Genomic DNA, 144,179 nt, shown 5'->3' on the forward strand with positions numbered 1-144,179 from the left:
GACACACCTGGTGTGTATGGTATGTGTGTGGAGTGTAAGTATTTGTGATGTGATGTGATGTGATGTGATGTGTGTGTGTGTGTGTGTGTGGTATGTATGTGTGGGGTGTGTGTGTGTGTGTGTGTGTGTGTGTGTATAGTATATGTCTGTGTGTATGGTCTGTGTGTGTGTGTGGTGTGTGTGTGTGTGTGTGTGTGGTGTGTGTACGTGGCTATGTGCATAGTGTGTGTATGCGTGTCTATATGTGGCATGTGTCTGTAGTGTGTCTATGTATATAGTATATGTGTCTCTGTGGTGTGTGTGTGTCTGTGTGTGTGTGGTGTGTATGTGTGGTGTGTGTGAGTGGTGTGTGTATACGTGGCTATGTGCATAGTGTGTGTATGTGTATGTGTGTCTATGTGTGGCATATGTGTGTAGTATGTCTATGTATATAGTATACATGGCTATGTGCATAGTGTGTGAATGTGTATGTGTGTCTATGTGTGGCATATGTGTGTAGTATGCCTATGTATATAGTATATGTGTCTCTGTGGTGTGTGTGTGTGTGTGTGTCTGTGTGAAGTGTATGTCTGTGTGTATGGTCTGTGTGGGTGTGTGTGTGTGTGTGTGTGTGTGTGTGTGTGTGTGTGAATGTGTCCTACGCACTCTTTTCTATCTTTTAAATTTTGTATTGTTTTATTATAAGACAGAGCTGGGTTTCCTTGGAACTTGCTCTGTAGACCAGGCTAGACTCAAGCCCATGATCCTTTTGCTTAGCCTCTTAAGTACTGGGATTCTAAGCATTTGTCAACAGACCTCCAAAGCATACATTTTTCAAAGAGTAAATGCATGCTATTGGGTGGACTCATAGAACAACAGTTTTATAATAGTCACTGACCAATCTCCAAACACCAAAAGCCAGGTCCAGCATGGGTGATGCACTGGCTGGTTTGTGTGTCAACTTGACAGAAGTTGGAGTTATCACAGAGGAAGGAGCCTCCCTTGAGGAAATGCCTCCGTAAGATACAGCTGTAAGGTATTTTCTCAACTAGCGATCAATGGGGAAGGGTGCCATCCCTGGGCTGGTGGTCCTGGGTTCTATAAGAGAGCGAGCTGAGCAAGCCAGGGGAAGCAAGCCAGTAAGCAGCACCCTCTATGGCCTCTGCATCAGCTCCTGCCTCCTGCTTCCTGATCTGTGTGAGTTCCAGTCCTGACTTCCTTTGGTGATGAACAGCAATGTGGAAGTGTAAGCTGAATAAACCCTTTCCTCCCCAACATGCTTCTTGGTCATGATGTTTGTGCAGGAATAGAAACCCTGACTAATGCTTCTTAGCAGTTCTGTAAGGCCAATTGGTTGGCACTTGGAATCCATTTTGTTTTCTTTCTTGTTTAAGATTTTTTATTAATATTAATTTGTCTATTTTATGTTTCATGTTTTGCCTGAATATATACATTGTGAATAAGTACATTGTGTGTGTGTGTGAGTGTGTGTGTGTGTGTTTGTGTGTGAGTGCAGATGCTTGTGAAGACCATACACGTAAGATTACCCTGTAGTTACAGGTCGTTGGACACACACATCAAGCGTCTCTCACACTTTTGCATTTCTCTAAGAACTTACAATTCAGTGGCTTTGCCAAATGACCTTAATCTGTTGTTCTCTTTTTTTTTTTTTTTTTTTCGGAGCTGGGGATCGAACCCAGGGCCTTGCGCTTCCTAGGCAAGCGCTCTACCACTGAGCTAAATCCCCAACCCCTAAATGACCTTAATCTGACTGAGTTTACCTCTCCAGGTTAATGCTCATAGACAACAAAATCCTCCCCCGCCCCTTTCTGTATTACTGCTTCAATAACAACGCACTATTTGTTGACAGTGAATCTCGACACAAACTTGAAAAGAATTGACACATTTATAATCCTGTAATTTCTGGTTCACAGAAGTAGACTTTCAGTTTGTTTATTGAAATGTTCTATAATTTCCTCCCACAGCTCACAGCCCTTTAGTTTCCTGTCTAGAGGTCTCATACATTTTCTTTAGATTGTTAGATCTTTGTTATTTCTTTTTTAAAAAATATGATTTATTTAATGTGTATTAGTACACTGTAGCTGTCTTCAGACACACCAGAATAAGGAATCAGATCCCATTACAGATGGTTGTGAGCCACCATGTGGTTGCTGGGATTTGAACTCAGGACCTCTGGAAGAGCAGTCAGTGCTCTTAACCACTGAGCCATCCCTCCAGCCCCTTTGTTATTTCTTAATATCACTATAAATGTGTGTATTTATTTTCTTAATATTGCTATAAATGTGTAAATATTTATTTTTTCCAGCTGGGCATGGTAGAGGCTGGAAAATCAAAACTTTGAGATTATCCTTGGGCCCACACAGTGAGTTGTAAGCCAGTCTGAACAACTTTGGGCCTCAACACACACATACACACACACACACACACACACACACACACACACACACACACTTAAAGCCAACAACCAAAAGATTTTCTTTTCTACTGGGGAGGATGACACAGGTCTGTAATCTAGCATTTGGGAGGTTGGGACAGGAGGATCTAGAGTTTGAGTCCGTTCTGGGCTGCATAGTAAGAACTTATCTCAAAACAAGTAAAAAAACAACACCAAAGAGAACACCTATGCTGTACACTACAATAATTAGTTTCTGGTAAGTGGAAATGCTTCTCTTCTTTTCTTGTAATTTATCTTATATGAAAAACCTTGTTAAACAGCAGAATTTAAGGGAGCAGAATGGGACTCTAGGTAGTTAACTGCTATTCTTAAAAAATGAGATAAGAAAGAATGTAGCACGTTAGCTACCAGATATAATATTTTAACATGATAAATGTTATTGCTTCTGTCAATATTAATTGCCAATTATGAGAATGGCAATAGGATTTATTAAAAAAAAAAAAAAATCAAACAGCATGGCTATGTGCCTACATCACCAGTAGGTGGTGGCAGTGAGTCACTAGGAAGATGGTTTAGTCAATTTTCAGTTGCAGTCTGGTCCTTTTATCCTCATTCCCAGAATCAGCTTGCAACCCTTTCCAGTAGATACAATCCTCACTGACACTGCCCAGTGTAAGGGCTTCTGCTCCCCTAATTTTGATCTAACTGGGCCACAATGCTCAGAGAGGGTCCACTCAATTTACCCAAGAGTGCCAATGGGATTCATTTCAAACAACTAAACTCACAACCTGTAATGTATGAGCAGACAGATGCAGGTCAAACTGTCCAATTATCTTTGCCTCTTTGGCTGCTGTGGCTTAAACGACAGCAGTTTCTGGGACAGAGGAAGGCAGGGTTAAGGTTAGGACTCCCTTCCTGTATTATGGGCTGTTGTTCGTCTTATACACAAAGCCCTCGGTTCTGGCCCACTTGAGAAGGAAGGCAAGTTTCCTCACATGCCCTGGGCCTTGTCTCAGGGTTTCCTCACAGGCCTCTCCCCTCTGTGAATGGTCAGTAGAATTGCAGTAAATGTTAAAACCAACAAACAAAAATCCCCTGTAAATGCTGGGAAGACCTGAGCCGCCTATGGGCACTGACATTATATAGCTCTGACATGTCAACTGCTTTAATACCTCTTTTGTTCGTTAGTATTTGTTCGTTAGTGTCTGCATATGTATCCCTACATGGTCTAGAACTGTGTGGCCTAGGCTAGCCTCAACCTCCCAAGTTCTGAAGTTATATGCATGAACCACCACACCAAGCTGATTAATTCCTTTTAAGTGTCCATAATAAGAGGATATGTGTAGTTTAAAATATAAACCACGTGCTCGATTCGGCAGCACATATACTAAAGTTGGAACGATACAGAGAAGATTAGCTCGGCCCCTGAGCAAGGATGACAGGCAAATTCGTGAAGATTCCATATTTTTTTAGTCATAAGGGAAATGCAAATCAAAACAACCTTGAGATTCCACCTCACACCAGTGAGAATGGCTAAGATCAAAAACTCAGGTTACAGCAAATGCTGGTGAGGATGTGGAGAAAGAGGAACACTCCTCCGTTGTTGGTGGGATTGCAGACTGGTACAACCATTCTGGAAATCAGTCTGGAGGTTCCTCAGAAAATTGGACATTGAACTGCCTGAGGATCCAGCTATACCTCTCTTGGGCATATACCCAAAAGATGCCCCAACATATAACAAAGACACATGCTCCACTATGTTCATCGCAGCCTTATTTATAATAGCCAGAAGCTGGAAAGAACCCAGATGCCCTTCAACAGAGAAATACATACAGAAAATGTGTTACATCTACACAACGGAATATTACTCAGCTATCAAAAACAATGACTTTATGAAATTCATAGGCAAATGGTTGGAACTGGAAAATATCATTCTGAGTGAGGTAACCCAATTACAGAAAAACACACGTGGTATGCACTCATTGATAAGTGGCTATTAGCCCAAATGCTCGAAGTACCCTAGATGCACAGAACACATGAAACTCAAGAAGGATGACCAAAATGCGAATGCTTCACTCCTTCTTTAAAAGGGGAACAAGAATACCCTCGGGAGGGAATAGGGAGCAAAGTTTAGAACAGAGGCAGAAGGAACGCCCATTCAGAGCCTGCCCCACATGTGGCCCATACATATACAGCCGCCAAACTAGATAAGATGGATGAAGCAAAGAAGTGCAGGCTGACAGGAACTGGATGTAGATCTCTCCTGAGAGACACAGAAAGAATACAGCAAATACATAGGTGAATGACAGCAGCAAACCACTGAACTGAGAATGGGACCCCCGTTGAAGGAATCAGAGAAAGGACTGAAAGAGCTTGAAGGGGCTCGAGACCCCATATGAACAACAATGCCAAGCAACCAGAGCTTCCAGGGACTAAGCCACTACCCAAAGACTACATGGACTGACCCTGGACTCTGACCTCATAGGTAGCAATGAATAGCCTAGTAAGGGCACCAGTGGAAGGGGAAACCCTTGGTCCTGCCAAGACTGAACCCCCAGTGAACATGATTGTTGGGGGGAGGGCGGCAATGGGGGGAGGGAGGGGAGGGGAACACCCATAAAGAAGGGGAGTGGGAGGAGTTAGGGGGATGTTTGCCCGGAAACTGGGAAGGGGAATAACACTCTAAATGTAAATAAGAAATACTCAAGTTAATAAAGATAAAATACACACACACACACACACACACACACACACACACACACACACACATATATATCACACCAGGAAGATCTAAACAACAACCTATGAAAAGTTGACACATTTACAATGAAATACATAACTGCAGGTAATCACATAGGTTACTGTCCTAAATGATCTCAGATGAAGTTTAAGACAGACAAAATGCTCTGCGGCTTTGCCTGCACTCTGACCTTATAAAGGCATATCTCAGTTGAGGTTCCCTTCTCTCGGATGACACTAGCTGGTGTCAAGGTGACATACAAACTAACCAGGACACAGCAGTCCCAGTAGACAGCATTATGTGCTCAGAGCATTTTCATTTAATTTCCCCCATTTAATTGTCTGCCAACTTAGTCAGAAGTCTCTTAATCCTGCATGCATGGGACAATCTCTGAGCTATCTATTCTGGTTGGGGAACTACTTGTCCGTACTTAAATGATTAACACGCTTAAACATGACTTTAGTTCATAGCAAGACTGAATGCTGACTGCAGGTGGATCTCTGTGAGTTGGAGACCAGCCTGGTCTACAGAGTGAGTTTCAGGGCAGCTAGGACTGTGAAACAGAGAAGCCCTGTCTCAGAGGAGAAAGAAAGGAAGGAAGGAAGAGGGGCTGGAGAGATGGCTCAGTGGTTAAGAGCACTGACTGCTCTTCCAGAGGACCTGAGTTCAAATCCCAGTAACCACATGGTGGCTCACAACCATCTGTGATGGGATCTGATGCCCTCTTCTGGTGTGTCTGAAGACAGCGACAGTGCACTCATACTCATAAAACCAATAAATAATTTTTAAAAAAAGGAAGGGAAGAGAGAGAGAGAGAGAGAGAGAGAGAGAGAGAGAGAGAGAGAGAGAGAGAGGAGAGAGAGAGAGCGCCAGCCTTAGTGGAATGAGTGCCACCACATTCATTGTTCAGGCTCTCCTACCTTTTCAAACAAAAGTTAAATCAACTTGAGAATTTACACAGACACATACAGACACCCCCCCCCCCACACACACAGAGACAGACAGACAGACAGACAGACAGACAGACAGACACACACACACACACACACACACACACACACACACACACACACACCTAGACAGCTTCGATACAGAGGTATACAAGTAAACCCTAGAGAACAATGCCAGGTTCAGTGGCTGTGCCCAGAATCTTAGCCCTGGAGAGGCTGGGGCAGGAGAACTGAGAACCTGGGCTTCACACCTATTCAAACCACCTCTGTATCAAAAGGGGAGGGGAAGGTAAGTTGGCTGCATGGGTAAAGACGCTCACTGAGGAGCCTGACATCTGAATATGAGCCCCAGGACTCATGTAGTTGAGGAGAAATCAATTTCCATTGGTTGTCTCGACCTCTGCAAAAAGAGAGAGACCTTACAAAGTCTGCAAAAAGAGACAATGAGGTTTGGGGATTTAGCTCAGTGGTAGAGCACTTGCCTGGCAAGTGCAAGGCCCTGGGTTCGGTCCCCAGCTCCGAAAAAAAGAAAAAAGAAAAAAAAAAAAAGAAAAAGAGACAATGAAAGAAAAAGATATCTTTCATACTTGAATGACTTGCTGTCAAAGACACACCAGCTCTCTCTAATTTGTAAATTTATTTTCTCGTATACCAAATCCTAGCTTTTATATGAAGCTAGACAGACAATTTCATATGGAAAATAAACATTCAAGGAGAAATCATAGAAACACACACATATATGGAGAGGAGAGAGAGAGAGAGAGAGAGAGAGAGAGAGAGAGAGAGAGAGATGGAGAGGGAGAGAGAGAGATGGAGAGAGAGAGAGAGAGAGAGAGATGGAGAGGGAGAGAGAGAGATGGAGAGAGAGAGAGAGAGAGAGAGAGAGAGCGCTTGCCTACTCAGATAAAAAATGTACTGTAGAGTCTTTTTAATTAAAGCAATACGGTATTAACATATGAATATACAGGTACATCAGTCAAGCAAAATAGAAAACTTAAAGGAAAACTCCAAGCACCATTAGACCTTCCTGCTTGTGGTGGTTGGAAGGATTTGGCTCCCATAGACTGGTATGTGAATGCTTGACCCAGAGAGCAACACTAATAGGAGGTGTGGTCTTGTTGAAGTAGGTGTGGCCTGAGGTGGAAGTGGACTTTGAGGTCCTAAAAGCTCAAGCCTGGCCAGTATGTCACAGTCTCCCATGCTGCCTTCAATCAAGATGTAGAACTCACAGCTCCTTCTCCAGCACCACGTCTGCCTGGATGCTGCCATGCTTCCTGCTATGATGATAATGGACCGAGCCCCTGAACCTGTAAGCCAGCCCCCAATTACCTGTTGTCCTTTATGAGAGTTGCCACGGTCACGGTATCTGTTCACAACAACAAAACCCTAGCTATGATAAAGGTGATGTTTAAAACACGGGGACCAAGAGTGGATTTTAATAAACAAGAGTGAGACAACTGCTTAGTCATCTAAAAAAAAGGATTAAATTTTGATTTATGTTTCACGTCATCTAGAAAGATAAACTCCCCATGGCTCGATAATCTAAATGTCAAAAGCAAAACGACGTGAGCACAGAAAGGAAACTTAAGTGGTTCTATTGTTACCTCGGTGCAGTGGTCGGGTTCCGGACACTGATTGGAAGTCCAGGTCAGGAAAAGAACAGAAATGTTATGAGTGGAAAAAACCATTTGCACAGCACGAATTCCTTACAGAGTCAAAAGTCTCTGATCTACCAAATCACCATTTATGATACAGATCAGAAGGTTCAGTATGCCTAATATTAAAAAAAAAAATTAACAGGAAAAGAGACGGACATAAGCAGAGCGTGTGCAGAGACGCAGACACACAGAGCCACTGATCTGTAACGGCCCTCAGGTGGGACACACAGAGCCACCAGGCCAGGTTGAAACTCCCAGTCTTCCTGCCTCCCAGGTACATGTGTCTGATACAAGAAAGGAAGTTTAGCAAAGAAGAATTACTCCCACATATTTGGCGACCAGCTGCGGGTTTATCACAGGGCAGAGGAGGAAGACGAGGAAAGTCGGAAGGAAATGATGAGAAGGGGAGAGAAACCTCACGTGAGCCCATGAGTCCAAACCTTAGCACCTCACTAAACAAAACAAAATCTGACATCATTCGTTATAGAAATGTTTAATCCCAACCCGGGGGTTTCTACCCTGCCTTATTCCATTTAGTTCCCAGATAAAAGACACGCACCACCTTTATGTTTATAATAAGCCTTAATCGCACAAGAGCTGGGCAGGTGCCTCCCTCTATGTCATTAGAATCTACTTTCCTATCGATAACCCTGAGTTATTACTTACCGTGTTTCATCTAAGCCACTCTTAACTCCAGTTGGCCAGTCCTCAAGGCCACGTTCTCATGACTCACCTAACCCATGGCGTCTCCTTCCTCCTTCACCTTCTTCCCTCCCTTGTGGTTCTCTCATGATACCTCTCTCTCTCTCTCTCTCTCTCTCTCTCTCTCCCTCCCTCCCTCTCTCTCTCCCTTCCTCCCTCTCTCTCTGTCTCTGTCTCTGTCTCTCTCTCTCCCTCCCTCTCTCTCCCTCCCTCCCTCTCTCTCTGCCTCTCCCCCCCCCTCTCTCTCTCACACACACACACACACACACACACACCAGGAGGCCTGGGAACCTTAAAACCTGCCTATGTCTCTTCTGCCCAGCTATTGGCTGATGGCGTCTCTATTTAACAATCAGAAGTAACTTGGGGACACGGTCACACAGCGTCACTTACATACCATCACTTGTGTCTAAGTGCAGACTCTCCCTGGGACAACCAGGTCTTGGGCCAACATTATCATTAGAATCCAAGCAGCATCAGGCCAGCCCGCTACAATCATTCCTAAAAACTGCGTAACACTTCGAATACCTAATACATAATTTGGGATACAAAAGTTAAGGAAAACCCAGTCTACTTCCGTGGCTGTCTTACGTGTTTAAACCGGAAAGCAAATGCCTCTCTGAAGGATTTTCAGAACAGGACGAGGATTTGGGACTTTCGGTGTGGTCCACCCAAAAAGAATTTGGGTTTCTACCAACCGTGGAGAGAGAAAACAGATTTCACGCCTACCTCACAGAAGTTTATAGGATTGTATAAGTGTGTTTATAAGATTCACTTATTCTTCTTCATGACCACAACAGATATACCGGAGGAATGTTACTCGTGAGGAGAAAACGAAACAAAACAAAACAGGTCTACATAGCTAGGCTCACCGTTTTGGAGGTCCAGGGCCGTGTTGCTCTCACTGGCCTAGGTCTTGCAATGCTCTTCTTGCTGGCGAGTCCTAAACCAGCATATAGTGTTACATGACCACGGGATGGGGAGCCTGCCTGTCGAATTTGAGTGCCTGGTTTCTGTCAATTCATATAAAGTCACCCAGATTTAATCAAGGAGGGCTATCCCTATGAACTTACCTAACTCTAACACTTCCCATAGGTCTGATTACTTAGCACCACTGCTGGATTAAGTTTCTACCCTTCTAACCATTAATGTGTGACTTTGGGAATTAAGTTCCTATGTGCATTTGGTGGGAAATACAAACCACATTCAAACCATAGCATAGAGCAAAAGGTATACAGAATCAGGCTCATGTGTCTGCAAAGTGGGGTCTATTTGAAAGGCTTTTTATTATGGTTAGGGTGTGGTTGTTGCCTTTAGGAAAACCAAAACAAAAAACTTCAAGGGGCTGGAGAGATGGCTCAGTGGGTAAGAACACTTGTTGTTCTTCTAGAGGACCCAGGTTCGATTCCGAGCACCCACGTGGCAGCTCACAACTGATTCTAACTCCAGTTCCTTTTCTGACCTCAGTGGGCTTTGCATGTGCGTGGTAAACAGCCAAATATGCAAGCAAAAATAACCACCCTTACACATAATAAAATAAAAATAATCTTTAAAATGCCGTGAAGCTGGATGTGCTATGATCCTAGCACCTGGGAGGCAGAAGCTAAATGATGACTACAAGTTCAAGGCCAAGTTAGGCAGATACCATAGCAAGTGTGCGCAGAGCAAAGAGCTTTCAGGAGTTGACTCTCTTTCTACTAGGAGGGTCCCGACCAAACTCAGGTCATGATTCATCTGGTGCCAGGTAATCTTTCCCGCCAAATGATATTGCCAGCCCAAAAGTCTTAAAAAGAAATAATAATAATAATACAAATGCTCCTTGAATACCCATTGCGTGCTGAAAATGCATTTAATTTGTATAACTTACCAAACATCATATAGTTAGCTTACCTGTGTACTTTAAACAGGCACAGAATATACATAGTATCTTTGCCCCTGATGCAAAGCCCATTTTTAAATACGGTATTTATTATCTCATTGTTGTTGGGGGCCATCTGTTGTTGTAAAAATATAAAAAATTAAATGCTGTCTTTTTACCCCACTAGGTCCAGCATCACAGTGCCCCAAGATGTCTGATAGATATCTTAAATCTCAGTCAGCAAAGCGTCTCACCAGCTCTGCTCTATCCCAAAGCACATTCCCGAAGGCCTCTCTCTGAGCCTGGCAGCAATCTCTCTACCTACCTAGTTCCCAAGGCAGGTTTCCATGCCAGAAACACGCATCCCAGTTCTGCGGCAGCTCAGACCAGCCGCTGCACACTCTCTTACACTTAAATCACTACATAAAAGAACACACAACACAATAACCTCTGGTCCAATTGGTAAGATATAGTTGCCCACCTAAACATACAAAACCCTGTACACATCCATCCCTTAAGAACATTCGTAACAACCTGTAAATACACATCGTGGAATCTTTTTTTTTTATTTAAAAGATTTATTCATTTCATGTATGTGGGCACACTCTCACTGTCTTCAGACACACCAGAAGAGGGCATCGGATCCCATCACAGATGGTTGTGAGCCACCATGTGGTTGCTGGGATTTGAACTCAGGACCTCAGGAAGAGCAGTCAGTGCTCTTAACCGCTGAGCCATCTCTCCAGCCCCACAATGTGGAATCTTATCGTCAGCTGCCATATTGTCCCACCACGGCTTCTCTCCCTCCCCCTCCTATCTCTTCCCCTTTTCCGTTCCAGCCTCCTCCTCTTCCTTCACACTTCTCTCCCGTCTATCCTTCCTTCTCATCCAGTGACAGGCCTCCTTCTGTCCTGTACCTGCCCCTCACCTGTATTTTACAAATTCAATGGGGAGAAGGTTCTGGAGAAGTCACCTGAGTCTGAGGACTCAGTACCAGACTAAACGGCTGTCCTAGAGGCAGTGGAATTAACTTCAGGGCAAACCACAATATCTCATGCAGTTTATTGGGTATCTGCATCCAAAAGAAGACTGGCCACGTTATACGTTGTAGAGCATCAAACTCTCTCTGCGACCACGAGTCAGAACGGGGCTGTGGCTAACTGCTGTTAACCGGCATTGAAAGAAAGGGTGAGACTGTGTATCACTCACGGAGTTCGCTCAAGATCGAAGCACCATTTCTACTAAATGCTATTGCTCTTATGACATCGTTTTTTGTGTGCCTTTTGTTTGTTTGTTTGTTGTTTGTTTGTTTTGTTTTTAAGAGTAGGTTGAACTATCATGCTGTGCAACTTTTGCCTTGCTGGGCTCAGTTCTTAGCTGCCAAGCTCCACATGCAGGGTCATGTGCCGGGGAGGAACACCTCACACCTCATTCTGGACACGAGGAAGTGAGAAAGAGGAGGTTTAGGCACACCCCCATGTGACCCTTACTTCCTCCAGGTAGGGTCAGCTTCCCCCAAAATGCTACCAGCTACAAAGCAAGCATTCAAAACAGGAGCCTCTGAGAGATATTTCATATTCGCATCGTAGCAGGGCCATCTGTATTTTTATTGCCAGTGGCTAGGGATGCGGAACATGGGTTAGCCGCTCGGAGCTTCTCTTTTAGTCGAAGTGAACGTCAAGTGGAATTTAAATCAGTTTTTAAGATGTGTTTGTTTTACGAGTGCTTTGCTTGAATGTATGTATGTGAACCAGGTGCATCCCTGGTGCCTCTGGAGGTCTGAGAAGGGCATCATTAGATGCCCTGGAATTGGAGTTAAAGACGGCTGTAAGCCGCCCTAGCGTGTCCAGGAACAGAGCCCAGGTCTTCAAGAGCAAGTACTCGTAACTTCTGAACCATCTCTCCAGCATTTCAAGAGGAGTTTTAATGTAATGAAAGCAACTTAGGCAAGGGGAGGCAGACGCTTCACTTGGTGAAAACTGAGGGACTAACGGTAGGTAGTAGCAGCCCGTGTTAGCCTTCTGCTGTGTGGGTAAAACAAGAAATGCAGCTGAGATAATCAGCTTAGGAGGAGGAAAGATTTACTTGGGTTTACGGTTTCATAGGTTTTAATCCATGTGATAAGTCATTTCTCCGCCGGTGAAATGAGCCAATTTAAGCCATATTTAACACACACACACACACACCACACATACATCACACACACACATACCACACATACACCACACACACACACCAGACACACACACCACACACACACTACACACACACACACCAGACACACACACACACACCAGACACATACACCACACATACACACACACACCACACACACACTACACACACACACCATACACACACCACACACACCAGACACATACACCACACATACACACACACACACACCACACACACACCACACACATACACACACACACACCACACACACACCAGACACATACACCACACATACACACACACACCACACACACACCACACACCACACACACAACACACACATACACACACCACACACACACACCAGACACACACACACCACACACACACCAGACACACACACACCACACACACACCACACACCACACACACACCACACACACACACACACACTCCCACACACACACACCACACACAGACACATACACCACACATACACACACACACACCACACACACACTACACACACACACCATACACACACCACACACACACCACTCACACACACACACACACCACACACACACACACACACCACACACACACACACACACCACACACACACATACCATACACACACCACACATACACACCACACACACACCACACACACCACACACACACACACACACCACACATACACATACCATACACACACCACACATACACACCACACACACACACCACTCACTCACACACACACACCACACACACACACACCACACACACACACCACACACCACACACACACCACACACACACACACACACTCCCACACACACACACCACACACCAGACACATACACCACACATACACACACACACACACCACACACACACTACACACACACACCATACACACACCACACACACACCACTCACACACACACACACCACACACACACACACACCACACACACACACACACACCACACACACACATACCATACACACACCACACATACACACCACACACACACCACACACACCACACACACACACACACCACACATACACATACCATACACACACCACACATACACACCACACACACACCACACACACACACCACTCACACACACACACACACCACACACACACACACCACACACACACACACCACACACACACATACCATACACACACCACACATACACACCACACACACACCACACACACCACACACACACACACCACACACACACATACCATACACACACCACACATACACACCACACACACACCACACACACACACACACACACACACACACACACACACACACACACACCACACACACACAGGTTTATTGGGAAACTGCACTCAGGCCAGGCAAGTTCACTGGCCCCAAGGAAGGAGGCCAAAGAGGTCACCAGGGAAGGAAGAGTTAGGAGAAGAAGAGAGAGAGAAAATGAGCCTGTGGCCAGAGAGGAGAGAGGGGAATGGGGGGAGCAGAGCAGCTAAAATGTCTGGTTTATATATGGCAGAGTCTCTGGGGTACGGGTAGCCCAGCCCCTGGGCTAGAAAGTTCAGGGTTGGGGGCACAGCATGCCAGGTAGGGACTGAAGGATGTTGGGAGAACCTGGAGGCCAGGTCTGCTTCGGTGTGTAAATTATGCACCTCAGCCCCTTGTCCTGGGTTCTGAAACCAAATCTGAGGCCTGAGGTTAGACAGAGAAAATACAGTGGAAATTCAGGGTGGCCAGGAAGCAAAGAATGGGCAGGAAGGGGTGGGGGCACTAGAGCCTCCTCCCACAGAATCCACCTTTTAGTCAAAGTTCTGTTTTCTAGGAAGTTCCTGGGGCACCCCAGAAGCTAACCGTAGTGTAACCTGCATCCTCGTGCAGAGAGAACAGCTCTGAGAATGGTGGAACTATGGGGACTTCCAAAGCAAGGAGTTAAGAGAGGACTGTATGTCCAGGGCCAACAAATTGTTCCTGTAAAGGCCAGTGTTCCTAGTCAGTGCTCTTTTGCTGTGAAGAGACACCATGACCTTGGTTACTCTTATCAAAAGAAAGCACCTAAACGAGGCTTGTTTACAGTTTCAGAGGTTTAGTCCATTATCCTCCTGGAGCGAAGCATGGTGGCATGCAGGCAGATGCGGTGCCAGGGGTGGGTGGAGGAGGTGGGGGTGGGGTGGTGGGGGTGAGAGGGTGGTGGGGGTGGGGGGCGGGGAGGGTTCTACATCTGGATCCACAGCAGCAGGAGGGGAGAGACACTGGGCCTGGCTTGGGCTTTTGAAACCCTGAAGCCTCCCCGCAAGTAACACACTTTCCTCCAACAAGGCCACAGTTTCTAATCCCTCTAAAGTAAGGTCACTCCCGGATGTCTAAGCATTCAAATGCAGGAAGCTGTGGGGGCTGTTCTTATTCAAACTGCCACAGCCAGACAGTGTTACAATAAAACTTTATTTGTAAAAGCAGGCTACAGTCTGGGATAGCCAATAAGGTATGATTTGTCCACTCCTTAAAGGCAGCATCCAGCCTGGAATTAACTCGTATATGAGTTATTCTCTTGGATTTCCAAATGCCCTTTATTTTAGCCCTAAGAAAGTCTACGACGCCCAGTGACCAGCAAGAACTGGATCCATTCAGAGTTCCTCAAACTTGAGGACACTTTACAACCACTTATGTGATTTGTTAAATCAAGCACGCCAAGGCTTCTTCCCACAGTTTCTTGTTTTCTTGCTGCAGTGGGAATTTGTGGGGTTTATGGGTAGGCAGAACACCCCTGAGCGTCTGAAGTTTCTAATTTTTTGGGGTCTTTTGTGGACTAGGCAAGCACTCTGTGGCCTTTCAGGGTTTCTGCTTCAACAATTCAATGATGGACGTGGGAACCTAGGTTTCTTGGTTCCCAGATGAGGCTGCTGCTGGTGGCCCCAGGACCAAGGAAGAGAGTTTATCCTCTTTCTCCTGTGGGATAAAGAGGAGGGAAGCAGCTTGGTACAGCACCCTACAGCAGGAGCACATTGCACTCAGAATACTGCACGGCTGAAGAGAACTCATCAGTCTCTCTGTCTTAAAATGACAGGCTCGAGGACTGCTGTTTCTAATAACGTTGGCGGGGAGAGGGGAAGGTGGTCACCTGTCACCTGTCACAGGACAAAATACTGTAGTTAGAAGCAGCAGCAGCTGCTTCTCCCGAATTCAACCATGTTCTTTTGAAGACCAAGTCCAAAATAAATCAAATTCCTTTAAATAGGACCAAGGAAACTGTTTACCTTTTCTGAGACAAGCAATGTAAATGAGTGGTATTTCAAGGGAAGCACGGAGTACAAAAGTCACTTGAGATGACCTGGGGTTACCCAGTGAGACCCTGTCCAAAAAAAATTTGTGAAATAACGAATAATCATTGCTCTCAAATCCACAGTTTCTCGGTATAGTCTTGTCAGCTAAAACTGTTTCCAGTTATAGGGAAGGGTGGCAGGCGGCCAGTGTTCAGGATGCAGTCAGTGTGGAGATGCCCTACTTCACCAGGATCTACAGCCTGGGACTCAGATGGGGCCATGGTCAGGTTTGGACTCTGGCTACCTGCCCATGGACCACATCCCTGACCATGGAACTGCCAAAGACCAAAGAGGGGACATATTTTCCTACTTCCCAGAGACCTCCGAGCCACGGACAGCCTAAATGGCCTCCGTCTTGACAGCTGGAGGACTTCCTGGTGTGGATTTTTTTCTGCTACCCTTGCTTGAAAGCTTAATGGGTGGACGTTTGCCCGTGTAAACCAGGGAGGGGAACAAAGGATACTTAAGTGCTTCATGTGGTGCTGTGTGTAGGGGACCTTATGACATAGCTGCTGTCACTCCTCCTCCTTCCTCCCTTCCCCCACTCCGTCTTCTTCACGGAAGACTTCCTGTGGACCTTAAGGGACATCTTTACCTTGTGGATGCAAGGATGCTGGGAAGGTTTAATAAGCGAGCCCTGCAGGACTATCAGCCTATTTACCAACTAGTGCCTGACATTCCAGTTTAAACCATGTTTTTAGCCCAAGCCATGTTGACATAAAAAAAAAAAAGTAATTGTGAATTGTAGGATGATGTCATTATGCAGCAAGGGAAAAGTCTAGGAAGGGGAGGAATCAAGATGAGATGATGGAGGAAGATGATTCCGAGCCAGGTGGTCTAGGTCAATTTTATCTTGTCTAGGTGGGCGGTTCCTATCTTTATTAATTGGCAGTGAATTCATTCTGTATTGTGGATTGAGAATTTAACATGTAAGTCTAATTGCTAAAGTACAAGTTTCTGGAACTTTGATTTACCGGGCTAAAGAGGACAGTGTGTGAAAGAAATGGCTGAGAGAGAGGCAGTTGGAGCGTGAGGTGCGGATCTGGTTCTGTTGCCCATGCGGAGAGCAGGGCCTGCAGAACAGGGGTGTGTGTGTGTGTGTGTGTGTGAGGAGTGGTAACTACCACCCAGGGGACAGTGCAGAGAGGGCGGCTAAAAGGGAAAGAGCCTGGAGAGGGTGGTTTGTGGACCGCTTGGTAAAGTAGCAGCCGGAGTGAGTGGATCTGGCTTGTCGGAACTGATAGAAAATGCTCCTTTTTAATTTTTACCACAACAGTGGATTATTTTGCTGTTAGCATATTATTTTTTAATAACACCCTGTAATTACGTATGTCATGATATTCTATGGGGGTGAAGGACACTATGGATTTAATTAACTAATCCATTTCTCTCATCTTGAATCTCTGGGAACATAAGTTGACTTTGTCAGTTTGGGCTGCTAGAAAAACTTCTATATGGGGGTTGGGGATTTAGCTCAGTGGTAGAGCCCTGGGTTCGGTCCCCAGCTCCGAAAAAAAGAAAAGAAAAAAAAAACCTTCTATATGCTGCATTCCTTTCAAACAGAAGGCCCTCATTGCTCAGTTCTGGAGCCCGGACGCCTGAGAATGGGGTTCCAATGTGGTTCCCTTCTGATTTGTTTTTTTGTTTTTGTTTTTTTTTTAAAGATTAATTTATTTTATATATGTGAGTACTCTGTAGCTGTCCTCAGACACACCAGAAGAGGACGCCAAGATCCCATTACAGATGGTTGTGAGCCACCGTGTGGTTGCTGGGATTTGAACTCGGGACCTCCGGAAGAGCAGCCAGTGCTCTTAACCACCGAGCCATCTCTCCAGCCCTCCCTTCTGATTTGTAAACTGCTACTTTCTCGTGCCCCACATACGAAAAGAAGTCACTAGCTCTCTGGACCATCCTGCTAAAGACATGAGTTCTGCTCACGAGGGTGCCTCTCTCAAGATCAAATCGCTACCCTGAAGTAGCAACTGGGAATATTACATTACAAGGGAAATTCCACAGACCTTTGTGGGAGACGCAAGTCTTTAGTCTTGCAGTAATCTTGTCTTGTTTTTCTGCTATCTTGTGTTCTTTAGTACCTGCAGCATGACGCCTGTTACACAGCAAACATCGTAGGACCCAGAAGTCCCGCCTATATACTCTCTGCCCAGCAATTGGTCCCTGGCCTTCTTTATTGACAAATCAAGGACCAATTGGGGAACAGCGCCTCTCCTTTCAAACCCCCAACAACACCACCTCTCAGGGGCCTAGCATTTATATGTCCCCTCAAAAGTCCTTTGAATTCCGGATGTCGCACAATCACAGAAACTATCTGCAGCTGACAAAATCATGCCTCTGCTAGAGCTCAAGGCAATTCAGCGTTAGGTGCTGTGGACGATCTGAGGCAGCCCCATATTCCACACCTGGGATTAATATGAGAACGGACTCCCACAATCTTTCTGTGTGTGTGTGTGTGTGTGTGTGTGTGTGTGTGTGTGTGTGTGTGTGTGTGTGGTGTGTGTGTGTGTGTGTGTGTTTTTGTTGTTCTTTTTTTCGGAGCTGGGGACTGAACCCAGGACCTTGCTCTTCCTAGGTAAGCACTCTACCACTGAGCTAAATCCCCAGCCCCCTGTGTGTTTTTTTAAAAATAAATTCTTACTGCAGGATATTTTGCAGAGACTTTTTAACTCTGTCCCTGGACTCCATGAGATGAAGGATTGAAAAGAAAATTATACAAATTCTAGGTTTAGAAATATAAAATTAAAAGAGTTAGCCCCAAAAGCCACAAACTCAGGGCTAAGCCCTGCCGCCAGGAATAGCAGGCCATAAAGATAAAGAAAAGGAATGCAGGATCCAGCTCAGGCTATCGAGGACTGACCCATAAACCATCCAAAGACGTCCCCCCAGCTTACTCAGAGTCATACTTTAACCAGATGTCCTCCAGACCCTGATAAGCCCCTACTTGTGCTTTTCAGCCATTGTGTCCTACAGAGAGCACTCCAAGAAACCGGACAGCCCAAGCCTAACCAGAGGTGTTTCAAATACAAATGCTCCATCAGTTTTGACAAACGTTTAAAAATAATGAGGACCTGAAGACCCTACCCTTCTCCTGATTTAGTAGCTCTGTTCCAGGAACCAGGGGGCCATAAAACCTTCTGGCGTCCCCTTATCTCCTGGAGCCATAAAACAATCTTGTAACTTGTGGTACATTCCCCTTTGACATCCCCCATCCCCTGGTGCTCACAGCCTCTGCCTTTAAATACTCTTTTTCCCAGCCTCTCGGGGCCGACACCTCTGTCTCCTGCGCGGGATATGTGTCGGCCCGGAGATCTCTGTAATAGGTCTCCGTAATAAACCTCGCCTTTGCTTATTACATCCAAAATGGTCTCTCTGTGTCTGGGGTCCGCAATTTCCCAAGACTTGAGTAAGGGTCTCTCTGCGTGGGATCTTTCAGGATCACAAGATGGCTTAGGGGACAACTCACTATGTGAAGAAAATGTTTACCAAACTAAGACAAGCACCTTGGAATGACTGAGAGAGGAAAGGGTTTTATTCCCCATGGATAATATATATGTTTGTCTATTCGTTTCAGCAGACTTCCCCAATATTGTGTATATTTACCAACTGATTCGTGTCTTATTCCTATTGTCTTATCTTTGTGAGTCGTCTCCTCCCCTCGTGTCTGTGTGTACATGTATGTTGGTACAGGGTCTTGCTATGGAACTCAAGTCGGCCTTTTACCTATCCTCCTGCCTCAGCTTTCTTAGTGCTGGAATCACAGACATGAATCACCAAACTTGGCTTTAACATATACTTTAAAGTAAAATTCCAACTTAAATGTTTTGTTAAGATCCAGTGGTTGTGTAGCTGGCATTAAGAAACATGTTATGCCACCAGTGGGTAATGAGCTGGTCTTAATTTATACCAAAGACAATGGGAACTAAATTATGTTTCTCCCAGTGACTTTTACTTTTTGCTTCCAATTTTTCAGAGTATGTTGCCAACTGGTTCCCTGTAAGTAAATCATAAATGACCAAAATTAATTATTTGTGTGGTTCCCGTTTCAGGACAAATTTTAGGCACGTAAATGGACGTTTCCAGAAACGAGCATCCCGTCTTGTGCGCAACACAGCGATGCATGTGCCACTGCCAGGATCTCTTCTTGAATGACTCAGAATGTGGCACGCCGAGGGAGCTGTCAAAATGGGGGCACTTGTCAGAACAGCCACGACTCCTTCTCAGTCTTGAGGTACGGTCATGGGAGCCATCCACAGTGGCAGCCGCTCCTCTCCAGCTTCCCCAAGCAGCTTAGAGACCGAGCCTCAGCAAAGCTGCCTGCAGCCAGGAAGGTCTTTCCATTCTTACCCATAGACCCAATGCAAAGAAGAGGGGCTGGAAAACCCCCCCACCAATCACTGAACAGGAAAACCCACCAATCCCTGAGGTCTCCAAGCTCAGACGTGAAATGCTACCAATCCTCACTCTGAAAAGTTCAGCCTCCTAAGAAATCCTACTTAAGTCCCGCCCTTTGTCTGGTTCGCTGTTGTCCACTCAGAGAAGCAGGAGCAGTCACCCCGGTTCATCTCTCTCCCTCCTGGATCTGTCTCTCCAATAAATCTCTTTTATGAGCCTTGCTGCCTGGCGTGACTTTCTCATTGGAAGAAGCCAAGAAGCAAAGAAGGGGCAGGACTGAGGCTCCTGAGCTCCTGGGCTCAGCTGGGGATTCCCTCCCTGGGAGCTGCACCGCCTCTGCTGAGGAGGCTTCTTAGAGCTGTGTGGTTCCAGAGTCCACAGGATTCTTTTCCATCGGAGCAAAGTTACACATTCTTTCGTGTATTAAGAGAACAGTGGCCCAAGGCTGGTGGAAGAATTCAGTTGTCTGGGTGTGCGCCTAACACATACAAAACCCTGGGATCAATCCCTAACACTAAAGGTTTGTTTTTTTGTTTTTTGTTTTAAACAAAAAAAGTTTGAAAAATTAAAAAAATTTCTATAATAGAATTAAAATATTGATTAGCCAGATACCAATACAACAAGTTTTATTATTGAGTTTTTGTTTTGTTTTGTTTTTTTTTTTTTTAAAAACAGTCTCACTGTGTAGCTCTGACTGTCCTGGAGCTCACTAGGCAGACCAGGCTGGCTTCAAATTCAGAGATCACTCTGCCTCTGTCTCCTGAGTGCTGGGATTGTGGATTTACAATTAGCTGTTTAATCCCACTTTTAGTCCTGAAAATGTTTTCTCATCAACAGAACACCTAAGCATTACATTTCCCTGGTGGTCATATATGTAACAAAACGATGTTGAGAAATGGCTTGCACATTATTACGGTTTTTGGTTTGTTTGTTTGGTGTTTTGAGGTAGGATTTCTCTGGTTATCCCTGGCTGGCCTTGAACTCACAGAGCTCTGCCTGCCTCTGCCTCTTGAATACTGGGACTAAAGGCATGTGATACCACTACCCAGCTATGTTTGCCTTTTATGTTCAGTAGTTTCCACTTTTAACTGTTTCCAAGGTAGAGAATGAGTTCATAATTTTCTGATCATTCTATGTTAAGATAATTTTCTACCTTTTATATTTATTCCCATGGTTCGTGGAATTTTTCTTTGCTTGTTTTTAGTCTTTTATTTCTTCTTTAAGTAATACTTACCAAAGGGCTAGGAATTAATTGGGAAGGTCTCTACATTTTAGCTTACATTGAAAGTTTGTCTTAAATCAAGAAAAACAGAAATTGAAGCAAACTCACGATTTGTTTGTATCTCTGGCTAACCTGCTATTTGTTCTTTAGGCCAGGCTGGCCTTGAGTTCACAGGAATGCCCCTGCCTCATCCTCCTGAGAGCTGAGATTATTGGAATGTACCTCTATGCTCAGAGATGTTTGTTACATGTTTGAGACCTTACCATGCACCTTTCGCGTATACCCTTCTGCAAACGTGTGTTTCCCACCACTGAGACCTAGATCTGGGAGCTGGTTCTCTCTTCTCAGCATAAGATGCTGTAATGAGCGGTTTGTGTAAACTTTATACTTCCTTCTACTTGCCTCCTTACCCAGTGCTGCTTGCTCAGGCATTGCTGCCTTTCTCCTGCCCTTGGTTCTGGGACTTAACTCACCCTTGCAAGCTACATTTTAAGTTTCAAAAGCAGAAGTGCTTTGCTCTGTTTCTAACCCTCTTGTGGTCGCTATTCTTGGTTGTCAACTTGATTACATCTGGACTCTAATTAAAAAATGGAGGGCACACCACTGAGGGACTTTTGCTTAGTTTGAAGTAGGAAGGTCCACCTCTAACCCAAACCTTGAGGTGGGACTACACATGCCTTTAAACTGGGCCAGACCTTCTGTAGGAAGCCTTGATAAGGACTTGAAGAGGGAAGCTTTTGCTCTGTGCCTGCTTTCTTTTGCCTTGCTGGCAAGCCCACTCCTTTCCTGACATTAGAGCCTACTTCTTCTGGATTCTAGCATCTGCCAAAGACCAGCTGGGACATCAAGCCTCGTGGACTGGATTCTGGATTTTGGGACTTTCTGTTCATAGCCAGCCATTGCTGAACTAGGTAGACCACAGCCTGTAAGCCATTCTAATAAATCCCCTTAATATATAATTTATATATTAATAAAGTAATATATAAGTAGTTACTCTAGAGAACCCTAATACACTTCTAACACCCAGATTACAGGTTTCAGTAAATCACTGGTTCTTATTTATGCTAACCCCTACAGATTTTGTCTCTAAGTGTGTAGAGACTGACACATGTCCATCTCTGTGCTGGAGAATGAATCAAGGGCCTTGAACATGTTAGGCATGTGCTCTACCACTGAGTCCTATTCATAACCTGGTGACCTTCTAAAATAATAGGGTTATTCTTATAAGGTCAATCTTGAGGTGTATCATATTCTAAGAAAAATCATTAGGGCTTGTTAACATCCATGGTCTCTTCGTGGACTAGGTTGAAATTTTTTTCTGAGACAGGGTCTCATGAACTCTGGTTATTTACAAACTTGTGTAGCTGATGAGCAGACACTATAAACAGTAATTCACTAACTTATTAGTCATAAAACATTACTGCAGCATTCTTTTGTAATTAGTAAGGTTGGCAACTTTATAATCAATATATTTTTCAAGAAATCTAGTTCTTCTTGAAAAATTTTCTATTTTTAGGAAATGCCCAAATTTCTATTTGGACCTTTCTACCTATGATGGCTTTTCAAGTTTTGAAAAATCAACCAACAAAATGAATGTCTGTTAAACAAGAACCTTAAAGCTTGGTTTAAAAAAATGTTTATCAAACAAATCTAGTTCGATTTTTATTTCTTTAAGAAGTTATTCACTTATTGTTTACATAAGTGTTATGAAGTGGTTCAATGCTCCAACTCCCTGTTGAGTTCAGAGGACATCCTTTCAGAATCTGTTCTTTCTGCTGTGGAGTTTTTGCCAGAGAAGACTGCTTGGACCCCAGTTCAGGATAATGGAAATCTTTACAAGCTGGTTGGGAGTTTCAGATCCCAGTATGTAGTCCTCGGCCTTTCCCAGCTTAGCTAGCACACATACACTTTCCCAGAGCTGTAGGGCTTGATGAATTAGTTCTTGGTCTCATTTGGCAGACAGTACTGCCTATGTGCTGAGTTCCACATCCTGAATGGTACTTCTATCATGACGTCAGCAGTCTTGGGCCCTGTTACACTTCCGTAACATAATGAACTTCTCTTCATATAGGGACTGAACTCAGGTCGCATCAGGCTTAGCACCAAGTTCCTTTACCGAATGAGTTCCTTCGGAGCCCCAACTTGTCTGTTAGACATCCATTTACTTAGTTGCTTGTTCCAATGTCTTCCTTCTTTGGTAGCCCATTGATTTATTTGAGGTCATAGTTGGGATTGGAAGGCGTACTTCTGTGGTTGAGCAATTATGTAGCATATACCAGGCAGGTCTGGGGTTCAATCCCCAGCCCAGGGGATTCATGCCTTAGGTGAAAAGGTCACTTTTCAACACTTACTAAAATTGCACATGACTTAGTAGCTGCAAAATGATTAATTTTGGTGTCTTGAATAGATTAAGAGGTATTGGCACCTGCTGTCTCATTAATGTAGAGTTGCGATGCCTTTTTGTTTCATTTAAATACAGTTCACCTACTTGACAAATATTTTCTGAGCTCCCACCTAATGCTTTGGACCTACCAGGGTCCAGTGTACTCCACAGATCGTAGCTTTTACCTTTAGAGTGGGGCTGGGTGCAGAGCAGATAGCCCAATTAAAATACAATAAAAAACTACAATTCATTGGAAAGTCAGATACTTCCGCTGTGTGCTGATCTGGATTGTGAGGGCAGACCGCCCTGAACAGGGTTAAAGATCAGAATCAAACTCTAATGCTGAACTTAACTGACAGGCTGCAAATGGCAACTCTGAAGCCCCTCAAGGAATTTAACGTTGTCCCATAACATCAAACCGTAATAACGGTTTTACTAAGTAGTCCCGCTTTGATAAAAACAGCTTGAAGGTCTGCAATTTGCTTCAAATCAATCCTGGCTTGCTTATTTATGATTCTGGTAGGTCCAGTTAGGGTGTGAGGTTTCCGGATAGGTGCCAACCTTGAGAAAGCCTCAGGGGCCAGGCTTCAGCGTCCGGGAAGCTAGGAGCTACCCCATGACGCAATCGCCCAGACGACAAGTCTCAGGACCGGCCAGGAGGCCGAGTTAACAGGAAGCGACTCGGGACTCGGCCGAATCGGTACAGGGCGTTTAGCCCTTTAACAGTCGGGCAAGGCGTCGGAGGAACGCGGCGCTTCCGGGCGGACGCAGTTGCGTCGTTGGTTTTCCGGCCGGTTTCCTCAGTGAGTGCTCCTGACGTGCTCTGGGCCGCCGTCTCTGAATGACCCCGGCTCGTTAAGTGCAGTTCACAAGAAGGGCGACACTTTAAATTCCTTGGGACAAGAAGTCTCTTTAGGACAAGGCCGAGAAGTCAGCACCTAAGAGCGGCCCTTCGAGGCCCTTCGGCTCCCGGCCGGGCCCTGGCCCCTACCCCTGCCGGCTACATCTTCTCGCGAGACCAGCCACGCGACTTCCCAGAAAGCCTTGGGCTACAGCTCAACAGCGGTTCTAGAGCCGCGCCTGGGCGGGAGGGTGGGAGGGGCCTGCCTAGATATTTAGCGGCACTGAAGGCCACGCCCCAAGTCGGAAGTGACGGAGCCGAGCTAGCGCGACGAGGCCACCTCTATGGTCTTCCTCTCCTTCTGGAGTCGGGAAATGGCCGCTGTGTAGTTACAGCGGAGGTAAATCCTGAGAATCGTGCTTCGGCGTGTCAGGTAGGCCTTGCGCTGCATTCCAGTCACTCAAAAGAAAAAAGTCGAGGAGACAGGACCGTTGGGTGTTGAGAACTCTCGTGCGTGGTGACGGGTCGGCGGCGAGAAAGGAGACTCCCCCCCCACCCCCCCACCTCGGAGCCGTTACTTGTGCGTTTTCATCGTCACCTCCTCGGGTTTGGAAGGCGCCGCGGGCCGCAGGGGTGGGGGATGGGGAGCTGGCGCGAAGAGCGGGCCTGGCTGCGAATCTGGCTCGGGTTCCGGAGACCGTGAGGCCTTCGCGTGCGCTTGTGCATGCGCGAACCTCTCTCCAACCCTTCCCCCCACCGCTTCAGACGGGACTCCGGCGCGCGCCCGCTGTTGGGCTCTGCGCACGCGTGCTTTTTTCCTTTCTTTCCCTGCCCATGGCAACGCCGCCGCGTGTGTTGGCTTCGGAGCCGGCTTGTCGTTGGCCTTGGGGGAGGTGTCTTCCTTCCTGGCCTAACCTTTGGGGCTTGGACCTGCGGCAGTGTTAGGCGAGAGGATCAACCACGTAGTGCGTGGGAGTTATGCTGCCTTCCTCGCCTCTGTCGGTTTAGGCCCGGTTTAATCAGATGGAGGCTTTTGATCTGTTGCTTATAGCCGACCTGCCAGCACCTGGGTGTTGGCGCCAAAGTTTTTCGTTTTGCCTCCCTATCAGCTCACTCTGTCCTAGACGATCAGTCGGTGCGTAGTTACTGTTTCTAGCGGGATTCGGGTCTTATCGGGTGCGTCTGAGAAGGGCCCTTTCTCAGTAATCCGAGCGCTGACATACCATTTTTAGTAAGAGTTGGCACTCCTTAGAAATTCAGGATATTGGCAGCGGTGACTGGTGGGGTCGGAAGAGAAGTTGAGGTTATAGTTCTGTCACCCAGCGCTGGCCTCGAGTAGTGGGATAATAGTTTTTCGTCACTACTTCGGACCCCTCTGCGTTTTAAGGATTTGTTTTCTTGGTCTGGGGAGTGACCAGAATATTGGACTTCTGTATCCCAGACGAGCTTCTTGGGACCTAGTGGCTTCGGGTTCTCCATGTAGTTACGTGTTTGGGTTATGGATGTGCAAATTCATGCCTAACAGTTTTTAGGTTTAATAGTCAAAGTCGAGGAGCAGTACTTTCTACGTTTTTTTTTTTTTTAATTTCTCAACTAGAATTGAAAAGGAAAAAAGACAGAAACTGAAAGTGAATATACCTAAAACTGATGAAAACTGTTAGTCACTTCACAGATATCCTGTTGCTACAGCACATATATATTTTTCTTATATTAAAAGGGAAACGTAGAACAAAATGTCTTGTCCTCACTGTGAGCTTGCATTCTAGATTAGCCCTAACTGGAATAGTTGGTAGTTAGGCAATAAAGGACTTTTAAAGATTTACCAGTTTATCTGCATTTTTGAGTGTGATTCTAACCAAATTCAGGGTAGTATGATGGGAAAGGCCTCTCTAAAGCAGGTCTTGGTAAAGAACAGGTTTCCAGGGTTGAAGTAACAGGCTCCAGCCACCACCCCAGTTTATGTGGTGCTGAGAATCAAACCTGGGGCTCTGTGCTTGGTGGAAAGCTGGCAGCCGAGCTCTGCTCTGGTGTAGACTTTTGTCCTAGAAGACAAGTTAGTTTTAGGACTTGAAAGCCGATCTGGAAAAAGCACTGCTCAGTGACTAGGCTAGTTAGTATCTAGTTGAATTTGTTTAAAAACTCAATGTGGGGAGCAAACTAAGCTGCATAAGATTATCTTTGATGTAAAAGAAGTGGAGAAAGCATTGTTTTCCAGTTGTTTATACATCTTTGGTAATTCTCAGGAACTGTGTTTGAAATCATTGATGGAGCACTATCCACCATCTGAAATCTGCTGTGTAGTTTTCATGATTGCTTAATGAGAAAATCTAGAAGACAGTGTATCTATCTCTGGGTAGTAATTGTAATGGTTAATAAGAGATTCTAGAAGATCAGTGTATCTCTGGGTAGTAATTTTAAGTGATTGTGGTTGAAGCATTATTGGTATCTAGCGTCTTAATATTAAAAGTAACTGAGTATTTCGGTTATAGGGATTTAATATTTTTGACTTAAGATTGAAATTCAGTCAGACCATGAACTTCATAAGTAATAGTACTAACCTGAACTTGTTTAATGTTTTAGGGATTTTTTTTTTAAAAGATTTATTTTATTTATGTGAGTACACCAGTGCTGTCTTCAGACACACCAAAAGAGGGCATGGGATCCCATAACAGATGGTTGTGAGCCACCCTGTGGTTGCTGGGAGTTGAGTTCAGGTTCTCTGGAAGAGCAGCTAGTGTCCTTAACTGCAGAGCCATCTCTCCAGCTCATTTTAGGGCTTTCTAACACCAATTTTGCTTAATTTATCATTTCTCTATTTTTGTAGGGGGAGCCCTAAAAGGTGAAAAACTTAAGGCTGCGTAAGCCAGAGAGTGGCACAGCTTGGTTTAGAATGTGCTGTGGTTCTTAGTTCAGTTTTAAAAAGAAGAAAGAAAGAAGAGAAAAGCAGGGTGATAAGTAGATGGAGCAAACTAAATGTGTCACTAATCTATTTTGCTTTTAACTAAGGAAGGTTTTTGGTACAAAAGTAAAGTAGCCAGGTATATTGGCTGAACTTCTAATCCCAGCACTCAGAGGCAGCCAGGAGGGTCTCTGTGAGTTTGAAGCCAGCCTGTCTGTCCACAGAGTGAGTTCCAGGATAGCCAGGGGTACTAAATAGAGAATCCCTGTTTCAAAAAAACCAAATAAACAGGCAGCTAAGATAATTAAGTTGATTCCCATATTCTGCTCATTTATTTTCAGAATTTTGTATTTTGTTTTTTGTTCCTCCTGCAATACATTTTAAATCAAACTTGTGGAACATTTTATTCAACATTACTGGAATGATTTTTTTTTCTTTTTCTTTTGTTCGGAGCTGGGGACCGAACCCAGGGCCTTGCTTTTGCTAGGCAAGCGCTCTACCACTGAGCTAAATCCCCAATCCCTACTGGAATGATTTTTATAGAAAACTTGTTAATGTTGTAGTGAAATCGTAGGCGTAAGCTTAAATAGACAAGTTTTTGAAACAAATTTATAGATAGCCTTTAGAAAACCTGTAACAAACAAGGCTAAACAAATTATAACTAATGTCAGAGCACTTACTATGTTCCAGCTTAGCCTTTTCTATTTATTATCTACCATAAACTTGTAAATACTTATTTTAGACCTTTAGAAATTAAAGACTGAAAGAGATTAACATACCTAATGTTGAGTTGTCATTTAATGATTGAGCCTGGATTTGAACCTAATTTAATTGAGTATTAGGGCAGTCTACTTTTCTATTTTAAAAGATGTGATGGTAGTAATTTGCTTTAAATTTCGGTCCTAATATTGCTGAATAAAGACTTGGCTTAATTATGTTAGAAATCTACTTTGAACAACTTCATGTTAGAGGGGTGTTTGTTTTTAATTTTGTTGTTTTGAGACAGGTCTAATTGATTAGCCCTAACTAACTTAGAACCCACTATATATAGACTGAGGTGGCCTTGAACTTGTTGAAATGCTCTAGTTTTTGCCTTCTGAGTCCTGGGACAAGAGACTGGATTTATAGATGTGATGCAATGTCTTTAAATTTTTTTTTCTTTTTAATTTTTTGAGGTACTCCAGGCTGGTCCTTTCTCCTGCCTCCCAAATGCCTGTGTCACCAAGCTTGAAAGACATTTTCTTTAATCACTTGTTTTCTAGCTACTCTTACACATTACTCCAAAAACAAAGTTTCTAAGATGTTTCTGGATTCATTCTCGTTCATTTATTTGGCTTTTTGAGACAGGGTTTCTCTATGTAGCTCTGGTTGTCCTGGACTCACTCTGTACACCTGGCTGGCTTCCAACTCAGAGATCTGCCTGCCTCTGCCTCCCAAGTGGTGGGATTAAAAAAAAAGGCGTGCACCAACACCACCCAGCCCAGCCTGGATTTTAATTTTAAAGACAAAACATGGCTTATTTTGTTCTGAGTTCGTACTGTGATGAATCAGATAAAGATTCTCTCTTTACAGCTGGAGTCTTTTGTTTGTTTTGATTTTTCTAGACTGGGTTTCTCTGTGTACCCCTGCTGTCCTGGAACTCACTCTCTAGACCAGGCTGGCCTTTAACCCAGAGATCCTCCTGCCAATGCCTTCCATGTGCTGGGATTAAAAGTGTGAGCCACCACTGCCTGGCTTTAATTAGAGTTTTCTAGTAGGTTGAAATAAAGGGAAAGTTTGGCATTTTATACTTTAATATTTGAGTTCTAGCCATGTCAGGCACATGTGAGTGTAGTGCACAAAGCACTGACATTTGTCTGGAGAATTCAGTCAATTCTGGATCACACTTTATAGTCTGTGACTGTGTGCCCCAGAAATCACAAACATCTTTCTGTTTGCCCCCAACAAGTCCATCTCCCAGATGCTGTTAGAGTTTGGGGTTTCCACTTACTTCCATGTTCCTTATTTTTGCACCAAAGCCCACTTGAGGTTTTGGTTTCATAACTCTATAAATTCCCAGATGAAGGGCAGTAACTATTTAAGGAATATTGACATATTTAGTTTGAACTATTTCTTCTTTGTATTTCCAAAATAGCATTTTAAAATTTGATCATTACATAGATTTGGGTATTTTTAGTTTATGAATACTTTGAGTGCTAGCCTCTTAATGTCAGCTATATATTTTTAAGTCTAATTTCTGTTCTTATGGTTTTTGATCTTTGCATATAACTGATAATCTATATTATTTGCAACTTTGTAACCTTTTCAATGTTGATAGCTGCATAACATTAATTTATTTAATAGTAATGGCCAGTTAACTTAGGAGTATTAATTCCCTATAGACTTGTGTCATTGCTGCCTGTTTCTTAGATGGTTAACCAGATACCTTTGTAAGACTTTTTGTTACTGTGGTTGCAGTTGAAGGAATTCTTAAAAATTGGTTTTAGATAAAAGGACGTTGTAAAAAATGAGCAGAATATTAAGCTGTTGTAAATGTTACAAAATATAGCATTATGAATATTGACTACAGGTTAGAATGACATTTGTTCTGTAAAGGTCAGGTGACTGCAGGTATCAGTTACATGGTACTCTGCTGTGTTGGACTAGAATGTTTTTGTTTTGTTTTTTCTATGTTGACATTTGCATGGAATCTCTTGTAGCCTAGGAATTCCGAACTCACTGTATAACTGAGGATGAACTTAAAACTGATTGTCTGCTTTCTTGACCCAATTAGTGGATTATAGGTGTTATCATTGGCTTAATTATTTTATTTTATGTTTGTCTGCATGTAGGTCTGTACAGGTCCTGCTTGTTGCTTTTGGAGGTCAGAAGAGGGTGTCAGAGACCTTAGAGCTGGAGATAGAGCCAGGGGACGTGATTGACCATTGGGTTCTGGGAATTGAGCATTCCTGGGGAGAATAGACTACCCGGTGAGCCGTATTTCTGGCCTCTTTTATCACATAGGCTGCCGCTACATCATTGCTTAGGCTAAACTCAAAACCACCAACCTCCTGTTTGGCTAGGATTGTTTGCCACTGTGCTCACCTTGTTAAATTGTTAGGATCAAACGTTTATGATTTCCCAAGGCAGGCAAGGTACATGCTTATAATTTCAGTACTGGAGAGGTCAAAGTGGAAGAAGTCCGTTTGGGCCACATAATTTATTAGTACACCCAATATTTGTATTATAACCAGTGCATACTGGTTTACCATAAACTCAAAACTCTTTTTATTTAATTTTTGCTAGGAATTTGAATTTAGAGTTTAATTTCCTATAACATTCTCTACAAGAAGAATCTTGGCAGTATCTTAAAGACATCACTGACTTCTGGATCCTGTATAAAGCCCAAGGTAAAAGCCATTTATGTTCTCTAGGTTTTACTTTTGACTAAATTGAGAAGATTGACTTCAACCTAAATCAGATGAAGTAAGTAAGAGTGTTGTTGTAAACTGACCTTGAAGGTGTAGCCCAAGAAGTAGGGTGCTTGCCTAATATGCAGGAGGCCCTAGGTTTCAACCTCTAGTGCTAATAAAGTTGCCTGGAACATTTCTCCTTTTTCTTTTTCTTTTGGTGGGGAGTGTGTTAGTTATCTTCTGTAAACTCAGATTTTGAGTTTTAAGAAAAAAATTTTTTTCATTTCTCCATTGTATATTACCTTTTTTCCCACTTGTATAAATAAGATTCAGGCCATTTAGAAACAAAACAACCACAGCTGCCATCCTTTGAGACAAGGTCTTGCTGTGTAGCCCTAATGGATACCTGGTACTGGGATCACTCTCCTCTTCATTGTGCCCAGGTCAATCACTTACTTAACTTACTGTGTTCTAGAGCTTACAATGTAGACCAGGCTAGTCTTGAACTCACAGGGATCCACCTGCTTCTGTGTTCCAAGTATTGGGTTAAAGGCCCGTGCCTTCACTCTTGGCTTAACTTTTTATCTTCCTAGTACTACTTTATAATAACCTCAAACTCTAAATAAATATCTTCAAAATTATTTAATGAGATTAAAATTTAAATATGTGAGAAACACAGGCCTTTACAAAATTAATAAATTGAGCCTTAGAGACATGATTATTTATTTTAATAGGTTAGAAATTTGGAAAGTTACACAGTTGGCACTTGACTAACATCGAACTGAGGCTGGCCAAATGGTTCAGCATTAAAACACTTGCTGTGCAAGTCTTAGAACCTCATTCACTTTCCTGAGCGGGAAGAGGAGAGCCAACTGGAGAGCTTTATAAAGTCTGATTTTTTTTCTTTCACATGTAGACTGCCACTAAACACACATATAACATTAAAAAATAAATTGGGCTGGAGAAATGGCTCAGCAGTTAAAAGTAATTACTGCTCTTGCAGACAGAGGACATGGGGTGGAGTTCCAGCATCCACACCACAGCTCACAACTCCTTGTCCAGGCATGCATGGCCATATATGCAGGCAGATCATCCATTACATAAAATAAAAATTTCAATAAATGAACTGAATTTTCAGTTTTCCCTATACATGCTAAGCAATTCGGTGCTTAGTTCTTGTTTCCTGTTAGCAATGAGCCTCCGACCTAATGCTTGCTGAGCAAGTGTCCTACTGCAGAGCTGCTGTGTCACTAACCTCTGTCTCCTTCTCTCTCTTCTACATACTAGGTTTTAAGTGGCCCAGGCTGCTCTTGAGCTCATGTTAGCCTGTATAGGTTTTGAACCTGAGAAACTTCTGAGTAAGAGTGCTGGTCACCATCTGGGATAGCTATGTGGATGACTTAAAAAAATTTTAGCAGTTTGAAAAAATTTGTAGACTATAAGAAATAATAATTCTAGTTAAAATTTATGAATGTAGCACACTGGTTCATTTGCTATAGAAAAATAAAAGCATACAGAGATGATGCATTAAATAGTGGCTTCACTAACTTTGGTACATACTATAATTCACAATTACTTTCTGTTATTATAAGCGCATATGTAGTGAGTAGCCACTTAACAGTTAATGCTGAAATCTCCATGTGAGCAGTTTTCATTAATAATTTTTGTACTGTATTTTTTTTCAGCATACAACATAGCTATAATGTGCCAGTTTTGTTATCAATAAGGCTTTGGTTAGCACTAAGCTATAGTATTTAAGTTTTGGAACAATCAGAGGTTGGTTGTACATAAATTTGTACATGTGTTGGTTATTGTTCTTGCTACCTATTGTTAATGGTAACTTACATGGTGAAATAAAAGATTTTTTTATTTTGTGCCTTCCCCCTGCCCCCTATTATTTTTCTTCTGGATCTCTGAAAAATTAAAAGTGACATTTGGTATGTACATGCAGTGATTTACCATATTTAGATTTTTTTCAGGAGAAGCACATTTTATAAATCAGTACTGTTATTACTATCAGCATGTAGTGAGGTCTAATTATATCAGCATTTAGAAAAGTTAAGTTAGAATTTTCTTGTAATTCTGATATTTCTTCTGATCTCTTTAATCCCTTTATCTTTTCTTGCTCTTTTTTACCAACAAGATACAGGGTGAACTTGGCATTGCCCTGCAAGTTCCTGCTGCTAAGGGGCTTTTAGTCACTTTTATTCTATAGGAGACTATATAGTGCACATCGAGAATTTTGTACATGAGAAACAGTTTAGTGCCTTAAGTCTATAAAGCACTGTGATGACAGCTTGGTGAGGTTTCTTTTTAAATTTATTTTTAAGTATTGTGCCAGTTTTTTTTTTTTTTTTTTTTTTTTTAATGGTACGTGTGTAGGTGTTTGGTGCATGTTTGTTGGATCCTGTTACAGGACTTCTAAATTGTGGGTGTTGGAAATGAACCCCAGCCCACTAGAAGAACAACTAGTGCCTTTTGCTCTTTTTTTTAATTGAAAATTTTCTTACAGTATATTTTGTAATTTTTATACAGCATATTATGCTTTTCTTAATTTCTTTCAGTTCCTTTCCACTTTTCTAACTTACATATTTTCTTGCTTTTTAAAGCAAACAAAACCAAACAAGAAACACAAAACACGGGGCTGGGGATTTAGCTCAGTGGTAGAGCGCTTACCTAGGAAGCGCAAGGCCCTGGGTTCGGTCCCCAGCTCCGAAAAAAAAGAAAAAAAAAAAAAAAAGAAACACAAAACACTCCCACAAAAACACAAATCAAAATAAATAAGCAAAAGACTATTAAGACAAAAAAAGTAGTCAAACAATACAAAATGTGACAAAAAGTCTACACTGTATTCTACAGAAATACCACTGTGTTCATACTGTGTTGACTAAGTACTCTTGTATGGGACATGCACTGAATGGAGTGTGCCTAACACACCTATTGCGACTCCATTGGAGAAAATTGACTTTTGCTTTGCTAGGTGGTATCACTTGTAGATAGCTCCTTGGCTAAGGGTGGGACCCTGTGCACTTTCTTCTTAGTGTGGGACCCCATCTTAAACAGTACTCTTGAACCGCTAAACCATCTCTCTAGTCTGTATTGTGCCACTTTTTAGTGTTCTTTTCTTCGGGTTTCTGTAGTACTCATATAATTTTATCTTTTTACAGTTGAGGTAAGTAGGCTTTTATATTGGGCAAAGAAAGACATTTAACATAACTTGTCTATCATTGGTCTTTCTGACTTCTGTAGTTGATTGGTGCCTTTGGTGTTAACATAAGTATTAAGTCCATAGAAATGTTTTATCTTGAGTATTTAGTATCTGTAAGTGAAAGTGGTTTTTAGTGATAATAGGTCTGTTTTATAAGTAAATATTCTTTTGAAAGAAATGACTTGTAAAAATTCAGTTGTTTGTATCTGGAAATAAGTAAATATCAAAATAGCTTTTTGTATTAATTTAACCGATTTTGCTTTCATTTGATTAGGAGAAAAGAAATGGGCCGCTCCAATTCTAGATCACATTCTTCAAGATCCAAGTCTAGATCACAGTCTAGTTCTAGATCAAGATCAAGATCACATTCTAGAAAGAAGAGATACAGGTGAATTAATGTGTTTCTGGTGCTTTTAGTAGTGCCATAGTTATCATTAGTGTCTGCTGTGAACAGAGTGTATAGCGTATTGTTCTCTCCATCAGTCTACCATTCTCAGTGAAGCTCCGTGATTTGGATTTGTTGTCTTCATTTAGAATTGAAATTGAGAATTGTCTTAAGTTATCAACTGACTCACGGTCTGAGATTGACTGTACTGTGTTAAAACATGATGAATTTCTTTGTTTTCTCCATCTTCAGTGATAAACTGGATATTTTAAGAATTTTTTTGGTACCGAATCATATTGTTTTCCGGTTTTTACTGAGTCTGGTTCTTTCAAGGATAATCCCCTCCCCTTTTTGTTTAAAAAAATGATTTTTTTCCTTCAAATAATATCTATAGCACGAGGATAGGAGCCTATTAAGGATTAAAATTTGTAATTTTTCTGTATTTTATATAATCAGCCTTGCCTAATATCTGTCATTTTGCTCTGTGCAATTCCATGTAACCCCTTTACCTTATTAGCAGTACATGGTGCCATTTAAATTTCTCTTATTATGAGTTTTAGTGCCAGCCTAGATGGAATACAGTCTTGTGTTGGATATATTGATAGCCTCCCCCATTTCCTGTGCCTACTTTCCCATGGCTTCTCTTATCCATTGCTCGTCTTGGACAAAAGCTTTAAATATACCAGAAACTGTAAACTTTTTCAAACAAATGTTTTTAAGTATATATAATTTTACCCTGTATATATGTTTTATTCAGCCAGATATATCTAAAATGTTAAAATGACGTACTTCATTTTTAAAAAATTGATACTTATTTCATTTTTAGTTCTAGGTCTCGTTCCAGAACATATTCAAGGTCTCGTAGTAGAGATCGTATTTATTCTAGAGATTATCGTCGGGATTACAGGAATAATAGAGGAATGAGACGACCTTATGGGTACAGAGGAAGGGGTAGAGGGTATTATCAAGGAGGAGGAGGTAGATATCACCGAGGTGGCTATAGACCTGTTTGGAATAGAAGGCACTCTAGGAGTCCTAGGCGAGGTCGGTCACGGTCCAGGAGCCCGAAAAGAAGATCTGTGTCTTCTCAAAGATCCCGAAGCAGATCTCGCCGGTCATACAGATCCTCTAGGTCTCCAAGATCATCATCATCTCGTTCTTCATCCCCTTATAGCAAATCTCCTGTCTCTAAAAGACGAGGGTCTCAGGAAAAACAGACCAAAAAAGCTGAAGGGGAACCCCAAGAAGAGAGTCCTTTGAAAAGCAAATCACAGGAGGAACCAAAGGATACTTTTGAACATGATCCATCTGAATCTATTGATGAGTTTAATAAATCTGCTACATCTGGTGATATTTGGCCTGGCCTTTCAGCTTATGATAATAGTCCAAGGTCACCTCATAGTCCTTCACCTATTGCTACCCCACCCAGTCAGAGTTCATCATGCTCAGATGCCCCCATGCTTAGTACAGTCCACTCTGCCAAAAATACCCCCTCTCAGCACTCACATTCCATTCAGCACAGTCCTGAGAGGTCTGGATCCGGTTCTGTTGGGAATGGGTCTAGTCGATATAGTCCTTCTCAGAATAGTCCGATTCATCACATCCCATCACGAAGAAGCCCTGCAAAGACAATCACACCACAGAATGCTCCAAGAGAGGACTCTAGGGGGCGGTCCTCTTTTTATCCTGACGGAGGAGGAGATCAGGAAACAGCAAAGACAGGAAAGTTTTTGAAAAGGTAAGAATCCTAAGTAGTGCATTTATATTATAGTATTTATTTTAAAATAACATTGTGCTATGTATTTACATGTTTTTACTTGTTCCTGCTTGATAATTGTAAATTGTAAGTTGTTTTAATTATGTAAGAGTTTTGATAGTTCTGTTTTTGTTTTATTAGCCATTTCAAACAGTTCACAACTAGCAGTTACAAACAAGGAAAAACTAAAGGCCTAAGATAACCAATATTATATATTAAACACATAAACAGTTTTGTGTTACTTTTCCCTTTTTGCTTTAGAATGTGACCTTATATAAACAGTATAGTCATGTGACATATTGTGTGGTAATACAGTCCAGCTGTCAGTACTTTGTGAATTCTTCCTGACTGAGAAAAAACCCTTTATTTCTCAGTGAATCTAATGACATTCTAAATACTTGGTTTAAATTCTAGTTTCAAGCATTACAGAAAGAAATGCTAGCAAACTAATGAGAATTAGGTTGTTAGTAAGTGGGACAGGTATGCTGTTTATGATTTTTTCCCCTACTGTGAAACCTGGAATATTTTCCACTGAACTGATGATTAGTTTCTATTAGTACCAGAAGTCCTTATCTTCTAGAGCAGATTTTATATGATTTATATTTTGTGATTAAGGCAGAGTATTAAATACCTCATACTTTGTCATTAAAGTATATTTCTGTGAGGTCTTGTTTATATTGACAGAAAAGGTAAATACAGTAGCATATAGCTCTATTCCCAGTGTTAGGGAGGTGGAGGCAGAAGGCTCAAGAATGTCTACTTTAGAGAGTTTGAGGCTAGCCTGGAATACCTGAAGCTTTACTGCAAAATGAAATTGAAAATTTGAGCATAAATACAAATTGAAATTTTAGTAGGTATTTGTATTGTCTATTAGTGGTTCCTAGCCTCAAGGTTAAATTTAGGCTGTATTGTATATTAGGATCTCTTAAAATTTGCATGTGTTACTATAAAATTGTGGCAGGTAACTATATAGAGTAGGTTTTTGAGCGTGACTTACTTTAGGAAGTTTGAAAGTATAAATTCGGTGTGAGTGCTTTTAATGGTTTTAAAAGTAAGATTAGGTTTCAGTAGAGTAACTTCCTTTTGTTGGGCCATACATTGAAATGTGCAGGTTGTCTACGATGAATGCAGTCCAGAGTTACCCTCTCTTCTTTGTTATTCACAGGTTTACAGATGAAGAGTCTAGAGTATTCCTGCTTGATAGGGGTAATACCAGGGATAAAGAGGCCCCAAAGGAGAAAGGGTCCGAGAAAGGCAGGACAGACGGAGATTGGGACGATCAGGAGGTTCTAGATTACTTTAGTGATAAAGAGTCTGCAAAACAAAAGTTCCATGATTCTGAAGGGGATGACACAGAGGAGACAGAGGATTATAGACAGTTTAGGAAGTCAGTCCTGGCAGATCAGGGGAAGAGCTTTGCTACTTCATCTCACCGGAATACTGAGGAGGAAGGACCCAAGTACAAGTCCAAAGTTTCACTAAAAGGCAGTAGAGAAAGTGATGGATTTAGAGAAGAAAAAAATTATAAACTGAAAGAGACTGCATACATAGTGGAAAGGCCTAGCACTACAAAGGACAAGCACAAGGACGAAGACAAAGGCTCTGACAGAATAACAGTGAAGAAAGAAGTGCAGTCACCGGAGCAGGTAAAGTCTGAAAAGCTCAAAGAGCTCTTTGATTACAGTCCCCCTCTACACAAGAGTCTGGACGCACGAGAAAAGTCCATCTTCAGAGAGGAGAGCCCGCTGAGGATCAAAATGATAGCCAGTGATTCTCACCGTCCTGAAGTCAAACTCAAAATGGCCCCTGTTCCTCTGGATGACTCCAACAGGTAATTCCACAGTGGTGCCTAGTAAGTAAAGTAGAGGTACTTAGTGATGACATTACTCTTCTGAGCTTGGAGTTCACACATTCAAACCAATGGTGTATTCTGTTTGTGTGTGTGTGTGTTTATTTTTGATGTATTCTAGACCTGCCTCCTTGACTAAAGACAGGCTACTTGCTAGCACGCTTGTCCATTCTGTCAAGAAAGAACAAGAATTCCGATCCATCTTTGACCACATTAAGTTGCCTCAGGCCAGCAAAAGCACTTCAGAGTCATTTATACAACACATTGTATCCTTGGTTCATCACGTGAAAGGTATGCTTGGTAAATGTAGTATCATGAATTAAGCTTTTCTTGCATGCATAAAAAGTAGAGTTGAATAATAGCTGCACTAACTGAGCCAGCAGGTAGGTACATCAGTGCTGTTTAAATGTTACACATTTGGAAAACATGCTGTGGAAAAGCTACAGTTAGCATTGTGACTCACTAGTAAAAGAGGATGATCAGATGACGGGAGTTAAAATGTAAAAATGAGTGTCACAGAGAAGTACTATCCAGATTTACTTTGAAAATTTAAATATCCTATTGCATGTGAAAATTAACTGTCATTGTATGCTGATGACTTGGTGACTCATAGTGGGTAAGTTTGTAGTAACTCTAGGCAGTATAGTTGCTGCTGTTTACTGAGAGTTTATAATAATAGGTTCCAGAAATTAATGGCTTCATTTTAGCTACCAATTCATATTTTCATCAGTATATTGTTGTAGTTTAAAAGCTACTAATAATTTTCAAATACTTGGGGTATGTATGATTTGGTTTGGGGCAGGTAGGTAGGTTCTGCGTTGGTTATTTCTGTGATTAGCAGGTTCTTTCCCAGAAAACTGGATGGCTGTTGGTCTTTTTTTTTTAAAGTTAGTCCTGCAAACAACTCATAATGGCTGCAATTTGTCACAGTTCCTTATGCACTGAGTGACTTTTTTGGCTATAGTCAGCATGGTAGCAACAGCATTTTGCTGTTGGCTCTAGATAAGCTTATGAACCATATCACGACTTTCATGGCTATAGTATTGTGCACATACAATTAGGAAGCATTAACATTTTTTCTTTTTCTTTTTTTTCAAACTTTTTTTTGACCTGTCACCACACTTTACAGTTTATTGTTGAATTTTGAGATGAGATTTTGATACATTTTTTCCTTTTTCCTTTTCTTTTTTCCTTTTTTAGAGGATCTGTAGTTATGTTTCATAATTGGTGTTGTGCAACCGATCTGAACAGCTCTTACTTTATATAGAGCTGAAAATGCCCAGTGATGTTTTCTTTTTCATTGTAACTAGGTCCTGGAATATGTTTTGAAATGCCAAAATCCATGTTTCAAAGTAAAATAGCTGTTGAAAGATACAGGCAAAGTTGAATCTTCTGTCTTCCTGGCAAAAAATGGCATAAAAACTGAGTTGCTAGCTCAAATTCCTGGGTTTCATGGAATTATGATTGAGGCACTACCCTGGTAGTGGCCGTTTCAAGTTTTAATGATTGGTTATGAGACATGTGCTGGATACTGGGCGGTAAGTTGACACAGATGTATGTTGACCTGTTAAGCAGATAGCTTGCTTCATAATGTAACATTTCATAGTTGATGACTTTATACATCTATTTTACATTTACAGCATATCTTAAACTGGTTTAGACACTAATCAATATTGTTATTACTAATTTAAAAACTGCTTAAAGAAAGATACAGTATCATATGTGCTGTCAGGTTTGCCAAGATGCCAGAATTTTTGGACGAATTAGTGAATGTAAATGAATTTCAGAGTGCCCCCCTCCCTAATTAAGTGGCAGTACTCACTTTTTTTTATAAAACCGTTTCTGTTGATATGTCATCATAGTTAACATAATTTTATTACTTATTCAAACTGTCTGTAATTTTCTTTATTTTTCCTGCAATGATCAGTTGAAACTTTGTTTAGTTGGCAGGGTTTAAGGACATACCACCTATTGTTCCTTTTTGAGGAAGTTTATTAGCGTGGAGTTAGTCTTATTAATTGTGCTGGGGTTGTAGTTAGTATAGACAGGGTCCTGTGACGACCTTTGCAGTCAGTGTTGAGGTAAGAGGAAGTAATAGAGTAGGAGTTTCTATTTTAACACTTGATTCTCTTCTGCTAGGTTTCTTGAGTATTTTTATTTTCTCTCACCTGCTACATGCCCTTCTATCACAAATGAAAATCCCCTCTTAAAATTAAGATTCCTAATTCGACAGTGTTTCTCCTAAATCAACAGAGCAATACTTCAAATCACCTGCAGTGACCCTAAACGAGCGGTTCACTTCATACCAGAAAGCTACTGAAGAGCATAGTACCCGGCAAAAGAGCCCTGAGATACACAGGTATGTGAAGTACTGAATTTGCATATAAAATGTTAGGAGAAGTATGCTGTCATCATGTCATAAATAAACTTTGAACTCTTTTTCTCCTAGACTGAAGCACTGTATCTGCACGTTTAGAAAAAATTTAATTTTTCCCCCCTGGTTTTTACTTTACTTAGTTTAAAATGGTTAGAACTTTTATATACTACCTTTATTCATTGTGGAATTTAATAGCTGTAAGTTTTGGGGGCCTGGGTTGGGGAGTGACTGTCTCAAGGAACTTTGAATTCCTGAGATAAAAATGTTTGGTGTGTGGACCAGAAGAGTTATTGTGAAAGTGGGCGGATGTGAAGCCAGCAGCTGTGTAGCACGCAGTCTGTGTTCTGGCTTCCATTCCTTGGGGACCAATTATCGAATGCCTGACATTACTATTTCATCTGCCGATTGTGTCACAGTGGAAACTCAGAATCTAGCTTGGTGTATTCTGGTCGTTGATGACTGCTCAGAATGCAGTGAGAAGTTCTAACTACTCAAAGCCTGAAATGGAAAGGTGCAGAATCAAACACAGGATGAACTAAAGATGAAATGATAAGACTCTTGTAAGGCAGTAATTTGTTATTAGGTCAATACTGACATTGAATAAGTTAATTCATTTTAGTTGCATGATGATTTAATATTTAAAATAATAATGTATTATTTTTCATGGTTAAAGTTTAATGTGTAAAGGTCTGCTTTCTTTTTTTTTTTTTTTTTTTGGAGCTGGGGACCGAACCCAGGGCCTTGCACTTCCTAGGCAAGCGCTCTACCACTGAGCTAAATCCCCAACCCCAAGGTCTGCTTTCATTTATAAAGATCTACCCCAAGTATTTTAGTTGGTTTGAGGCAGGATTTTGTTATGTAATTCTGTCAAGTGTCCTACTCACTGTGTAGCCTATGTGGACATCAAACTCAAAGCAGTCCTTCCTCTTTCTTATTTGTCTCAACGTGGGGAGTACTGGGATTAGAGGCATTTGCCACCATATCCAGTTTTTCATTAGTTCGTAATGCATATAATTTTTATTTCTTAGTTTAGGAATTAAATCAGTAGACTTAACTGTGCCAGATTGGTTTCTCAGGAGAGATATAACTAATATTTCTCACCAATGGGTGGTAGTACTATTTTTCTTTTGAATCAGAAGGTAAATAATATAGCTACAAATACACTTTATTTTATATTAAGGAGGATTGACATCTCTCCAAGCGCTCTGAGGAAGCATACCCGTTTAGCAGGAGACGAGAGAGTTTTTAAAGAAGAAATTCAAAAGGTAGTTTTTATTTTATCAATGTTTTTGCTTTTTATGTGAAAATGAGCTTAATGATACTATACTAAACGTTTACTTAGGCAAAATGATTACATCTTTTTCTTTTAATTTGTAAATACATAATGTTTATAGTTGTGTATCTTAATTTAAACCAAGAAAACTTTCCTGAAAATGCTTGTCAATGAATGGTAAATGTCAGTCCTAAGGATAGGTAGACAAAAGATTAATGAGTAGGATATAAATTATACCATGATTTTTATGAGGTTTTGAGATGAGATCTATAAGTCAGAGTTTGAATGTCTTTTAAAGTTAATTGTATTTCTGCTTCTTCAAAGAAGTTACCCTAGTGCTGTCCTTTTGAGAGTAGCAAGTTTTGACAACCTAGGCTGTCTTTGAACTCATGCCAACACTCCTTCATAAGCTTCCGGAGTGCCTAGCTTAGAGATGTACACTGTCATACCTGCCCATTGCACATTTTTGTTTGGTTTACTTAAGAAATAGGCAGTTTTACTTGGGATCTTTACCTTCTGTTTGGTCCTATTCCAGTTTGTTTTATATCTTAATATTACCCTTAGATGTCTGTTTCTAACAAGAGATGTGTCCTGCTGGGAGGGGAGGTGGGGAAGAACCGGGAGTAGAGGGAGGGGAACTGTAATCAGAATATATTTAATGAAAAAAAATCTTAGGTTCAATTTAGAAGAAAAAGAAAGAAATAAGCATTTTAGGCTGGGTATAGCTTTATTCCCTGCACCCTTGAGGCAGAGGCCAGCCTGAGCTATGTATAAAAGTTCCAGGCTTGCTGTGGCTACATCACAAGAGGGAAAAGAATAGGAATTCTAAAAACTGATGAGCAAAGTCAACTTTGGAACAAAACATGTTTCATTTCTATTGGACTACCTAGGGATTTGGCTTTGCAACTTCCTGTTTAGATAATACAGGTAAGGTGAGGAAGCCAGGGGCTTGGCGAGACTGTAGTGCAGCCATAAGGTACTTAATGGTGATTCAAGCTGACATTTATTGAGTACACTAGTTCATATGACTTTATATATGCAGTTCAGGTCCAGTTTAGTAAGATAGATATGCAGTAGAGGTGGCAAGGGATCAGTTCTGTTTTGAAAATCTGGGTTCTGGAAAGTGATTAACTCTTTTTTTTTTTTTTTTTTGGTTCTTTTTTTTTCGGAGCTGGGGACCGAACCCAGGGCCTTGCGCTTCCTAGGCAAGCGCTCTACCACTGAGCTAAATCCCCAGCCCCAGTAATTAACTCTTAAACCTTGACTTTTCTAATTAAAATAATAGGGATGTATCTGTTCTGTAGAGTTGTGGAAAATTTGCGCTGTTTTGGATTTTACTTGTATTAAGAGGAGTTACTTGACAGTGCCAGTGTACAAGTTTTTCAGTAGGGTGTGCTGCTAACTGAATTGGTTTTGAAATCTAGAGCTTAGAGGTAAGGTGATGCCTCTGCGCAGGAGATAACAGGATTAGAAAAACAGACTGGGGAAGGAGCAGTTCAATACTTAAAAACAAAAAAACCAAAAGCTTTGACCTTATTAATACCTTAGGCTTATTGTGTTTCATTTCTTCAACAATTCACTTTGTCTTTTGTCTGAGAGAGAAGTAATAACTGATAGATGACCAGGAAGACTGATAGTTGGGCTTGGTTATCTTTCTGTCTTTAATGAATAATTAACGTGTTGTTGATTTGAAATTACCTGCTTAGCAAGATTTACAGAGTAGTTTCACTTACATTGTTTCTTATGGAGTCAGTAATACCTAGGTGATTAGACTCCTTACTCTAGGGACAAATTGGTGAGTCTTACTTAACATTGAAAGAGATTTCAGTTTCGTTGATGCTTATGAATATTACAGTTAGACGTCCCAGAATAAATAGTTCTCGTTGTTGAATAATATCAAGGATGGCCACATTGTATAGCATCTTACTGATGTATAATTTCTCTTCATTCCTAGATGCCTCTTTTCAACTCCTAAGTTATATAGTATTTGAAAAAAGCAATGGAACAAGGAGGAGGTGAACTGTGACCCAGTTAAACTAATGTCTGTTGCAATACCTGAATTGAGAAAGGGCAACATAGAGCCCAAATACTGAGCACAGGATTGCGAACAATATCTTTTTGACTTTGTCTGACATTTGTCCAGCCTCAGTTTTATTAATCTTACTCCACTTGCATGTCATGAAAACTGCAGACTCCCTAATTTTGAAGTATCTTCTGTCGGGTTTATCAGTTTATCTGGGAAGAGCTTGTTGTTCTGAGGCTTAGTTAATGAGACCATAACTCCAGGATCTCGATTACATGCTGAAACCACATTGCATCTACAGATGATAGCTTTAACACTGTCCAACTACTTCATAAAGGCTATTTGCAAGAATGAGGGGTAATAATGATTCACTGAGTAAAAAGATGTACCACTTTGCTGAATGAAAGTTTCTTATGGATTGCTTTGAATAATTACCATAAACCTAAAAATGCCTTGACGTTTTAGTACATCTCTGTAAATGCTCAGTAAAATGCAGTTTTAAAAGAAATTCCAAGGACGATGGCAGTACATGATGCAATAGTTTTTGATACTAAAGTACCAGTTTAGAATCTGTTGTGATACAAATGCATGTCTGTACACATTTCTGTTTCTTCCATGAAATCTGTATTTTACATGTCTTCTACAGGGAGATAAAAAATTAAGGTGTGATTCGGCTGATCTTCGGCATGACATTGACCGTCGCCGCAAAGAAAGAAGTAAAGAGCGGGGAGATTCCAAGGGTTCGAGGGAATCTAGTGGATCAAGAAAGCAAGAGAAAACACCAAAGGATTACAAGGAGTACAAACCTTACAGAGATGACAGGTGACTGTTAAAGTTGTCTTGACTTAGGCTCTAGCTTCTAATTAGCCTTTAATAATTGTCAGCTTAATTGCTTTCAATTTTGACTGTAATCAAATGTTTAAATTTAAACAATTAAAATTATTTGTTTTACAGCAAAAATGTATTTGTCTTTTACACGGCTTATGGTGGATGAGGACAAAAACTTTGGAATAGCAAGCTAACACTGAAAAAAAAAATGACAAATTAATGTGTCCTATTATCCAGGCTACATCAGGAGGTTGGACTTCAATGCAGTGCATTTCTAGAAACAGTTTGTGTAAGAACTTTGGTTCGTTATGCTTGATTCCGCACTTTTTCAACTCATAACACCCAGAGTACAAGACTGTTAAAGTGTTATCTAGTGGTTTAACATGGGAAGATGGGGGGAGGAAAGCCCAGGAAGCAGGATTTTGTGCATTAGTCTTTGAGAATTGTATCTCCCTGGATACTGTTAGCAGTGGTAAGAGCTACTGCAGGTGCGACTTTTTCGGGTGTTCGTTAGAGTCATGTAAAATTATCTTTACAGAGTCAATAAGTAGAATAAAATGTATTATAGAGAAGTTTTTTCTTGATGTTCATTAGGTAAATGGTGGATTTTTACTTGTGCTTTTAAATTTATGACTTACTTATAATTGTACATGCCTTTTATTTCTATCATAATATTGTAGCCCAAACCAAGCAGACTGTTCTCCCTTAGGGCGTATGTAATAAGCTGCAGTCTTTTTAAAACTTGGACTCGAGTTCCGACTGGGGCTGTAGCTCAGTTGTACCTGCTCACCTAGCGTGTGGCGGGCCCTGGAGTCAATCCCCAGGTACCACAACAGAACCAAACCATTCTTGCCTTTCCTGTTATTAAAATAACAAAAAGTTACAAGTTAAAATAATGGACTGAACATTATTGAAGTTTGCAAACTACCAGTTTGTAGCTGGTAGGCTGTAGTATTATGTAAAACAATCAATGAAGACAATTGGAAACAGACTGTCAGAATTTATACCTAATTTTACTTATAATAATTTTAAGCGGGTACTTTTCTTTTTTTAACTTAAAAACATTTCCTCGTAAGATTTTAAATAATTCTTTATCTTAAAAAAAATAGCACATGTCTTTTATTTTTCAGCAAACATAAAGGGAGAGAGCAAGATCATTCTCGGTCATCGTCCTCTTCAGCATCGCCTTCGTCACCCAGCTCCCGAGAAGAGAAAGAGAGTAAGAAAGAAAGAGAAGACGAGTTTAAATCTCACCATGAGATGAAAGACTACTCAGGATTTGCAGGAGTTAGCAGGCCACGAGGAACCTTTGTAAGTGACAGTTACCTTTGATCACCCCAGAGTGTTTATCTTGAAGTGTGCAGAGGGGAATCAGGTATTCCTTATAGGTTATTTGTCCTCTTTCCCAAAGTCAGAAGCAGTCTCAAGTAATAAAGCGGTATTTGAAGTGCTGTCCTGTCAGTGAAATGAAGTGCCAGTCAGTGTGAGAGTTTGAAGCATCTATATAAACTGGATACCTTTTTTTTTTTTTTTTTTTACTTTCAGATCAATGTTTCAAGAGTAAAAGTTCAATTATTAAATCACTTAATTTTGGAAAACCTGTTTTAAAAATACTAAAACCGATTTATTTCTCTGTATTATTGCTGTTTTCATTTGCCTATTTAGCTCCTTGCTTATATGTGTACCAGTCACACAACCTTCCTAGGTCTACATAGAATGTATTATTAATGCTTTTATAAAGTTCCTGAACTGTTAGAGGCTTACATGTGCAGTACATCTCTCAGGTCCATACTATAACCTTTAGCTTAGCCAGTTGGGTCTTAAACTCATTTGGGGGAAGCAGAAGGGCTTTCCTTTCAAGGTAATAGACATGGGTGGACACTTGAGACTCTGTCGGTGTAGTTCAGAGGAACTGTATAGCTTTTGTCTAGTGGAAAGGGGGACCTGCCTATGTCACTGTTTGAAATACTAGTTCCAGCTCATGGAAGCACATCTTCTACTACTTCAGAATATTTTCTTCATTTATTCAACTTTCAGTAGGCTTGTGATATAAAATGGCCACCAGTTCCATCCTGAGTGGCTGTGAAGACAGACACACATACACACACACACACACACACACACACACACACACACACACACAGAGTCTTGTTACTGCAGTAATCTAGTGTTTGCATGTAACTGAGTGCCTGTGACCGCATGACTAAACACGTGTGTTACTGTTAACCAGTTTCGGATCAGAGGCAGAGGAAGAGCCCGAGGCGTTTTTGCTGGGACAAACCCTGGTCCAAACAACTCAAACTCCACTTTCCAAAAGAGACCGAAGGAAGAGGAGTGGGATCCAGAGTATACCCCAAAGAGCAAGAAGTACTTCTTGGTGGGTGTTAGAACTCTGTTTTATTTGGTTTGTGTTGATTTTCCAAACATCCTAGGTGAATACATTTCAGTGCAGATGGTCACCATTATGAGGTTTTCATTGTAACTTGGGCGAACATTTTTTTTTTTAAATATCATTACTTAAGATGTTTGAAACTTTAAATTCATTTGGGTCCCTTTAGTTTCTATGCCTGACTTAACATCACACAGTGGGCTGCTCAAGGTAAATTAAAAATTGCCTGATTTAACTGCCACATTCAGAGTTGAGTTTAACATCTTTTGTATCTGTGTAGAAGACACGTCTAAGTATGGAAGCCTCTTAATTACCTTATACTTCATTCCCTTGCTATTTATTTAAAGACAGCATTCTTCATGGTTCTTGTAATGAAGGGTCTCCAGGTTTTCACAATTCATTGGAATATTAGGCAAACTAGGTATTGATCTGTTGCTAGCTAGATCTGTTGGTTTTCGTTCTTGGTTGTGATGGATATGCTTTTCCTGTTCAAATTGCTTTCCAAGGGTTAAAATGGGAGTTTGTGTGGGTCTGGAAGGCTTTCTGGATAGATGGTAATTTTGTTTAGTTGGACATGGGGAGGGGAACAGGTTGTATGTTTTTATTATAGGAGCAGATTATTAAGTTACCCAAATGTACCAGAATATTAGTTTTTAATCATATCTTCTCAGGGAAGTCATGTTTCTGAGGCTAGTTTTGAAAATTGTAAGCAAGGCAGTAAATAGTTAATGGTAGAGGATGATCAGATTTGAACATCTCTAGCAGGTTTGCTTAACTAAAGGATAAAGCTATATCCTGGAATGAATCTATTTGGAAAGGATCAGTAACTTATTGAAAAATGAATCTTCTCCCTATCTAGGTTGGGTCTGAAGTAATTAGGAGAGAGTAAGAGTGAATCCAGTGGATCCAGTGGATCCGAGATATAATTTAGATCAGAATTTATTAGTTGTCAGCATCTGTTTTCATGAATCTTTATTAAATTGGGACATAAACATTATACGTCTTTTATTAATGTGTTATTTTAAGAATTTAGTTATTTGCTGGGTGTTGCGGTGGACACTTTTAATACCAGCACTCTTGAGAGTCCAGTTCCAGGCCTACATAGAGAAATCCTGTCTTCTTCTTCCCCTTACCCCCCAAAAGAATTTAGATACTTAGCAAGTAATGATAATAATTTGTTGTTATTATGACATTTTCTTTTTCTTTCTCTTTTTTGGTTTGAGACAGAGTATCTGTGTTTAGTCCTAGCTGTCCTGGAATTTGCTCTGTAGACCAGGCTGGCTTCAAACTCAAGAGGTCTGCCTGCCTCTGCCTCCCAGAGTGATGGGATTAAAGCTATGCACCACTGGCTGTGGGCTGTAATTTAACATCTTTGGTCTGTGTAATATATGTTTACAGGTACTGACAGACTGATGGTTGATTTATTTCTGTACTTAAGAGCAATTGAAGTGGCTACTTGGATTCACCAGAAATAGCATTCGCTTTACATACAGACTGACTGTAGACAGCATTGAGAACAGAGATAGGAACCAAAGTATCAGTCAGAGGAAAGGAGCTCATACTCTAGTGTCAGGAATTAATGTTTAGGAACATTTAAGCTGGCATGTTAGTGAATATCTAAAATCCCAGCAGTCAGGCATAAGGATAGACCTAAGTTACACAATGACTCACATTCAGACATGAAATAAAGTTAAAAAACAAACAAACCCTTTGAGTTGAAGCTATTCTATTTTCACAGATGACCAGTGATTCAGTTACTGAGCAGTTTGACTATTGAGGTCGCAAGAATGGGATTTGTATTTAATACCATGTACCGCATTCCAAGCCAAATTTCTGATTTGTGATATTCATTCTGCCTTGGTTAAGTTGGTGTGAGTCTTGAGTTTCTCATCATAAGTCTTGGCTTTGTGGAAGGGTGTGATAATCAGTAATAAGAGTTCTGTGAAGACACCAGTGTCAGTAGATCCTGAGAGACAAACATGGGGAGTTGGAACAAGTGAGGAGTACTGAGTGGGCAAGGTCTCAGGACAGTAAAGGAGTGTAGAGTCAGAGGAACTTGACATTTCAGTTTTATAATAACACCTCAGACATTTATTAATTAACTGGAGGAGATTGGAACAGGGTCTTGTTCTATAGAGCAGGCTGACTTTGAAATGGTTGCTGAATGTTATCATTATAGCTTTGTACTCCTAGAAAACTTAATTGTGTTAAGCGGAGACATAACGGGAACTGGAGGTCTTGAGTCCATTATAAATTCCTTTTTAAAATAAAAAAAAGGCATTCTGACTGTTAGGTAAATATTTAACTGCTGTCTGTGAAAAAATTAATTCCTAAAACTAGGAGACTCAAATTTTGAATGTAAGAATTTGAAAATTAAGACTGTTTCCAGTGACTGAGGACACCTCAGTGGTTAGAACATTGGAATTCCCAAGAAACCCTATACAGATGTTGGGTTTGTGAGCTGAGGGCCTATCTGTAATTTCAGCCTCTAAAGTAGAGATAAGGGATTCCCCTAGCCACAGTTTTCATATTGAACAAGGTGGAAGAGCAGTCAAGAGTGGTCTCCTTCTTAAGTCCTGCCCTCCACTGGCATTCACATAGACCTGCACAAGCACCCATACATATGTAACACACATGAAAATGGGAAAAGACGGAAAAATACTGTTGTTGGTGTCCACCCACTGTTTCTCATAGCTGCTGTAAGAATGAATGTGCTCTGATAGAAACAGCTTAGTCTCCTGGGGTTCTAGTTTGTTTTATTTCAGATGAGTGTGTATCTAAAAATAATGACTAATCCGACTGGCTTTGCTACTGGCCTTTTCTATTTCTATTCTGAGTTGCCTGATACGGTAACTCATTTACTGCCACTGGTTTTCTTTCTTTGGTGTTTCTCCGTGTTTAAGGATAGGAACAGAGAGCCGCTGGTTCTAAAGACGGGATGAGTAATTGCATGTATTCAGAGCAATGTCTCACCGAAGCAAGCAGTATAGGCACACTGAGTCCTTGCTTGGCAGACACTGGGCCTAGGACATTTTACTGAGTCTTTACTGTTCTTTCTAGACTGCCTCCCTCTATTACAATGTGGTAGATTCAGAGAAGTTTGTTTCTGTTGAAGGTGTAATGGGAGGTCCTTTCTTCAGAACTTGTTTGCCTCTTCCTACAAATTCAAAAAATATTAAAAGCAACACCAAACAAAGCTCTAGAAGTGGGTGTTAGTGCCATAAGGGAGCATGAGACTGTAACTGAGTAGACATTTTGAGTGGCTCTCTTCGGAAGTCTGTACTTCTATGTAGTGTGGGAAGTCATTCTTTATAGAGTCACACACATCCCCACCTGCAGTCTTCATTCTTTGGTAAAAGTGTCAAAAGATAAAAGGTATTAATAGCCAAGAACTGTTCTTTCAAATAGCCTAATACCTGCCTGTATAATTCTAATTTTTAAGTTATGTAAGTTAAGCTGCACAAATGCTTATGATGAAAGGCATATTCTGTTCTGAAAACAGTCCTTGTGACACATTTTAAAACATTTTAGTAAGTTGAGTCCTTGCTCAATACAAGCACTTAAAAGGCCGTGCAGCATTCCTGAGCTCACACTTGCGTTGTGTTTGTTTCCTTGTAAAGGCCCATTTTGCCTCACTTGTTATCTCATAGTGGGCTTAATTAGTGAGTTAGTGCAAGGGAGACCTTTAGCCTTTTGTGCTGCACTTTGGAATGGGAATACTTTACAAACTTTTCAGCTTTGGAGATTGTTTTACTTAATAGAATAGTTTGTAAGTTGGGGAGTAACTGTGTTTAAGTATATTAAAAACTTAAGTTTGGAACATAATAGTTTCAGTACTTATTGAAAAACAAAGTAACTTCAGGCTGTGCTGTTACAATTTACCATTGAAACTCGTAGTCTATAGACTGATGCATATTTACATCTAGATTTAAATCTCAGTGTAGGATTTTAAAATCTCTTAGCTTGGCATAGTTTACATGATGCAATAAATATTTATAGTATTATAATGACAGTTTGTATCTTTTGCAGTATCCTTATATTTCTTGGGGAGGGGGAGGTTTTTTTGAAGTTCATTACTAGCTGTATGATTAAAGAATGACTAAAGAATTTCTTTACAAGAACACTGTTTTACTGATGTTTCTTTTTAAACCTTTCTATAGCACGATGACAGAGATGATGGTGTGGATTATTGGGCCAAAAGAGGAAGAGGTCGTGGTACTTTTCAACGCGGCAGAGGGCGCTTTAATTTCAAAAAATCAGGTAGCAGTCCAAAATGGACTCATGACAAATACCAAGGAGATGGGATTGTTGAGGATGAAGAGGAGACCATGGAAAATAATGAAGAGAAGAAGGATAGGCGCAAAGAAGAAAAGGTAGACATTTTTCTGACTTTTGACAGTTTATTTTGTATGAACTTGGCAGGCAAATGAGTTGATCAACTTAGAAATATTATTAATATTATCTACTCACAGATTTACTGACCTCTAATTTCTTTTTCCCTTTTTAGGAATAGTCTCAAGATTGCATCAGGGAGCAGAACTTGACACTTAATTTTTTTAAACCTGATTTTTGTTTTCAAATAAGAATGTAAGCATTTTACTTAAAATGTACTGTTTGCAAGTAGTCTATAGAAATTTTGTTTTAAGTCTTCAAATATCTTGAAAATAGTAGACTGTATGTTGAAAATTGTACTGAAATAAAGTAGAAGACGTTCAATATCATATTTGTAACGATCAACTTTTAAGCCCTTTGACTGTTTTTGTTACATGCCTTGTATTTCTGCTTTGTCTATAAGAAGTGGTCAAGTACAGTTCTGTGACAGCTCTTAGGAGCCTCCCTGTTAATGTTTGACCCTGAAGTGAACGTTAGCTCTACACAGATCCACACAGATCCTCAGACAGGAGTTGTTCATAGTGACCACACTAATCGTTTTAACTGTACACATCAGTTAACATCTTTGAAAATTTGAACACTACATAGTAGGGTGACTAATTTTTGAAGAATGTCACAAAGTTACTATTATGGTAAACTCGTTTCACACTTCAACAAATATATAAGGAGGACAGTAGCTTTGTTAATAGCCAAAAAGTACAAATTTAAAGTTAGATTTGAGAAAGTGGTATTTTTACTGAAAGCAAACAAAGGCCTGTAAAATAATTTGAAGAGACTTTCCAGTATGAGTTCAAAATTGAATATTCTCTTCCATTCTCATTTGATAGTTTGAGTCATGGTCTTAGATACCAGCTACCTACGAGAGAGAGAAATTGGTTTGTAATATCAGATGTAAGTAAATTCCTAATTCCATAGACCTGATTGTATTAAAAACAAAACACAGCCAAAACCCCACAAGACCACGACAGAGTTTGGGAGTCCTTCTCCCGTGGAGGAAGGTTAGCCTGCAGCGTAACGTGATGCACGTGGTCATCCAGTCCCTGACTGGAGAGCTCACTGTTAGTGGATGCTTGAACAGCTGTAGACCAGTCCGTAATTTACAAAAGACTCGAGAAATGCAACGGGTTGTTTAGTCGTGTTTAAGTAATTTGTTTTCTCTCTGTGTTGCTAATAGAAGATTTTAGCAGGAAGCTTGTATTATTGATCTAATTTCAATTTAAGTTTATAAAATGGCCTTTTTTGGGGGAGTCTATTCTTGAGGTAAATAATCTCTCCGCTATTTAACAGCTCTTGAAGGAATAAAGTAACCTTCAGGGCTAAAAACTAATTTTTAAGCAAAGGTAAGATTAGCTACATTGCAGCGATTAGTCATGTATTTTGCATTTAAAGAAGACAGTGCTTATTCTGTTACTGTAAACTTTTCATGTTTTGATGATTATACAGTGTCTTTGAACTGCTAAAACCTTTTGGCAGCAAAGTTAAACTAAAGCCAAAGTCACCTGTGAAGTGTTTACCCTGCTACGGTCCTCAGGAGTAGTCAGTTTATGGGATGCTCCCACTCGTCCTCACCATGGAATCATTCAGTAAATCAGAAAATACCTGCAAAGCAACTTTATTGCTTCAACCTGGACATAAATAGTTATTTATAATAACTATTATAATAGTTCAGATTAACTTAAATGCAAAAACAATGTGTTTAATCCCCTAATAGTTTTCCTACCATTTCTATTTTCCATGAATATACAACTTTTATTTTAGCAGTTACTTGGTTATACACTGAATTTTCACGTTGGTACCTGTTCAGGTTTACTCTTTCCACAACAGAGAAAAGTAGATTGCTGGAACTTACTTAATAGGGAGTACCAGGCTGTATTTAAGTGTACCTGAGGTTTCTTCCATTTTGTTAGTCCCACTGCATCCTAGTAAAGGGGTTGTTAGAAGAACTGCAGTAGAACACCACTGTGAATATTCTCCTTCTCACAGCCAGACACAAAGTAGCCTGTATGTATTCTTTGAGATCACCATTTAGTTACATGCTTCATGACATGTTACAAAAGCTGCACAGAGCCTCTTGGTAAAGCTGTTTGCATACAAGTGCCAGGAAAAAAACTGTTAGACAATTAATACCATATGTTACACGCTGCATACGATGTGATATACGCTGCATACATATACTTCCTTTACCCAGAGAAAAGAAATAAAAAGGAACCAAAGGATTTTTCCAGAAAAAAAAAATAAGAAAACAGTTTTAGAAGGCCATGACTCAATTCTTAGGTTTGTATGCTTCAACATCTTAGGAATTTTAATATAAAAAGCAAAGTCTTTCCCAGTTGCACTCTATTTCAAAGAATTGTTATTGTTCCCTTTCGTCACAGTTAAAATCAGTGTTGGGAATTAAATTATAATTTGAGGGGAAAATATCCAATGAGAATGAATGTAGATGGCTAAACGATTCTTCCTCAGTGTGGTGTATATTTCAACAGGGACCCTTGTAAATTGTCATATGCCAATAAAATGTCCTAAGTGGTAATAGCTGGTGTCTGTTTACCTGACTTTGAGGCTATTGCTGGTTGAACTCTACCTAGCTGATTTCTATGGCCTGTTTCTAGAATTTGGAATACCAACTTGTATAAATTTGATCTGTGGTTTGATAAATGATTTTAATTTTTTAAAACTGTCTTAGTTGCTTTCTTGTCTTCTTGGGAAGATGAGAGCTCATATGGTTTTTAGTGAGCCATTCTAAAAAGCACAGCAGCTCCAGATTGGTAGTTCTCAAAGAAGAGGGGTCCTTGAAGAGAACAGACTTGACTCGTAGCACTTGGATACCAGGTTGAGGTCGGTCAGAGCTGCATCTGTCTTCAAAAGAAGACTTTGCTGGACTCCTATTTTGTTTCGAGACAGAGTCTCAAAGGCTGGCCTTACGTATATAGCCAAGTGTGTAGCCAAAGATGACTTTTATGTCTGATCTTTCTGCTTCCTCCTGTGGTTGGGATTGAGCCTGGGGCTTTGTGCATGCTGAGCAGACATTCCACTGAGTTAATGTCCCTAGCTATCTGCTCTCCAAAAAGTTGCTCTTTGTTCTCCTTAAGATCCAGTACAATTGAAATATTTATCTTAAAGATTATTGAAAATACAAAAGAAAGTGTGTGTGTGTGTGTGTGTGTGTGTGTGTGTGTGTGTGTGTGTGTGAGGGGTGGCGACTGGGGCCTGTGCCCACGAAGGCCAGAAGAGTGCATTAGATTCCCTTTAGTTACAGACAGTTGTGCACTGCCTTATGTGGGTCCTGGGAACTGAACTTGGTCTTCTGAAAGAACTTCATATTCCTTTTAACTCATGAGCCATTTCCCTATTCTGAAAAATTGACCACTTCCCCACGTGTTTTGATTGCATGTTATTTATGTGTATAGTTACGTGTGATGTGCAAGTGTGGTGGGAGATCCAAGCACAACTTTTTGGGGTGTAGTTTTGTCCTACCCTATTTGTCTCTGGTTGTTTAAGGTTGACAGAAATCACCTTTCCCCATTTGCCCTCCTTGCTGGCCCAGGAATTGACAACTTTTAATACATTTTGTAGCCTTACATTTTGAAGCCGGTTCTGCTCTGTAGCTCAGGCTGGCTTGGAGTTTCTGGATGTATTTTGGAGCCCTGGGGTTAGAGATGTGTACCACTAGGCCTGGCTTAGTTTGGTGCATTCTGACAAATGAGAGAATTAAAAAATCTCAGAGAAACCGGTTGTATTTGTAAAGTGATGTGTAAAATTGTTAGTAGCTTAGAACTGAGTAGTTTTTATGTATATAAGTTTTCGATACAAGAGCATGCTCCATTTGTTCGGCTCTTCTTAGAGATGTTGTCACACTAGCACCTGAGGTGACCGAGGCTGCCTCTGTCACCTCTGCTGACTTAAAGCTCTAGGCGGTCTTCCCTCTCAGCTTCTGAGGTTTCTGGCCAGTTCAGACACGTTAACATCTGGCCGGTTTTCTGACTCCAAGAATTATTATACACACTTCATTGTCAGGTGTGTGTGTGTGTGTGTGTGTGTGACTAGATGTAGTTTCTTGAGTCATAGATAGGCAAGTACATACTTCATTGTCAGGTGTGTGTGTGTGTGTGTGTGTGTGTGTGTGTGTGTGTGTGTGTGTGAGACTAGATGTAGTTTCTTGAGTCATAGATAGGCAAGTACATACTTCATTGTCGGGTGTGTGTGTGTGTGTGTGTGTGTGTGTGTGTGTGAGACTAGTTCTTGAGTCATAGATAGGCAAGTACATACTTCATTGTCGGGGGTGTGTGTGTGTGTGTGTGTGTGTGTGTGTGAGACTAGATGTAGTTTCTTGAGTCATAGATAATGATACATGCTTTATAAACTTGGGAATAGTATGTTGCTACTGGATTGGCTGCTTTCCAATTGCTGTAATAAAACACCATGACCAAGGCATTATAGAACAGGAGGGCTTATTTGAGGCTTCCAATTCCAGGGAGATAGAAGTCTAACACTGTCAAGGGAGAAAGCTTGGCATGGGGGAGGCATGGAGATGCCAGAGAGCAGAGGGCTTCCAATTTGAGCTACAAACAGGAAACAGTGAACAGACATCTCAAAGCTGGCCCCTGGTGGCATGCTTTCGCCATCAAGCCACACCTCCTAAGCCTCCCCTAGCAGCCAGTTGAGAACCAAGCCCTCAGATGCCCACTTGGGGCCCACCTCTCATTTAGGCCACCGTAGAACACAAGGGTGCTTTATTTTAGTAATGTGCTGTATTCGAATGGGAATGTAATGCTGTTACTCGGCATGAGTTGAGTTGGTTTTGATACAGTTCAGTTACTACATTGGCTGGCCTGATTCATGATCTGAGTCCTTTGCGTAACTGTCTGCAGGAAGATGGTCTGTTATATTATGTGTTGCTGCTGTTCTCAGTACAGGAAGAGTATGGTTCCACTGTAGTACAGCATTCCGTATTTGTCATGTAAGTCAGATGTATGCTTCTGGTGAGCCTCGAGCATGGAGGTAACTGCATTTTTGGTGACAGGCAACATGGAATTGAAGATAGAGATGTGGCAGCTGCTAGTGCAGATTTGCTCCATGAGTCTAACAGAAATCCTGAAGAAGTGTGAGCCTTGAGTATCTATGAGGGAAAAAAAAGTCTCCGAAGAGGATGAAGTATTGAGTTTTCTGTGCCTGGGCCTTTGAAGGCACTCCTGTTCTACCCCTGTCATGTTTACTTTCACTGTGACCGGATGTTCACTTTGAAGGCTATGGTGGAACCTTGGTGTGCCCCAATGGGTTTAAAGTTACTGGAGCAGGGACTGGAGAGAAACTCATGTTAACAGCTTAATGCTCTTGCATTAGACTGGGGTTTGGTTCCTGCTGTCCTTAATGGTGGCTCACGGTTATGTACTGTAATCTTGATCATTGAAATTCTATTTCTGAAGGATGTGATCTCATCCTCTGACATGGGCTGCTGCAAGTACCTGGGACAGTACACATAAAAACAGATATTAAAAAGTATTACAGGAGCTCGGACAATTATACCAATATTCCACTGAAGAAAATCTTTTCTTTCCCCAGTAACTTTTAATTGCCTGCGTACAAATCCTCAAGGAAAGACGGCATCACGAGCTCCTTCCTCACTCAGTGACAAAATATTGTTAGGCCCAATCTTGCCCGGGTCATTAAGTGGTGTCACTGCTCCACAGGCAGTGGGACTTGGGAGAATTGGGCCTGTAAATGAGGCAGACTAAAATCTCATGTGATAGCCAACTTTATTCAGAGCCCCAGACAATTTACCATGATGGTTGAATCACACGGGTAAAGTTCTTAACAGTTATGCTGTATGCTGTATGTACAACCACAAGGATGAGCCACACATGGCAAAAACATTGTTCCATAGACGCACAAACATTTGATTGAATAAAAGCAGCGAGCAATAGTAATCTGAAGTAAACTCACTCCTATTCGCTACATCTGGGAGGAGCATGGAAATACACTGTAAAAACAAGTCTGTGCTTTGAAGAAACAGGTCACAGACTTGTTTTCTTGGAGTATTCTCAGGAGCACTCCTAATTCTCCTTGACTGTTCAGACAGGTAAGTACTCAGAGCTGGTAACTGTTGAGTAAAGTTCATGAGTTTGAGGCCAGCATGGACTGTACAGTGAGGCATTGTACACACATGCACACACACAAAGCAGATTCATGTAACCCAGGATGGCTCCCAGGTGTCCCAAAGGAGTGCCTTCATCTCCTTCCTGCTTCTGCGTCCAGATGCTAGGAATATATGCCTGTGTTAGTACCTAGGTACTAAAACAAGCGTTTCCTTGTAATTGAAAACAGCTGGTATGATTCATTGTTTTTTTAAAAAAAAAAAAGTGAGGGCTGGAGAGAGCTCAGCACTAAACTGTTGCTCTTGCAGAGGACCTTAATTCTAGTTCCCAGCACCCGCATGGTAGTTCATAACAATAAACTAAGTTCCAGGGAATCCAGTATACATGGTACATATTCATATATGCAAAACACTCGTACAGTGTCAAATCTTGAGAGATTTAAAGTAACATGGTTTATGTGCACTGTGTGTGTGTGAAGAGAGATCTCTTGGAACTGGAGCTAAGGATAGTTGCGAGCTGCCATGTGGTGCTGGCAATTAAATCCAAGTCCTCTGGAAGAGCATTTCTGAGCCATTTCTCCACCCACCAGAGATGGCTTTTATGCCCTTCATGGACATGTACACCTGTGTACCATATGTATTTTGTGTCTGCAGAGTCTAGAAGAGGGGATTAGATCCCTATGGTTGGAGATAACAGCTGTCTGTGAGCTATTATATACGAACTGGAAATTCAATCCAGGTCATCTGGAAGGACAGCCACTGTGCTTTTCTTACTGCTGAACCGTCTTTCTAACCCTGATAGCTTTTACTTTTATTGGGTTTGGCCGACCGACCTCAGAGCCCTCACTTCCAAGGACCTACTAGCTGGCCCAAATGGCTCAGACACAGCTAACCTCTATTCCCTGGTTCAGCTTTCCCCAATTATGGTTGTTCCATGGATGCTTGTTTCCTTTGGAACTTATCAGATGGCAGGCAGGATAGAGGTGATCAGAAGGGAGAAATAGAAAAAGTGGATGAAAGGTGCAGTTCAGGAAGAGATGGAGGAGGGATAAATACTAAACATTCGAAAAAGCTATAAAGAATGATTTCATATTTATGAAGTTTACATATGATACATTGAGTATATGCATACATACCTATATAGTTTAAATGAAATTATGCCACTGGGCGTGACAATGCTTCCTGTAAGAGCCATAGATTAAGAAAAACGCAGTACTGGCCGTGAGAAACTTCCCTTCAAGTTGGTCAGATCTAAGAGACTCCCTCAGTGGCCTCTTAGAAGACATCACACACTTAGGAGAGACTTAGAGGAACTGCTATCTGACCCATAGATGAGGGAGGCAAAAAAAAAAAAAAAAAAAAAAAAAAAAAAAAAAAAACCCAACCAAAAAACAACAAGCAAAAAAATCCTACATTCCTCCAGAGAGAGTATGCAATCTCAGTTGTCAGAAATACTGTATTTATGCTGAACTTTTTCTAGTTTGGGTTTCACTTACACACCAGATGCTTTATTTTAAACCAAGAAAATGTATTTAAGAGTTTTAAAACTATGCTCATGTCTTCATGGCATGCCGACTATTTAGATTTATTTAACTGAGGCTTGTAATGAAATCCATTACTACGATTAAATAACAATTTGTAAATTGGATTGGGGTGAGCCTCTGCTTTCCATAATCTTTTACTGTCAATGCAAAAACGGGTCTTCTGTTTTTGATTAATTAGAACATTTTTGCTTTTCACTAGCTTTCAAAATTAGAAAGGTAAAGGTGTAAAAAAGCCTTAAGCATCCTGCTACCAAGCCTGAGGTCTCAAGTTCTATCCCTGGAGCCTACACAAATTGTCCTTTGACTTTCATGCGGGTACTATGGCATGCGCACGTGTGGCGTGCACACTAAATACATGTAAACAACTTGACTGGATATTGTGGCTCAGCAGGAGTAAAGCCAGCACCAGCAAAGCACAAGTTCCAAAAGCAATCCTACCACAGCGATGAAAACTGGGCGCACGTTGTGCTTGCGCTTTCCTGGTGCGGCTATTGGTTCTTGGCCTTCCAATCACAGGCGGCGTCCTCTAGCCTCGTCCAATGGGGGTAGGCTCCGAGTTCCGGCCCGCCAAGCTTGAGAGTCGAGGCTGGAGGAGGAAGCGGCGAGCGGTTCCGGTACGAAGTTGCTTGGCGGCTGTCGGCGGGCCGGCCGCCCCGCTTTGCGTCTAGAGAGTTTCCCCGGCCGCCGGCGGCGTGCAATGCAGCGGGACGGTGAGTGGCACAGGCTCCGTGAGGCCTTGGCTTCCGGTCGGCGGCGGGTGAGGGGCGGGCGGCGGGTGAGGGGCGGGCGGCGGGTGAGGGGCGGGCGGCGGGTGAGGGGCGGGCGGCGGGTGAGGGGCGGGCGGCGGGTGAGGGGCGGGCGGCGGGTGAGGGGCGGGCGGCGGGTGAGGGGCGGGCGGCGGGTGAGGGGCGGGCGGCGGGTGAGGGGCGGGCGGCGGGTGAGGGGCGGGCGGCGGGTGAGGGGCGGGCGGCGGGTGAGGGGCGGGCGGCGGGTGAGGGGCGGGCGGCGGGTGAGGGGCGGGCGGCGGGTGAGGGGCGGGCGGCGGGTGAGGGGCGGGCGGCGGGTGAGGGGCGGGCGGCGGGTGAGGGGCGGGCGGCGGGTGAGGGGCGGGCGGGCGGGCGGGCGGCGCTCTTCGCGGTGTGAAGAGAGCCCCGCGGCGGTTCTCTCCAGGGGCAGCAGAGCTCCGAGGCTGGTGAGCTTGGCTGTCGCACATTTGCTCAGAATCCCTTTACATATAGAGGGGAGCAACGTAACTTAACAAAAATTTGTGGGTTTTTTTTTTTTTAACGTGCTCGCGGATACCTCCCCCCTCCGCACTCACTTCCTTTTCTCTTCATCTTCAAAATAAAAGCTCCCCAAGAGCAATCACTTGGTGTAATGTGTCATATAAGGTCTCTGTGGTTTCTTTAGTGCGGTCTACGTGGCAGTTACTTGTCAAGAGTAATAATTGATAACTTCTCTTCTAAGGTACCAACGAACAATGTTTTCTTGAACTTGCTTCACCAATGTCTTTCATTCTGAATATATTAAGAAACATGCTGGCATATTTTGGTGTTCCCGTAGATCAGGTAAATGTCTTATTAATTTTGCTAACTTTATTTTGGGGCCTAATATTATTGTCCTTGTTTTGAGACAGGATATTGTGTAGCTTAGGCTAAAAGTCTGGATCCTTGGGTCTCATTTTTGTTCTCTGAGCCAGGGTATAGTCTAGCGCAGGTTGTCCTTGAGCTCTTGATCCTCCTCTCTCCACCTGCCAAGGGCTGGGACTACAGATGTACAACAGGAGGTCGGGTTTGGTGTGTCACTTTGAACGTGTTCTCTGCCCTAATTAGTTTTTATATTGTCTATGGGAAGAGGGAACTTCAAGACATGGCTTAGAGTTGATTGGCTTTCGACCCTGTCTCTAAGAGATTGTCCTTACTGTTCCTAGGTGTGGTAGGGCCCAGCCCTTGTAGGATACCATTCTTGGGAACATGAGTCCTGAGTGGTCTAAGAAAGCCAGCTGAGCCTGAGCCAGTGGTTTCTGCTTCAGTTCCTGCCTGACTTCCCTCAGTGATGGATCGAGACTGAGAAGTTGTGCTGGCTAGTTTTATTTCAACTTGACACAAACTGTAATAATCCGATAGGAGCGAACTCTGATTGATTAGCCTCCATAAAGTCAGGCTATAGGCAGGCCTGTAGGGCGTTTTCTTAGTTAGTGATTGAGGGAGAGTCCAACCCACTGTGGGTGGTGCCACCTCTGGCCAGGCTGGCCTTTTTATAAGAAAGCAGGTGGAGCAAGCAGTAGTTATCATATTCGTCCGGCAGCTCCCGCCTCCAGCTCCCTGCCCTGTTTGAGTTTCTGCCCTAACTTTCTTCCACTATGAACCAGTGATTTTTTTTTTCCTCCTCACATTGCTTTTGGTCCTGGTGTTTATCATAGCAGCAGATTGAACACAGCAGTCACACCACACGTGGTAGCACAGGCTGTAGCCTCAGTTGTTGGAGAGACAGACAGACAGGGACTGAAAAGCCCAGGGTCACCTTAGGCTACAGAGTGAGTCGAAAACTATCCTGGGCACCTTAGTGAGACTACATGTCAGTATAAAAGGTCATGAACCAGGGCTGGGAGCACTTGCCAAGCGTGAGCAGGGCTCCTAAATCCAACCCCAAATTCTGGAAAGAAAACCTCTGTGTAAACATCGAATTCTTTCTTTTCTATTTAGGTGGGAGAAAGAGGAGTTTGCAATAGTGTAACTGTGACAGTTTCGGTTTATAGATGGTGGCAAAGTGTTTAGTGATCTGTTTTACTCTTTCAAGTCAAAGCCCAATAAGATACAAAGGGATAAAATGTGGACACGATCACCACAGAATTATAGTTAGTGTATGCAGTTTTAAAAGTTCTTTTGCATTTGGGAGCGGAGGCAGGTGAACTCTGTCTCAAAAAATTAAAAAAGTAGTTTTATTTATGATAAGTTATGACTACGTTTGTTTGGGTATAGCATGAGAACACAAGTTCAATAAACCTAGAGTAAGTCTGAGGGAGAAAAGATGAGTCTGAGTTTGACAAGTTCACGTCAGGTTTTGTGTGCCCGTTGAACAGGAGCATCCATGGGTCTTGGTTCCATGGGTGATACAGAAGAGCCATGCATGGCTCTTGTGCTTGTGATGCCAAAAACAGGAGCCAGGCGTGGCGGTCCATTAATCCCAGCACTGGTGGGGCTCTGTGAATTTGAGGCCAGACTGAAAATAAAATTATTTTGTTGCTTTTCCATAACTGTAGTTTTACTGCTGTCACAAATCTACCTGATGGGTGACCTCCAAAGGGGTTGAGACCCACTGGTTGAGAACCACTGGCATAGAGTTCCAGAATAGCTAGAGCTACTGGACTGGCTGGTTTTGTGCGTCAACTTGACATAAGCTGGAGTTAGCACAGAGGAAGGAGCCTCCCTTGAGGAAATGCCTCCATGAGACCCAGCTGTAAGGCATTTTCTCAATAAGTGATCAAGGGTGGGAGGGCCCATTGTGGGTGGTACCATCCCCGGACTGGTAATTTTGGGTTCTATAAGAAAGCAAGCTGAGCAAGCCAGGGGAAGCAAGGCAGTAAGTAACATCCCTCCATGGCCTCTGCATCAGCTCCTGCTTTCTTACCTGCTTGAGTTCCAGTCCTGACTTCCTCTGGTGATGAACAGCAATGTGGAAGTGTAAGCTGAATAAACCCTTTCCTCCCCAACTTGCTTCTTGGTCATGATGTTTGTGCAGGAATAGAAACCACGACTAAGACAGCTACATAGACCCCATCTGAAAAACACAAGCACATATGAAATGTGTGTATAATACTGGGTGGCTTACAAAATGGCAAATTATCCATAAAGTTGGTGGAACGAATTAGAAAAAGTGTCAGGGATAATGCCAAGATTTTAAACAAAAGTGAATTAAAATTTGATGTTGCCCAGATGAAAAGGCAGTAGCAGGACAGATTAGTTTGACGAGAGGAAATATGTAAGCCAGAAGTATTGTTGGGATACACAACAATGTATGCCACAGACAATTGGACATAAGGGTCTAGAGGGGCCTGGGGAAGAAAAACCACCCGGCTTAGGGAGTTTGCTGTGCTCTGTTGATGTCAGAGGCCATGGAGTTAGAGTAACAATGCAACATGTCATTTGATGGTGCTGAAACAGCTTAGATGTCAGTAATAGAGAGACACACGATGACAAGGACTAGCAGTTGGAACAATTCCTGGTGTAACTTCTGAATTCAGAAGGCCGAGGTAGGAGAGTTGCTCCTGCACAGCTTTGTGATCGACCTGACTGGGTTTGTAGTGAATGGAGAAAGGACAGACGTGTGACAGAAAAAGCTGGGGTGGGGTGGGCCATGCCCCCTGTTGGAGATGCACCTGGGAAATTCAGCACACTCATGATAAACAGCCAAATGAGGAGTCTGTGTATTGTATGACTGAACAAGGGTGTGGGTTTCTTATACATAGTTGAAAGAGAAGTAGGTTAGATGACTTTGGAGTGGAATTTCTCCAGGGGAGCTGTAGCAAGCTGTAGTTACCAGAGCGGAGGAAGTTGTGGTTGATACTTTTTGTAACTGAACTCAGCTACGGGAAAGGTCTTGCCATACTCAATTGGTCTGAGGCACTCTTGGCCTTGACCATTCTCATGTCCACAATACACATTCACTTGTGACTTCATTTGCTTGCAACAGAGTTGAGAGTTCAAGGCTAGCCTAGGATGTATGACAGAACAAGCCCAGTGTCAGATAATATGCCAAGTCAGACGGGAAGTTTCACATGGTCCCACTCCTACAGGAAGTTATAGGTGGTGAGTGTCTGCTGAGAGAGGAATAGTCAGTTGAGGAACGAACTCACGTAGCTTATGCCATCCAATGTGGTCAGTTCTGAACACATAAGGTGAATGGACTCAGTTGGTTATGTGCACGTATGTGTATACATACATAAATATATGTATGTGTATATATGTATATACATTTATTAATACCAATTAAAGGAGATGTTGAAAATATTTAAACCCAATCTGGGGTTTCTACCCTGCCTTTTACCATTTAGTTCCTATATAAAAGACACGCACCGCCTTTATGTTTACAAAAGGACTTAATCAGCACTAGAGTGGGCAGACATCTACCCTCTGCTCTATCAGAATCTATTTTCCTATTGATAACCCCGAGTTATTACTTACTGTGTTTCTTCTGGCCTGCTCTTAACTCCATTTGGTCAGCCCTCAGGGCTAACTCACGACACCTTTTCCTCTCTTTGTGCCCCCTTCTCTCTCCTGGTCTGCTGCACACTCTCTGGCAGGGAAGACCAAGCTCCTCCCATCTCTCTTCTGCCCAGCTACAGGCTTTAGACATCTTTATTCACCAATCAGAAATAACTTGGGGGCATGGTCACTTGGGTCTATGTGCTGACTTTCTAGTCTTGGGGGGGGCAGCCAGGTCTTGAGGGCCCATACTTAGCATTACAATACAGAGCCAAAGACCAAACCTCAACAGGAGGGATCGGGAATCTGGGACAGGGACAGGAGAGAGGTTGGAGCAGGGAGAAGAAAAGGCGAAAGTGAGGTAGATACAGTCAGTACTCACGCAGGGCATTCCCCTGCAAACAAACAACAAGCAAACAAGAACATCCCTCAAACTATTAAAGAACCGAAACAAGAATCAAGCCAAACATGCTCCAAGGAAAAGTTTCCTCCCTCCCTCCCTCCCTCCGTCCCCCCCCCCCCCCCCTCTCTCGGGTTGGAGTTTTTCTACGTAGCCCTGACTGCCCTGGAACTCCCTCTGTCAACCAGGCTGGCCTGGAACTCAGAGTTTCTGTCTCCCGAGTGCTGGGTTTCAAGGTGTGCTTCACCACAGCTCCTAGAAAGAATTTCCGTGGGTGGAGATAGGATTGGATTGGAAAAGTAGGAAGGATGTGTGATGAGTTAGGGAAGGTGGTATCAGTAACTTTCTTTTGAAAACTTTGGAAAAGAAATTGAGAGAGGCCATCAGTTGGAGGGAGTCCACGAATCTGTTTCCTGAGCTTTGGGATTACTGGAGTGTATCACCATGCCAGCATTTTTACGTGGGTTCTGGATATTGTATTTGGGATCTCATGTGTCCATGGTAAACTTTGACTAAACTTTTCTTCTAACCCCATACTTGAGGTATTTTTTTTCCAAGAAATGTTAATAAGGTTTAATTCTTTAATAAAGGTACGTTTAAGTATTTGCTGTTAATGTTTTCTTTGAAGAAATAAAAGTTACTACATCTATTACACCTTTATTTTCGTAGATAGATAAACATACTTAACTGGCGTGTATTTTAAACAAAGCTTTATTTATAGGATTTGCTGATTTTTCAAAATAAAGATTATGGGTCAGCTCGGAGTATTGTCCGTGTTATTGGAAGAATGCTTCCTTTAGAGCCTTGCCGAAGACCTCGTTTTGAGGTGAGTCAGTCACCGTGCATCATTTAAGCCCTGGGGATAAAGTAATAGAGGCACTCCAGGGATATAGGACAGGAGGACAGAGGAAGACTTGTGCCTGTGAGCCAAGCCTTTGGTTTGCTTCTACAGATAAATCTTCTCACACATCATTTCTTTGCTTATATTCCAAGTCAGTACAGAGAATGCCTGAGGCTTGTTCCAATCTGACTTTGTGTTCTCGATGTACGGCTGTGTGATGGATGAGATTAGCCGTGGGGAGAAGATGCGGTTATGCCCTCAGGTGGAGGAATAACATTTCTCCAGCTTTTTTTAACGTCTGTTTTTCCTGTTTGCGTTTTGGACTGTTAACTTATTTACTATGATGGAACACGAGTCGCGTGCTGTCCCTGATTGTCTGTGGGGTTCTGACTGTGTCTGTTCTTTTGTTGTAGTTGACCCCACCTGCGAACGCTAAGGAGGTGGATGACTATGAACTTGCGGTTCCGTCTTTTGCTGATGTTTTGTGTGTGGCAGATGATGGAGAAGCCGGTTGTCTCAGATTTCGGTAATTTTATGTGTTTGCCTTGGACATGGGTGTAGCCTAAAACTTGAATTCTTGCAAGTGTTGAAGTTTGTTCCTAATGAGTGGACATTTTTGTTGTGTTTTTGTGATATGCTATGTCCTGATATTTTCTTAATATAGATGAGTGATGGCATATCATTTTCTAGCCATATATATATATATATATATATATATATATATATATATATTTTAAAATTTTTTCCCAATGTGGAAAGGTTTAATGAGAGGAGAAGAGGAGAGTAGTAGAGGTGGGCCATGAGCACGTGGAGGGAAGCAGGGTGGGGAATGGGGAGAGAAGGGACAGGGGAGGAGGAGTAGAGGGAAAGAACAAGGAGCAAGAGTTTTAGTATATATTTTAAAGAGGTTTTTTTGCCTTTAAATTTTTGAAAATGATTTTCCCCCTTTTACATAAATGTATTTTAGTTTGATCAGATCTGTCGCGCGCCCAATGTCCCGCCAGCAAGAACGACGCGCGGCAACAGGATTCTTCTGCGAACAAGCCTTTACTGTGTTACAGCTCTCTTAGTGTTACAGCTCTCTTGAACAGGGACCCCGAGCAGCAAAATCGCTCGACTTATATAGACAACAGTATGCTAATTATCTCTCAGGGATTGGTGGGGCTTGGATCACCTCACTATTTGTCCTCCAGTGATTGGCGGAGAATGAATCACCTCATTAGCATATTAACGGTCAACTGACACCTGGTGCAAAAACCGCACATGTGCAGTACCATTGTTCACCACTAGAGGGAGCCCTAGCAAGGGGACAAGCCTGCACATGCGCAGTAAGTCGTTTATATCCAGACAAGGCTGGATGTCGGCGCCATCTTTGTTTCGCCGAGCCGCTCTCTACAACAGATCATCATCCCTCACCCTTCCACCCAACTCTTCCCCTGTCCTCTTTACATGCTTTCCAATTTCACATTGTCGTGTGTGTTGTGTGAGTGTATGAGTGTGTGTTGAGTTTGTGTATGTGTGAGTGTGTATATATGTGTTGCCCGCATGTACTTGGCAAAGGCTGTGGTTTAGGACTTAGTACATTGCTTCTCTCTTGGCTCTCCCAAGTTTCCATTGAGAAGTCAGCTGGTCTTCTAATGGGTTTGCTTTTGCATGAGTTGTGACTTCTTTCTTGAGGGTTTCACATCCTTTCTGCTTTCTGAATGTTTAGTGCTTGGATTATAACACCTCATGGAAAATTCCTTTTTGTCCAGTGGGGCTCTGCGTGCCTCTTGGCTCTGAGTGGGGGGTCTTCTTACTTAGTTACAGGGGAGTCTCTTCTGTTTTAGTGAATGCCTGATCTGTGCCTTTGGGCTGAAATTGTTTTTGTCTCATGATTCACAGCTTTTCTCCTTTTGGGGTGTCCCAGACTTCCTGTGTATTTTTTCTTTAATTTACCCTTTTCTTTGATCATGCGGTCCGTTCTTCTCTCTTTTCCTCGGTTCCCGATTCTCTGTTTTCTACCACATCCGTGTTGTTGGCTTTCCACCGCGTCTTTTGAGTGAGTGGTTGGGGTTTTCATTTCTGTCCTTATTTGTGTTTGTGTTCTCGTCAGTATTTCACTCCATTGAATTCTTTTTCGTGTCCTGCATTGTTCTCCTTATTCCACTTGTGTTCTCGGACTTCAGTCAGGACTCTAGTTCTCTTTAACTGCATTCAGGCCTTTGTTTCCTTTTAAAACTCTTTGAACTCTTAAACTCTTTGTCTTGAGACTCATTTGAGCTATTTGTGCTGAGGAATGTTGCTATAGGTTGGTGATATCTTTGGGGGGCCATGTTGTTTTGATTTTCCATATTGCTTATGTCTTTGCAGTGGGGTCTTGGCTTCTGGGGTAGGTTGTGAAACTGGTGGAAGTTTGTCGTCCCCCTGTGTCGAGTGGGTGTTCGGGGCTGTTTTCTCTCTTACCATTTTTGGACTGGCTTCAGACCAGGGAGGGAGTCCTGGAATTGCTCATCAAGGCTGAGTGTGAGGGATTGGGCAAGGTGTCAGCAGAGCCCTTGGCTGCTTTGTGCCTACTTAAACCTAGTACCCGGTCTAGGAGGCTGTGGGTTATCAAATGGGTATCGTGGTCATATTGATTTTGCTTTCTGTATTATAAATAAAGCATTTAAAAATAAATATTAGATATATATATATATCCAGCTCTTTATCATGGTTTCCACCTGTGCTTTGTGTCCATGTTCGAAAAATACGGGTTCTACCCTGTGAAATCAAATAGAGAGAAAATACTCAGGGAGAAAAGTCCCGAAATTACCCAGAAACAAAAGCGCGAACTTGTATTTCAGATATTATGCCAGATCTACAAAAATGAAAGTGACAAAGGTTCTGTCCTGAATGTCTTCACTACTTTAGAGATGACTCAAAGTGAGCGAAGGATGTGCATAGGTTAAAGGTTTATAAGGAACTGGAGCAGCTTTGGCTTTTGGTGTCTGCAGGGTTTCTGAAACAAATCACTTCACGAATGCTGAAGTGGACTGTGTTTCAAATTTTGGATGTATTTATACCCCTAGCAAGGTGCTGATTTATATGTTAGAATATTTAAATGGAAACTTTTAGCATCAGGAATGCCAATTAGTCAAAGATTCTAGCTAAATTTATTATGTATCAAACCGTTTTATTTTCAGACATTTAGAAGATATAAACTGATCCTAATATAGACCCAAATGCAAGGCCCTTCAGAACCTTATGTAGAATTTCTGAGTAAACTTACAGCACTAAAAGTTAGTAGGTAAACAACTAGAAGGTAGGCCTTTTTGACCTACAATTTGAGGAAAGGTTTACTTCCTCATTTCCTTGCTGCATATTGGATGTTTTCTATACATGAAGATAAAAGTAATGATACGAGGCTCTCCTTCTTGGTGAGGCTAGAGGCCATCCCAGAGGAAAGAGATACTTTTGGTTTTATTTACCTTGGTAAATCCAGAGCCTTGTACATGCTAGACACTCTATACTGGGCTACGTCCCTAGCCCGTGTTCACTGATTGGTCTGTTATATGTATACTCTCTGTATGTGTGTGTATATATATGTATATATGTATATATGTGTGTGTACATATATATATACACACACACATATATATATTCATATATATATATTCACACACACATATATATATTTATATATATATATACACACATATATATATTCATATATATACATATACACACACACATATATATTCATATATATATATACCCACTCTGTGGTAGGGAGGAGTGTGTGCCCCCAGTGCAGGTGCTAAGGATTCGGGAGCTGCCGTTTAGCCAGCTGACTTGGATTCTGGGAGCTAACCTGAGTTTATGAGAACCAGTCAGAACAAACGGAAAACTTAGCAGCTTCCTAAGAGCAGTGTGACGGCCTGCAGACAGGCTGGCCCTCTAACTCAGAGATCTGCCCGCCTCTGCCTCGAGGGCCGGCATTAAAGCCACCACAGTGCTGTGCTGGGATTTTCTTTCTCAAGTTGAAAATTTTCCTCCCTTTATATTTCTTTCCTCTTACCCACAGACACAGTCTATGGAAAAAGGCGGAAGGGAAAGCTGCTCTCTTCCATCCTTCAAAACTACCTTGGGACCTGTCGTCCCCTGCTCTAAGTCAGAACAGAACAGTGGCCGATGACCTTCCTGTAAGCGAAGCTGCCATTAAAAAGATAGCCGCCCTTGAAGATGAGCTGACTTCTCTCCGGGCTCAGATCGCGGCCATTGTGGCCATGCAGGACCTGGGAGGGGGTGGGGAGACTGGTAAGTAGTTGTGTAGTTTGTTGGGCTGGAGGGATACTGAGCCCACCCTCAGGTCAGCAGCATTGTGAGTGTAAACCAGCAGAGACTGCGTCATGACAGGCTGATGTAAACCACGCGGGTAAGAAGGGCTAGCCGCAGTACACGGTCGCTTCGTTTGTTTGTTTTGAGAAGTCATGACTTCTCAGTGAGCTTTGCTAATTCTTCAGCAAAGAATTAGAAGCCAGGCATGCGGCTCACGCCTGTAATTCCAGCTTTTAGGAGACTGGAGCAGGGAGGCTGCCTTGAGTTGTAAGCCAGTCTTGACTCTAGACTGAGACCGCATCTCGGAAACGGAAACCAAGTGCTGGTGCTGTAGTGAGCTGTGGCCTGCTCTGGGGTTAAAGCCACAGCGCCCGGAAAGGCACGGTGGGCACACCTTAATTCTAGCACTGGGAGTGGATGCAGGAGTTCAAGATAATCTGTAGCAACAGAGTTTGAGGTTAGCGTAGACTTCATCAAAACCTCTCCCAGAAACACCAAAACAGGGCAAAATAAAAACCCAATACAAAACAACTCAAGCTAATGAATACCTTTTATTAAATGTTTTCGATGATACTGTCTCACCGAGTTCAGGTGAGTAATATTTTCCCGGTGTCTTTTTTCTAAGCTTTTGGAGGTGCATCTCGTTTTAAACATAAAGTTTTGGGGTCTAGAGAGGTGGCTCGGAGGTTAAGGGGTGGCTAACATGGATTTGCTTGCTGTCTTGTAGCAGGAACACAGGGGTGTTACTGGCTTGACTCGCTGGCTTCGTGTTATGCTGAGGGTTGTGTGTGGTTTTGGGTTTCTGTTCTTCAGGCTTCATCAGCTTGAGCGATGGACCCAGCATGGAGCAGGTGCCACCATCATCAGCGACCGCTCGGCTGAGTGTGGAACCAGACCATGTTCCAAGTGTGGTGCTTTCTCCTCCTCCCCTTCCTCCTCCTCCTCCCCCACTTCCTCCTCCTCAGTTTTCTCTGCAGCCTCCCAGTTCTCTTCCCGTGCCACCCGGATCTGCGAATACACGTGGCATAGATAATCTGGCTGCTGAAATGAAAAAGCGCCCTTCTGGTGTTAAGAAGACTGACGGCAGCCATCATTCAGAAAGCCAGAGAGTAAGTGACGTTCCGAACATGTTGGATGTTCTGAAGGACATGAATAAGGTCAAACTTCGGCCAGTGGAAAGGTATGTCACTGGGATTTGGGAGAGGGAAGGAAATTTTATCAGTTTTTCAGATAAATGGTTCATGGGAGTTGTGTATCTCTTACTCTCCCTTACCCTGTGGCCTCCTTCCCAGGGCAGAACCATCCTTAGTTCTTTCTTTGAGTGTCTCTTGTCTTATCATACTTCACTGTTAATTATATGTACTCTGTGCTGTGGAGGATAAGAATACAGGACTTCCTTCTACCCAACATTTTGCTTTTCCTGAGGCTGGTTAGCATTTAATGGAAAGTTCTAGAAGCGGTGTGATTAAACATTGTAATTCAGTGACGATGGACGCAATGATCAAATTAATGAACAAAAGCCGAATGATTTTTTTTCATCATGAATCTGGTCTTTTGTACATTCTTAAAGATTTCTTTAAATCCTCCTGTTCAATGTGCTGGACGTCACGGTAGACTCCCATATTCCCTGTAGTTGGATAGCAGAAGCAGGATCAGAAGTTCAAGACCAGCCAGCTTGGTTTACCTAGAGCATGCTACAGTGGAAATTAGAAGGCTAAACATTGAAGTTTGGAGCGATGAAAATGAGGAACTCAGGCCACACAGGTGTGGGAGGCCCCAACCCGTGGCTCCTGGTTTTCTGATGTGAATTCTTAGTTTGCTCGTTCTTTCTTTCTTCCTTTATTTAAGTATTTATTTAAATGTAGGAGTGCTCTGTCTGCACATACACCTATATCCCAGGAGATCAGATTCCTTTATAGATGGTCTTGAGCCACCATGTGGTTGCTGGGAATTGAACTCAGGACCTCTGGAAGAGCAGCCAGAGTTCTTAACTGCTAAGCCATCTCACCAGCCCCTCTTTAGATTTCTTAATTCATGGCAGAAATCTCTTAAAAACTAATTAGATTATAATGTATTATGCTTACATTCCTGCTGTGTTTAGGAACTAAGAGCTAAAAAAAAATTGCATCAGAGTTTTAATGCTTTTGATTTTCTTGATTTACAAATAGGTCACCGGGTGGTAGACCCATTCAGAAGAGGAGAAGACAGAGTTCACAATGGGATCCAGTGTCTCTAATTTCTAATGCACTGAAACAGAAGTTTGCCTTTCAAGATGATTCCTTTGATAGTGAAAATAGGTCTTGGCAAGGTTCTCCATTTTCTAGTCCAGAAACTTCCAGAAATGGTTCCAGGGTGAGTTTGTGATAGTGACGCATTAGCTTTCTCAAGTGTGTTCTTCTTGACTGAGCTTTGCCTACAGATTCTCTACACATGCCCACACGCACGCAGTACATGCACACACATGCATACACTCCACACCACACACACACACACACACTCACACACTCACACACCCCCCTGGGAATCTGCTTTGGCCTCTCAAGTTCTGGGAGTAAAGCTGTCAGTTTCCATGACAGTTTGATCCATTAGTTTTGTTTTTGTTTTGTTGGTAATACTTTTTTCTTGCTAATTTTGCACTATTATTTTTGATATTAGCTTACCATGAAACAAAACACGACTTGAAAAACACAGATGCAGCCCAATGGTGGTGTCGGTGGTGCACACTTTTTATTGCAACATTTGAGTTGAGACAGAGGCCAGCCTGGGCTACAAATGGAGTTCAGGATAGCCCAGGGCTACACAGAGAAACCAAAGAAGAGGTCTTGAAAACCAAAAAAGAAAAAAGGAAAGAAAACCACGGATGTGTGATGGTTTATTGTAGGTAGGATGTTGCTACTGCTATCTGTAGTGTGAAGGAGACATTTAAAGTTTTAAGGAGTCTAGAGAAGAGCTGTGTAATAGGTCCGGCCTTCCATTATTTTTGCTGTCAAATATGAAAGGTTTGGCTTATTTAATTGAATGGAATGTTAGCCCTGTTTGTTAGGAAAGCAAAAGGATCATAGTTATGTCCCCTAAGACCAGCCCAGAGCTTCTTTTGTAGAGCAGACCTGCCTCTTGTACCCCGAGCGCTGAGGTTGAAGGCTTGTACCACCGTGCCTGGCCAGAATCAGAGTGATCCCTAAAGCGGTGTGCATGGGCGCATGAAATGGTATTACACTTAAGGGGGTGATTCTCATACTCAGATGAGGTCAGACCTAAGAATGAGCCTTGTGAGGGGGCAGCATCTAAAGTCAGCACTCAGTGCCCTGAAGCAGAGAGGCTGCGGAACTGAAATGCCTGCTGCTGCTCGGATCGCATAATACTGAGGGAGGTGCATTCCTTCAGGAAGGCCCTGGTCCAGGAGCTGTGGCCCATCGCATTGCCACTGTGTGCACATAACCAGGTGTTGACTCATAATGGCATTTTATACACATGACAGTGCCGGGCTGGGGATCTGGTTAAGTGGTAGCATACCTGGTTAGCATGCAGGAAATGTTAGGTCTGATGTCCAGTACCTAAAACAAACTGGCAAAACACTGGCCCTCCGAGCAAAACGGAGAAAGGGAACACTTCTCGTTGGGACTGCTGGTTGCCTTTTCAGTGTGCAGCTGTGCCTGAAGTAAGCGTTCACTTCTAACGTTGGTGTAGCACTTTGTACTCGCAAGATCATGATGTCTCTGTAGCTGTGTGTTCTGCCTATGTGAGTCAACCAAATGTTAGATGGGAAACAAGCAAGCGATAACTAAAATGCTTGCCGCATCTGTAGTGAGCACACAGACATCTTTTTGTTGTTGTTATTTCTGAAGCTATTTATAGAGCGCTTATGGTGTACCTAGGAAGACTGTTTCCCGGTGGTAGTGCACCAGTGAAAGCGTCCCTGGGTTGTAATGTGATGTTTGATGCTTGCTTGTTGTTTCTTGGTACGTTCTTTAAGAGCAAAATTAAAAGTGCGTGTGTCTGTGTGTGTGTGTCAGTTTGAGGAAGTTCGTTCTCTGTGGGTCCTGGTGACCCAGCTTACCCTCGTGCCTGGAGGCCGGTGTCTGTACCCACCCAGCCGCTGCCTTTCAGAGGCATTCTTAATTTACTTTAGTAGCACGCAGTTTCAGGCTGGATGTAGGGGGACAGTATGGTGCTAAAGTGGGGAGTGTTGTGGGTACTACAAAGGTTTCAAGTCATAGGGGACATGCTTGTAAAAGGAATTGTGGGAACCCGAACCCTTTTGGGGTGTCTTCTGATTGCTTGCTCAAAAGGCGAGTGGTTTGTGCCTCTTTGCAGTCCTGCTGTGGGATACATGCCCCTCAATGGCTGCCAGTCTTAGACTGCAGCGGTGAGCTAAAATGAACCTTCTGCTCACTAGGGAGTCTTCAGCTCCTGACTTTCTTGCTCTTGTACCTCTCCGGGTCATCCAGTCCTCGCCAGCCTTCCTGCTTTCTCTCTCATTCATACCATCGCTCCCTCCTTTCTCCCTCCTCCCCCTTCTTGTTTTTACATTTTAGTAATTTTTGTGTTAAACTTTTGCTTTGTTTCAGTTTTGACGTCACATTACTCCACCAGAGAGTCAGCGAGTGACCTAAGGGAAGGACCGATGATATAAAAGCCGTAATCCAGGGTATCAGAAGCAAAAGCTGGACTACACTTGGAAGGACAGATCAGGCTTGCCCTGTGGTATCCTTCACTGCCTGTCAGGGAATTACCACCTCTGTTAGGGTCATCAGGCTGTACTCTGGGACCAGTATCCGCCCAGCCCGAGGAAGACATCTGTGAACACTGTCTCTGCTTTTGGAAGATGTGGCATTTGACTGACTACTGAAAAGAGTTGGGTGTAGATTCCCCATATGAGTGCTACTGAAATACGTGGTTCCGTGATGTTCCTAAAACTATGGCTTCCTACGGAGGCTCCTTTCAGTCTTGTGAGTTGCTGTGATACAGTTTACGTGGCTTTCAGTAACTTGTAGATTTCTTAGTGAGCAGAAGATGATGATTTTCATTAAGATAGAGTTTTAGTCACATAGGGCTGAACTTCCTAGAACTTCCTGCAGTAGTAAATTATTTGATCGTAAAGTACTACACGTAGAAGTAGACCCTTGATAGATTTCCTGCACACTGGCTTTGCACACGCAGATGGCTTTGGTGTGTTCCCTTTGTTCTCTGTTATGTTTATAACCTGTATATATGTATATTCTTTTGTAAGTAGATTTTATAATAAATGGATCTTTTGAACTTGGTTGAGTTTTTAACAATCCAAATTATATTCTTGCTGTTTTGTGACGTCTGGTTTCTTTGTGAGAGATGGTTATGTGGGTAAGATTTCTCGGGGGAACAAATGAAACACCCAGTTTATTTGCAGTAACTGTCTCTCCTCATCTGTATGCTAATGTGATAAATAGATTTGCAGGCTTCCCTGCTAGGCTTGCCCCTACTGCAGCCAGGGACCGGGTGGAGTCTGTGTCAGTGGGTCAGCGCCTGCCCACTCTGCCAGGCGCTCTGCTTCAGAGGAGCCTAACTTGTCTATCACTCATTATCAAAATTGTAAAGAACTCAGAAATAAAACCCACTGTGTACCAGGGTCTCCATCTTGGATGCACTTATGGCTAACTTTAGTGTTCTCCGTGTGTCGGCTCAGCCCTCACGTCAGGAACATGGGTGTAGGCTTTTGGTAGCCTCTCAGCAGATGGGAAACTGGGCAGAGGGAGTTACTAGTCCAGCTACTCTCCCAGGACCTCGAAGCTTAAGTGGTGAGATAGGATGTGAAGCCAGGCAGGTGGATTTTCCAGCATGTTCTAACCATAGGAAACACTGTGAACACTTACAAAATTTTAAACTATTTAAACTGTGCATTATTACTGAAGGCATTTCAGACAGTTTTCAGATAAAGTGGGTAAGAAAGTAGTGTAGCAATAAGTTGAAAGTCAAAACACCTCAGGGTTGTAATTTTCTGTATTAACCACCAGAGGGAAGTCCAGTACCGGGCACGCCGAGATTCTCAGCAGCTGTTAACCGCAGCCAAATGACAACCTTTTAGATGTCATGGGTAAATCAAGGTCTTTTACCCACTGAGCCATCTCGCTGGCCCACAGTGTTCGTTAAAATAAGTAAAGTTTAATTGTTAATGCTCAGGATTGCAGTAGGATTATCTCCACTGTGAAGTTACCGAATGGCTGTTGGTTTTGCTGCTAGGGTGCAGCACAGGGACTACGGTGAGCAGCACGGGTACAGTCTTCCCAGCCTGACAGTGCACACATGTATTGCAACTTTGTGAAAGGTCACCTTCACGCTTCTCGGTGTTAGCATCTGGGTCAACCTCTAACCCTCACCACGGACGGCATCAGCCATTTTAGAACCCCCAGCAGGGCACGGAGTTGAGTGACGATGGAGTCAAGCATGCTGGAGTTATCCTCTGGGTGGGTCTCATCCCGCGGTACCTGCCTGGCTGTCCTTCCCAAGGACCCTTCAGTTTACCTCTGCTTTAAGCCTCGGGCAGCTAGGGGGCTGTGCCAAGCCTGCCGTTGCCAGCGTTCTCTGGAAGCCCGTACCTTGCTTTCTGCCTCCATAATCCTGTTTGAAGTCAGATGATGACTAATCTTAACAGCTGATTAACACTGAATTTAATTTAAACAGTGAACACTTCATCTATATTAGCCACAATTCTGTGTACTCTAACAGTCTTTCATTTGTTAAATCCTCTCTTACCTTCCTCAAAGGGACCATCGAATCCCCCCACTAGACCCAAGATTATACCATTGCAAGCAACGTATGATGTAAGTCTGTCTGCAAGCTGAGCTTCTCAGAGGCTCCCTACCCTGTGACATCTACCATTCTCTATGGCTTTCGTCCATCAGTGGTGCTCAAGAGCAGCCTGCAGCTTCTGGTCCACCCAAGGGCATACTGGTGCAACCCCATGTCTCTTTGTTTGTGAGGATCCCCACTCCCGCCTCAAGACATTTTCCTTAAAGCCCTTCGGTATGTGTGACCACTGCCGGCTCTTCTCTGGGACCATGAGCTGCTCTCTGCCACTGCATCTGATGCCATAGCAGCTTCCTGGACTGGCTCTTCCCAATCTCAACAGGTTCTTCTAAGGATAGGAACTGGGTCTTACTCATCTTACTTCCATCTACGCCCAACAGCCAGTAGGTATATAACTTCATTTAGCGCAGCTTTTCAAAAGTTATCCCCATTCTGTAGATGAAGACAGTATGGTATATACATCACTTAGGCAGCTTATCCAAGGTCAGTTTCTACCAAGTAGTACTGTGGGGATTAAACCAAGAGCGCCTGACTGATTATCAGAACATGTCACTCTTAGACTATGAGACCTCTTTTGACACATGGCGTCCCATTCGTTAAAATAGACTTGACATGAATTTAAAACTATCGGGGCCGGGGGCCTAAGACGGGTGAGGATGTGAATTTGAGAGATGGCGACAGGAGGGATCAGGCATTTAAGGTCAACTCAGCCTACAGGAGATTGTCTCAAAAACAAACCTCCAAACCAGCTTAATCTGGTGACCCAGAACTGTAGTCGTAGCTACCAGGAAGGCTGAGGCAGGAAGATCGCAGGCTCAAGGTCTGCTTGGGTCGCAGAGTGAGGCCAGGGTCGGTCTGGACACTTTGACGCTGTCTCAAGTGAAAAGAAGGCTGAGGGTATAGCTCAGTGCTTGCCCAGAATGCTCAAGACTCTATCTAGGTCCAACCCATTATTGGGAGAAAACAGCCACCACCACCGAATGCACAACCAGCCCAACCTCTGCCTGGTCCACACCATAGCTACCTTGTGCTGCTATTATTCCTGGTGGCGTGTGCTCCCTCAGTGTGGGTGTGGTACTTCTGTGAAGTAGCTGCCAAAGAGAATCCATTGCTGGCCATGGCCAACAAGGAACCCAGGGGAAGACTGGAGACTTGAGAACAGTCGGAAGCAGGGCAGATGGTTCTGTGGTATAGATTAAGAGACAGACACCACTTAGCTAACGGAAGCCTCTTGTGAACCACGGGGTCTGTCAGTGAGGCAGATCAGATTTCAGTTCGATGGCAGTCGATCACTGAAACACACCTGCACAGTCAGAAGAGGAGGACGAAGGTATGGATGTGTTCGAGCAGCAGACAGGAGCTGTTACCGAAGAGAAAGCTTCACGTGAGGATGTCGTGATAGACCCAGAACATTCTCCATTAGGAAGACACAGTTTGGTTCTGACGCGTCCTGGCAACTGTGGGAAATCTCTGTTCCTTCTGTATCCTTGTCTGCTCCCACTCTGTTGCACACAAACTTTGCATGTGTGTGCAAGCATTTGGAGGCAAGTGCTGGTTCTGTGACACAGCCCCTGTCTCTCTCAGTGGTGGTCACTCTGCTCTCACACTGTTTTAACCACAACAGACCCCAAAACAAAACAAATTCTTTGTGTACCTTGTTTAATTGGAGAATTTTAATGTTTTCATCTTTGTGAAACCAAGATTTCGATTATTATTAACATTTTTACTTATAGTTGTTACATGTAAGGAAGTGTCTTTTAAGCAGGGGTACAAAACGAATCCTAGCTTTCTCTGTCAAGTGTCTTTTTGCTTAAATAAGCTTAAAAAAAACCCCACTACACTTATGATTTCTAGCAAACTTTAAAGAAGTAAGTTAATTGCTCAAATCTGTGAGAGTTTCACAGCTAGGACTTAAACCAGGGTTACCTAAGGTCTCCTTGGCTTGGGTCTTCTTGCACAAGGAACCATTCACTTGTAGACCATGGGATGGCCCTTTGGGGTTGGCCCTAGGGGTTGGGGTCATGGTTAACACTGCTGACCACATTGTGGATCTCCTGCTGAGGGAGTCCAGGGCTTTTTCTTTCTGCTCACGTGTCATGGAGGTGTCTACCCAACAACTGCCTCTGCGAGTTCTGGAAAACAACTTCAAGAGAGTAACTCATTGTCTTCTGAGAATGGGTTTGAGTTTTGAAAGTAGCCAAGCAAGAAACAAGCCCAAGGAATGAGTGAATGGGATGGTGGATAGTGTATATGGTTGCCATGGTTACCATGGGCATGATTTTTGAGTGGTTTATTTTTAGTTAATTTTAAGCAGGTGTTATACTCAGATACTGAGGCATTTATAGCTCCCTCATTGTGCTGGGGAAGGAATCCAAGACCGTATGTTTGCTGGGTAAGTATTCTAGTACTGAGCTAACTCTCTAGTCTCCGCTCTTTGCCTCTGAAGGCATTTCTAATTCTAAAGACTAATCCCCTAAATATTTTTATCACTATGCTTTATTCTAAAAGTGCTTTAACGATATTATGCTGTTACCCAGGTACAGTGGTCATTTTAGAAGTCATTAGAGGTCAAACTCTGGGCCATGCTACCTCAGAGTAGTATATATATATATATATATATATATATATATATATATATAGAGAGAGAGAGAGAGAGAGAGAGAGAGAGAGAGAGTGTGTGTGTAGGTGTACAAACTTTTCCACAGTGTACCTGTGGAAGCCAGAGAACAAGTTGGCTGTCTGCCTCCACCATGAGGATCCCAAGAATTGAATTCAGTTCATCAGGCTTGGTGGCCAGTGCTTTTACCAACCAAGCTGTCCTTACAGGCTCTCCTACTGTTCTTTAAGATGCACATAAGACTTTTATAACTATCTCTTGTTTTCTATTCGAATTGGACATCACAGCCACATTTGGTCACTAAAGAAGCAGCTGGAACCATAGATGTTATTTCTCTGCCATTGATGGACTATGTCTGCCACCAGGAATCTCTGATCTTGTAAGTTATTTGTACTACTACCGGTTAGTGAGGAGTGAATGAAACGTTTTATGGAATTTATCAGCCTTCGAGCATTTCACCCACTAGATGCTGTGTTGTGTATTAGAACGGTTCTTGTCGTTCTTTTGCTTTCAGTGCAACCGTATTTTGACCTGACAGGTAGTACATAATCTGGATCCCAGTGCTTGAGAGACCAAGGCAGGAGAACTGAAAGTTGGAGGGTAGCCCGAAGTGTTCAGCAAGACCCTCTATAAAAAATAAAATACTAAAAAAATAAAAAATAAAATAAAATAAAAAAAGTTCACTTCTATCTCTCGGTTTGATTTCTGATCTAGACAGCAAACAGTAAGTGAGCTCAAGTGCTTTTATTATGGCTGTTTCTTTCCTTCTGTTCAAGGAGTCCCAGGGAGAGGCTAGTTGGCAGGAGTACGGATGGCCGCGAGGTCCGAGAGCCAGTCTCTACATTTAGACTCTCATGTGCTGTGCCAGATCGCCAAGGCGTTCCTTTTTCCTTGTTCCTTGTCTTCCATTTCTGTCTGTAGCAAGTGATGACTTTGTAAAAAACTGTAAGACTGAGCCACACAGGTGTATGTGTAAAACAGTACATGGACTGAGTAGGTTGGTGTGTGCGTGTGTGTGTGTGTGTGTGTGTAGGTGTGTACACCATGGTTTTCATGTGACGAGCAGAGGACAGTTTGAGGGAATTGGTTCAACTTTTCCACTGTGTGGTGCCGGAAGTCAAGCACGATCGGTCTCAGGAATTTTTCTCAGGCATGCTCTGCTCATTATATGGCCCCTATCTCCAGGAAAATTAAGCCACTTACAGCCTCCGGCTCTGGGACACCTAGCCAGTTGTCCGTTCTTATCACTTTTACAGCCTGTCTCCAGCCTGTCTATATCTGCAATGTACGGTTTAGGGCTCCAGGGAGGGTGGTGGCAGTGATGGATCGGTCCTGGGCCCTGCGTGGCCTTCCCGCCTGCCTGTCTTTTATAAGCCACTGTTTTAAAATAAATTTTGAGAGCTTGATCAGACCATAGACTTGCTCTCCTTCTTCGTGCCTCCTGTCCCCCATTCGTTCGCCCCCTCCCAGGTCTCCACTGAACCTCGGCAGGCCGGGGCAGTGTGAAGTGCCAGGGGTGCGCGAGCTGCAGCCGCATCCCTGCGGCTGAATGAGACACATGCAGGACACAACCCTCCGCTAAAACATTAGCTCCACTGGCATTTTCCATCTGGGGTCTCGCAAGGGTGAAGGGACCTGCTCAGCCCACACACTGCAAAGCTAAGTGTGGCAGGGAAGACCCCTGCAACGCGAAGAAAAGACTGCCGTGGGTGAGCACCAGGCCTCTCCCAGGATTGACCTAGCAACAGCATGAGTCGTAGGGAAGGGAAGCGAAGAGCACACAGCTCCTCTGACCCTCCCTCCATTACAGCCCAGCAGTCTCAGTGTCCAAAGAACCAGAAAGAAGCTGCTTGAACGCTTCATTTCCTGCCCCCGACACTTGCTTGTGGCACACCCCACTTTTAAAAGACTAAACATTTAGCGGATTATGTTGTTGTTTTGAGACGAAGTCTGTCTGCATAGTCCTGGCTGTCCTGGAGCTTGCTGTGTGTAGCAGGCTGGCATTGAATTTACAGAGATCTACCTGCCTCTGCCTCCTCAATGCTGGCATTAAAGGTATGCGCCACCATGCCCGGCATGTATTAAAAGGATTTAAAAGTGATTTATGTATATGAATGTTTTGCTTAGACATATGTCTGTGTACCACAGTTGTGTCTGATGCCTAAGAAGGTCAGAAGAGGGTGGCACATTCCCCAGAACTGTAGTCATGGTTGACTGTGAACTGCCATCTGGGACTTGAACCTGGTTCCCCTGCAAGAACAAGTGCTCTTAATTCTGGAGCCATCTCTCTCGCTCCTTAAATTTTCCCTTTAAATTAAAACAAATTGTTATTCCCCTTCATTCATGCAGGAAATTTCGTTAATATGTATTTTTAGGTTTGTTGTGTGTATGTCATATGCACATGTTCTCGTGTGTGCACATGTGAGTACATGTGTGTATGCATGTGTTCATGTCTGTGATGTGTTTGTATGTGTGTGCACATGTGCTCGTGTATGTGTGCATATGTACAAGCATGTGCATGTGTAGGCATGTGTGCATATCTCCACGTGTTTGCATGTGTGTATGTATGTGCACATGTTCATGTGCACGTGTATATGTATGTATACACATGTGCACCCGTGTGTATGCATGTGTACACATGTATTTGCATGTATGTGTGCACATGTACATGTGTATGTTTGTACTTGCGCATCCACATGCACATGTGTGTGTGCATGTGTGTGCATGTGTACTGTGTGTATATGTGTATGTGCATGTGTGAGTGTGTGTACACATGTGCAAGCTTAATAAATGAACAGCTTCTCTCCCCTTTTCCTTCATCTGTTTCACTGTTTCTTCATCATCTTGCATAACTTCCAACCATCCTGTAGTACTTATACTATCTTAACTATCATGGCCATTTGTGCAGTATTAGAGGGCTTCATATGATTTTAAAAAGATTTTTATTTTTAATTATATCTGTCTGTGTCTACGTGTCGGTATTTGCACATAAGTGAAGTTACTCACAGAGACCACAAAAAGGGTGTTGGATCCCCAGGAGCTAGAGTGACAGATGCCTGAAATGGAAACTTGGGACCTGTACAAGAGCAGTGTGTGCTCTTTAACTGCCAGCTCGTCTTTCTGCTCCCTTTCATGGGTTTTACGTGCATTTCTATGTGTTATGGTTCGATGATGCCGTTAGCAGTTGGTTTGTCAGTTACTGAGTGGTACTGGGGATTGAGCCGTCAAGAGTAGGCTGCCAATAAAAACATCTATTCCTCCAAACCAGAAGAGACAGCTAAAGCAGGAAGCAGCAACACAGATACGCGTGCAGCAGGGGAGATCAGGTCACGTGACTCCTCCAGAGCATCATCTCTGTACTGCTGAACTCAAAGACACCGAAGTGGGTGAGATGCCTTACAAGGGTTTCACAAGTTCTTGGGTAAAGATGATCAGTTACCTGAAAGATGATGCACTCTGTGATGTGAGTGACAAGGCAGCAACACACAAGAAACAGCAAAATAGCAGAGGAAGGTAAAGAGATGTTGGGAAGGAGAGACCACTGAAAATGAAAAAGGTTAGTGAAATAAAACGAGACCGTGGAAGCCTCACGGTAGAAGGCACAGGACATGTTGGGGTGGAGGACAAGATGGACAAACTCCATTCAAACACTAATAAGGGAAAAATGTCAATGAGAGAGAGCAAGGACTCTGCAGTGTGATAGAGGGACCTAAGAATCTATGGGGCAGAAGGAACAGAGGAAAAAGTGAAGGCACCGAGAGTGTTTTCAGTGCAATGGTAGAAGACATTTTCCAAACCAAGGGGAAGAAATGAACAGGTAAGTGCAAGGGGAATGTAGACCCCAGTAACACTGACCAGAGTCTCTACAATATAACCAAGATGTCAAAAATGCGGATCAAAGGAATGATATATCTTTACATTAATTGTGTGTGTATCTGTGTACACAAATGTCACACATGTAGAGGTCAGAGGACAATTAACAGGAGTCGGTTTTCTCTACTGTGTGGGTCCTCGTACCGGAACTCAGATCTTATGACTTCGAAGCAAATGCCTTTACCTGGTTAACTTGCCCGCCCAAGAAACACTATTTAGAATTAAGAAATTGTGGTCTCAGCCACCAACTTCTGCAGGTGCTTTCTGGTACCCTGTTGGTAGGCCTTGCTGGCCAGGGAAGTGGTGTTCAGGCCTCCACTCTCCCCTCTCTCCTCCCAATCCAATCCCCCAGTCTCATACCCAGCTCTGTACCAAACCACCTGCTACAGCCCTTCCCCTCCCCGTTCCCTGGGGCTGTGCTCTCCTCCCTCCTGTGGATCCTCCCCTCCCTCTCTCCTCCCCTGCTTTTAGTCTATCTCACCACGGAGACACTTGCCAAGCCAGGTTCACTGCTGCTCTGTTCATAACAGACAGAAACCGGAAACAACCTAGATGTCGTATCAATGGATAATTGAATAAAGAATAAAAAACATGTGGAACATTCACACAAAGTAGTATTAGCCGTTAAAAAAAAATGGATGGAACTAGAAAAAAATAACAGCGAGGTAACTCAGGCCCAGAAAGACAAATACGGAATGTATTCCTGTGAATGTGGATGCTAGGTCACTGAGACACAAGTTATAAGCCTTATGGCCGTAGTTAAATGGTTGGTTAGAGAGTAAGGGACTAGGATGATGTCTGGATCTCTCTAGGAAGGGATATAGAATAGAAGAGTGGCCTGGAATAGGAGGACCAAACGGAGAAGGAGAGGGGACAAAGGGAGGGGACATAGGGAAGGACAACTAAAATCAGGGCCATTTGGTGGGTCTTACGGAAACCTAATGCAGTAGAAGCTTCCTATGACGTACGCATACGTGAAGGAGATCTGAATGAAGTCACCAAATAATGGAGGAGACAGAGCCCCAACCTTACATCTCTCATGAGTAAATGAAGCATTCAGTACCAGGCGTGGGTGACATCTAATGACATCTAATGTGTTGTTGGCTAAAGTTGTCCATGGGAACCCACAAGTGACTCAGGCAGTCGGCTGCTTTCTACAAACTGGTAGTAAGGCCAGCCACGCCTCCACATTTCACTGAACATGGAGAGCGTGAGCAGGTGCCCGGAACCTTCACCCCTAGTACTAGTAATATTCATGTACCAGAAGGTACATGCTACCAAAGGGGAAGAGTGAACGCCACCTCAGCGACAAACCCTTCGCTCTGCAGTAGTAACCTGCCTGCGGGATGCTACTGCAACAGTGGTACAAAGCTAGTGGGAGTAACCAACCAACACCTGACTGCAGTTAAGGTCCACTCCCTGAGGTAGAACGCAGTACCCAAGGCTGCTCAGGTGGCCAAGAACCTGAGACTTAGGTAGGGCTTGGGCCTGGGGGAAAACTAAACGATATAGTTCTGCTAAAGCAGAACCTATAGGTTGTGACCCCTTCAGAGGACGATGTTGAATGCCTCCCTCTCTTTCACAGGGGTTGCCTAAAACCACCAGAAATCATATTCACATTATAATTCACAATAGCAGCAAAATGTCAGTCATGATGTATCAGTGAAGGTAAGTTTATGTCTCCACAACATGAGGAAGTGAATGGAAGGGTCCCAGCATTAGAAGGTTGAGAACCAGGATCATAGCAATGAAATGACCCGTAAGCACATCCTACTGTACTCATAGATTCACACCTTACTCAGCCACCACCAGATTCCCTCTTGCAGTAGTGAATGGGGATAAAAACAGACCCACAGTGGGACAATGCTCAAAGAGCGAGAGATCTTGGAACTCTCAATCCTAAAAGGGATGTCTTCATCAAATTCCTCCCCTCTTCATTAAATTCCTCCCCTCTCTGCAGAGGAGGAGGTGGAAAGAATATAAAGGCCAGACGAGTGGAGGAACCAAGTAATCAAGGCCTGGTACATGTATGACCTCAGAGACTGTGGCACCATGCATAGGGTGTGCACACGCCTGCACCAGATGGAGCTGAAGAAGTAGATATCAACCTCATCCCTAACGCAGAAGGTGTCTCGGATAGCTACTTGGAAATGAAATATTCATTGTCTCTGGAGGAGTCTTACTAAGGAAACGAACCACACCAAACAGCAGATATTACATTGTTATTTTTATTCTTTGTTTTATTGAAGATAGATTTTGTTCGCCAGGACGGGCTACAATTATGAACTATTATTTTTCTTAATTTTATTTTTGGATATTTTATATATTTCCATTTCAAATGTTATCCCCTTTCTCCCTGTCTCATACTCCCTCCCCCTGCTTCTAGGAGGATGCTCCCTCTCTGACCCACCCTCTCCATCTTCAATGCCCTGACATTCCCCTACAGTGGGTTTCCCTTCACAGAACCAAGGGCTTTTCCTCCTATTGATGCTGGACAATGCCATTCTCTGAGACATATGTGGCTGGAGCCGTGGGTCCCTCCCTGTGTACTCTTTGGTTGGTGGTTTAGTCCCTGGGAGCTCTGGTGGGGTCTGGTTGGTTGATATTGTTGTTCTTCCTATGGGGTTGCAAATCCTTTCAGCTCCTTCAGTCTTTTCTCTAACTCCTCCATTGGGGTCCCCTTGTTCAGACCAACAGTTAGCTGCAACCACCCTCATCTGTATCAGTAGGGCTCTGGCAGAGCCTCTCAGGAGACGCCCATATCTGGCTCCTGTCAGCAAGCACTTCTTGGCATCAGCAGTAGTCACTGGGTTTGGTGGCTGCATATGGGATGGATCCCCAAGTGGGGCAGTCTCTGGATGACCTTTTCTTCAGTCCCTGCTCCACTCTTTGTCCCTGTATTTTCTCCCGTGAGTATTTTGTTCTCCCTTCTAAGAAGGAATGAAGCATCCACATTTTGAGCTTCAAATGATCTGTGAATCTATCTTAGGTATTCCAAGCTTTTGGGCTAATATCCACTTATCTGTGAGTATATACCATGTATGTTCTTTTGTGACTGGGTTACCTTACTCAGGATGATATTTTCTAGTTACATCCATTTGCCTAAGAATTTCATAAACTCGTTGTTTTTGATAGCTGAGTAATATTCCATTGTGTAGATGTACCACATTTTCTGTATCCATTCCTCTGTTGAAGGGCATCTGGGTTCTTTCCAGCTTCTAGCTATTATAAATAAGGCTGCGATGAACATAGTGGAGCACGTGTCTTTTTTATATGTTGGGCATCTTTTGGGTATATGCCCAAGAGAGGTATAGCTGGGTCCTCAAGTAGTTCAATGTCCAATTTTTTGAGGAACCTCCAGACTGATTTCCAGAATGGTTGTACCAGTTTGCAATCCCACCAACAGTGGAGGAGTGTTTCTATTTCTCCACATCCTCGCCAGCATCTGCTGTTACCTGAGTTTTTGATCTTAGCTATTCTGGCTGGTGTGAGGTGGAATCTCAGGGTTGTTTTGATTCGAATTTCCCTGATGACTAAGGATGTTGAACATTTCTTTAGGTGCTTCTCAGCCATTCAGTATTCCTCAGCTGAGAATTCTTTGTTTAGCTCTGTACCCCATTTTGATTCTCTGGGGTCTAATTTATTAAGTTCTTTGTATATATTAGATATTAGCCCTCTGTCAGATGTAGGAGTGGTAAAGACCTTTTCCCATCTGTTGGTTGACATTTTGTCCTAATGACAGTGTCCTTTGCCTTACAGAAGCTTTGCAATTTTATGAGGTCCCATTTGTAGATTCTTGATCTTAGAGCATAAACCATTGGTGTTCTGTTCAGGAAATTTTCCCTGGTGCCTATGTGTTTGAGGCTATTCCCCATTTTCTCTTCTATTAGTTTCAGTGTATCTGGTTTTATGAGGAGGCCTTTGATCCACTTGAATTTGAGCTTTGTACAGGGCAATACAAATGGATCGATTTGCATTCTCCTACATGCTGACCTCTAGTTGAACCAGCACCATTTCTTGAAAATGCTGTCTTTTTTCCCACTGGATGGTTTTAGCTCCTTTGTCAAAGATCAAGTGACCATAGGTATGTGAGTTAATTTTTGGGTCTTCAATTCTATTCCATTGATCTCCCTGCCTGTCTCTGTAACCAATACCATGGAGTTTGTTTGTTTGTTTGTTTGTTTGTTTTGTTTTTTAAATCATGACTGCTCTGTAAAATAGCTTGAGGTCAGGAATGGTGATTCACCCAGAAGTTCTTTTATTGTTGAGAATAGTTTTCTCTATCTTGGGTTTTTTGCTTTTTCAAATGAATTTGCAAATTGCTCTTTCTAATTCTATGAAGAATTGAGTTGGAATTTTGATGGGGATTGCACTGAATCTGTAAAATTCAATGCAAAATGGCCATCTTTACTATATTAATCCTGCCAATCCATGAGCATGGGAGATCTTTCCATCTTCTGAGATCTTCTTTGATTTCTTCAGAGACTTGAAGTTTTTGTCATACATATCTTTCACTTGCCTGGTTAGAGTCACACCGAGGTAGTTATATTATTTGTGGCTATTGTGAAGAGTGTCATTTCCCTAATGTATGCTTTTTAGCTTTAGTGAGGTTTCTTTTATGAATGTGGTGCCTTTGCATTTGGAGCATAGATATTCATAACTGAGAGTTTATCTTAGGGGGCTGTAAAGATGGCCCAGGGTTAAGAGCACTGACTGCTCTTCCAGAGGTCCTGAGTTCAAATCCCATCAACCACATGGTGGCTTCACAACCATCTGTAATGAGATCTGATGCCCTCTTCTGGTGTGTCTGACAGTGTACTCACATGCATAAAACAAATAAATTAATTAAAAAAAGAGTTCATCTTGGTAGGTTTTTCCTTTAATGAGTATGAAATGTCCTTCCTTATCTTTTTTGATAACTTTTGGTTGAAAGTCGATTTTATTTGATATTAGAATGGCTACTCCAGCTTGTTTCTTGGGACCATTTGCTTAGAAATTTTTTTCTTAGCCTTTTACTCTTAGGTAGTGTCTGTCTTTGTCACTGAGGTGTGTTTCTTATATGCAGCAAAATCCTGGGTCTTGTTTATGTATCCAGCCTGTTAGTCTATGTCTTTTTATTGGGGGAATTGAGTCCATTGATGTTAAGAGAGATTAAGGAACAGTGATTGTTGTTTCCTGTTATTTTTATTGTTAGAGGTGGAATTATGTTTGTGTGGCTATTTCAGTTTGTTGCAAGAAGATTAGTTTCTTGTTTTTTCTCAGATGTAGTTTCCCTCCATTGGAGTTTTCCATCTAGTATCCTTTGTAGGGCTGGATTTTTGGAAAGATATTGTGTAAATTCGGTTTTGTCATGGAATATTTTGTATTCTTATCTATGTCAATTGAGAGTTTTTCTGGATTTAGTAGCATGTGCTGTCATTTGTGTTCTCTTAGGGTCCGTATGACACCTGTACAGGGTCTTCTGGCTTTCATAGTCTCTGGTGAGAAGTCTGGTGTGATTCTGATAGGTCTGCCTTTATATGTCACTTGACCTTTTCCCCTTACTGTTTTTAATATTCTTTCTTTGTTTTGTGTATTTGGTGTTTTGACTATTATGTGATGGGAGGAGTTTCTTTTCTGGTCCAATCTATTTGGAGTTCTGTAGGCTTCTTGTATGTCTATGGGTATCTCTTTCTTTAGGTTAGGGAAGTTTTCTTCTATGATTTTGTTGAAGATTTACTGGCCCTTTAAGTTGATAAACTTAGTTCTCTTCTATACCCATTATTCTTAGGTTTTGTCTTCTCATTGTGTCTTGGATTTCCTGGATGTTTTGGGTTAGAAGCTTTTTGCTTTTTGCATTTTCTTTGACTTTTGTGTCAATGTTTTCTATGGTATCTTCTGCCACCTGCCTCTGCCTTCTGATTGCAGGGATTAAAGGTGTGTGAAAATCTATCTTCAATAAAAGAATAGAAAGAGATTAAACAATCTCTTCAGTCTCTTGTGTTCTGTTGGTGATGCTTGTGTCTATGACTCTTTTCTAGGTTTTCTATCTCCACGGTCATTTCCCTTTGTGATTTCTTTATTGTTTCTATTTCCATTATAGATCCCGGGTGGTTTTGTTCAATTCCTTCACCTGTTTCCTGTAACTCTTTAAGGGATTTTTGTGTTTCCTCTGTAAGGGACTTGTTTACCTGTGTTCTCCTGTATTTTTTTTTTTTTTAAAGGGAGTTATATATGTCCTTTTCAAAGTCATCATGAGACATGATTTTAGATTCAAATCTTGCTTTTCTGGTGTATTAGGATATCCAGTACTTGCTTTGATGGGAGAACTAACTGTTTCTGATGATGCCAAGTAGCCTTGGTTTCTGTTGCTTATTTTCTTGCCCTTGCCTCTCACCATCTGGTTATCTCTGACGTTAGCTGGTCTTGCTCTCTTTGACTGGAGCTTGTCCCTCCTGTGAGCCTATGAGCCTGTGATCTTAGGAGGGAGAGTGCTCCTGGCAGACCAGCTCTCTGCAGGCAGGTTTTGTGTCCGAGCCAGCCACTGCTATGGATTATAATGTAAATAATCTATATTTTCCAGTAATTTTAGGCAACCCCTGTGAAAGAGGCATTTGACCTCGACCTCCAAAGGGGTCACAGCCCACAGGTTGAGAACCACTGCTTTAACAGAACAGTATTATTACAAGGCCAGCAGGCAGTACGTAGCCTACAGAAAGTAACTCGGTGCCGACTTTGGAGGGTCTCTGTCTCATAACGTTAAGTTAGGACATTTAATTTTATCTTGTTTTTACCTTATAGATTCTTCGTGTATGTATATTATGGCTTACAGTTTTGAGTTTTTATGGGATTTCTTCATATGTGAACATCTCTGTGTCTATAAGTATTTCTTGTGCTTTTCTCTCTCTTTTTTTTTTAATTTAGAGAATACTTTATTAGTTTTTGTAATCAAACCCACGTATATAAGACCTTACATATTTAATACAGTGTGTTACCCCTGTACAAATGGAAAAAACTTAAGTTCAACATTTCTAGACCAATATGGCTGTTAATTTCTGTACAGTGCCAACTCAACACAGTAAACGGGGATACTTTTTTCCAAAGTTGACAGCACAGGTAAAGTTTCAAAAAATTCAAATTATATATCTGTATATATATATTTATATTTATATAAAAAGACCAATAATAGCAGTGTTATGCATCAACAGCAGCAACAGCTTTTCCAGGTTCTGCAGTCATCTGAACAAAACTGTAGAGACATCCAGCATACTCCATTAAAAAAAAAAAGTAAAAAAACAAAACCTGAGAAAACAGCACAGTTCTGTTACTCTTGTGGTACCTGGCACCATTTTTTTTTTTAAATTAGCTTCTCAATCATCATCTGGAAAGAAAACATTCTGAGCAACATCATTAAAAACAGCTCTGATAAAGCACGGTCACTACTACGTATCATAAAGCAGGTACAAGCTATTTTACATCCACAGAGGTATGATACAGTACTGTCCTACATCTATAATACTAGAGGATACAATTTAAAAGGCATTATTTGAGACTTGATTCTACTTTTCCAGCAGAGGGCCCAAAGGATGGTGTGACACAGCTTTGTAAAGAAACATACTCTAGACAGGATTTCCTTTCACTAGTGGCACAGTTCTAAGGATTCATTCTCTCCATGAATGTCAGCTAAAACCGTTATTAAAAAAATGAAATATCCCTAGAACAAAACCGTATAACCACCGGATTCACATGAAGATGACCTAGTGGAGACAAGCTGGACCTCACCTTACCAACAAGCTATCAAATCTGTTATGTTTAAACAGTGAGACCTCCAAGGAAGGAGATGCCAAGTAGTGCTTCAAAGCTTTGGACCACAATCAAACACAGCATCCTTTTCAACAGAAGCAGAAGCTCATCTGAATATGCTCATGGATGCTGACATCAACATTTAATCATCTCCTCACTCATCCAGGAAGAGGGGGAGATCAGTTACTACTGTACTTTATTGTGTTCAACCAATCACCATGTTACAAAAATAGCAAGCTGCCATAATAAAAAATAAGGCTCCTCTATCCAGCACCAGATAGCATCATTTTACTTTCAAGCCTAGAAATTACACACTTGTATATAAACCAATCGAAGATGAGGATTGAGAGTTCATCTTGGTGGATTTTTCCTTTGATGAATATGAAGTGTCCTTCCTTATCTTTTTTGATGACTTTTAATTGAAAATTGATTTTATTTGATATTAGAATGGCTACTCCAGCTTGCTTCTTCTGACCATTTGCTCGGAAAGTTGTTTTCCAGCCTTTCACTCTGAGGTAGTGTCTGTCTTTGTCTCTGAGGTGTGTTTCCTGTAGGCAGCAGAATGCAGGGTCCTCATTGCGTATCCAGTTTGTTAATCTATGTCTTTTTATTGGGGAGTTGAGGCCATTGATGTTGAGAGATATTAAGGAATAGTGATTATTGCTTCCTGTTATATTCATATTTGGATGTGAGGTTATGTTTGTGTGCTTTCATTCTCTTTGTTTTGTTGCCAAGACGATTAGTTTCTTGCTTCTTCTAGGGTATAGCTTGCCTCCTTATGTTGGGCTTTACCATTTATTATCCTTTGTAGTGCTGGATTTGTAGAAAGATATTGTGTAAATTTGGTTTTGTCATGGAATATCTTGGTTTCTCCATCTATGTTAATTGAGAGTTTTGCAGGATACAGTAACCTGGGCTGGCATTTGTGTTCTCTTAGGGTCTGTATGACATCTGTCCAGGATCTTCTGGCCTTCATAGTTTCTGGCAAAAAGTCTGGTGTGATTCTGATAGGTCTGCCTTTATATGTTACTTGACCTTTTTCCCTTACTGCTTTTAATATTCTTTCTTTATTTTGTGCGTTTGGTGTTTTGACAATTATGTGACGGGAGGTGTTTCTTTTCTGGTCCAATCTATTTGGAGTTCTGTAGGCTTCTTGTATGCCTATGGGTATCTCTTTTTTTAGGTTAGGGAAGTTTTCTTCTATGATTTTGTTGAAGATATTTACTGGTCCTTTGAGCTGGGAGTCTTCACTCTCTTCTATACCTATTATCCTTAGGTTTGATCTTCTCATTGAGTCCTGGATTTCCTGTATGTTTTGGACCAGTAGCTTTTTCTGTTTTACATTATCTTTGACTGTTGTGTCAATGATTTCTATGGAATCTTCTGCTCCCGAGATTCTCTCTTCCATCTCTTGTATTCTGTTGGTGAAGCTTGTATCTACAGCTCCTTGTCTTTTCTTTTGATTTTCTATGTCCAGGGTTGTTTCCATGTGTTCTTTCTTGATTGCTTCTATTTCCATTTTTAATTCCTTCAACTGTTTGATTGTGTTTTCCTGGAATTCTTTCAGGGATTTTTGCGATTCCTCTCTGTAGGCTTCTACTTGTTCTCTAAGGGAGTTCTTTATGTCTTTCTTGAAGTCCTCCAGCATCATGATCAAATATGATTTTGAAACTAGATCTTGCTTTTCTGGTGTGTTTGGATATTCCGTGTTTGCTTTGGTGGGAGAATTGGGCTCCGATGATGCCACGTAGTCTTGGTTTCTGTTGCTTGGGTTCCTGCGCTTGCCTCTCGCCATCAGATTATCTCTAGTGTTACTTTGTTCTGCTATTTCTGACCGTGGCTAGACTGTCCTATAAGCCTGTGTGTCAGGAGTGCTGTAGACCTGTTTTCCTGTTTTCTTTCAGCCAGTTATGGGGACAGAGTGTTCTGCTTTCGGGCGTGTAGTTTTTCCTCTCTACAGGTCTTCAGCTGTTCTTGTGGGCCTGTGTCTTGAGTTCACCAGGCAGGTTTCTTGCAGGGGAAAAGTTGGTCCTACCTGTGGTTCCAAGGCTCAAGTTTGCTCGTGGGGTGCTGCCTAAGTCCTCTCCGCGGCGGCAGCAACCGGGAAGATCTGCGCCGCTCTTTCCGGGAGCCTCCGTGCACCAGGGTTCCAGATGGCGTTTGGTGTTTTCCTCTGGCATCTGGATGTGCCCAGAGTGCAGTCTCTTCTGGTTTCCCAGGCGTGTCCGCCTCTCTGAAGGTTTAGCTCTCTCTCCCACGGGATTTGGGTGCAGAGAACTGTTTATCCGGTCTGTTTCCTTCAGGTTCCGGCAGTGTCTCGGGCGCAGGGGTCCTGCCGCTCCTGGGCCCTCCCCTACGGGAACCCAGAGGCCTTATACAGTTGCCTCTTGGGCCAGGGATGTGGGCAGGGGTGGGCAGTGTTGGTGGTCTCCTCCGCTCTGCAGCCTCAGGAGTGCCCATCTGATCAGGCGGTGAGGTCTCTCTCCCACGGGGTTTGGGAGCAGAGAGCTGCTGCGGGCCAGGATCCTCGGGTCTTTTCATTGATTTCAACAACAAAAAAACCCTCTCTCTCTTTTTTTGTTTGGTAATTTTGTCATATACCCGATTTATTTTTTATTTATGTTTTTAATTTTATTATTATTGCTTTGATGCCTATTTGTTTTCTGATGAGAGACAGAGAAAATGAGGATCAAGATGAAGGAGAGGTGGGGAGAAACTGGGAGGACTTGGGGAGGGGAACTAATCAGAATATAGTGCATGAAAAAAATCCATTTTTTTGAGACAGAATTTCTTTGTGTAGCTCTGGCTCTTCTGGAAGTCACTCTGTAGACCAGGCTGGCCTTGAACTCACTGATCCACCTGCCTCTGCCTTCTGATTGCAGGGATAAAAGGCATGTGCTAACACTGCCTGAAAATCTATTTTCAATGCAAGAATTGAAAGATATAAAAAAATCATTGTTGTTGTTGTGTGTCTGCTCTGTGGAGGAGAAGACACTCTGGAGTATGTTCTTTTTCTCCACCTTTATTAGCTGGGATCAAACTCACGTTGCCAGCCTTTTATAGCAAATACGTTTAACTGCTGAGCCATCTCCCTGGACCTACAGGTATACAATACTAAAATCAAGAAGGGAAAACAGCGACTCACCTACAAAGGGAAACACCAGAATAGCATCTTTCGTCAGCAATTCTTGAGGTCAGGAAAGCATGCCATGATGTATTTCAATGCTAATGGTGGCAAACCAAGAGTGATACACCCCATCTTAATATTGCTGGAGAAATAAGGATAGTAAAAGACAACAAAAATAATAAAAGAAACAGAAACTAAGGGAGTTTATGATCAAGCAGTCATGCATTAAATAAGCAAACGCTATGCGGAGGAGGGAGAAAGACAAGAAAGGAATAAACATCACACGAGGAATGAACAAAGGGGAGCTGGGAGGAAGTCACTGCACTCCACACACTGAGCCAGCAGCTCTTACCGCCAATGGTGGAGAAAGAGTCCACCTGACCAGTGAGACAAGAAGTTTACAGTGATCAGCAAGTGTCTCTTAACGGTAACCTCAAATGTAAATGGCCTGGTCTTGGTTAGTTTCTATTACTATTGTTAAATACCAGGACCAAAAGCAATTTGGGAAGGACAAGGTTTGTTTTATCTTATACTTCCACATCAGAGTCTGTCATGGGAAAAAAATAGGGCAGGAACTGAAGGCAGGAACTGAAGGCAGGAACTGAAGGCAGGAACTGAAGGCAGGAGCTGATGTAGAGGCCATGGAGGGGTGCTGCTTACTGGCTATTCTCTCATGGCTTGCTAAGCCTGCTTTCTTCCACACCCCAGGACCACCCAACTAGGGCTAGCACCATCCGCAGTGTGTCGGACCCTTTCACAGCAATTGTCCATCAAGTGAACGCCACAAAGACTTGTCTACAGGCTGCTGTTGTGGAGGGATTTTTTTCAATTAAAAATTTCTCCTTTCAGATGACTCTAGCTTATGTCAAGCAGACAAACAACAAACAAACAAACGAAAAAACTAGACAACATAGGTCTCAAGACACCAATAAAGAGATGGGGGCTAGCTGAGTTAAAAAAACTAGATCCATTTATCTGTCTCCAAGAGACACAGCTTGGTAGAGACGCCCAATTCTGAGAGTCAGAGTGGAGGGCAATCTGTTAAGTGACTGCACGAAAAACCAGGCTATAAATCTGATACCTTCTACAGTAGGCTTTAAACCAAAATGAGTTAGAAGAGATAAAGATGGTCACGATTCACTGAAAAACTTCCAGAAAAAAACATTGCCAAGAAGATACGAGCATAGACGCAGCAAATGTTGAGACGCTCAATTTCATAAACCAAACATTATTAGATGCGAAAGGCCACGAAGATCATGGCATGGCACCCTATTTTCGTAAATCAAAGAAAGCTCAGGGTTAAGCCACACCCTCAAATGGATTTGACAGATACCCACAGAGCATCCCACACAACCGAAGTGGGGCGCACATTCTTCTCAACGCTGTGGAACCTTCCTTAAAACAGACTGCAGCCTAGCCCACGAGTCAAACCCTCCAGAATGCAGAAGGATCAGAAACCGTTGCTCGCACCCTATCAGATCGCAATGCAGCACGCGGGATTCCTGCACACGAACACAGCAGAGGAGCAAACGGTCTTCTCCCGTGCCGTGTCTCTCGCCGCGTGCTCTTTAAAGGTTACCGTGGTTCCCAGGGTTCCATGTTTCCCTCTAGAGCCGCTATGCTCTGTGCTATGTGGGTGTATGCCACGTTTTCGTTCTCTCCGGGATGTGGGTATTGATCGTGAGCGCGTTGGTTTGTGTGGTTTGTGCAAGAACACTTCCCGCAGCTACTTCACGCTGCGGGGTGCATCGGCAGGGTGCGGTTGGCTTGTTCACATCCCTGTAGGATTCTGTGGTTCGATGGAGAACAGAAAAGACGGCTTTATTGACTCGGTCCCTGTGTGGCCACCTGTTGTCTGTTGACGGGCAGTCGGGTCGTTCCCGTAGAAATTATCACCATGCTCCAATAATGGTTTGTGTGTCAAATCCCTGGAGATGCAGTTGTGAGTCAGGTCCTGTCACATCCACATAGACAAGTTGGTGGAAGAGCCTATGGCATCATGAAGAGTGTTGTGCTTTGGAATTACTCAGGTAGAAGGGACTGTGCAGGGAGCGTTGACATTTGACAGTCCAGCCAGTCTCTCCACGGTGGTCTCCACAAGCTGGGATCCATCGATTCGGACAATATATAACCCTTTAGTGCCCAGAGCTTTCGTTTTTAGTGTTATGCTAGAAACAATGGTAGCACTCCCTCCGTGTGATCACCTCATTCCCTCCCACCCTCCTGCAGTGCCTACTCAAGAGTAAGGTGTAGGGGAACCCACTAGATGTCTTCTTTATTTTGAGAGTCGCTGTGTTTAGTGTAGTGTTTGGGGTATGCTATTGCAGAACGAAGCAGGTCCAGAGCCGGGGTGAACCTTAGTGGTGGGGTGCTTCCCCTTCATGCCTGAGGCCCTCACTTCAGTTCCCAGCACTGAAGACCAATCCAAACCAAAGGCAGCAGCAGCTCTTGTGATGCCTTCTGACTTTTCAGATTACCAAACGCTCTTTTAAAATGCCTTGCTGGTACTTGACAGTGACTTCTTTCTCTCCCTTCTCCCTTCCTCCTTAGGTTAGCGGAGCTCTGAATAGGTAATGACAGCCTCTCCAAGAAGCCCACGAGGCCTGGGGAACTTTCCAGGAATAGGCTACTGGAGTTGGGTAGCATTAATGTTGTGTTGCTGAGTTACAGATTGGTGGACATTTGTGCCGAATTCTTACTCGGCCTCTATACACCACTCTCCACTTACTTGTTGCCGCATTCAGGGATCTCTGTGTTCTCCTTTCCCCTTTCCCTGACTGGGCGTTCCTCATTGCCTTGTATAAAGATGTCCATCATTGTGGATAGCTGCAGGTATACGCATGTGTGTGTGTGTGCATGTGTACACATGTGGTTGTCACAGGCAGAGGTAGTGCCCCACTCTCTGCAGAGCCCACAGCCAAGATCCTGTTACAGAGACCTCAGCAGTGTCCTGCCCCTGGCAAGCAAGTAGTGTGTGGGGGGGAGCAGGTGGCCAAATATCAGACCAATTGGCTGGCTCGAGGCCTTCCTCCATGTTCTGCGAGAGTTTTGGCAGCGATAGCAGCTACCGAAGTTGTGTGAATGTTGGATGTGTATAAAACTGTCAGTTTTTCGGCACTTGAGAAAAGTTTCTAAATTTCTTTTCTAGAGGCGATGACAGTTTTCAATGTTATAAAGGGAACAAGGGCATTATTTGCAAATTAGCACATCAGTAGTGAGTCTTCTAAATATAATTTAAATGTCAGAAAGCAGACCACGGCAGTCCAGCCAGTTTCCTTGTCCTTGTGGAGAAGTGGGTGTGTCAGTATGCTTTCGGAATGGTGTGGCTGGCTACATGACATGCTCAGGACCCCAGTCTCTGTGCTTTTGTAAAATGAACATAGGCATTTGAAGCAGTTGGATTTTCTAGCAGACATGCACTTGTTATAGACAGCCTGAGGACATTCTGTGAAGTCAGGGCACGTCCAATGTGCTGTCTACACTGCCATTAAAGAGCTCTAGGTGGTTAACATCTAAGATCCTGGTGCTGAAGACGGACTGCGTCTCTCTGTAAGACTTTCTCTCAGCCCTTCCTTTATCTCTTTCTCCTAAGGAATGTCGGCCTAGGAGCTGGGCCTTCTGTGCTTCTGCCTCTCCGTGAGGCAGGTGTCCGTTATGCTCCTGCCCAGCGAGTCACAGAAAGGTTTCTGGGTGATTCAATGATACACTTTATGGCAGTCAGAGATATCATTTCTTCATATCCCCTGACACCACTCCACGTCCGGTTTACTAACCTGTTGTGGTAACACTGGTTACAATCAAAATAATGATAGTTACTGTGTTTATCTGTTTCTATTGGAACAGATGTCTAAGGTTAATTTAGAAACGTGCCTCTGTGTGTGTGTGTGCGCACACTAACACGTGTGTGTATGTATTCTCAATGTGCATGGAGACCAAAGGGAGACACTGGGTGTCCCTCTCTGCCACTGTCCACATCTTCCCTTGGGACAGAATCTCACTGATCTCGAAGCTCATGGGTTCAGCTAGCCTGTCTGGTCAGTGAGTTCCAGGGACCTGACTCTCTGTACCCCCAGTGCCGAGCTACAGTCACACACAGTCTGGCTATGCTTTTTTCCCCCCACACTGGTGTCGGGATTCGGATTTGGATCATCATGCTTTTCCAGCAGGTAGCCTTACCTACTGAGCCACTCCCCATTCCAAGAAATGTGCTCAACGTTAAAGAGCAAACCTGATGTGGGAAGCTCCCGACTTGTCCACCAGCTGTCGAATTGCTTGGCAGATATCAGAATGGACATTAATCTTGGGCAGGATAAAATGATACATGGAAAGAAAGCTAAGGCATGCTGGTTTTCCTAGAGGTCTTAAAAGCTTTACAAAACAAGGATTTCTTGCCTAGTGAGGCGTCACCCAGCTCCATGACTGCACTGAGAGAACAGCGAAAGGTAATTTATAACAGTAAGAACAACAGTGATGTGCTATCTTGGAGTCATGAGCGTTGCACCATTCATACGTCCTACAGACATTTCTATTTGCTCTTTAATTGCACTGTAGGCAACACTAGTCACAATCATGATAATGGCATGTGCTATTTTGACACCTCCCTAGGTTCAACTAAATAGGAAAGTTGGCCTTAGCCTGCTCCAGTTCTGCGCTACAGTTCAGAGATCATGTGATCACAGCCGTTTGGTCAGAGACCCAAAGCCTCTTCTGGGGCCACAGCTTCTGTCCCCAAGGAAGAGGAACTACCGTCTGCCACCACAGTCTGTCTGAAACCGAGGGGTGCCAGGATACGGAAGCTCCATCTTAAACTGGGAAAGGGTCTTGGCCAACTAAAGTGAGTTGGTTGTCACTGCAAGGGACGTCTGGTGACAGAGGTTGCCTGTCCTCTTCCAGGGCCTCTGTCGCTGTGTCTCTTTCCTGTTAACATCAGTCTCCCCAGCCCTTCTGCTGCTTCTCTTTCCTGTTTTTACCGGGTTTCAACTACCTGGGATGCACACCTTTAGTCCCAGCACTTGAGACTAAAGTGAGTCTCCATGAGTTTGAGGCCAGCCTGGTGGACATAGTGAATCCCGGGGTAGCCTGGGTCTACACTGTGTGACCCGGTCTCAAACAAAAACAAAACTAAACCAAAGCAAAGGAAGAACAAGGCTTTAAAAGCCTAGATCCGAGGAGAAGGAGACCTGAACCAGGAAGCAGAACTTGGAACCCTGCTCCACGGTTTACACTGCAGGACCTGGGCTGAGTAACTTTCTAGTGTCCCAACCTCCCCTTTCCTTGCCCATCAAGTGGGTTGATGTTTCCTATCCCATCTCTTTAGTTGACAATGCACTGGTGCTTCGTTCTTTGGGCATTGCTTACCCCCCAGTGGTTCATGGGCTGGAAGTTTAGCAGTCTGGACTTTAAGTCTGGCAGTGTTGACGTATGGGGACTTCATGGTAGTGCAGCGGGTGGGTGGTGGGACTTTAAGAGTGGCCCTAATTGGGCTGGAGAGATGGCTCAGCGGTTAAGAGCACCGGTTGCTCTTCCAGAGGTCCTGAGTTCAATTCCTAGCAACCATGTGGTGACTCAAAACCATTTATTTATTTATTTATTTATTTATTTATTTATTTATTTATTTATAAATAAAATAAATCTTAGTGGGGCGCTGACCTCAGAAGGGATTAATTTAGCTCTCATGGGGAAGAGCATCTGGCCATTCTATCTTCCTGCCTCTTGGGCTGTTTTCCTTTCCACTTCCATACCATGTTGTGCTGTACCCAGAATGAGGGCCCTCATCAGAAGCCAGGCTGATGAACTGCCTGATCTTGACTTTCAGACCCACAAACTGGGAGCTAAATAAACCCTTTTCCTTCACAAAGCTCCTAACTTCAGGCATTTTATTATAGCAACAGAAGACTGATAATGCATAAAAGTATAGGGCAGAAATCCTGAAAATAATTGAACAGTCATAAATACACAGGAGCTAAGGGTTATTGGTTTGAAATGAACCCTCTATATAATTAGTTAGACAGCTTTTTAAAATTTCTTCTCAGTGGTTGGGATTGAACCCATGACCTTATGCTTGCTGGGCAAGTGTTCTACTCTTTTGCTACATCCCCAAGCCTGATGCTTTAGGTATTTTAGATTGAAGTTCCTCCACATTACTTCTCTCATAAGTAACACCTGGATTTTATTACTCTGGAAAACGTCCTCGTTTCTAAAATATTTGGAGAATGTGGCCATTTCGGCTTCGAGGAATAAAGCTTATGGGGCCAGCCAGACTGTCTGATGTGGAGAGATTAAATCGTGTGCTACTGGTCATTCATGCATTTGTTAAGCCAGCCTTTATCAGACACTGCCGTTCTGGGTATTGTTTTTATAACAGTGAGTAACCCGTGTGTGTACATTCTCACGTTGCTCAGTGTTTACTCAGAGGCAGCCTCCTGCCCACACACCGCTGGATGCTGGGTACCTAGTGCTAGGCTATGTGAGGGAGTGCCAAGGTTATCACTACTGGAATTAGACAAACCAACCATTAACTTTCTAAAAATCCCTAAACAAGGAAGTTCAACGACATCTCCTTAGTTCTTCACTTAACCTTAATATCTTCAGAGATTGCTTCTGCATTGTCTCCTCCTTCCCATGTCCACCATCCACAGGAGACAAAGACTTCAAGAATCACTGATTCAAGGCCAGTCTTTGGTGACCTCGAGTGTCCGGCATCCGGCATACTTAGGTCAAACAGAGTTGGGGGCAACAAAGATTCTATTGCACTCAAAACCTGCATCTAAGAGAACCACTGAGTAGTTATAAAAAGGTCACCCAGATTAGCATTTTAGAAGGCTTCTGGCTAGGCAGAATGGGCTGTAACTCTTCAGGGGACAAAGGTGGTGACCGAAGCAAATCTTTTTTTTTTTTTTCTTTTTTTCGGAGCTGGGGACCGAACCCAGGGCCTTGCGCTTGCTAGGCAAGCGCTCTACCACTGAGCTAAATCCCCAACCCCTAAGCAAATCTTTAGTGGTGAGTGCTGCTAAGGGAAATGATTCCCCGTGGGTGTAGAGTCAACATGGAGAACGTCATGCAAGTTTGGAGGACAGGGAGTTTTAGGGGACATTTCGTGATGGAAATAAGATTACGATGAGGTCAAGATTTCATGAGAAGGGGGGCACATAGGATTAGAAAACTATGACTTATGAAATATGACTGGGTATTTTGCAGTCCCGACGGGTCTGTGTCTCTTTATCTGCAAAAGAGGACATGGTCTCAGTTTCCTGGGCATAAGAAAGGGTCGCTGTGCTTTCTTTCCCTCCCGTTGCTGTGCTTTGTTTAGCTATTCTGAGCCCCAAATGAATGCACTTTGGCTATTTGACATGAGGCTGTAGGTTCCTTGGCCCTTTAAGGCCCTGAGCCTGGTGCAGAGGTAGCTCATGTGAAGCTGTGCTTGTTTACCATTTCTTAAGTCTTGCGACACGCTGGTGGTTTTGTTTCCTCCATGCTGTTCGGAGGATTGGGACATGGATACCCGAAATGCTGAGATCTCAGAGTTCTCGAGATTAGAGAAGGAATTTAGAGCAATTGTCTTAGGATTTCTACTGCACCATGACCAAAAAGCAAGTTGGGGAGGAAAGGGTTTATTCAGCTTACACTTCCACATCGCTGTTCATCACCAAAGGAAGTCAGGACAGGAACTCAAGCAGGTCAGGAAGCAGGAGCTGATGCAGAGGCCATGGAGGGATGCTGCTTACTGACTTGCTTACCCTGGCTTGCTCAGCTTGCTTTCTTATAGAACCCAGGACCACCAGCCCAGGGATGGAACCACTCACCATGGGCTGGGACCTCCTTTATTGATCACCAACTGAGAAAATACCTTACAGCTGAATCTCATAGAGGCATTTCCTCAACTTAGGCTCCTTCCTCTCTAGTTTGTGTCCACTTGACACACAAAACCAGCCCATTATACAAAGAACTCAAGAAGTTAGACCGCAGGGAGACAAATAACCCTATTAAAAATGGGGTTCAGAGCTAAACAAAGAATTCACAGCTGAGGAATGCCGAATGGCTGAGAAACACCTAAAGAAATGTTCAACATCTTTAGTCATAAGGGAAATGCAAATCAAAACAACCCTGAGATTTCACCTCACACCAGTGAGAATGGCTAAGATCAAAAACTCAGGTGACAGCAGATGCTGGCGAGGATGCGGAGAAAGAGGAACACTCCTCCATTGTTGGTGGGATTGCAGACTGGTACAACCATTCTGGAAATCAGTCTGGAGGTTCCTCAGAAAATTGGACATTGAACTACCTGAGGACCCAGCTATACCTCTCGGGCATATACCCACAAGATGCCCCAACATATAAAAAAGACACGTGCTCCACTATGTTCATCACAGCCTTATTTATAATAGCCAGAAGCTGGAAAGAACCCAGATACGCTTCAACAGAGGAATGGATACAGAAAATGTGGTACATCTACACAATGGAATATTACTCAGCTGTCAAAAACAATGACTTTATGAAATTCATAGGCAAATGGAGGGAACTGGAAAATATCATCCTGAGTGAAGTAACTCAATTACAGAAAAACACACATGGTATGCACTCACTGATAAGTGGCTATTAGCCCAAATGCTTGAATTTCCCTAGATGCCTAGAACAAATGAAACTCAAGACGGATGATCAAAATGTGAATGCTTCACTCCTTCTTTAAAAGGGGAACAAGAATACCCTTGGCAGGGAATAGGGAGGCAAAGATTAAAACAGAGACTGAAGGAACGCCCATTCAGAGCCTGCCCCACATGTGGCCCATACATATACAGCCACCCAATTAGACAAGATGGATGAAGCAAAGAAGTGCAGGCCGACAGGAGCCGGATGTAGATCGCTCCTGAGAGACACAGCCAGAATACAGCAAACACAGAGGCGAATGCCAGCAGCAAACCACTGAACTGAGAATAGGTCCCCTGTTGAAGGAATCAGAGAAAGAACTGGAAGAGCTTGAAGGGGCTCGACACCCCGTATGAACAACAATGCCAAGCAACCAGAGCTTCCAGGGACTAAACCACTACCTAAAGACTATACATGGACTGACCCTGGACTCTGACCTCATAGGTAGCAATGAATATCCTAGTAAGAGCACCAGTGGAAGGGGAAGCCCTGGGTCCTGCTAAGACTGAACCCCCAGTGAACTAGACTGTTGGGGGGAGGGCAACAATGGGGGGAGGGTTGGGAGGGGAACACCCATAAGGAAGGGGAGGGGGGAGGGGGATGTTTGCCCGGAAACCGGGAAAGAGAATAACATTCGAAATGTAAATAAGAAATACTCAAGTTAATAAAAAAAAATGGATCATTTACACAATGGAATACTATTCAGCTCGTAAGAACAAGGACATCATGAGTTGTGCATACAAATGGATGGAACTTGAAAAATCATCCTGCGTGAGGTAGCCCAGACCCAAATGGACATACATGGTACATACTAATAAGTGGATATTATCCCAAAAGTGCAAAATACGTAGGAAACAATCCACAAAATTTAATATCATTAACAAGCGGAAAGGCCAAGTGAGGATGTTTTCAATCCTACTTAGAAGGGGGAAGAAAATAATCACAGGAGGGAGAGGGAGGGAGGAATCTGGATGGTAGAGGGGAAAGGGAAAAAGACGAACATGATCAGGTATGAAGGGCAGACAGGAGAGAAGCCTTGGGGACCATCAGAATGAATGGAAATATGTACCCTTGGGGGATGGAGGTGCGGTACCCTCTAGAAAGTACCAGAGACCTAGGAGGTGAGAAACTCTCAGGACTCAATGGGAGTGAACTTAGATGAAATACCCAAGGGTGGACAGAGGGGCCTAGAAGAGTCCACCTCCAACAGAGAGACAGGGCCTCAAGAGGAGGAATGGGGTTGCCATAGTACAGTCAAAATTTCTGAGCCAGAAGTGTTGTCTAAAAAACTGCAGGGGGACAAATATAGAGAAGAGACTGAAGGAAATGTGGTCCAGTGATCAGCCCAACAGGAGCCTAGCATGGCTGCATCTTAGAGGCCCAATGACGGGCTGACAGGGACAGAAACACATACTTATACCCAACCATTGGACAGATTCAGGGCCCCTATGTTTGAATTAAGGGAAGGAAAGAAGATACGGAAGAAGAATATGACTTCATAGGAAGACCAGCAGACTCAATCAGTGCAGACCTCTCAGAGCACATGGACACTGAACCACCAACCAGGCAGCAGACAGGAGCTGGTCTGAGACCCTGAAACACATGCAGCACAGGACTGCCTGGTCTGGCCTCAGTGAGAGAAAATGTGCCGAATCCTGGAGATACTTGAAGCCTCGAGGAGAGCGGACGGGTAGGCTTGGAGACAGGGTGTAGGCAGAGTAGAAATAGGAACTGTTGAGGGAGGACCTAAAGGTGGTGTAACAGGGATTATAAATAAATAAAATAATAATAATAAAGAAAGATGAGTAAATATATAGATACATTGAGTTTGAAGAAAAGTTATCAAGTGTTCAATATTCAAATCTTTAGATAAGTATGATAATTAAAAGCACATAAAAAAACCCAGCCCATATACTAATGTTAACAATAAGGTAGTATATATACTTAAATTTTAAGCATATAGGTCTCATGTAAGGTGTTGTCAGCTACTCTCTTCCTCATGGCTTAAAATATCTTGAGAAATGGAGGGGGAAACAGAGATGAGCGTTAGGTGGGACTCAGAGAGAAGATGAAGGGACTGTGGTTAGATATTTTTTAAGTGCGTGAGCCACTGGAGGCTGAGGTCTTCATTATGAAGGGGAAGGCGCTGTCTTTCTTTGCATTTGTAGTCTGTCCTGACCTTTGTGGATCTGGTCTATGGCTGCTCAGTTGTTGAGATGCTATATCAGGGTGGATACATCGTGGGGACACTTGGAATGCTGGCCTACTCCGGTTTGGCATTTGTATTTTTCTACTCTTTTCACTATTTCTTTCTGAAATCTCCCTTCCTCCCTCCCCCCTCTTCCCCCTCTCTCTGTGTGTTTCTGTCTCTCTGTCTCTGTCTCTCTCTGTCTTTCTTTGTATGTTTCTGTCTCTCTGTGTCTCTGTCTCTTTCTCTCTATTTTTCTGTCTCTCTGTGTCTCTGTCTCTCTCTGTCTTTTAGACAAGGTCTCACTTATGTAGACCAAATTGGCTAAGAACTCAAGAGTTCAGCCTGCCTTTGCCTCCTGATTGCTGGTATTAAAGACACACCACCATGCCCAACTACGTTTTGAAACCTTTTGCATAAAAATTCTTTTTTTTTTTTTTTTTGGTTCTTTTTTTTCCGGAGCTGGGGACCGAACCCAGGGCCTTGCACTTCCTAGGCAAGCGCTCTACCACTGAGCTAAATCCCCAACCCCTGCATAAAAATTCTAAGATCATTTTGTCTAAAGTTCAATTAGTCAAACTTGATGACTTTCGTTTTTGGATTTAGGATATCTGTCTGTAACTCAGGTTGGCCTGGAGCTCATAGAAATCCTCCTGCCTCAGTCTCTGTTATCTGGCAGACATTATGATGTGTTCTGAGCTTGAATATGACATAGGCAGAGAAGGCTAATCCTAGGAGTGTCAACCTCAAAATTGTAAAAGTAAAGTTGGTGCTATGATGGGCAGTGGTGGTGCACACCTTTAATCCCAGCACTCAAGAGACAGAGGCAGGAGGATTTCTGAGTTCGAGGCCAGCCTGGTCTACAGAGCAAGTTATAGGGCTACACAGAGAAATCCTGCCTTGAAAAAACCAAACCAAACCAAACCAAACCAACAAAAGTAATGTTGGCCTATGTGATTGGAGGATGCATTTGGGCACGTTCGAAGCACACAGAAGTAGATTCGAGTTCTGAGGTCAGGGGGGAGCTTTTTTTTTTTTTAATGTTTTCTATGCCTATTCGACATTTAAAAGATCAAAAACCTAGCATTGTTTTAAGTAATCTGCTCTTCAGATAACCCTCAGGGGACAGAGATTATCACACTGACTCAGCAGAGATAAAAGAGATGGGGCAGCCAGAGCGGGGACAAACAGCTAGCAAGGGCTGAGCCGGGAGTCTCTGTCAGGGTACCTGTCTGTAGGCGTTCTATGCTGATTCTTCACCGGCTCCTGCCAGAAGGCAGGCTTGGCCATGGTTGGAATCTGTTTTAGAGGCAGGGCAAATAAGTAACACTCAAAATTGTGTAACTCTCTCGGTGAAAAGTCTTTGAGAAGTCTTAGTGCCTGTCATTAATATGGTCACCTCACTCTCCTTCTTCTAAACATCTCTTGGATCCTCATGTGCATATTTTATACCGAGTAACGTTTGTGTCTCGATTTGGAAATTAAACTCTAGATGAACTACGTGGTGCTGTTGGTGGCAGAATTACCCTGCCCTTTCCTTTGGAGGACAAGACCGGATTCTAGGAAGAGAAAGGGTCCTGCTTAGAATGTTGGCAGAAGAGTGGCTCAAGTTGAAACTTTTCATGAAACTGGAATTCTAAACAGAGGTTCCGGGAAGGCCGAAGGCTTCTGGACAGCAAGGTCAGATTCAGGGAAACAGAAACATGGTTTCTAACAAGTTCTCAGATTCTAAGAATGTTTTCTTTCTTAAATCGAGTGTTAAAATCACAGAGCAGTAGACACACTCTCAAAGTGGTCTCTGTTGCTCCTTTGCTGTTTGGAATTCAGCTCTCTTCTATCTGAGAGGGCTCAAGGGGGCCTTTTCTAGCAGTTTTCTGGGCCCATTTCTAAAATTCTGAACAGGTCGCCGCTGGAAAGTGGACATAGGATCCTAAGTTTAGATAAAAATCTTGGTATTGTTTGATTTCTCCTCTATATAAGTGCTGCTTGTATTCCCAACACACTAACATTAATTTATCATCTTTCTCTGCAGCTACATGATGTTCTTTGCTAGTGTTTTATTTTTATGAGTGTGTGCCTGCACGTCTGTGTGCACTGTGGGTGTGCAGGGGTCAGATCCCTGGATCTAGAGCTATTGATGTTTGTGAGTTGCCTGTGGGTGCTGGGACTCAAACCCAGGTCTGCCGACAGAGTAGCAGCTGCTCTTAACCATTGACAAATTTCTACTCCCAATGTTGTGTATCAATAATGAAGGACCCACGTGGATGGCCAGAGGTAGTTTTCTTTCCATTAAAAAAAGATTATCATACCTCTCCATTTCATTTGGAGAAGTGACAGGTCTGAGGCCTTCCTGTGACAACATCCTGCCTGGATTCTGATCCTCTTGTGGATACAATAGGAAGACGAATTGAAAAGCGTTCCTCAGAGATCCAGATGACATACCAGCTCCCTAACAGTGGTCTGGGTGAGCCTGAGCCCCAGTGGACTTGTCTGCCATGCCAGGTCATAGGAGGGCTGTCACTCAGTGAGGAAGATGAAGACGGACGGAGGCCGGGATCTTCTGCACAGCACTCTTGCTTGTGGCCTGAAGGGTTTTTCATTTTGTCAAGTCCCAGCTTTTGTGTCAACATCAGAAGGATGATACCTAGACATTTGTAGAACTTAGCTAGTGCCAGCTGTTTTTGAGAGAGTACCAAACTCATCTCTTTCTGCAGAAGGGAAGGGAGGATAATGGGAGGAACTCTCTGTCTGTCTGTCTTTCTGTCTCAGGTTTCTTTGCGTAGCCTTGTAGTGGACACAGAGGTCTGCCTGTGCCAAGTTCCCCCGCTGGGATTAAAGGCATGTGCCACCAATGTCTGAATAGAAAGTAAAGACAAACAAACAACTGACCAATGAGGGGATGGTGTGTGTGTGTGTGTGTGTGTGTGTGTGTGTATGCGCGCGCGTGTGTGTGTATGTGTGTATATGTGTGTGTATGTGTGTGTATGTGTGTGTATGTGTGTGTGTGTGTGTGTGTGTGTGTGACAGTTGCGAAGTAAAACCTGTGGTAACTGGGTGAGAATATCAAGGTATATTAAGCTGAATGGTCTTCCTAAAATTAATGTACACTCAGAACCTTAGGCTGAAACCTTATCTGGATATAGAGATATAATTGTTTAAATTGGGTCACACAGGATTAGGGCACACCCTGATTACACGCTGTCCTTGTAAGAAGAGACAGTCCTAGATAAGCAGAGGTTGAAGTTTCATTACCCAGAGGCCACCACGTGATGCTCTAGTGACGACTTGGAAGTCAGCAGGGAAGGAGTCAGTTCTGGTGCCTCTCGAGGGGGAAGGACCTGCCAGTATACAGACTTCAGACTTCTACCCTCCAGAACCAAGATTTACTTCGTTTGTTTTAGTTAACTAATTTTATGGCAGTTTGTCCTAGCACCATGCTATGCTACCCTCTGGAGAAATGAAAACAAACACCAATTTATTCTTCCCAGGGCACTGGTGACAGACCGAAGAAACAATTCTGCTAAAGGCTAATGAACTTTATTGCTGACTTTATTGGGATTTTGTAAGAAACAAGCATGAGGGTTGCTAACGGGATCATGGATTATTCAGTCATAGCACCAAAATCTAGTCTGTGTGTGTGTGTGCACGTGTACGACACACACACACACACACACACACACACACACACACTGATGGTAACTTTTTGACAGCTCTTTCCTGTTTTGCTGGATGTGGTTAGAAAATTAAGGCTCAACTGGTCCTTAGTAAGTTTGACCAACCGGTCCTGGGATTACACACATGCACGTGTGTCACGCCGCAGGAAGACAGAAAGACATCAGAGCTAGACTCCTCACCCAGCTCCTGCTGCCAAGACTCATCTAGAAGCAGAGCTCCCCCAGGCCTGAGCCCTGTGTAGCAGCCTCTAGAGCTCAGCAGCTGCTGCAGGCAGAAGGATTCATTCCTGCCCGTCTCTCAGACTGCACTGTGCAGAGGGAATTTAGCCCTGCAGCTACCTCCAACTTCCAAGACCCCTGGATCCTGTCTTGGAGATTTCTTATCCGCAGACTTGCTGTGCTAGGGACTGTTCTCTGCTGGTCCCCAGAGTCCCTGAGGGCTTTGATCTATAACACTCTTCGGATCTCCAATGGCTCACAGAGCTGGCATTCCACCGCCGCCAACTATTCCAATATACACATTTAAAGGTAGTTAATCGACAAAAAAAGCAACTCTCATTTGTGCTTCTCCCCGTCTGCCTTCTCTGTTCTAGGCAGGGCAGACAGGAACTTGGTAGCAGACAGTCTCCACCTAGAGAAGACCATGTATGACAGAAACTAGCAAGGTGACAATTCATGAGAGCCGTGTCCTTGGTGCTCCCTGCCCAACTTGAGTCAGAGCCACAGGGCAGTCTGCCTTCCCCAGAAGTTACCTTCTATTTCTATAGCCTCGGGAAGGGGCCTTGTAAACCTCTAAGTTTCAGGAGCTTCCTGGGCCTCTACATTTTACTTAACTTCCTGAGTTTTATGTGCCATCCTCTTCCTCCAGGAAAGAGTGTGTGTGTTCAAAGGAAATAGCTACACAATGCTTTGCTTTGCTCTAACACACTTTCCAGCCTCCTTTCTCATAGTCTTTGAAGGGGTACTAGAAATGTTTGATAGCTTTCTACTAGCTGTGGAGTATTGATCCACTATGCTACAATGATATTTATTGTCAGGCCTTGACCACTTATGAATCTTTGCAGGAACTGCTGCTCGCTACAAAAAATAGATGAGTTTCCTAGACAAAAATAACAACAAAAAAGAAAAATAATTACAAAAAAAATCCACACCACAAACAACACATATACATACAAAACAACAACAACAAACTCAAAACCTAAACCCAAACGAAACCAAAAAAGCCACAATAGAGTCAAAACCAGTGGAAAGTGATAAAAAAGTATATAAAGGTATGGAAACTTAATGCTCTTTTTGATCAGTGGGCCTTTGAGGGATTCCTAGATGCAAAGGGAAATGAAGACAACAGATCAGCTCTTCTGGGCTCCAGCAACACAGTTCTAAGGGAAGTTTACTGCTTCCCATGCCTACATTAAAAACACCAGAAAGACCTCAGACACCTAACCGAGAGATGCACCTCAAGGCCTCATAGGGGAAAAGAGAGCAGAGCAAATCTCAGATTAGTAAATGCAAGAGGTGGTAAAGATCAGGACGGAACTGAGCAAAACGAGGCTGAAAGAACAACACGAAGGGTTGGGGAAACAGAGAAACAAGATCAACCAACTCTTAGTTGAACTGACCAAGAGAAAAAGGGAGGCCTCAAGCTACAATTCGAATTAGAGATGAGAATGAAGAGACTGCACCCGAGTCTAACGAAACTCAGAAGACCCTTAAGGAATAGCTTGAAATAGTTCAGTAAATTAAAAAAGATCTAGGGCTGGAGAGATAGCTCAGTGGTTAAGAGCACTGACTGCTCTTCCAGAGGTCCTGAGTTCAATTCCCAGCAACCACATGGTGGCTCACAGCCATCTGTAATGGGATCTGATGCCCTCTTCTGGTGTGTCTGAAGACAGCTACAGTTTACTTCGATACATAAAATAAATAAATAAATAAAAATCTAGAAGTAAAAATCCCATGTACATTCAGTCAAAATGAAACTGAGCAGATATAAATAACTCAGACATATCTGTAAGAAACAATGAGTTTACGCGGTCATAAAGATGATAACCACAACCGTAACAACAGCAGCAGCAGCAGCAGCAGCAACAACAACAACAACATCAGTAAAACCACCACAAGAAGAAGAAGTCAAAATGAAAGAAAATAAAAAATAAAAATAAAAAAAATCAAAGAAAAGTTTAGGACCAGACAAATGCTTCTGAGTTCTACTAGACCTTCAACCAAGAGCTGATGCCTCAAATCATTCCATGAAAAGGAATTATATATAACTTACCTTGGTACCCAGCTCAATACCTTGGTATTAAAACCAGATTAGGACATAACACAAAAGGGAAAATATATACTAATTTTCCTGATAAACATAGATGAAAGAAATTCTCAAAAACTAATGAAAAAATCAAATTGGTCAGTGCATTAAGGACATCATATGCCATGACCAAATTACTTTAATTCTAAAGACACAAGAATGGTTCAACAGATACAAAGCAATAAATGTACTACCCTTAATAATTAGACCAAAGGATAGAAATCACAATAAGCACAGAAGAGGTCTTTGACAGAGTCCAACATTCCTTGGATGGATGAAGCCCTAAAGAAACCTGGGAGAGAAGGAACATATTTTAAAACACACACACACACACACACACACACACACACACACACTCACACACACACTCACACACACTCACACACATACACACACATACACACACACTCACACTCACACACATACACACACTCACACATACACACACACTCACACACACACACACACACACACACACACACACACATACACCACTACATGGTAAACTGGTGCCCAACATTATATCACATGGCAAAACCTAAACATGTTCCCTCAGTTCTCTCACTTTTTTTGAAGTAGAAACTGAACTCTGGGCCTTACTCGTGCTGTGCAAACACTTCACCAGTGAGCTGCATCTCAGCTTTCCCTCTTCTACCAGCAGCCGGGTAAAGGGGTCCCCTCTTCAGTATCCTGCTTGAAGGCTGGGCCAGACTGATAAGACAAAAGAAAAAAAAAGAGTGGGGGGATATGGGACAAGTTGGAAAGGAAGAAGTCAAATTACTTCTATTTTAAAATGACATGAGCTTATGCTTAAAAGACTAATTCTATCAGAGGATTTGTAAACAGAATACCTTCCCACAAAGTAGCAGGGTGCTAAATCAATATATAGAAATCAATAGTTTTTATGTATCAGTAATGGAGAAACAGATCTGAAAAACAGTCCCATTGATTATGGTCCCAAAGACTACATAGGCATCAGCCTCTGTAAGGAGCTGAAAGACCTGTATGAAGAGTACGTTAGGACGTTAAGGAAAGAAGCCGTGGCAGGCACTAGAAGATGTTGTGAGTGCAGTTACATGTCCAGAGGCAATCATAGATTTCATGTGATCCCTGACAGAATCTCCATGACCTACCTTACAGAATCAGAAAAAGACAGTACCTTGTTCATATGGATGAACAAAAGACCCCGTTGGAAACGCGATTCTGGGCACGATAAGCAATGTTGGAGAAATCACAAGACCGGATTTCCTGTTACACTTCAGAGCTAGGATGACAAAGATATCATGCTGCTGACACAGAAGCACACATAGAAATTTGTAGCTTAACAAATAGTCCTTAAAACCACAACCTCACTGCCTCCTCCCCAAGCCCGGCAAAACCCAAACCCAAACTACCCAACCCACCAAGCTTCTGACAGAACAGTGAGGTTGAATTCTGTAGGAGAGGCTGAGGTGAAGTAAAACATGGTCTGAGTGTTCTACAAGCAGCTACGGAACGTCATGCAGAAGCCCATTATTCTGTGCAAATGATATATGCTGATAGAATTTGAAAGAGAAAGGTTCAAACTAAATATGGCCATGAGAAGTAAGAAGAAATAACTTTCTAAACGGATTCTAGATCTTAGTCCACTTGACTTCATTTGAGGACCATGAAAGTGCTCATACACCTGCAAATTGGGCAGAAATAGGGTGCGTTATATGTATTCTAATTTTTTCCAGGATTTATTTTTATTTTATATGCATTGGTGTTTTTGCCTACAGGTGTACGTCTGTGCACCATAGGCATGTAGTGCCCATGGAAGCTGGAAAGGGCAAGAGATCCTCTGACGAACAACCAAGTGGGTGCTGGGAACCCTATCTAGGTCTTTTTTCTTTTTTCTTTTTTTTTTTTTTTTTTGGTTCTTTTTTTCAGAGCTAGGGACCGAACCCAGGGCCTTGCGCTTCCTAGGTAAGCGCTCTACCACTGAGCTAAATCCCCAGCCCCTAGGTCTTTTTTCAAGAGCAGTGAATACTCTTAGTCACTGAGTGATCTCTTCAGACCCTGACACAGGGTTTTATTTGTTTGGATTTATCGCCAACATTATTCTGATAACCGTTTTCAATTTATCAATCATATGTTCCTTAGGAAGCATTTATTTGGACCGGGTATGGTGGCACATGAGGTGGAGAATGAACTCTCTCTCTCTCTCTCTCTCTCTCTCTCCTCTCTCTCTGTGAGCTGGAGGCCAGTGTGTTCAACACAGTGTCGGACTACATAGTAAAAACCCGTCTCAACAGTCATTCACTACTTTCTGAGGTACCAGTGGAGAACACACAATAAAAGGATATTATCTCTGTTTCTAAAGAGCTTACCAGAAAGTAGTGGAAGTGGAGTTTGTTTTGCTAACATTTGATGAACTCGGTATTTTCCATATACGAGGTACTGTTCAAAATACTTTAAATGAGGGAGCTCTTTGAGTCTTCAAGGTCCTATGACACACGTTACACTTTTTACCATTATTTTAAAGGTGAAGAAGCCAAGGACAGGGTATTTCGAAATACCCCTAATCTTGGCAAAGTCAGGCCATGGACCCAGTTACGTTAAGTACAAGGTTACTACATCCCTATTTGGGAAGACACATACTGATGTGTCCGTTCGAGTTAGCTCCCGCTGTCAATTCGACACACTGGAGTCACCTCAAAACATGCAACCTCGTTTGAAGAATTTCCTAGCTCAGGTTGGCCTACGGGAATGCGGGTCATGCAGTGTCGTTATCGTTGAGGTGGGGTGGGGGGGGGTTCTGTACACTGTGGGCAGCACCACTCATATAGATCCTGGGTTAGATGAGAGAGCTAGCCAAGCCAAGCGTAAGTCTGTGAGCGAGTGAAGCAGCAATAGCATTCTTCTGAGGTTTCTGTTCCAACCTTCTGTTTAGATTCCTGCCTAGACAAATGGAGTGACTGTGGTGGGGGCAGCTAAGAGAAGCTTCCTGATTTCAGTCCCCAACTAGAGCCACAGAAGCGATGTCACTGGGTGAGGTCTATAGCTTGGGAGAGTTCTGAAAAGCAGGTAGGAGAGAAATCCTGATGCATTCTTTTCCCAACTTCCTTGAGAGGGGAGCCATTCTTTTTCCAGAACACTATCACAAATTCTTTAGCATGGGCATTGCTGTATAACTTGGGAAACAGTAGTTTCGCCACACAACCTATTTTCCATATACCTTAGACTCCCCGGGAGCCTTTTGTTGTTTTAATAGCTACAGAGGATCTGATGAATTTACAAGAGGCAGGGCCATCGGAAACCATATCTGTGTCCACGGATGGACTTAGAAGGCTTGTAGGATTTAAGCGGAATTCCTGAACACTTGGCAGGCTATCAAGTTTTGCTTATTTAACTAAACTTTCTCTGTAGCCAGGGTTGAATTCTTCTCAACTCTAGAAAAGTATCAGACTAGCCAGACACGTTATCTGTGGCGGCTCAAGGAATATTTACACTAAAACCAGAAGAGAAGGTCTTGTTTTGTCCCTGGTCTCATCAATGTACTCTTGGTACCCAAAGCACGATCTTCCGTTAATTACTTTATAGTATTTCATTCTTAATATAAAGACTGTATAATGACCAGCCTGGTTAGTTGTAGATATAATCATGATTGGTGCTTATGAATGGGATTCGTGCTTTGAGCTGCACAGAAATTGATCCGACAGACAGACACCTCGGCATTGACATTATAGCTCCCCCATTGGATAATATACAAATTTACATTCCTTAAACATCCCTATATTTTTTTCAGCTTTCTGTCATTATGACAAAAATATCAGAAAATCAAATTACGGAGACAGACCACATCACTCGTGGTTTTAGAGACGTCAGTTTTGGTTAGCCTGATGCTTTGGGGGTCATGGCAAGGCAGTGAGTGCGTCTGGGTGCACAGACATGACAGAGGAAGCTGCTAATTCATGGCGTCCAGGACACAGAGGAGAACATATAGGCTAGGACCCATTGTCTCCTTTAATGGTATCTCTACTCACCCGACATCCTACCGTAAAGTTTCCACTGTGTCCACTATCTCCAGCCTGAGGACTGAGCCTTCAGGGCCATTCCAGACCCACACGATATTGAACCCCTTTCTGTTGGAAACCACATTCTATCTCTTATGGAAAGTACTTAATTTTGATCTGACAGCCACCCCAGGATGTGGGTGTTATTACTGTGTTATGCAGGAGGAGACAGACTAAACTGTCTGCATAGGGTTTAAACCCGCAGTGACGATGAAGGATGTGAAGGTCTAGTGCCTGGTTTTAAGGGCCACACCTTTAAAACTCTACCGTGCCACTCCCCTAAACGGGGGAAATACCGAAGATTAAACCAGCGCCCACTATATTAGAATTCGAGGCACTTTAGTTAATTGAATCAATGACACATCATTTGCTTAGATAATGCAGACAGGGTAATTTTCAATCCATGCTGGTTTAAACTTATTCCCCGTCTCCCCCAACTGTTTCTCTGGCTTAATTGAGAACAAAGAGCTCCATCAAGGACTGTTTTGGCTAAGAAGCCTCTTATTTAGCCATTACTCGAGTGTTTGAGGGTCCGCAGCATTCCCCTGGAAGCAAGAATCTTCTCTCTGTGGAGGTGTTGTGAGAACAGTTAGATTTCTGTGAGTTTGAGACCAGACTGGTCCACAGTGAGGCTCTGTCTTAAAAAAAAACAAAAAACAACTCTTCCCCCCAAAAACAACAACAACAACAAAAAGTGAGACAAAAGTAAAAGGGAGCACTCCCGGGTGACACCACCCTTTGCCACAAGTCAGACTCTACTGGAGAGGCTCACTCCTTTGGGTCCTGTGTGGTATTGAACTGCACTTTAATGGCTTAGGTTTGCTACTTGAGAGCTTCAGCAAGGTCTCCATACTTGCCCAGAGTCACGTCCGCTCTCCACCGTGCTCTCTCTTTGACTTGACCTTGACTTTAGGCTGTAGAGCGCCCACAGCTGAAAGGAGCCCCACTTCCACATGGGAGGCATTCAGGAACCAGTGGGATGCTGACACCAATCTTAATAAAATGGATACGGAGAATACACAAGGCTAATCTTTACCTTATCTGCATCCATGTGCATGCCCAAGAAATGTGAATCATAAAAATAGAGGATTCTGGCAAAATGTAGAACCAGAGGGCAGCCTGCTCCCCTCACTTGGTTGTAAATGAGGAACAAGTGGTGTCTTCTCCAGAGAGACGTTTCTCCTGGGCGGGGAAGGAGTCACCACAACCATACCTACAGCTCTGCTCTTTGAGTATTTCCTGTCAGGAACATTCCCATCTGGTTGGCTGGCGACGTGTTACTTGGAGAGAATCAGGATATTTTTATAATTGTGATATTTTAAAGAAATTATCTTTATTTTTAAATGTTCATCTGGATAGACATGCCAATGAATATTTAGGCCACATTTTGAGCAAAACTCACAAGGTTCCCCCCCCCCCAAACTTTACATGTGTACACAAGAGGACACAATTTTACAGTCTTCAAAGAGCAAAGCACGAGGAATACAAGCTCATAGCCAAGTCACTGTCAGTGAGCGTATCTGACTCAACACGAAGGGCCACACAGCTCTGTGTTTTGCAGGAAGGACTATTTGAAGGCAGGTTGCGGATGAGCTCTAAGGCCCTGTGAGGGAAGCTGTAAGCAGGGAGGGGGAGAAACAACTAGTTGTTACTTAACCTAACAGCAGAGAAGTAGGGGTTGGCAGGTTTCAGGCATCAGGTCTGACTGTGGATTGGACAACTGCAAAGAAAAGTCAGCTTTGATCATCAGGTCTGGCAATGATGTATTCATGTTCCCCTCTCTCTCTCTCTCTCTCTCTCTCTCTCTCTCTCTCTCTCTCTCAGATCTTGATGTCTTACTAAGAAAGTAATTCTTTGAATCCTTCCTTTCTAAGCCACCAGTTGATGAGCCCCCAGCGAGGTGGGCTAGCAGACTAAGACTTTAAAAACTTTAAAACATATTGACATGGTCAGGGGCCATGTCTCCACTTCTAATTGGATAACTCGTATTAAATTATTCCAAGAGAGCCATTAGCAGGCAAAGAAGAAGAGCTTTCACAGTTAAGTCTTTCTCAACAAATGAGGAGCTAAGAAGTTTCTAGACGGTAGAAAAATGCAGATCTGTCTACCTCATGTGTCAGGCTCCATTTCTGATTTTCATTGTACTAGTGTTTTAGCCATTGGATGTTTGGTAGTTTTTATTTCTTGACTCCTCTTTAAGACTCAATAGCAACATGCTGAAAACCTTCCCCCTTATCCTAATTCAATTACAATGTAATTATAACTTAAGCAGAATCTACTTCCTAATCTCCAGGTGGAGACTTCATTGGCTAAAAACAATGTTTTCTTTACTGTCTCTATTTTGTCATCCTGAGCCATTGGTCTCCTTGTTTCCATCTCAGATGCATAAGAACAGACGGCTACAATCCGAAAGAAGAGAGGTTTTAAAAGTGGAACTCTATCCGCTGTATTCTCAGTTGAGGCCTTGCTCAAGCTCAGAGCTTCAGAATATCATAGCAATGAAGAAATGTACGTCAGCCCATAGCTGCTTCAGAAAACAGAAGTCAGTGTCCCCAACTCCCCTTCTCACCCATATCAGTGACGTCAGCGCCATCTACCCACTTCACAAATTCTTCAGAGTTTCCTTAGTCCCATCTGACAATCTTGCTTGTACTAGTGAAAACAGAATCAACGTTCCTATCCCCTCCACGACCTTAGCTCTGTAAGCCCCGATCTCTCTGTAGGAACCTATTCCAGGCCAGGCAAGTTTTTAACGTTTCACTTGTGTTATTAGGAGACACAGAGAGCCCCACATTAGTTACACTTAGGAAGTAAGAGCTGGCTGTCGCCCTCAGCTTGAGATAGCAAAGATGCTTCCTCTCCCACTACACGTTAAGGTAGAGAGAGGAGCATTGGTAGTTTCCATATAACATCAATCACTCATAAAGAAAAGGCTCAATGCACAGTTGGGCTGAGTAAGAACGCTGTCCACGCTGCATTTTACAAGCCAAGTATCTGCAGCCGGATGGCAGCAATTCCAAGCCGACTCAGCTAGCTGCAGCCATAACGAACCTGCTAGAAAGCTAACATCTCTTACAGCACTGAAACGGTTTCTTTACTTAAATAATATTAAATTCAGCTAAACAGTTGGGCAGTCATTCACATGAAACTATAGGAAAAAAAAAAGGAAATAATCCAGTTACTATCAACACCAAAGAAACGCACACCAACCAAACCGACCACGGACCAAAGGGACTTTGGTATTGTAGCCATACCAGACAAATGCATGGCGTGGGGGCAGGGAGTTCTCTGATGGCTAGGTGACAGGGTTGTACGAGGCTTTTGAGACCCGCTATGTCTTCCGAGAGGCTGATGTGCCCCGTGTTCCATAACGGGAGTCACGTAAACACACACCTACCAGCCAGGTTGCTAGAACTGTGTGCAACATTGCTGCACTGGAACATGACTTACATCTTGCTGGAAGGGTATCATTAGCCTGAGGAAACCATATTGGTGCCATAGATTAAAAACTATGGTCTCCATGCATGAGAGGTTTCCAAAAAAAAAAAAAAAAAAAAAAGTATCCTTCAAGATGGTACTCAGTTTTGGCTTGTGGCCGCAGCAGGAAAGCAGAGATAGTCATCGGGGGCGGACAGTTCAGAAAGACATCTGTAAGGATTTAGGTTGGGTGGCTTTGGGAAGAGGAGAAAAATGTTTAAAGTTAAGGCCTTTATCTGCAAACAACAGTATATTAATAAACTCTATACCATATTTACAAATGCATTCTCTTGTATGAAAACTAACAGTATTCTGTTCACAGTGCCGTCGTGTATACAGGTAGCAATCCCATAATACTCGTGTATTTTGGCATGGGAATCAGTAGCGTTCGGTATTTACAGAGAATGTACACTTGTGGATATAAACAGGTCACGGAATCCGTAAAAGACAGATTGGCTAGCGGTGCAAAGGGACGAGCTGTACAGCACCTTCCACCAGATGGGGGGGGACGCTCGGTTTCCTAAACCGAAAACGTGCCACATCTCTGACCCAATGTGGCAGAGTCAATAGCAAAAGGAACCCCCTCTTAGGCTTGGGTACGCTGAGTATTCTTAGTCCAAAGTTTTAGACCCATGTCTGGCGCACGAAGTATAAAAGTTAAAAAGATTTATTATTTTATAATAATAATTATTATTAAAATAGAAGGTACTTTCTCTCACACTCTTCGTTTGTGCTCTGGCACGTAAGACCAATCTTGGAGTTCTAAGTATGCTGGTGTCATGCAGGTCAGCCGTCCAAGGGTGAGCTCTAAAATGCTCTGGACTGGAGTCACTGCCAGTCAGCCTGACCAAGGGCCAGAGGCGGGCACGGCAGAGGCACCCCTTTCTTACTTCCAGTCTTTTCGGTGGGGGCAGACGCCCCAGAATAATCAGCTCCAAATGACAGGATAGAGCTGCCCATTTCGGCAGCTAATGCTGAGGTGACGATGGCTTTTGTACACTTGGATCAACGAAGGGAGGTGGTAAATGGCAGGCAGGTGGCATTTCGAAACCCAGCGCGGTGGGCTTGTTGCGAGGGCAGTTGGACGGTTGGCCGTGCTCCTGTGGACGGACAGATGGCCGTGCTCCGGGGGACCGCTACCTTAGGGCGTGGCGCCTTCTGTCTGCTCCAGGGTCTCAGGCGCCGTGCCCGCTGGGTCCTGGCCGCTGCCCCTGCGTCTGTGCTGATTGGACAGCAGGCTCTTCCACTGGGCTTTGTTGTGCGCGAGATGGTTTAGCATGCTCTCCGACAGGGTGCTGTTCCCAGTGAACCGGGCCCACTCCCGGAACAGTGGCTCCACGATGTAAGTCATGAAACCTACAACAGGCAAGGTCACAGGGCAGGTCACCGCACGGGGGTCAGAGCCACCTCCTTCACAAGCACGGCTGAGACCCACAGTGCACCCGGCCAGGCATGGGTGGACAAACAAGATGGACTCACTACCCTTGTTTTGTGGCTCCCACTTAAAATCCTCGTACTTCCGCCTCTGCGTTCGGGAAAAGGAGCCGAGTACTAACCAGACCCTCAGAACTCTTGTGGTAAACGGCTTAACACTAGTTAAATGGTTAAAGCTCCTGACTGCAGTAATGGACTTCAGCAGTTTTTATTTGCAGAGAGAGACCAGCAGAAAAGAAAAAAGTGAGTGGAACTAGGGAAGGCAGGTGGAGAGGGGAGGAAATAAATGCAGATGACCACCGCAGATTCAGATCATAACGAACTCACTCAGGCTACCTGGTGCGATACTTTTTCGAGATTATTATTTTATAGTATTGTCTTACCATCAATGACGTCAGGCAACCACGTTTTAAGCGAAGTCATTTTATTGCGCATGCGTGCGTGCGTGTGCGTGTGTGTGGTGTTTTTACTTTTTTTTTGAGACGAGGTCTTGCTACATAGCCTAGGCTAGCGTCTTTCCTTAGCCTCTCAGATTATAGACATTGTCCCACCACGACCACCTCTAAACCTTCGTTGTCAACACAGAGCTTTAAAAGCAGTGCTAGTTAGGAATTGAACCCAGAACTTGGCGCATGCGAGTTAAATGCTCCACAACTGAGAGCATGCCTGGCTCCTTTAATGATATGTTTTTACCTGAGAAGAAACCCTGCCTTATAATGCCTGATTATAGATGATGACTGCTTGATGTTAGACTTCCCAGTTTCCTCCATCCCCGTTCCTGACAGGGTCGCATTACGCAGCCCTGGCTGTCTTGAACTTGTCTTGGCCCTCCCGTCTCAGCCTCTAGAGTGCTGAGGTTACAGGACTCTATACTCATGGCCAGATACAGTATCTGTTCTCTTAGTCATCACTCACTCATTGCCACCCAACCCTGTCTTACTGTTAATGTGTTTTCCACAGCAAACAAAGATAACTTTCTGCACAGTGTGGAATTATTAGAATTATTACAAACTTGAATTTGTGCTTCCTTGAAATGGAAGCAAAAAAAAAAAAAACCGGATTTTTTTGTTATGACATTTTCCCCAGCAACTAGCCCTTTATATTTATAAACATGTGAATTATAAGACTTGATCCAATGGTATTATTGGACAAACGGCAGACATTTGGCCTATGGGGATGCTAGGGAGAAGGGAGAAGGAGGCAGCAGTGTAAATGGTTATCGGACATTTCTGAAGTATCTTATGTGAAATGTGACTTATATCTTGAGCCGTGTCTTTGAGACCCAGGCTCAGGAAAGGTCAGTGGTTTTGTCACCTGGCCCGGCTAATATGTGTTGACTCAGCCCTGAGGATTCCCCTTTGCACCTGCTATTCTTAAGTTTTCACCGCTTTACACCGGAAGAGATTAGATATTTGACGTTTGAAAAAACTACTGTAATTCAAAGCATGAATTTTAGAAGGGGTTCCTTCCTAAGTAGACAAGTTACAGATCCAACACCTACTTCCCCTTGACATTACCCCGGAGTCACCCCTGTATTTGTACTGTCTATGCTCTGGATAAGAAAATGACTTTAAAGTCTGACTACGTATCAGACAGGCTTCGGAAACCGTTCCCTCCCACAGTGTGCTGACAGACACTTCAAGGATGAGCTCACTGTCCTTTTCCGGCATTGTGGGAGGGGAAGGGAGGAACGGTGGTCTTATAGGAGACACACAGGTTGAAGGAGGCTTCTCTTTGTCTTCCTATAGATTTTATCAACCCAAGATTCATTTGATTTCCTCTCTTTTATAAATGCAGGAGAGAGGTGAGGCATGGGCATGGAAGGAGGAGGGGGGGGTGCAGCTTCCTCTTGGGCAAATGTGAATTACTTCCACAGAAAATCAGACCAAACTAGGACTCGCGCTCAGGAATATCTCATTTTGGATTGGGCAAAGAAACCGAGAGGCAGAGGAATGCGGACTTTAACCGCTGAGCCATCTCTTGGGGAGATGAAGCAAAGAGGGAAAGACTGGATGGCTCACCCAGAACTAAGGGTGTGGGAAAAAGTCTCACGGGAACCCACTCGTCAGTGTTCTAATTTCAAAATACAACTCGGAAAAAAAATAGTTTGGGTAGAATCGTCCTGCATCGGTGGGCACCGCCTCTCTCAGAAAACATGGATCATTAATTGAAAACTGCAGCACAAGGTCTGGGATTCTGCCCCAGAGGTCCAAAACAATGTAAGCTACTGCCGTTGCCCACGGTTACCCGCCACGAGCACATCGTGGGACCCTGTTGCTGAAGACACCACACAATGAGTAAGTCGCACACTGACTGGGAAGCTTCCTCCTTGATCACTAGCTTTCATTGTGCCAGAAGGTGTCATGCAGGCTGCTTCAGAGAAATGAGACGAGGTCTTCAACCAGTGCTGCACCCTGAATGCTGCAACGACCGGCCCGTCATGATGCACCTTACTGACCCAGCAGTGCGCATGTCCGAGTTAACACGTTGCTTTCTGATTGGATTTGAGGCCTGTTCTACAGGAGAGGATTTCCTATCTGGTGTTGCGTCCTAATCAGAAGTTTATGGCTACAGAGGTCACAGAGGTCACAGAGGTCACAGGCCCTAGGGTAGAATGCATTATTCCGCTCACTGTTCACGCTGTTTGTGTCTAGAGCCATAGAGTAGCTTCCTTCTGCAGTGGACAGCGATCAGTAGAGAAAGGCACAATTAGTCCAAGAGCTAAGGGCAGGAGACCAAAGTACTTGGTATTAAACAAGAAATCTGTATTAGCCCAAAGGCTCAGGGAGCATTGTGGGATAGAAGACAAAAATAACGTAAGAGGCCAAGGATGGGGAGGAGCACTTAGGGATGTTGCCTTCTGGACATGACATGGCCGCCATTCTCTGGAACTCAGAGCAGCCATGGATACCCTCACAAGACCATACAGCTAAGTCAAGCCAGCTAAGATTCCTGCAGAGCTGGGCTAGACTACACTTAGACCCTATTCAGATATGGCGTTGCCTTTGGCAGTGGATAGTTGCTGGGACAAGGATAATAATTTTTTATTAACGATGTCACCACCAGTGGGTTTCTCATGCTCCGGTGAATGGCTCCACATCACAAGAGGCAGTGCTAATTGGACTTGGGTCACAAAGTAGGAGATGACATGAAGTTGGGGTGTGTGTATGTGCATGTGTGTGTGTGCATGTGTGTGCATGTGTGTGTGTGCATGTGTGTGCGTGTGTGTGTGCATGCGTGCATATGTGTGTGCATGTGTGTGTGCATGTGTGCATGTGTGCATGTGTGCATGTGTGTGTGCATGTATGTGTGCATGTGTGTGCATGTGTGGGTGCATGTGTGCATGTGTGTATGTGTGTGTGCATGTATGTGTGCATGTGTGTGTGCATGTGTGTGCATGTGTGTATGTGTGTGTGCGTGCAGGTGTGTGCATGCATGTGCATGCGTGTGCATGTGTGTGCATGTGTGCATGTGTGTGTGTGCATGTGTGTGTGTGTGCATGTGTGTGTTGGGGAGCTATGGAGAGAGCTGGAGGGGGATGTAGGGATAGATATGATCATATTTTATTCCATACATGTATGGAATTATCAAAACTAAAGAAAGATGAAAGGTTACCCGGGGTTCTCTATTAGTCAATGCAGTAGAAACAGAGGACACAAGACTAGAGGAGATGCTTAAGTCAGGGGGAGGCAGAAGAGGGAAAACAGCTACATTGTATAGGACCCAGTGGAGAGATGGGTGTGTGTGGTGGGGGGACTAGAGCTTGTGGGCCATTAGAATTATCTGTTCAGGATTCTCTGATTTAGTCTGATCTGCCTCGTGACACGGCCCAACCTGAACCTGTGATAGCCGGCCGCTGTGTAACAGAAACCGTGTTGTTCATTAATCACCTCCTGTTTCTCCTTGCCGTGATTCTGATGTGGTAGCCATGGGAGTTCCCTTTCTACTACATATTCCTAAGCTGAAAAACCAGACATGCGGTGAGGCAAAATGCGTGCGTTCTCATAACAAACAGGACAAACTCTGAAATCTGTGCCGGTCTAGGCCGGGTGCTTAATAGGATAAAGGCTTTTTTGTTTTTGTTTTTGTTTTGTTTTGTTTTTAATTTGGGGAATATGTGATTTAAAATGTTATAAGCAGCAACTTGGCAAGATTCTTTCTATCTAGAGTCTCAGAATTAGGAACCCCACTGTAAAACTTCACGACTGAAGTGTAAATCAGGGACCGGCTACGGGGTGCTGAGACGGCACGTCTGCTGTTGCGTCTTCTCTCCCAGTAACTCCCAGCTGCCCTTTGCCTTGGCCTCTGTTCCTTTCTTCTTCTCTTTTTAAAAAATATTCCTTAACTATGTAGCTTTTCTTTTTTCAACATTTATTTATGTTGCTGTCTTCAGACACACCAGAAGAAGGCATCAGATCCCATTACAGGTGGTTGTGAGCTGGGATTTGAACTCAGGACCTTTGGAAGAGCAGTCAGTGCTCTTAACTGCTAAGCCACCTCTCCAGCCCTCCTTTTTTCTTTCCTCCTCCTTCTTCTCTCCTCCTCACCCTCCTCGTCCTCCTTCCTCCTCTTCTTCCTCCTCTTCTTCCTCCTCCTTCCCCCCCTCCTCCTAAGGTAAGTTCTCACTAGTAACTCTGGCAGTCTTGGAAGTTACTATGTAGACCAGGCTGGCCCTGAACTTACAGAGATCTGCCTATCTCTTCCTCCCTAGTGCTGGGATTAAAGGCATATGCCATTATGCCCACCAAGGGTTCTAGTTTTTAAACACTCCTCCTAATTTACCACATAAGGATTTGGGGGTGAATCAGTTTAATTATGAAGACAGCCTAAGAATACTGAAGGGGATTTGGAAAAGGATGGCTTATTTGTAAACTAACCAATCCAACATACCTATCTGGTGCATGTGCTTTCCATGTAACTCTTCGTAGCTGCACTGTCTCCTGACCTTAAGGCTGTCTCTGTGGGGCTGTGGATTAGATGCCACCCTCCACGAGTGTCAGAAGAATGCATCTAACATACTCTCCCTTTCTGCATTTTCAGTTGATTTTTCACAGATGCCCCCTTCCTCCCCAGTGACAAGGCATTACGCCTTGAGACCTGCCACCCTGTGAAGGCAATGGCCTGCGTTGGGTCCCTGCAGAGCCATGAGTAACTGGGTGTCAAGGGTGGAGTTCCTTGAGGAAAAGAGGTCAAGTTGTGTTTGGTTTTAATGGAAGCACTTCCGGGAAAAGAAAGGCCAGCTTTATGTGTGGATGGAATCAATGTCTTAAGATGTGGAGCAAAAACATTCCCTTCACTAAAGTGAAGGAAGTAGAAGTTTGCCCACTTGATTTGCATAAAGGTCGTATGCGTAATGTGATTAGATAAAGCCGTGATCATTCTGGATGCACTGAAACCCTTCTGGAGCAGCTAACCGCAGCTGACACTCGAAGGGACTGTGGTTTCATGACCTCAGGACTGAAATGTGGTTTGAAGGAGAGAGTGGAGAAACACTATCATCTGGCCACTAGGGGACAGCAGGACTCTAGGATTTTAGGCCTAGGGACTAGGCCATGGATTTTTAGCTGTTGTGGATGAAGGTTAAGGTCTCACACAGAAAGGGTTCTTGCTAAAGCACTCAGCTCACATGGGAAGAAGGGTCTTAAAGCCTGATTCATTCAGATTTCCACTCTCTGAGCTCTGAGGAGAATGTGAATGGCTAATTCACTTTGACTTAAGAGTTTGTTTTTTTGTATGTGTGGTATGTTTCTGTGTGTGCATGTGGATATATATATATATATGTATGTATATATATATATATATATATATATATATATATATGCACGTATATGTGTATGCAGTGGGAATTCAGAAACCAATAATGGGTGTCTTTCTCAGTTGCTTCTCCCTTTATTACTATTATTTATTTTTTGGTGTATGTGTGCATACATGTGTATGAATGTGTGTGTGCATGCATATGTACATGTGTTTTGCATATATGCGCATGTATGTATTTTCCTGCATGTGTGCACATGTGTGTGCATATCTGTGTGTGGAAGCCAGAGGTATGCTGGATGATTTTCCAAGATTACCCTCTACCTTTATTTTTAAAATTATTTTAAAAAATATTTTATTTAATTTACATATATGTGTGTGTATCTGTGTGCAGGTACGGACATATGTGTACATGAGCTTGCAGAGGCAGTTGTGAGCCATTGGACATTTGCTAACAACCAAACTCTAGTCCCTCTGCAGGAGCAGTTACACACTCTTCACTGCTGAGCCATTTATCCGGCTGCCATTTTTTGAGACAGGGTCTCTCATTAATTCAGCTAGGACAGCAGGTCAGTGAGCATCAGGGATCCTCTTATCTCTGGAACTCTCCAGTGCTGGCTTCTGTGCCTGACTTCTTAGACATGTACATCTTCATGGCTGTGTGCCTATGAGGCAGGTGCATTACGGACAGCCATCTTCTCACCCAGTCCTCCCTGTACTTCAAGACAAGGTCTCTAACTGAACCTGGAGCTTGACCCAGTCATCGCTCTGGTGCATGGATTCTGTTCTTTTTGTAGTGCTGGGGACAGATAGGGCCTTGCACACTGCGTACAAGCGCTATACTTCTAAGCCACCTTCTGAGCTCTTGGCTTTTAAGATGGGTCCAATATGCAGCTCAGTCTGGCTTTGAGTTTGCTGCATAAGTGTATGTTGGCTTTGAATTTATGATCTTAATGGTTCATCACTCCAAGTGCTTGGATAATAGGTACGCGCTACCAAGTCTTTCTTGATTCTCACTCTATTCTAAAATCACAAGGTTGATACCGTAACTTAGTATTAAGTTAGTTAAAGGTCTATAACAAACCCCATTCCTTAATTGTTCTGATTTTTCAAATGATAATTATCTAAAAGGTCAGTCATGATTAAAGAGTTTGTTTGTCCCCAGCCATTTAGATTTCTGGAAGGCTGTGTGTTGTTATTGTTGTTATTGCTACTACTATTACTGTTATCATCATGATCATGATCATCATGATCATCATGATCATCATCATCAATTATTTTGTGACTACTGGTAGAGGTGTCCAGCTGTTCATTTTAAATAAACCCAGATTTCAACTCACCAATTTGTATGCTAGGGATTGAATCTTTCTGTTGATTACAAAGAGGACTGATTTCCAGTTCAAACTTCTGTTCAAGGTCACCTAAGAGGAAAGAAGAAGAGGAAACACATAGCAATCCAAGAGTTCATAGGATGTGCACCAACAGCTTTAATGGAGGAATAGCTTTAACACTTGGAGGAAATTGCTCTGGGGGTTACTGTTCCTTCCCTTGGAATCATCATGAACCCTTTAGGACCATTGGTTCTCAGAGCTGCCTAAAGACAAAACCCACAGGGCATCCGTGATCGCTAACAGTGGCTCCTTTGAGTAGGTGTGCTCAACAAACAGGACGAACTTAAAAATTGCATCTCTCTACTCTCTCTCTCTCTCTCTCTCTCTCTCTCTCTCTCTCTGTATGTGTGTGTGTAGGGGACAACCAGTAGGAGGGAAAAAGTTTTTGACACATTCTATTCTGGGAACTCTCTGAAGCATGTCTAACACACTAGGAACTAGAATTTTAATTTTTATTTACATCATAATTGATTAAAATTTAGCTAGCCACATGAGCCTCAGAGACACCATATTAGAAAATGGAGAGCAGTGAGCCTTCCGTTACTGGTCTCTTCCATTACCTGTCTTCCTGTGAGGTTCTTTATTCGTCTTCTCACTCACCAGACAAGTGTGAAACACTTGTTGTCTTTGAGAATTCTACTACTCAATGTAGAAAGTACAAAGAGGAAAATCAAACAGTCTCTCCTCCAGGAATGTTGCAACTAGCATTTGGGATATTACAATGGAACCAATCATATTTCTTGATGGCAATCATAACATCTGTGTGGAATTATTCATATAGAAATATGTTTTACTGAGGAATACACAAAGATAGAGGTGGATGTTTGATAAATTTTTTTTTGAAAAACCAGGTTAATTGAGGAAATATCAACCCATATTTACAAAGAACTTTCTTAAAGTGTTGAGAGCTAGAGAGGAGGGGGACCCTAAGTCTCCTGATCCTGAGGATCTGACAGTTTTCCTAATTCATAGGCTGCCATTTTCCTCCCTGAAACCCTGTAGCTGAAACCTCAATTTAAAGGATTTTTTTTGTTTGTTTAATGTAATTCCTTATATTCATCATGTTTTTCCTAACCAGGCATAGTGGCCCTTGCAGTCTAGAGTCCAAGGCAGGTGTGTGTGTTTGAGACCAGCCTTTCCTAAATATCAAGATCCTGTGTCTCAGCAGCAGCAGCAGTAGCAGAAGAAGAAGAAGAAGAAGAAGAAGAAGAAGAAGAAGAAGAAGAAGAGGAGGAGGAGGAGGAGGAGGAGGAGGAGGAGGAGGAGGAGGAAGAGGAGGAGGAGGAGGAAGGGGAAGGGGAAGGGGAAGAAGGGGAAGAAGAAGGGGAAGGGGAAGAAGAAGGGGAAGGGGAAGAAGAAGGGGAAGGGGAAGAAGGGGAAGAAGAAGAGGAGGAGGAGGAGGAGGAGGAGGAGGAGGAGGAGGAGGAGGAGGAGGAGACAATTAAGAACTGCTGATAGAGGGGTTGGGGATTTAGCTCAGTGGTAGAGCACTTGCCTAGGAAGCGCAAGGCCCTGGGTTCGGTCCCCAGCTCCGGAAAAAAAAGAACCAAAAAAAAAAAAAAAAAAAGAACTGCTGATAGAAGCCTGGCTGTTGGGAAGATGAGTTGGCGTTTGAGTCTGAATCCATAACCAAAATTCAGATAGGGCTCATCAATATGACAGGAATTGTTTCTATAGAGTTAAAAAGCATTCAATATGGAAGGAAGATAGTTCAGACGAGCAGAGGCTAGTCTTCCTTCTCAAAACAGACAGGACGTCTGGACTGCAGGACCCTTAACTGAAAAGGTACGGGTCTGTTCCTTGGCTCCTTCAACTGCTAGGAGATCCACGTGAAAGCTCGTCCCCAGTGACTGCGGTGGGAAACATTCTACATCTTTCCATGTTACTGTGCTGTGTACACGCATCTCACCAGGGCCATATTTTTTTCAAAGAAACATCATAGTAACCTTATTGTTTGATGTCATTAATTCCTCAGAGTTAACAACTTTAACTCCTGAACTCTGTGTCTACCCAAGTGGTGGGACTGCTGCCCCAAGTCGCTTAGAGTTTGAATAAAGTATCAGATGAGCAGATTAAAGCTCTAAACCACAATGGACACCAACCATAGCCCATGATTGAATCAAAAGCAAGTAGGACAGAGGAGAATCTTGATTTTTCAATACTGTAGTCCCAGCCTTCTCTCCTACTGCTATTTCAATAGTTTATGTATCACTCAGGGAAGCAAGTGCTCACCCTAACTTTAAACCCTCCCTGTTCCAACTTCATCACGCTTACTTTTGTTCTGAGCTCAGTGGAGCTTATACCTTGGCCAACGGGAACTGAGATTCTAACATCTAATGACTCATACTGAGTGCACGTGAAATTCAGAGGCATGGGAGTTGCACGAGGACTTTTACTCCTGGACCGTGACTGTGAGTAGAGCCTCTGCCCCTGCTTGAACCCAGCCCTATTTTGCCTTCTGTCATTGGACCCACCGAGATGTCATTGACACGTCTTTCAGTGGACGTTTTTCCAAAAGGCTCACTGTTGCTGTCTGACCTCCCCACAGAGCTGGCATGTGGGATGCTTCAAGCTTTATTTGTTCCCAGCCTCTTAAACCTGATCCTGTCACTAGCACGAGGGCATTGCTGAAGCCCAGGCAAGCATCCTGAGTGTTGAATCCTAGCCTGAAGTATCAAGCCTGTGTTTAAAGGCCTTCATCCCACCCAGCGACAAGGTTCTGCTCGCTGATTTATTGCAAAGGAAGGTAATCTTTGAAAAATCCTGGTCTACCTTAGGACCATTCAGCATTCCACAGAAAACCCCATATGCGTTATTGTTGAAACTGCACTCCAATGGTCTGACGTTTGTAACTCTTGTTAGTCTTTGGCTAACTTGGACCTATATCATCGGAAGTTTTAAGAACCTGAGAAAAAGGCGTATAAAGGGCTCTGAATTATTCTCTCAAAGTGGAAGACATTGACTTCCAAACAATGCTTAGCCTTCGGGGCTGGGCTCAGCTCATTAAAATGAAGGTCAAACTGTCTACCATGTTGTTATAGCCACAGTGGAGAGAAAAGATGTGAACATATATACCTATATGTATCTATATGTATCTATATGTATTTATATGTATCTATATGTATGTATATGATATATGATATATATGTGTTTGTACATGCATGTGCAAATGTGTGAAAAAATATATATGTATACACACACACACACGCACACATGGGGCTGTCTGTGTCTGTATGTGCACGTGCATCTTGCTTTCATTCATTGTATTAGATCGTTATTACCTCTTTCCATAGTAACTGTGATATTTATTATATTTATTTAAAACTTTCTTCAACATGAAAGGGTTGGATGATTCACAAGAAGAGTTAAAGAAGAAGGTTCGGATAATTAGAGCTGATATAAGAGCAGGTGTCGTGACAGATTAGCTGCTCCTGTTTTATTAGGACAACTGCCCAAATGGAGAAGGGGAAGCAACCCCTCAGCCATGGGAGCTACCAACCTTGCCTGTAGAATTCTTCGCAGACTCTTTCACTCCACTGCTTGCTCATCTCCCAGATTCGACAAGGATTGCAAATGTCAGCGCACTTCAAGGCGATCTGAGAAGGGGCAGGGCATGGAGAGGCTGTCAGAGAGAATGTCCCTGCAGTTGCAAATGTACCCAAGTCAAGTTACTGCGAGGTCCGCCTGTCTGTCTCAGGGTACCGAGCCTCTCAACCTCACCCGAACAAGGGCTCAGGTAGAAAAGGAAGGGAAAGATGATCTGGACGGGCTCTAGGTGAAGGAAAGTTGCGCGTTTTCCTAGGGCTGGTGGCACTGCAATTAACAGGATCCTCTCAAGTTGCAGAAGCAGTCCTTCAATAGCACCCATCACACTGATTAGCTTTCAATCACAGCATAAAACATGGTAAATGCTTGTGATGCAGGTGGCTTGGCTGCAGGGCCCTTGCTGTGGTTTTCCTGGTAAAGGCCGTCCCTCCAGGGTGTGATTCCCAGCACAGGTATTTTGTATACAGGGGTGTAGAATGACTCTCACATGCTCATGTATCCGAATGCTTGGTTTCCAGAGGTGGAATTGTTTAGGAAGGACTAGGAGGTGTGGCCTTGTTGGAGGAGGCGTGAAACTGGGAGTGGGCTTTGAGTTTCAGAAGCCCACATCATTCATAGCTCTATCTCTCTCCCCCTTCCCCTCTCCCCTCCCTCCCTCTTCCTCCCTCTTCCTCCCTCTTCCTCTCTCTCTTCCTCCCTCCCTCCCCCCTCTCTGCTTCATCATTGTTTCAACATGTAAGCTCTCAGCTGCTGCTCCAGTGCCATGCTTGTGCACGCTGCCTGCTACAACTGTCATGGACTCACCCTCTGAAATGGTAAGAAAGCCTCCAATTAAATGTTTTCTCCACAGCGATAGAAAAGTAACTAAGATAGGGTTGCATGCTTACTGATACATGTAACCTTCCATCGAGGTTACTCTGTGATGAGGCAGTTACCAAACAAGGAAAGAGGAGAGATTTTTCACTTTCTGAAAAATCACTCGCTTTTGCTTGTTTGGAAAGCACTTAACAGCTGCACCTCTTTCTGAGCTTTTGACAAAGTAGGTCATGACTCCTAACTTTACCACAGCCTGTAGCTCCTTCTCAAACGTGCTAAAATCATTGACTGCATCCCTAAGTGTTTTCACTTGGCGAGGCCAGGTGGCCTTTGTTGCTTACCTGAAGCATAAAGTGTCTGTCCTGTATATTTTCCAGTCTCAAATCCTTATTGTGGAGGTGAGCTTTTAAGCGGGTCAGGAACTCATTCTGTCTGTTGATGTCCGTGGCCAAGATCAGGGAGCCCAGCTGCTGTTCGATATCCTGTCTGCATCCCCAAGAACAAAAGAGAGAATCACATTCACACAGCAAACCCTACTCAGGATGATCGATTCTCTCACCACCTCGTGGCTTGTCTCTTTAGTCTTTGACTTGTTTATCACACACAGCATCCCAGTCCCTCCCAGCCTGAGAGCGAGTCTTCTGTCGGGGCTGCATGGAGGGACCGGAAACTTCTGTGGATGAAGTTGTTTCATTACACATTGCCCACGGTTGCTAGGGAGCGAATTTGAGAGCGGGAAAGAGAAAAGCATGCTTTCAGGGAAACACAAAAAGACTTGGGGAAAAAAAAATCACAGGCGTTTGGGTTGTGCCTTCTGAGAGTTCAAAGTAGCTTGAAATTAAGATGTTCATAGGGAAAGACAAGGGGTAGCAATAGTCTTAATGTTTAAAGATATTTATTTTTTAACTTTTATTTATGTGTATGTGTATGTATATATGTTGTGTCTGTGTGTCATGTCACAGGTATGACAATACCCACAGTGGCCAGAAGAGGGCATTGGATTCTCTGCAGCTGAAGTTACAGGTGGTTGTGAGCCCCGGTGGGTGCTGGGAACTGAACTCCAGTCCTCTGGAAGAGCAGTAAGTGCTGTTAACCAGTGAGCCATCTTTCCAGACTCACGGTCATGATTTGGAAGACGGTAATGAAGATGGTACCATGGGATGGAGTGAGTTGATAACAATACAAAATAGACTGGCAGAAAGAGACAACAGAACTTAAAAGCAAAGCAAGTGATTTAAGACACCACTGCAAACCAGCAGGAAAGAGACTGGCACAGGAAAAATGGGACACTTTGCAAAAACAGTTCAGAACTTTGCTTCTCACTTTGAAATCCATCAGGAGGAGGAAGGACTGGTCAGAAACTGTGTTTAAAGTTCGCATTTGGAAATGCACTGAAGCCACGTGCATAGGTCATGGCTGTGCCATTTAATGAGTCAAGATGCCAGTATAGGAACATTGTCTGCCAGTGTCCTATGGGATCCCCTGCCTCCCCAGGCCCTGCTTCTCCAGCGAGCCTGCCTCGACCACCCTTTGCTTTTGTTCTACGTACAATAACTTTGCCACTGTGTGTGTTTAACAAAACGCTTTTACTTCAGCTACTGTCAAACTTTTTTTTTTTTTTTTTGGTTCTTTTTTTCGGAGCTGGGGACCGAACCCAGGGCCTTGTGCTTCGTAGGCAAGCACTCTACCACTGAGCTAAATCCCCAACCCCATCTACTGTCAAACTTTAAGTTATGAGGTATATAATGCGGCATAATATAGTATATGAAATAGTATATGATAAAGTATATGATATAGTATGTAGTATAGTATATAATATAGTATGTAATATTATTAGCATATAATATAGTATATAGTGTGGCATGTAACATAGTATATAACATAGTATATAATATATTATATAGCATAATATATATCATGTAATATAGTATGTAATATAGCATGTAATATACTATGTAATATATTATATAATATAGTATATAATATACTTTTTAATATAGTATGTAATATGGTATGTAATATAGCATATAATATAGCATGTACTATAGTATGTACCATAGCATGTAACATAGTATATAATATAGCATATAATATAGCATGTACTATAGTATGTAACATAGCATGTAACATAGTATATAATACAGTATATAATATAGCATGTAATATAGTATATAATATAGTACATAATATAGTATGTAATATAGCATGTAATATAGTATTAATATATTATATAATATAATATGTAATATAGCATAATATATAGCATGTAACATAGCATGTAACATATTATATAATATAGTATATAACATAGTATATAACATAGTATATAACATAGTATATAACATAGTATATAACATAGTATATAATATAGTATATATTAATATGTTTCATCATCCCATTTTGTATTTGGGCCTTGTCTTATTTATTTTTTAACATAATTTTATTCTTTGAGAATAAATTATTTTCACTGCAACACCCCCTCTCCCGTCCCTTCAGCTCTTCCCAGGTCCCTTCATCCTGACCTACATCTCTCTCGACTTTATGCCCCTCCCCCCTTTGGTTAACTTGAGGCAGTTGGTGCTGTCAGTGTATCCACGGCATGGGTGTACACACATGACTAGAGCATGCTGCCTCTTTTTGCTGTTGTTTTGAGACAGGATTTCATAGAATCCAGGTAAGGCCTTAAGGTAGTGAGGCTGACCTTGAACTCTGCTTTCCTGCCTCCACCTCCCAAGTGCTGGAATTTTAGTAGTATGTCACCATGCCTGGCTCATGGCTTGTCTTTTTGGCTTGATATTATGTTTTCAGGTTCATCTGTGTCGACATGTAGGCTCTAATACATAATTTTCATCATTGTGTTGTACTCCATTTGCTATAATGCAAATCCATGTTTGAGGGCCACTTCAGTTGCTTCTAGTTTCTGACGACTAACAATCGTCATGAACTTCCAGTCACACAGGCACAAACGCTTATCTTGGGTGTGTAATCAGGAGTGGGATGTCCTCATCATGGGGCTGGAGAGATGGCTCAGCGGTGAAGAGCACTGGCTGCTCTCCCAGGGGACCCAGGTTCAATTCCCAGCACCCGCATGGCAGCTCACAGCCGTCTGTGACTCCAAGATCTGACACCCTCACACAGACAGACATGTAGGCAAAACACTGATGCACATAAAATAAAAATTAAAAAAGGTCATCTACAAGTTTATATTAACATGTTAGCCGGATGTAAGTAGAAGCTTATCTTACTGTTGCTGCTGGCAACAAAACATCCTAGCGGGGAAAGAACTGTGACTAGGAGGTAATCACTCTGCTGCCTTCGTGATATGAAACTATTAAGTGCTATGGTTATCTGTTGCTGTGCAGAAATGTCATGTTTTAGTGTGCAAGAAAACAGGAAACGAGGAATGTAAAGTGTGGTCTCTGTGGTAACGATGCGACGTTTAATGATGGTAGATTCCCTTCTCTTTACATTTCTCAATATCGTACGCACTTAAAACACACGAGCAGTTATTAAATTTACAATCAGAGATTATATCATTTCATCTAGGAGAATTGTTTCTGGAGTCGAATAGAAAGACAAACTAGGAACCTCAAGTAGTATTTGCAATAAACAAAAATGGTTACATAATACACATCATATACAAAGAGGTCTGACAAGTGAGAAACAGTGCTAAAAAGGTAAAGAGTAAAAATATTGTCTCTAAATAAGTAGCAATGGGAGGGGGGCTGGAGAGATGGTTCAGTGGTTAAGAGCACTGGCTGCTCTTCCGTAGGTCCTGAGTTCAATTCCCAGCAACCACATGGTGGCTCACAACCATCTGTAATGGGATGTGATGCCCTCTTCTGGTGTGTCTGAAGACAGCTACAGTGTACTCACATATATAAAATAAATAAATCTTAAAAAAACTAATCAGCAATGGTTGATAAACATATAAAACTTCTTAATGTTGGCTTAAGTAAAAGGGTCATGGCTATCAGGGAGAGGCCCTTTCATGCTCTCCTCCGGTGTATGGGTTGACATATGGGTGATGATTACAAGTATTTAGAAGTGTAATGGAAAACGCCACTCGATTTGAGAGAGAGTGAGCTAACTGTGGATTTTCTTGAATCCATTAATGTCATCTAGTGGCAGCAAGGTGTGGACAGCTTATTGTGGAAGCAATGTGATAGTGTGTAACAAGAACCTTTACAATTCAGGGCATCTCAGATTGGGAGAATATACGCAGCTTAGATTTCAAGATTCGGGGGGGGGGAATAATCAATATTTTGGTCTATCTGCGATTCCATTCTCCGATGATAAATGACTAACAGCTGCCATGTTCCAGATGGAGTACACGGAGCTGCAGTAATCAGGTTTTCAGCCCAAAGAAAGATCTGGTCATCCCGTTAACAGTCACTCCCCTGCCACAGACCCTCCTTTTTTTTTTTTTTTTTTTTTTTTTTGGTTCTTTTTTTCGGAGCTGGGGACCGAACCCAGGGTCTTGCGCTTCCTAGGCAAGCGCTCTACCACTGAGCTAAATCCCCAACCCCCAGACCCTCCTTTTAAGCCTCCCTTCTCCTCGTCATCATCTTTCCCTCTCCCTTTCTTCCCAGAAAAGGGAGGCCTCCCCATGGATCTCAACCCACCTTGGCATAGCAAGTTGCAGTAGGACGGAGGCACATCTCCTGTTGACTAGACAAGGTGGCCCAGTTAGGGGAAAGGGATCCAAAGGCAGGCAACAGAGTCAGAGACAACCCCTGCTCCTGCTGTTAGGAGTCCCCCATGAAGACTGGGCTTGCACATCTGTTACATATGTGCAGATTGACCATGTTTTATAAGTTCTGTTTCCCCAGAGACAAAAGTCTCTTACTTCAAAATCACGCCTTGTCTGTGTTACAGCTTTGTGGCGGCCACCTGCACTTGTGAGCAAATATTTTTAAGAATGAGACAAACTATTGTTGTAGGTGATATTAATAATCCTGGCACAGGGTTTCTACCTGCTTTTGACCATTTGTGTTCCTGGATGAAAAGTACACGCACAGCCTTTATATCTTTAAGTCTGCCTTAGGCAGCATAGGAGCTGGGCAGAGCTGTCTACCCTCCATGTTGTTATTGGACTGAAAGGGGGATTGGAATTGTCGAGGCTTTGCCTTTTGCTGTCTATGGCAATGATCAAACCTAGAGTCTACACATAGCCCCTGGGACCCCACCCCCGAGTTAATTCTGATTGGTGAATAAAAATGCTATCAGCCAATAGCAGAGGAGAAGAGGCATAGGTGGGGGTGAGGTTTTCACAGGCTAAGGGCGAATGCCATATAGAAAAAAAGATAGAAGTCACTATAGAATAACAGAAGGACAGAGAGGAGAGGAGAGAAGAGAGCCGCCATGCGTTAACTGAGCCGTAAAAACGTGGCTGTGTGGGCTGGCCAATCAGAGCTCAGAGCAGCCCAGATGAAACCTAATAATAATAACTTGGGTGACAGATAGGAAGGTAGATTCTAATAACATGGAGGGTAGGCAATTGTCCAACTGTTGTGCTGCCTAAGACATGTTTAAATATAGAAATACTGTGTGTGTCTTTCATCCAAGACTGTCTAAGGCAGGTAGAGACCGTGCCCTGGAATTTCTAATACTTTCCCACAAACTACAAGTAAAATTAGAATCAAAACATTTGATGGGCACCTTGAAAACTCACTGAGAACTAGTTTAAAGCTTTCATCAGACAGATATTGGTGGATTACTGTGTCAAGCACAATGTAACACTAGTTTTATGTTTCCTTTTCCTTTTCTTTTATTATAAAAATAAAAAATGTTATTTATAATGGAATAATTTGGAAACCACCTAATTTCCAAACAATAGTGAATAATTTATGTCTATTTGGATACAATATTGACAAATAACGCAATAACTTTCAGTAATTCCTTGGATGACATAGAAAAGCATTTTTAGTAAAGGCTCACTATTAGGCTAGAAAGTAAAATGTAAGCCATTTGTAAAAAATAACCTTAAGTGACCTCCTTGAGGGTAGAAAAGTTAGTGACTGATGAATGTAAATTTCCTGATAAAGTCTGTTCACCGATCATTACTGTGTAACGATTAGCCTTCTAGCCACAGCAATTGGTAACACAGAATCTCACAAAGGTACTGTGGCTCAGTGGTAAGCGGTATTTCAGTGGGCCTGAGTGTGAGTGTGAGTGTGAGGTCCTAACTGTGACAGCGGAGGTCAGTGGGACGGTTCGGGGAAGGTTGGTCGCACTGGCTCCTTTGCTGCTTCTTCCCCAATTCTTCCTCATTATATTTTTTCTGTCCGACCTCCTTCCTTTCTGTTTTCTTTACGTTAATTGTTTTTTAATTTCCAGAGGGTTGAAAAGAGCCCAGTCCCTCCTGTAAGCGGAGCATTGCTTCCAGAGCTGGGGCTACAGGTGAAATGCACAGAGGTCCTGGAGAAAACGTAGGAGTTCAGAGAACACTGCCTACCCTATAGCAGAACATCTATCACTCTGACCTGGACCTCAAGCCCCCGCTGTTTGTAAGACAATGGCCAATTCTGTCACTAGCCTCACTCTCCTAAGTCCTGGACATTTCCATAAAAAGATCAGAGTTCATGGTGGTGTGTAAAGCAGTGTTTTGGCTAAGCTGGGGCCATGAGAAAAATGAGTAAGATTCAGGCCAGGCAAACAGAAGACTGTGAAAAGTATTGTTTTCTGTTTACAAGGCAAAAGAGAGCCGGGCATGGTGGTGTGCGCTTTTAATTCAAGTGCCTGGGAGGCAGAGGCAGGAGGATCTCTGAGTTTAAGGCCATCCTGGTCTAGAGGGTAAGTTCCTGGAAAGTCAGGGCTGCACAGAGAAGCCCTGTCTTGGAAAAAAATAAAAAGACTACCAAACAAACAAACAAAACCCCAAAGACATTAATTAGATTAATGACAAAAAAAAAATGTCTGGTCAAGTCAGTTGACAAATCCATTTAACTTATTTTGTCTTATTTATTTATTTTTTGGAGAGTTTTTCTCTGTAGCCTAGGCTACCCTCATTCTCACAGTAATCCTCCTGCCTCAACTTTCATATTGCTAGAAATATAGTAATGGGTTACACACAGCTTAACCAAATATTTCCAACTCCTACTTTGTCTGGAGACTGGCAACGATAAAGCAGGACTAGTCCTTAATCTAGTTTGCAAATTCCTATGTTTTTTCTTGACAAATATTTATTCTTTGTATCTAAACGGGAGGACGGTTTTGCTAACACAAGGGACAGGAATTTGGCAAAGTGGAGCCTTGTTGCTGAGGGGTGTAAAAGTCGAGGGCTATTTATGATCCTTTCCTCCGACTTTGGATCAGAGGCCGTCTGAGGCCTTTTCAAAGTGCACAGAGATTCTGTTTTCTAGGTTTCCGTACCCGGTTGGACAATCCAGGAAACCCAGCAGCGGGCTCCCCGCTACTGATGCAGCGTCCTGGCACGCCCTGATCTTTACCGTGTGCACATCAATCTGCTTCGTCTCTAGAGCACTTACGTCATTTCCTTTGGCAAATGAGCAAGGAGCCTTGATTCCCGAAGCATGCCGATTGTAGACCGCCAGTGGTGATTCTCCAGTACGGACATGTTCTAGAAGGAGAGAAAACACAGGCTGTAAAGAGGACAAGAATTAGATAACCATCTTTCACAGTTGAGCGCACCTTGGGGACAGCCAATATGAAAACCAAAGTGAAAAGCCCTCAGCCTCCTCCTCAGGCTGCAGTGACGTTTGGGGTGCAGGGTCCCTTGGAGTCTAGGTTGACTGATTCATGTCATGTCATGATAACATGAGCCGCTGTCCCTGCTTTTCTACAGCTCACTCAGGTGACCCTGCATGTTAGAAGAGCAGAGTGAAGCAGTTGGGACTGGTCATAATAGGTGTCAGCACTCTACAGTTCTGACTTCATCCGAGATTGCTTGACTAAACCGAGCATAGGCGGTTGTCACGATTTCCAGTGTAATCTGCTGTGCTGACCTTAGCTGATAAGATCCTCCTATACCCAGATTCCCATGGCCCTTGGCAACACATCCAGACTTCAGATTGTTTTGGTTATTGGATAGGTTTACAAAAAGATTCTATTTTTGGAGACACACACACACACACACACATATATTATACACACACACACATATATTACACACACACACACACACACACACACACACACACACACACACACACACATGAATTCAGGTATCTTTGGAGGTCATAGAGGACATTAGATCTCCTGGAGCTGGAGTACTGGTAGTTGTAAGCCATTGGATTCTACTGTTAGGACTTGTGTGTCTTCTGCAAGAGTGATATGAGCTCTTACCTACTGAGCCATCTCTGCAGCCACCAGGAATGAATTTTTATGTGCACTAAGGTTCAAGAACTGCTATTAAGGGGATAGCTTTGACTACCTCCATGATGAGAATCTTGACATTTAGCCTCTGAAGTCTGTGAAATGAAATTGATGGTTGCTCCCTTGTCCAGTTACTTTGATAAATCTCACTTTTGGGGAACATCGGTTATGTCTGGCTTCTCCCTTGAACTTACTGTTAGTGGAAGTTTTTCTTTTTCTTTCTGTTTTTGGTTTTCCTAAAACAGAGTCACAGAATTTATAGGCTATCCTTAAAGCTAACATGTAGCCCAGGCTAGCCTTTAACTATCAATCTTCCTGCCTTGGCCTGCTGAGTTCTGGGATTATAGGTGTATACCACCAAGCCTGACCTCTGTACTATTTTAAGAGTAATTTTAACTTCATTAAAAAATGTAAAAGATAACATTATTTAAAAGTTAAAGAAAACTGTTCAATTGTATTTACATGAGGTGACTTATACAGTGACAGTTGTAGAGACAGAATGAGGGCCGGTGGCTGGCGGGATGGGAGGGACAGAGGATGGAAACTCTTGCTGAATGAAGACAGAATTTTATAAGATGTTCTAGAGAAATGGGGTCATGGTGGCTGGGTATCATTATAGATGCTCTTGGTCATTGACTGATGGGGAAGGACCCAGCTCACTTGGGGGCAGTGCCACCCCTGGGCACATGGTCCTGGGTGAGCTAAGAAAGTTGGCTAAGCAAGCCAGGGGAGCAAGCTCTAGCTGCACTCAATAGACTGAATCCCACTTTTCAGAGTGGCTGAGATGGTGCATTTTACCACCGTTTAGAAAATAGGAAGGGACAGAGCAAGGATAACCATTGTTCTTTTCACTTCCTCTTACTGTGGTGAAGACGATGACAAGACGTAACTGGGAGGAAAGGGTTTATTTTATTTTACAACTTGCAGTCCTTCACTGAGGGGACGCAGAGCAAGAACCTGGAGGCAGGACCTGAAGAGGAGGCCATAGAATGCTGCTTATTAGCTTGCTCCCTGTGGCTTGCTTAGCGGATTTTCTCAGCTCACTTAGGACCATGTGCCCAGGAATAGCACTGGCCCCAAGTGAGCTGGGCTCTTACACATTGATCATTAATCAGCAAATGCCCTAAAGACTCGCCTACAGGCCAATCTGATGGAGGCATTTCCTCAATTGAGATTTTGTTTCCCAGATAACTAGCAAAAAAGAAAAAACACAACCTAACCAGATCCAAACAAATCGTATAGTCCCCAACTTGTTTTTAGCAAATGGAAAGAGAGTCCCTGTGAGTGACACAATCCAGGGTCCCCTAAAACACTCACACATACACACACACACTCTCACACAAACATACACACACACTCATTCACAAATATACACACACACACTCACACACACACTCACAAACACACTCTCTCACACACACACACTCACATACTCATACACATACTCACACATACTCACACACTCATACACATACTCACACACACTCACACACACGCTCCCACACTCATACACTCACACACACTCATGCACACTCTCACACACTCACACACACACTCACAAACACACTCTCACACACACACTCATACTCATACATATACTGACACACACTCACACACACACATTCACACACTCATTCTCTCATACACACTCATACACTCACACACACTCTCACACACACACACTCACACACATACACACACTCACACACACATACACACACTCACACACTCTCACATATTCACTCTCACACACACTCTCACACACACACTCTCACACATATACACGCACTCACACTCACACACATACACACACTCTCACACACACATACACACACTCACACACTCTCTCATACACACACTCTCACACATATACACGCACTCACACTCACACACATATACACATACACACACACACTCACACACACATACACATACTCACATACACTCTCACGCACTCACACACACAATCTCACACACACAGACACAAACACAGTTCAGGGAAAATACACCTATTCTTGCTTCTGACATCTCTCCAGGATTCTGTTGTGATGAGCTTCTCAAGACTCTTCTTTAAGCCCATCCTGGGAGAGATCGTGTATTGCAATTGCCTCCTCTTGCCAAGTTATTTTTATTTACCACTTGACCATGTTTGAACCAGTGATGGAATTTTATTACTTTCCTCCACTGGTCTATTGTTTCCTTTTGGGCATAAGCCACACTCAACAAAAGAGAATGTTTGTTAAAAGTAACGTGCTAGACTAATTGGTTCTGATTGTAAAGATTTATGAGCAGGGAGAGCGATAGGTTAGTGTAGAGTAACAGATGTTCCTTCCTGCAGTGACATTTAACTCGGTCGCTCATGAGCTCACTTGCCAGACTAAGTCAGACAGATATAGACACGAGCTACCTCACATGAGTTCTTCAGGGGGCCAAAAAAATTGTAACAAGACCTAATGACAAATGGCACTACATCTCTGTTGGAGGAGCAGGAGGGTCAGGAGGCTGGCCTTCGGCAGTGTTTTGTATGCCAGCCTGACTTAACATCTTCATTAACGATCTCCTGCAGATGGACTATGAGGAAACTTTGGAAGTTTGCTGGCGAAGTGTTATTTGGATAGGAGTACCGAGGGACTGAGAGGAGAGTGAAAGGCTGGGAGCCTGGCACCAGTGAAAGAGTGTCTGATGGCAAACAGACTCGTGTGGGCAGTGTCTTATACCAACAACGGTTTGGTCAGGATGGTGTAGGGCCAGCGCCACTCATCTGCCTTCAAGACGGTAAGAAATGAAGGGCGGTAAAGAGAAGGGGTACACCAAGCAGCGCCTTTGGGCCAAGCACTTCGTTTAGTCGCATTTAACCTTCAAGGAGCCCCTGGATGTTCTGACCTCAGGTAGAATGACCTGTGAGGCTGGCACCCTGTTGGTGACTGGCCAAGGAGCATCTTCAACTCATGCCTGCAGCATTAAAACCTGGGACTATGCACATGGTTCTTGTTGGATCCTAAGAGTTTTCTCTGTGCTGCTGTATCGAGCTATAGAAGCTCACAGATACCTGTAATTAGATTTAATATTGCCCTTTCTTTTCAGAATTGATATCTAAAAATGTAAGCCATTCAGTTATGCCCTGCTTTATTTGTAAACATTAGCATTTCAGCACCATATTTTTGCATATTAAATGTATTCATGGAATCAAAACACCATTTACTCTTAATGCCTGTTCATTTCTCCTTGAAAAAAAAAGCACATGAATAATGTATTAGTTAAGCCAGAAATTTTAAATCAGAGATTGACCACTGTTACTGTTGTTTTCTCTCCTTTCTTGATTGCGAGACTTGATCCCAAGACCTCACCTATGACACGCTAGGCATTTGCTCTACCTCTGAGCTAAACTACCAGCCCGGACCTTCCATTTTTTTAGTCTATTCCTTATAGAGTTTTATTATTTACTGATTTTTATGTGTGTGTGTGTGTGTGTGTCTGCATGTGCGTGCCTGTGTGTGCCTGTGTGTGTATGTGTGCCTGTATGTGTGTGTGCTTCTGTGTGTGTGTGTATGTGTGTGTGTGTGTCTGCATGTGCGTGCCTGTGTGTGCCTGTGTGTGTATGTGTGCCTGTATGTGTGTGTGCTTCTGTGTGTGTGTGTATGTGTGTGTGTTTGTGTATGTGTGTGTGTTTGTGTATATGTGTGTTTGTGTATGTGTGTGTGTTTGTGTATGTGTGTGTGTTTGTGTATGTGTGTGTGTATGTTTGTGTATGAGTGTATGTGTGCCTGTATGTGTGTGTGCTTCTGTGTGTGTGTGTGTGTGGCATGTGCCTGTGTATGTATGTGTGTACCTGTATATGTGTGTGTGTGTATGTGTGTGTGTGTATGTGTGCCTGTATGTGTGTGTGCTTCTGTGCGTGTGTGTGTGTGTGTGTGTGTGTGTGTGTGTATCTGTGTGTGCTGTGTGCACCTGTCCATGTGGAGGCCAGAGAAGGACACTGGATATTTCTCTTTATTGTTGTCTGTCTTGTTCCAAGAAGGCTGTTCCTCTGAGCCTGGAGCTAGATTGGTGGTCAGCAAGCTCCAGAGAGTCTCCTGCCTCTGCCTCCTTCCTAACCCCAGTGCTAGGGTTAGATTCCTGTATTGCCACACCCAGCTTTTCACACAGTGGTAGGAATTCAAACACTCGGGTTCTAATGTTCACACAGTGAGTGCACTTACTCACTAGTCCATCCCCAGAATTTTAGTTTAATGTCATATATTTTTATCTGTGAAATCTATTATAACACTACCATAATTCTCTGCAAAAAAAATATAGGGCTATAATCTGAAATTTTAATTTCAAAGATGTTCCTGGTTTGGACCCAGTAATGTGGCTACACGGAGGCAGGAAGATGTCTACGTCCTGAACTAGGGAAAAGCAAGGGTGAGCATCAGACCAGTCACTAGTATTCCCAGGGAACTGTCAGAGATGACGATGGCTTGTCCCTGGAACCAGAGCAGCCGTGCAGACTGGGAGGAAGAAGACAAAGTTCAGACCTGGTCGTGGGCTGTGAACATCTGATAGGATGACCCCACCCTCATGTCC

The 144,179-nt window shown here is 43.1% G+C and overlaps 3 protein-coding genes and 1 non-coding gene across 24 annotated transcripts in view; 3 read left to right on the forward strand and 1 right to left on the reverse strand.

The window, feature by feature from the left end:
* The first annotated feature begins 3,758 nt into the window (after positions 1 to 3,758).
* Positions 3,759 to 3,865, forward strand: LOC120100154 (U6 spliceosomal RNA). Its single transcript, XR_005499947.1, has one exon. It is a non-coding gene; the product is annotated as a U6 spliceosomal RNA (small nuclear RNA).
* Positions 3,866 to 21,445: 17,580 nt separating this feature from the next.
* Bclaf1 (BCL2-associated transcription factor 1) lies at positions 21,446 to 53,980 on the forward strand. 13 transcript variants are annotated; one of them, XM_006227652.5, is made up of 14 exons: positions 24,968 to 25,112; positions 30,410 to 30,547; positions 30,864 to 30,967; positions 34,453 to 34,566; positions 35,390 to 36,301; positions 37,485 to 38,150; positions 38,290 to 38,459; positions 40,422 to 40,527; positions 41,726 to 41,810; positions 44,488 to 44,663; positions 45,800 to 45,980; positions 46,900 to 47,046; positions 51,219 to 51,431; positions 51,566 to 53,980. In XM_006227652.5, the coding sequence occupies exons 4-14, from the start codon at positions 34,463 to 34,465 to the stop codon at positions 51,569 to 51,571; spliced, it is 2,766 nt and encodes a 921-aa protein (XP_006227714.1). In that variant the 5' UTR covers positions 24,968 to 25,112; positions 30,410 to 30,547; positions 30,864 to 30,967; positions 34,453 to 34,462; the 3' UTR covers positions 51,572 to 53,980. The 13 variants fall into 13 exon arrangements, 12 of the variants coding, with proteins under 12 accessions (XP_063140528.1, XP_063140536.1, XP_063140548.1 ...); XM_063284458.1 differs by lacking the exon at positions 30,410 to 30,547 and having other exon boundaries at positions 21,446 to 25,814; XM_063284439.1 differs by lacking the exon at positions 30,410 to 30,547 and having other exon boundaries at positions 24,958 to 25,112; positions 30,864 to 31,043.
* Positions 53,981 to 59,687: 5,707 nt separating this feature from the next.
* On the forward strand, positions 59,688 to 75,092 carry Mtfr2 (mitochondrial fission regulator 2). Of its 3 annotated transcripts, NM_001290110.1 has the most exons (8): positions 59,688 to 59,795; positions 60,553 to 60,653; positions 65,411 to 65,515; positions 65,944 to 66,056; positions 69,576 to 69,808; positions 70,643 to 71,009; positions 71,998 to 72,181; positions 74,398 to 75,088. In NM_001290110.1, exons 1-8 carry the CDS (start codon positions 59,783 to 59,785, stop codon positions 74,401 to 74,403), a joined length of 1,122 nt encoding a protein of 373 aa, NP_001277039.1. In that variant the 5' UTR covers positions 59,688 to 59,782; the 3' UTR covers positions 74,404 to 75,088. The 3 variants fall into 3 exon arrangements, with proteins under 3 accessions (NP_001277039.1, XP_063140203.1, XP_038959428.1); XM_063284133.1 differs by lacking the exons at positions 59,688 to 59,795; positions 60,553 to 60,653; positions 65,411 to 65,515 and having other exon boundaries at positions 65,953 to 66,056; positions 66,498 to 69,808; positions 74,398 to 75,092; XM_039103500.2 differs by lacking the exons at positions 59,688 to 59,795; positions 60,553 to 60,653; positions 65,411 to 65,515; positions 65,944 to 66,056 and adding an exon at positions 66,069 to 66,858 and having other exon boundaries at positions 74,398 to 75,092.
* A 35,853-nt stretch (positions 75,093 to 110,945) lies between these two features.
* Positions 110,946 to 144,179, reverse strand: part of Pde7b (phosphodiesterase 7B) — a 318,757-nt gene continuing 285,523 nt past the window's right edge. For 4 of the 7 annotated variants that reach the window (XM_039082864.2, XM_008758591.4, XM_039082890.2 and 1 more), the window contains 5 exons: positions 138,767 to 138,858; positions 131,618 to 131,762; positions 130,414 to 130,510; positions 126,864 to 126,944; positions 116,170 to 119,691 (listed from right to left, as the gene is read on the reverse strand). In XM_039082864.2, the coding sequence (XP_038938792.1) occupies positions 119,477 to 119,691; positions 126,864 to 126,944; positions 130,414 to 130,510; positions 131,618 to 131,762; positions 138,767 to 138,858 (630 nt within the window). In that variant the 3' untranslated portion in view covers positions 116,170 to 119,476. 7 annotated transcript variants of the gene reach the window in all.

This window comes from Rattus norvegicus, chromosome 1, assembly GCF_036323735.1.
Source record: "Rattus norvegicus strain BN/NHsdMcwi chromosome 1, GRCr8, whole genome shotgun sequence".
NCBI lineage: Eukaryota > Metazoa > Chordata > Mammalia > Rodentia > Muridae > Rattus > Rattus norvegicus.

Coding starts and splice junctions, on each gene's coding strand:
- Bclaf1 (XM_063284439.1), top strand. Junction 34,567..35,389: donor TCTAGAAAGAAGAGATACAG/GTGAATTAATGT, acceptor TTTCATTTTTAG/TTCTAGGTCTCGTTCCAGAA. Junction 41,811..44,487: donor TTAAAGAAGAAATTCAAAAG/GTAGTTTTTATT, acceptor TGTCTTCTACAG/GGAGATAAAAAATTAAGGTG.
- Mtfr2 (NM_001290110.1), top strand. Junction 65,516..65,943: donor GCCGAAGACCTCGTTTTGAG/GTGAGTCAGTCA, acceptor CTTTTGTTGTAG/TTGACCCCACCTGCGAACGC. Junction 71,010..71,997: donor AAACTTCGGCCAGTGGAAAG/GTATGTCACTGG, acceptor ATTTACAAATAG/GTCACCGGGTGGTAGACCCA.